At 30.8% G+C, this 119,378-nt stretch overlaps 9 protein-coding genes across 9 annotated transcripts in view; 5 read left to right on the plus strand and 4 right to left on the minus strand.

Annotated features, from left to right (window-relative positions):
* The window catches only part of HELRODRAFT_62761 (hypothetical protein), a gene marked incomplete at both ends in the record, with an annotated part of 13,000 nt that extends 2,825 nt beyond the window's left edge, over nucleotides 1–10,175 (plus strand). Inside the window, 5 exons of the mRNA XM_009010857.1 lie at nucleotides 758–864; nucleotides 922–1,021; nucleotides 1,169–1,182; nucleotides 1,649–1,772; nucleotides 10,062–10,175. Coding sequence (XP_009009105.1) covers nucleotides 758–864; nucleotides 922–1,021; nucleotides 1,169–1,182; nucleotides 1,649–1,772; nucleotides 10,062–10,175 — 459 coding nt within the window. The remainder of the gene's footprint in view (nucleotides 1–757; nucleotides 865–921; nucleotides 1,022–1,168; nucleotides 1,183–1,648; nucleotides 1,773–10,061) is intronic.
* A 3,037-nt stretch (nucleotides 10,176–13,212) lies between these two features.
* On the plus strand, nucleotides 13,213–18,788 carry HELRODRAFT_158900 (hypothetical protein; the record flags this gene model as incomplete). The annotated part of the gene is made up of 7 exons (XM_009010858.1): nucleotides 13,213–13,341; nucleotides 14,525–14,678; nucleotides 14,881–14,915; nucleotides 15,293–15,510; nucleotides 16,744–16,883; nucleotides 18,146–18,266; nucleotides 18,650–18,788. 7 exons carry the CDS (start codon nucleotides 13,213–13,215, stop codon nucleotides 18,786–18,788), a joined length of 936 nt encoding a protein of 311 aa, XP_009009106.1.
* Nucleotides 18,789–24,370: 5,582 nt separating this feature from the next.
* HELRODRAFT_158901 (hypothetical protein) lies at nucleotides 24,371–27,462 on the plus strand (the record flags this gene model as incomplete). The annotated part of the gene is made up of 5 exons (XM_009010859.1): nucleotides 24,371–24,412; nucleotides 24,936–25,199; nucleotides 25,481–25,553; nucleotides 26,858–27,042; nucleotides 27,235–27,462. 5 exons carry the CDS (start codon nucleotides 24,371–24,373, stop codon nucleotides 27,460–27,462), a joined length of 792 nt encoding a protein of 263 aa, XP_009009107.1.
* A 13,391-nt stretch (nucleotides 27,463–40,853) lies between these two features.
* Nucleotides 40,854–51,341, minus strand: HELRODRAFT_62173 (hypothetical protein; the record flags this gene model as incomplete). The annotated part of the gene is made up of 7 exons (XM_009010860.1): nucleotides 40,854–41,051; nucleotides 41,113–41,254; nucleotides 41,933–42,034; nucleotides 43,368–43,459; nucleotides 47,977–48,071; nucleotides 48,841–48,921; nucleotides 51,191–51,341. Coding segments are annotated over 7 exons (861 nt in total), but the record flags the coding sequence as incomplete, so codon positions are not given.
* A 3,513-nt stretch (nucleotides 51,342–54,854) lies between these two features.
* Nucleotides 54,855–63,481, minus strand: HELRODRAFT_105304 (hypothetical protein). The gene is made up of 11 exons (XM_009010861.1): nucleotides 63,466–63,481; nucleotides 63,180–63,338; nucleotides 59,457–59,663; nucleotides 59,049–59,192; nucleotides 57,800–57,929; nucleotides 57,490–57,590; nucleotides 57,421–57,459; nucleotides 56,749–56,828; nucleotides 55,783–55,955; nucleotides 55,590–55,714; nucleotides 54,855–55,076 (listed from the first exon to the last, which is right to left on the minus strand). The coding sequence occupies exons 1-11, from the start codon at nucleotides 63,475–63,477 to the stop codon at nucleotides 54,924–54,926; spliced, it is 1,323 nt and encodes a 440-aa protein (XP_009009109.1). The 5' UTR covers nucleotides 63,478–63,481; the 3' UTR covers nucleotides 54,855–54,923.
* A 3,117-nt stretch (nucleotides 63,482–66,598) lies between these two features.
* HELRODRAFT_187853 (hypothetical protein) lies at nucleotides 66,599–72,525 on the plus strand (the record flags this gene model as incomplete). Its single annotated transcript, XM_009010862.1, has 9 exons — nucleotides 66,599–66,653; nucleotides 67,607–67,742; nucleotides 69,098–69,151; nucleotides 69,862–69,909; nucleotides 70,784–70,831; nucleotides 71,105–71,584; nucleotides 71,658–71,726; nucleotides 72,146–72,296; nucleotides 72,366–72,525. Exons 2-9 carry the CDS (start codon nucleotides 67,622–67,624, stop codon nucleotides 72,523–72,525), a joined length of 1,131 nt encoding a protein of 376 aa, XP_009009110.1. The 5' UTR covers nucleotides 66,599–66,653; nucleotides 67,607–67,621.
* Nucleotides 72,526–74,234: 1,709 nt separating this feature from the next.
* HELRODRAFT_187854 (hypothetical protein) lies at nucleotides 74,235–81,720 on the plus strand (the record flags this gene model as incomplete). The annotated part of the gene is made up of 10 exons (XM_009010863.1): nucleotides 74,235–74,253; nucleotides 74,735–74,876; nucleotides 75,193–75,320; nucleotides 75,544–75,624; nucleotides 75,752–75,846; nucleotides 77,656–77,792; nucleotides 77,942–78,010; nucleotides 78,755–78,900; nucleotides 79,738–79,821; nucleotides 81,430–81,720. 10 exons carry the CDS (start codon nucleotides 74,235–74,237, stop codon nucleotides 81,435–81,437), a joined length of 909 nt encoding a protein of 302 aa, XP_009009111.1. The 3' UTR covers nucleotides 81,438–81,720.
* Nucleotides 81,721–83,477: 1,757 nt separating this feature from the next.
* Nucleotides 83,478–90,024, minus strand: HELRODRAFT_187855 (hypothetical protein; the record flags this gene model as incomplete). The annotated part of the gene is made up of 6 exons (XM_009010864.1): nucleotides 83,478–86,199; nucleotides 86,340–86,764; nucleotides 86,840–87,166; nucleotides 88,463–88,765; nucleotides 89,187–89,309; nucleotides 89,932–90,024. 6 exons carry the CDS (start codon nucleotides 90,022–90,024, stop codon nucleotides 83,478–83,480), a joined length of 3,993 nt encoding a protein of 1,330 aa, XP_009009112.1.
* Nucleotides 90,025–112,236: 22,212 nt separating this feature from the next.
* Nucleotides 112,237–114,463, minus strand: HELRODRAFT_158910 (hypothetical protein; the record flags this gene model as incomplete). The annotated part of the gene is made up of 3 exons (XM_009010865.1): nucleotides 112,237–112,312; nucleotides 113,917–114,196; nucleotides 114,286–114,463. The coding sequence occupies 3 exons, from the start codon at nucleotides 114,461–114,463 to the stop codon at nucleotides 112,237–112,239; spliced, it is 534 nt and encodes a 177-aa protein (XP_009009113.1).
* Nucleotides 114,464–119,378: the final 4,915 nt, after the last annotated feature.

Raw genomic sequence — 119,378 nt, forward strand, 5'->3', positions numbered from 1 at the left:
TTACTTTTATTGGCGCTTTAAAATTTTTCTTTAATAATAATAATATATATATATATATATATATATATATATATATATATATATATATATACATTTTCAATTCAAATAAACTTTTATTCAGCAAAGTATTATAAAGACCCATCACTAAGAGACCCGAAGTTTTCACTAGCTGGGCCACCGAAATTAAAGTTTGAACCAAACATATTAAGATTAATATAAATAAGATAAAATTATATAATTAATAAACATAAACTAAATTGACAACTTCTAATAAATAAGATTATGACATTGTGGTTATAACTGTATAACATTATAACATAACAACTAAATAACAAGCCCTAAACTAATATAATTAGTCAACAAAAAACATCAATTAATTATTAATAGAAGAAGAAAAATGATTCATCAAAATCAATTGAAAGATTGATTTCTTAAATAAACCAAGCGTGTTTGAGTTTTTTTTTATATTGGATTAATACCAGGTCCCAATGTGACAAAAACATGGAAAAATGAATTAATAAAAAAGACTATATAGAAAAGACTAAAAGAATATATATGTTATATACGTTATAAAAAAATTAAAAATTTGTGTGGCTCTATTAAAAAGGAAATGAAAAAAAAAAATTTGTGCACGGCAACAAAAGATTAGCCATTACTGTTTTAGATCATAGATTTTGTCGGTAATAAAATTCGAAAAACATTGTGTTAAACTTGATCAATATATCTGATGGTAAATTATTTGGTAATCAAAATTCAGGCATTGGCATCGATGAATTCAAGCGTCGTTATTGGAGGGGAAATTGACTACAGGTTGATCTTAAAAACGCTAGATAATTACAAAAGTTTTCTGGAAGATGCTGAAATGTAATTTTGATAGTTTGATACCATGATTGAGTTTCATTTAAATGTTTATTGTTCAAGTGCCAGAGAAAAGAAATGGGCTCATTTTGATATTTTCAACTGGGATGCCTGCCATATTCCACTGAAAAACAGTTCCGTTGATGTGATTGTCAGTGATCTGGTTAGAAATTTCTGATTTTTTGCATTATTATTATTATTCACATTAGTCAGATTTTTGTAAAATATTATTTACATAATACATTTTATTGTATTTTACACACTATAAAATTAATAAAATTCTTAAATTTAGAATTATTAAATTTAACAGCCATTTGGAAAAAGGTGAGACGTTCTCTAATCTTTTGCTTTACCGACATTGTTTGCTGAAGTTTTTGTAGGTATGTGATAATTTTGAAGCGATAATGCTTGCACAAGTTGTGGAGTGCAATTACGTTTATATAGGTGCAAGTAGGCTTGTGTTTAATGTGCTTTACCACATATTGTGGGAATAGATCGTAGTTTGTAAATATATTTCATATTGGAAATTTGTCTCGAGCATTTTTACATTTGGCCTAATGCACATAATTTGAATTAAATAATTTAAAAACAAACAGCATTTTCTAAGGCCAATCTCGTAACTCGTATTCAAATGTAAAATGTACATACTTGATTTAATTAATTTATTAATTAATTCAAAAATAAACATAATAATTTTCTATTGCCACTTTTTGAGTTTCTAGTTTTCATAAGTGTTGTAGCAGGTTTTAGAACTTAAACTTCTCTTTCTTTGGAAAATATTAAACTGCAGGGTTGGTTCACACACGTCCAACATGAAACTGTACCCTGGCGTGTTTAATGAACTATCAAGAATTGCTCAGGTGTCATCTGGTAGAGCTTGTTTACTCACTAAAGACAAGAGAAGTTTAATTAAGGTAGGTGAATTTCATAATTATTAAGTTTAGATCCGTTGAATTTGTTATTATCATTATTGGACCTGAGCGTTGTTAGTGTTCCATGATTTTTTATTAATATTTTTAAAATTCGTTACCGAGGGGGCTGGGTGTTTGTCGTTCTCAAAAGCTGTCATGCCGCCAGGGTGTCTGTTTTGGAGCTGCACGTGATTACGTGAAACATAATGAACCGGAACGTTGGAATCATTTCGTTTTCCTGGAGAGAGCATAGTTATCATTTTGATAAACTTTCGTCCTCCCTCATCAGCCAAAATTTTAACCTTTCATACTATACATGTACATGTGCCACTTTCTTTCCACTTTTGGAATGCATGAAAAATTAATTCTACATTTTTGACGATTTTTGTCAACTCCTGAAATAACTCATATAAAAATAGGCCGGCCTATAATTACCGGGCTTTAATCCACCAAAATTAAGCTTGACTGTGAGGTTTCGAATAGATTACAACTTGAACATAGATTTGTGTGCTAATCCATACATTGTGTTTTGGTTGTTTTTGATACCTCTGAAAAATATTGAAGAGGGAAATGTAATATATAAATAAATAAATAAATAATGAATAAATAAGACCTCTACCATGAAATCACTGTCAGCCAAGCCAAATAAGTGCTGTAACTTTACAATTAGAATCTCATGATTCACCACTGTCTGCTTCACTTAATATTGTAGAGGCATGCACTTTTTGCTGAAATGGAAAAAGGTAGAAATAGTCTATCAGATTTTTTAAGAAGACTCATCTGGGACATCATTTTGGGATATCATTTAGATATAATCAGATATAATTTTAAATGATTTTCCTTAATCACATGAGTATTTGCAATACATGTAATATATCCAAAAATCCGCTGCAGTATCGACAACTGTCGTTTTGATCAATTTGATCTCAAGCAAAGTTCTGTAAATCCGGTTCTACATGACTTCATATCTCGCTATGAGCATGCCAGATTGCTCCGCAGGTCTTCGACGGGTTTCTTAAACATTCCTATCGCCAAATCCCACCTCGCAGTTTTTCTCGCGCCACCTCGGATGTTTGAAATGCGTTACCTCTCGAGTGGAGACAATGTTCTTGCTGAGACTATAAAAGAAGACTAAAAACTCATTGTTTTAATACATGCACGTAGGCTTTGGATGTCCCTGAAGCAGCTGTGCTAATCGACGCTATATAAATGTTCATATTATTAATAATAATATTATTTTTTTTATTATCATTGATCAGTAATAATAACATCGCCAAAATCATGTTTCTTTTGATTCAAAATCCAATTAATCTTGAGAAAACTTAAAGATTTTACTTCCATTTTTTCGTTAGATTGTTCGCTAATATATCCGCTCCTTAAAAATTCTTGAACAAAATAGAAATCACCGCATCTATAAACAAAAGTCGTTTCTGCGCATTTTTTGTATTACACTGTACAACAAAGAAAAAAACGGAACTGCCAATGGCACTTCCTTATGTATTTTGACATGGAGATTACGAAAATGATATCAGATTTGTTGTGTGACCCACCAATTTTTTTTAAAGTAAACGAACTTACGGCCAGAGTGTTAATCGTTGCTTTAAAGACATCATTAGACGTAGGGTGCCTTGCCAAGGTACTTTTGATAGTGAAAACGTTTTTGATGATTCCTCTACTTGTTACACCTTTTTGTCAAAGGCGTATTTACAAAAACTGTGGCCCTAGGCGCACGACCAATTTGGGGCCCTCTCGCCTATAAGGCGATCAATGATCATAATACAACAATAGTTAGAACACTCATACCCATGTATTATTTAACATGCATAGATACTACAGCTATAGATACTAGTTAGAAATTACAATTGTCAGTTTATTACAGTTATATAACTTTTTTCCTGCTCTTCAATTTCGCGAAGGAGTCAATGTGCGCATTGAAATCGTATTCTAATGTCTCCTTTGATTCAATGCATAAAATAGACAAATCTCCCAGCTTACATTGGCTGATGGAATTCCGCAAGTAATTCTTGATCCTCTTCAACACAGAAAATGAACGTTCTCCAGTTGCGTTTGATATAGGAATGGTGAGAAAGATTCTTAGAAGGGTTTCCACATTGGGAAATGTACATTGTAGTCCACCCACCACTATAAGCTGGTACATCTCTACCGCAGATTTTGTGCCTTCTTCCTTAGCGAAATGCAAAAACTGTTTGATTTCATCGCCAGCGGTATCAGAATTAACATCCTCTTTCTATTCTTCGATCAAGGCCGAGATCTTTGTGTTCATGTCATCTACCTTGTCCTTGAAAAATAGACTGAACAAATCATGTATACCTTTGTATGCTTCGATTCTGTGATCAAGTTCCGTGATCAATTTATCAGAAATGGCGTTTACTGTGTTAACAATAAAATTATCACGATCAGTTAAAATAACTTCCGCTTCATTGCTTTCATCAGAAAACGGTTTTCGCTTTTTCTTGCGGCTCACTTCATCTTGATATTTACAGTCTTTCAGATCCTCGTTAATAAGCAATGCTGCTTGTTTTTCAATACGAGTGAAATCGTTTCGGACTTCATTGTTAATAAAAAGCTTCAGTGATTCTAGAAGATTTGAACCAGAATCAAGATATACATTTGAATTTAGCAGGGATTGATTTGCTGGTTGCATTCATCCGCTGTAAAATTGTATCCCAAAGAACAGTCATCAATGCAATCTCAAAAATATCGATTTTATTAGCAAGAGCATTAGCCTCATATCTTACAGACGCCTTCTGATCACGATCTTCGGCTGCTTGAAGAAGAGCTTCCTGAATACCAATGTAGTTCTGATGCAATGCAAACACTACATCCGCTCTAGCTGACCACCTTGTGTCCGATACTTTCTTTATGGTGCATCCACTTTTGATTAGATGACTTTTAAGTATGTTCTACCTGTGTGTGGATGATGAGAACCACACATAAACGTTTTGAATCAAATCAAAGTATGATACTGCTGAAAGCGAAGATTCTTCAACCGAATTACCAACTAGATTTAAGCTATGGCTAGAGCAGCAGTGGTGTAGTCCTAAAAAAAAAAGTACCGGAACGGCTAAAAGATAATAAAATATAAGAAGTAAAGAAAGATAAAAAAAACGGTTTTATTTCGACATACTATTTTTAATCTTTATTTAATTCATATATTTTAATTTTACAACAATTTCCAAAGAGAGTTAATTGAAATGTTTTCTGATGAAGATTTTCTTGTCTGGTTATCATCAGCAGAACGGTGTGTTCGAAGCCATGTTATAACGTAATTTTCAGGATTAAAAATATTTAGTGGTGGTCCGTGCATTTTAATAAATAATAAATTTGAAACATTTTCAATAAGTAAGCGATTTCTCCTGTCATTTAATATGAGGTTCATATTACTAAAACCTCTTTCGCATTCAGAAGAGCTACAAGGTATTAGTTTGCCATACAACATTAACTGATTTAAGTGGTCTGCAGGTGGATTTCTTCCTCCATCATCTAAATAATCTCTGTATTCACTATAACATTTTTTAGACGACAAATTAAACCTTTTGCAAAGTGAATGAATTTCTTTTTCTCCATATCCAAGCGGAATGTCACTTGGCCATTCGTTTTTTTTCTAAAATTCGAAATTCATTTACAATATTTGTTTCAGGTGATACCGAGTTTACAATTAATCTGCGATTTATGCTGTTGATAATACTTTGCAGAAATTGATTTCTATTAATGACAGATACTTTGCTATTACCTGTAATAGTTACTGTTCCCAATTTCATTTTTTCAATCGCTTTTGCAATTTCAATTAATTTATTCCCTTTTTCAGCATTTTTCATAGATTCTAAATATCGTATGCTTTGGCGAATTTTTTTATCTGCGTAAATAATCGTAGTACCTCTGTTTTGTAATGCCTCAGATAGCAGGGACAATTCATAAAGGACATCATACATTAGCGCTAAATTTAACAAAAATTCTTTTGATGAAATGTGTTTATAAAGACCAAGATACATGCATTGTTCTGTTTTGGATCGATTCACATCTTGATTAGCTTGTATGAAATGTTTGCACAACGCTTCAAAATTTTGGTAAACCGCAGCTACTGTTCTAAATGAACTTGCCACCCACCTAATACCTAACACACGGCCAATTTTTCTTATTTTTGTGTCTAGGTTTTGTGCGCATGACTCCAATTCCCTTTGATTTTTCGGTGACTGGTGGTAAAGAGTGTATAGTTTATCCATAAAAATTTGAAAATGGTTAATTCCATGTACTTCATCTATTGCATCGCCAACAGATAATTCTAGTCGGTGATTCACACAGTGCCATTTAATGAGGTTTGGATATTTGTTTGTAAGTTGAGTGGAGACTCCAGTATTCCGCCCGAACATGACGCTCGCACCGTCACTGGTGAAAGAAATTAAATTGTGTGCCAAATAATGGTCATCAAACCCGTAACCTGCAAGACAGTTTAAAAGACTATTTGTAATGTTGTCGGCAGTCTGGCTTTCCAATTCAACTAAATCTAAGAAGAGATAATGCGAATCTTCCATTTTATTTATTTCACACTTAAAATAAATAATCAGAGTTGATTTTTTACTGAGCGTAGTAGATTCATCCACAAGAATCGATATTTTACCATTATTCTGAATAATTGTTTGGCATATTTTTGATTTCATTTGTTTAGCGATATGATTAATAACATTAGTACAAGAAAATCTTGATTTCAATCCAGGAGCAATATTTGTTCCATTTAATTCTTGTAATTGTGATAAGTCATATAAATCTGAGAATGGACGATCATGTTTAGCTATGTAATACGCTGTACGAAAAATTTTAGACGTAGAACTCACAGCAGAGTTGTTTAATTGATCTATTACTTTTTTCATGGGTTTTTTTTCTGCTTCTAGTAAAATTTTCTCGGCACTGATATGTGCTGCACTCTTAGCATGTTCATGAATTTTTTTTCTCAAAGACGTCAACTGTAAACTTTTGTCTTTTCCATAATAAATTACAGTTGCGGTACTCCATTCTTTTGAAATGCTGACACCTTGAGATTTGGATGGTCCCAAAGTTCTTACTTTAGTGCATAATAAACATCCTAATTTTTCTGAATTGCAAGTAAGCCAATTATAGTTTTTTTTCTTTTCAGCCCACATATCAGCTGTCCAAATGGTGGGAAAACATGGTTTTATTTCTTCAGGTTTCCCATTCTCACTTTCATTTTCATTTTCTATCAATTCTAAGTTGGTATTGGCAGAATCTTCATTTTCATTGTCACGCTTTTGTTTTTTACAAAAAAAATCAAGAATGGTATTTATTTCCCGTTTTTTTGACATCTGGACTCACGCAAATTTATATCCTTCTAAAAATAACATTAATAATAATATAAATTATAATATCACAATGATAATATTGTTGTATACACAAATAATTTATAATATAATATATTTTATTTTACGGATGGAGCCTAACATTTTTTTATTTATTACCCCACTTTCCTATATAAAAATGTATTTAAACAATTTGATTTAAAAAAAACAGTAAGTAATAAAAAGCAGAATATTTAAAGTAAATGTAAAATAAATAAAATAAAAAAATTACTTTTTTAACTTCCGCAAAAAACACAAATATAATTTGAAACAATGTTTACTAAACCGTAAGCATAGCAACAATGATATAGCGTTGAATAATAAACAGTTTAAATAAAAAAATTGAAGTTATTCATCGTTTGTATTGGTATTGGTTATAATTATCTATTAATTTCCAAAGTTAAATTTAACGCCTGTAAAATGTACTTTTTTTTATATTGAAATTGTAAAAAAAAGTGCCGGAACGCGTTCCGCCTCCAAAAAAAAGTACCGGAACGCCGTTCCGGCTCGACTACACCACTGTAGAGCAGGGAATGTAAACTGCATTGGGATGTGTGCCTTGATTCGCGCCTGCAAGCCAGAGTATCTTTCAGACATGTTAGAAGCATTGTCGTAACTCTGTCCCTTGCATTTTGTGATATCTAACCCCCATTTCTTCAAAACGTCTAGTATCACTTGCTCCAGATTTTGAGCGTTATGAGCATAGATGTCAACAAAAGTTAAAAATCGTTCTTTAATTTCACCATCAATGAGAACATATCTGAGTATCACAGTTAACTGGTCCACGTGGCTAACATCAGGTGTTGAATCAACAATCAAAGAAAAATATATCGATTTCTTTACTTCTGAAATAAACTGATCTCTGACAGCATTGCCCATTATTTCAATAAATTCGTCACAAGTAGCATGTGACAAATAACTAACAGAACCACTTCCCTTAATACCGTACCGCGCAATATGATTCGCTAAGAAAGGGTCAAATTTTGACAAATAATTCAAGCAACTAGTAAAGTTGCCATCATTGTTGTCATGACCACGAAAAGCCAAACCTTGAGAGGAAAGAAACTGTACAGTTGCTACAATCCTTTGTAGAATTTATCTCCAGTATTGCCTTTCATCATCTGACTGTTTCGCCATTTGTTTGTCAATACGCCCGTTTGCGTTTAAGCGTTTAGCCAAAGTGCACATTGCTTGAACATGGCCATACGAATTTTCATGTTCAGAAATTTTCGCGGCAATATTTTTCCAATCTGAACACCCATTTGTTGAAAATTGACTAGCTTTATTTGGAAACAGTTTGCATACATAACAATAAACACTTCCACTAGTTTCACTGAACACTAACCATTCACGTCTTTCTTTTTGGCCATTCGCCTTGGTCAAGTAAAAGTTATGTTCAGACAAATGACGAAAATATTGTCTGCCACGATCTGTCATCAACATGCTAGCGCATGAAAAGTCGCCAACATTTTTTGGTTTGAAATCCAAAACATAATTACGCATGGTTTCTGTCAAATTCGCTGGCCACATAGCAATATCTGTCAAAATTTCACTACAGTTGTTATCAACAGTTTCAATACATGCGACCTCTATAGAACCTTCAGCCGGTGGTTCAGATTCTGGCAATTCTGTTGGATAGGACTCAGAATCCATACTGGCTGTTGCCGAGACGACTGCACTTTGATTACCAGCTGTTATTTCTGTTTGAGAATTTTCTGATGATGGGGTTACCGGTCGTTTCGCTAAAAATGTCAACAAGGCGCCTTCGTTTTTCGCATTTTCTGCTTTTCTTTTCTTTTGAATATCACGTTTTTTTGCACCTGAGGGATATTGTCCCATAGACATTGTTTTATGAAACGATTGTGTTGCAATCAGCAGCAGAAAGGAAAAATGATCATCCATCCACACAGTAAAATTATTAAAATAGTGTAATAAACTGGCAATTAACAATTAGTTATTGCAAAAAATTAAAATTTGAATTGAAATTTTCAATTGAAATCTGTAACGTAAGATGCGCCAATAGTGTTCGAATTTTACCAAAATTCAAAAGTTTGTTTTCATTTTTAATTTAGGGTTGAGCGAAAATTCGTGCGCGCATTTTTGGCAACGCATAAATTGTTGTTTGTATATTTTTTTTCATACGTTGTTCAAAAATATTTAGAAATAATTATGAAATATATTATCTGAAAATGTAAAATTAATTTTTCTCAAACTTATTAAATTTTTTTGTGCGAAATATTTTGAAGCCTCCAAAAAACTCATTTTTCAAGTTTTGGGGGCCCCTAATATCTGGGGGCCCTAGGCGCGCGCCTAGTGCGCCTATTCCTAAATTCGCCACTGCTTTTTGTTCCATTCATTACTTGATTTTTTAAATGACTCAAATTGTCATTGTTTAAATGATTTGTTTTCATCTTACTTATTAAGCTCCAATGTTAACTTCTATCTTTTTGATTGAACTTCGAAAGTCGATACTTGGTTCCAATTTTTTATCTTTTAAATTTCTCTACCAACTCATAACACCTCGCAGACTCAGTCTTCTCGGATCACTATAACAATCTTTATTATGTTATGCCATGTTTTGTTGTTTTAATTCTTTTTTTTTCTTTGCAAAGTCAGCTTCATGTCAGTTTGGTCAAAGAAGACTCGATTTTTGCCGATACGTACTATAATAGTTTTTATAAACGAATTTTCTTTATTAATTTACTATTAATTTTTTCAAATTATTTTATACTGGATTTGGTTTTATTGGCTTAAAACATAGGCTGATATTCGTACTGTATTTTTTAATGACACTACCCATTCAGTCATATTTACATTGATAGCTTTGGTATATTTATTATAATTTTTGCACTTATTATTTAATTGGATAATATTATTAAATGCTTATTTTTAATTTTTAAATTACAATTTTGTTTTCAAGTCAATGAACATGTTCAAAGCATATTGGAAAAGAGGACCCACAATGAGCATAAACATTGGTGGACTATCTGCTTGTGTATACGTTTTATATAGAACAGCCACTACTTTTTCGTAGATTCAAAAAATGTACACTTGCTTTGTTTTTTTTTATTGTAACGTTCTTTGTTTAAAATATCAGAAACGTAAACTATATAGAATAGAAAGAACTGCAAATTCAAAACGAAGATGGAGATGATGAACCGTATAAAAAGATAGTACCTAATAGCCATTTTATTTTGGCCGCAAAACTTATGAATGTTTCATTAAAGCGGTGAGTGAGCTTATCAAAAGAACAGATGATGGATTACATAAAAATTTATATTTCAATTACGACTTAGCCAAAAAATTTTCCAACGTAACTGAGCACGGCGGAACAAAATGAAGTGTATTGGCTCTACACGATTTTACTTTTTGTAGTCTTAAACCGTATTTGACCAAATTGCTTTAATTCATTCTGTTTTATCCATGTAGACAACTTTCTAACTACTGTAGAAGTCGGTTAATGTTAATTAAACTACGGTCCAATCAAACAAAAAGTCTTCGGTTGTACGGTGGTAAACGCCTCGAATGGACTGGGTGATGAGGTGATCTCCGTAAAATCAACCAACAGTTTCTAGATCAAACTGGAAGAGCTGGCATACTGGGACATTTATTTGTCTGTGATTCTCCCACAGTCCCTAGTTTCTGAGCCACTTAGAACCCTGTCACGTTATGATAAGTTATGTTATGTTGTGTTATGTTATTTAGGATTTGTGGTTCTTTATTAACCAACATCATAAATTCATATACTTAGCCTATAAATGACTATAATTCTCTCTAGTATTTCCTAAAGTTAACAACGAGCACACGAATCAATGTATCACATAACAGCACGTGACATGCGGGAACGTGTTGCATTCTAACCCAACACTTCATCATCATTGCCAGGCATCTTAACCATCACACAACCGCCCCGCCCGCTATATTATATATATTCTAAATAAGTATTAGGCTCGTTTTATAAAGAAGATGCGTGTGTGGTATTTAATTTTTATTTCTTGAAACGTGATATTTTTGAGAGCCAAAATAAAAAATAAATAAATATTTAAGCAAAAATGGAAATAGAATGGCATTGTTCTAAATTCATGCCGAACAAAATTTTATTTTAACCAACCTGTCATAAATTTTTGCACGAAATAACATGACACCGTCGAAACAATGTAATTGAAAATTTTTAAATCTAATGTGTTTATATAAACAATTATTATATGCAGATTGATCATATAGCGTATGAAATTTTTCAGTATGGATTAAACTCCAAGTTGACCTAGAAGCATTTGCAATAGCCGCAATAAAAAAGCATCTGCCATTTGATGATTCTCTCTAAGTTTGCAGTCAATATGACTCTTGTTTCTTACAAATTCCTTGCAAAGCTACTAATAAGAATAACGTAGGGCAGTCCCAAACATTTTGAATTTTGCGGAAGCAGATGTTTAATAACCTTTATTAGAAAATTTTTCTGCAAAATTTTATGTTGAGAAATGTATTCTGAATGTTTAATGCATCGAATTTCCCACAGGAATTGATCTATACTGCTTGACCTGAAGGCTGACCTGAAAGCGTTTGCGTCACAATATAGAGGTTTAGCTGTTGCAGATATCTTGAGGTTTCCTGCACCAATCATAATGAATGCGTGACGTCAATACCAGTTAAGTTTATAATAAAAAGAATACGAAAATGACCATGGTCTAACTGTATTTTATTTGGTTTAATATATAATTAAAACCGCACAAATCTGTAGCAAAGCAGACTTAAGAAAAATGTTATGGTCTGAAATATAAGAAAAGTTTTAATTAAAATTGTTTAATATATAAATGTATTTTGCACAAAATTTTTTTTCAAATTTTTACAATATTTTTTCTAATTTTTACAATATTTTTTCAATAATCACATTTTTTTATTTTTTTTATAGTATAATTAATCTTTTGTAATGTAAATTTGATAAGTTAATTGGATAAATGTTTTGCCGAATCAGACTAGTGTACAGTTGTTGTTAATAATATGTTATTATACAAATATATAGGACAAAACATGGTTTTTGTTAACAAATTCGTAGAACCAAGAACAATTCAGTGTACAAACATTCAATAGAAGACGAATAATACAAAGATCTTGTTTTTGTCTTTGTTTATAACATGCACGAAACACAACGACATAAGAAGCACTGACAGACATAAGAAGCATTGGCGCACGAAGCAATGTTGTTCTCTTGAAGCTGTGACGTAGCACTCTTGCTGTCTTCTTGCGGCTTTGCTTTTCTCCTAGTCTTTCATTAACATTCACGTTCATCGTTATATTGAATATCACCACTGGATAAAGCAAATTTTTTGTGAAATAAATATATTAGTATTATAATAAAAGAGCGAGAAATATATTGTCATCGTTCAATGCTGGTTTTGTAACAAACTAACATTATTTATTATCCTCATAGACGTAATTTCAACGAAACCTTACGGAATGGTTCAAATAGTGAATAATTATACAAAAAATATGATGCTACAATGCTCATCTCTTTGAAATGTAATCATTTGCTCATCACAATGATTACGTTTGCCAGTAAGTGCTTTTCATTATTTGCTTTTCGATACATTACGTAAAAAATACGTACTGCGATAATTAAATACTCACGCAACAGGAAAACCTGTAGCTACGTATTTTATATATTATTTATTATTTGTATGTGGCTGCGCGTGTCAGACAATTTGTTCTAATGCAGTTCTATTATTGACTAATTATACACATATATATATATATATGCACATGCACACACTAACACACATACATACATATATGAATGGTTTATATATGTGTAAATATATATATATATATATATATACACATATATATTATGTATGTATGGGTGTGTAAAATGAATTAGGAAATTATCCAAGTGCTTATGCTTAGTTCATGCTTTTATTCACGTGTGGACTACTGCAAAAGTGTTTTTACGGTCTACCTAACCTGGTAAATCAATCGCGATGATTCAGTCAATTCCGAATTACGTTAACCCTTTGCTCGAAGAGTTACACTGCCTGGCAACAGAGGAGAGAGTGCTTTTCAAATTATCATTAACCATGTTCAAGTGCTTGCCTGGTGATGCATCTCCATACCTGATCAACAAAGTTAGCACGATGCACGTCGGTGGCTCTCCAGCCTTCATCGAACCAAGTGCATCTTATGACGGTTCCAACCACCAAGTTGAAGTTTGGAAAAATTAATTTTCTGCTTTTGGTCAAACTGTTTGGAATGGTTTACCAGTTCATCCGAGAAGGCTTGATTCAAGTCTATCTATGTCTAGAAAATTACTGAAATCATATCATTTTTGTAGTCAATGTTTGTTTTTTCTTTGTTGATAATTTTTACTGTTTCTTGGTTTTGTAACGATGTCATCATGGTTTCATTATTTGCGTGTCGTTTCGGTTTTGATTTTTGATTCTGTTGATATTGAAATTTGTTATCAATGCGTGGTGAGTTTGCCTACGTGTTTGCTGAATGACAAAGATTCTTTAATGTTAGCGAGTGAATGTTATTTGTAATATAGTAATAAAGTGAATGGCTCAACTTGTTAATTTTCTATTGATATGTATATTGTTGTAAATTTAAGGGTCAGATTTGTTTATTGGTACGGTAACGATTAATTTTGTTTGATAACTGATTTAGTTCTGCTATTTTATATTTAGATGTTAGTGTTAGTCTATGGTGATAGCGTTTTTGATAATAATTTGATAATTTATTTTAAATGTTCTGATAACTATTTATTTAGTTATTTACTGAATTGTTTCTGAATTATTGTTTTATGGGAGTTTTCACTACCAGTTTTTAATATTTAATTTAAATTTTTGTCCACAAAATGGCCTAGCTAGATAAATAATACTAAGAGCATCTCTCACGCAATGAGAAAAAGTGGATTCTGTTGGAGTGTTAAAATACAATAGAGTTATCTTTGAGGCTTTAGGATGCGCATTAAAATGTTAATGTTTTTCAATTTTCTTCATCTTATAAAGTAATGTTAATGCAATAGTATTAGAGTGAAATATTATAAAACATATTCATACAAGATTAGGAGCCTTATTCAAAGTACAAATTTAAAAAAATAATTTGTCAAAAAAATCTTCCTAACAAAATTATTGTCCAAACTAAACTATACACATAGAAACTTGTAAACGCGAAGCAATAACATATTTAATGCCAACATATAATGTCTACGAGAACTTTTCTCAAGCTCCAAATTACTTATTAAAATTTTGTTGCATATTCAAAACAAGCAAAAGCATAGGTTCTTACTTAAAATTTCTCGATTCAACAAGTTCAAGACAATGAGCAACAAACGAACTTTTTCATATATTTGTAAATAAAATAACACGTTGCCCGAAAATTTTTCATAAGCTAAAATTACAAGGAAACCCAAAAAATGTGGTTTTGATAGTACCGCACGTTGAAGCCACCCACAACAACTTTAGGCTCCGTGAAACAAACAAGAACATTTGCCGCATTAATGCTGCTCTGACACATCCAGAATTTATCTGTCTTAAGAGAACAAGTTTTTCATAAAGTTTAGTGATTAGATATAAATAAAGAATTGAAGCGATAGTTATTATTACATCACGAGAATGGGTGGATTTGAAAAGAGGTATAAACATAAACATAAAGAAATGATGGGCGCGAAAAATATATGCCCATATCTAAATGAAATAAAATGTTATTATATCATTATATATGTATAACTTTATAACGTATTAAAGGTACCACTACACTGTGCCGGCCTCAGAAAGGCGAGGTTGGTCTCTCTAATTGCATTAAAAAATAATTCAAAATTGAAAATAAATTATACGTTGTAAGTAGATCAGTGCAGGCTAAATGTTAAGCACATGGATATGGTACAACGCACTAAATTTCTGAAAAATTTTATTAGGTTATTAGAATATTACAAAATGTTTGTTTGATGCTGAAAAGTAGATGAAAACTTAAACATCAAGCCAGTACTTAGGCCACCCAATGGTGGATCTAGACAATTTTGACGGGGGGAGCAAAAATTTAAAAATGTTTAAATTTTCATGGAGGAGGGGCGACCTTTTTTTTTTGCTTATCACGTTCACTTTTTGGTCGATTTTAAACATAAAACGGTCATTTTTTGACTTTTATTAAAAAACTCAGTGCCCTCCAACTCTTCCTCCTAGATCCGCCACTGAAGCCACTCAAAAGGTTGCAGCTTGTGAAACTCATCCTAATAAAAATGTCTGTGATAAACCAACTCAAGGTTCAGGGGAAAATTTGGAAATGGAGTTTTTTGACCCCTTCATAGATACTTGTCTGCTACCAATTGAAGAACTATTGTTTAAACAACTAAGTGATGAGCATGCAAAATGTATGAGGTTTATAATTTAAATAACTTGCCGATGTTTCAACTTTAGAAAGTGCGTAAAATATGTAAGAAAAGGGTTTTGATTTTTTATTAAAGATAATATATATAAAATGGAAAATGAAAAAAAAATGACACCGTTGTATGTACAGAATAATTGATAGATAGATTGCTGCTACTGGTCTTTTTGTGCTTTCTATATAAATATTTATAATACAATTTTTAAGGAATGTGACAGAGTTTTAGAAATAAACTTTCATATTTTATTTTGTATCAATTTGTCATACACTAACATTGACGTTCAACAAATTTTTTTTTGGATGACAAAAGTAAACCGCATGTAATCTAGGGATGTTTCAATATTTTATTAATTTGGCAGGGTACTACAATAGCCTTTTTTAAATTATTCATAAAAAGAGAAAATGCTTTATCATTATTTGTGCTAGCCAACACTTGACTCCTATCACGACTGTCTAGACATAACAATTTGTTGTGTGAATGTTATCGAACCTATGGCTAGATGATGGAACAAGCAGTTTAGATTTTGCTACACACACGCACATACAACACACCACACTTTTTGATATATGAGCATATATAAATGTGTTTCTGTATATGTGTGTTGTGTGTGTGTGTATTATAAAATTATAACATACATTTACAAATATAATTAATAATTATGTATGCATCTCTCAGTTGTGTACACATAATATACATTAGTTTAATTGTTTCCATTATATTTATTAATCTCCATCTTTCAAAGCTAACAATAAATGAGTAAAATTTAAAAAGATAGAAAGAAGAAATGATATATATATGAAAAAATTTTATAATTTGTTATGTTGAACGATTAATTAATCAACCAATCATTCACTCACTCTAGCTAATTCTAATTATTCAACACCATAAATATCTGGTTAGCAGATAAATAATACTTATCATTATTAAATTTCAATTATAAAACTTCTTTCATTGAATTATGCAACTACATAATATTGAATATTTGATCGAACAGTTCGATGCTCAATCTTCGTAATTTCTGAATGTCCGGAAGATTATTGGAATGAACCGTCAAGAGCTTGTTCCAACCTTCTTGTTCACTATCTCGGAAAAAACGACAGCCTCACGTCTCACAAATTAAATACCACATGCGCGTATGGTTTTGTTTCGTTATTTTATTTCATTAACCATAGCCTAGATACGTACTTAAGCTAAATAATTTAATTTAACCTAAATTTTCAATAAGAGCTCTGGAAAGAACAAAATCGTGTTACCAGGATTTGCTGTACGACTGCCAATCAAACCAAGTCGCAGTTGATATCATCAAAACACACCAAGCTCGTTACTACGTTTATTTTTCTCCTTGTGCCGGCAGATATCCCAGAAGTTTGTCATTTGTTTGTTTGTTTGTTTGTTTGTTTGTTTGTTTGTTTGTTTGTTTGTTATCTTGTCTGTCTGTCTGTCTGTCTGTCCGTCTGTTTTAATATTAACAACGTATCTGTCTGTCTTTATATGTTTTATTATGTTTTATTACGATTGTTCCAACCATCCCTAACCATTGCTAGCTCAATTATTTTGTTTAAAGTTAAAGCCTTTAAAATTTGATCCAGGCATTTGTATTTTGGGCAGTGGGAAAAAACCTTAGAATAAGCACTGGTGTATGGCATTTAATGAATGTTGTCTGCATTGTTCAACTTATCAATACAAACAGACATTTTGTTGACATAAATACGTTGAAGATACAAAAAATGCTTTTTTCGGCAACAACCGCCATCTTCAGTGTATATATGTATATTTATGTATTGATGTTAAGTGAACAAGGAGGTATGGTTGAAAAAATATTAAATTGGTTCATCGTAATTTACGTTTAACTAATCTAACACCATTTCGATTGGACTGGTGACCCATCATCAGCGCTTTTATAAGAATGTTACGAAGTTTTTACAGCTTTTTATTTGCTACACACACACCACACACTATAGAGAGAGAAAGAGAGAGAGAGAGAGAAAGAAAGAGAGAGAGAGAGAGAGAGGAGAGAGAATAGGACGAATACGTTTCTGGTCTCTATAATAAAAAAAATTGTTGACACTTTTTGTTTTTCAACTAAAGAGACATTTACGCATTTGTTTGGTTTTCAATTCAAACTTGAAATCCTCCTCCTTTCGCTTGAACGTCGATAAGCTGCGAACAACAAACAACTTAATAAACTGGTACATAGAAGAAAGCATAATGATGAAAATAAGGAATCGACAAATAATGTCACTCACAGTTTTCACATGAGAACGGGAATTGGATTGGATGAACAAAGATTGGCTTAATTAAATAAAATATGAAACATAATCAAAATTTGTGTTAAACATAGTAGTACAACTTAAAAAATATTGACATTTGTTAAAAATTATTATATTTACAGTTTTTCAAATTCATAATTTTTTCTTATTTAGTAATTTTAATAATTTTGAAATTTTTATTTTTAGCCAAATCTTCTTGACAATTAATGCTGTTTATGTCGTGAAATCAAATCAGTATAAAAAAAGAAAGTATTATTGAATGCAAATTGTGTTTCATTTTTCATTTAATATTTTCGTTCTTATTTCCTAAAAAGTCATTCATACTAAAAATGTTTTACTAATTCATTTTTGAAATAGAGTTGGATACATTGTTGGATTGTTTTTGGATCAACTTTGACAGAACGCAAACTTGCTCAGAAGCCTTCGACACCCGTTTTTTCACGTACGTCAAACAAACGCAATATCAGACAGCTTGCAGGTACTTTCTCTTCATTTGATTCTCACCATAACGTACATATTTGTCATTTACCTGTAAACGAATAACGAGCAGCTAAACACTTGATAGAAAGTGAAATAACATTTTACCCTTGTTATTTATCAACTATACTAATAAAAAGTTTAATAGACAATTAAAATTTGCAAATTTATGAAAGATAATTTGGAAGAGGGGGCAATTTTTGGCTTTTCACTTAATTTAAAAAATTCGCTATTAAAATCATTAGTTTTCGACAAAATTTTACTTAATTATATTGTTGTGGTGCAACGTGCAACCGAAATTGTTTTCAGTCCAAACTTTAACAAATTTATTCAGATATATCATTTATTTTTGTCTTAATTCTCGCTAAAATTTCTCTTGTAGAGAGTTTCAGTCCCAAAGCTGCCCCCGCCTATACCTCTGATCATTAACACAAACAAGTCTTTGTTAGCTTCAGCATGCATTGTTCTAAGAAAGGAAATAATTAGAGTAGATCAGTCCCAATTCTCATCATACGTTGTCTAGACGAAAAAATAATAATTAGAGTGAATCAATTAAATGAAAACGTGATCATTTAAAATTTTTAATTTATTGAAACTTTAAAAAATAATGATCATAATAATAATAAATAATAATATAAAACATACTCAAAGAGATTTATTTAAAAACACAGGCGCATATGTTTCAGCATCGATATTCAAATATTTATTTACTCAAGTCCAGGCATTTAAAGGTGGAAAATAAGTCGTATGCACTGCACTTGCTTCGAAGTAGTAAATCAAAAGTTTGCATTTCAATACACTCGTCGATCAGCGTTGACCATCAAAATTTGTTATTTAACTGCTGATGTAGATACACACACACGCACTTACACACAAACAAACGCACACACCACACACACACACACACACACACGCACACACACAATCACAATCACGTTCTGGCGTACTGTACACATAAACATACATACCAGGTATGTTGGAAACTGTAACCGTGTTTTTCAAAATGACGTTGCCAAATTTAAACGTTTTTCAATAAGCAGTTTCAATAGTTTTTAAATAACAACGAAATGTTGTTTATGTCATGTATGTTCTAACAAATATATACTATACGTTCTTATTTAATGATATACATATATATATATAATCAAGGATATTTGAATTTAAAAAATTTTATGTTTCATCTGCACCAAATTAATCGAACAACATGCCAAATGTATTAGTTATATTTAAATGAAAATATAACTGAAAAATAAAAAGTTAAAATTTTTTGGTTCTATGGAGATACAAAAATTTATCATTATAAAATTTTTTGCCCCATTATAATAGTTTCGTTAAAACAAATTGAAAGCATTAATACTTATCGATTGACATAACTCATGAGTGAAACATGTAACACCACAACAACTAGTTTCTGCAATTCAGCGCCTTTTTGTCTTTTATAATTTTAGTTAACAGATTTTAATTTAAAATTACAAATTTCAATTTTAAATAGCAAAATTACGATGTGAAATAATTATCAGTAATTGCAATAAATTTGTTGCAGAGTGGTGACCAGTTCTGTAAGGTGTTTTTTTGAAATAATGAAGAAGCGCCTGAAAGACCGTTGCGGAGAAATATTAGAAGAATACAAGCAGACCTACATTCTACCAATAATTGAGCAGTCCAGAAGCACGGTCGACAACAAATGTCCCCGTCCTCTGCCGTCAGATCTTCTAGTTTATTACGTTAAAACTGCTTCATCGTCACAATGGTCATTTCACATGCACTGGCTCACTACCTCAATATGCCTTTCAATAGCTTTCTATTTCTAATGACAACAAAAAGAATTCTCATTTGCCAATCAACGCATCGTACAAACCACAAACATCAAGGAAACGATTACGAATTGCTCATTTTTTGGATAGGATTGCTTGAAACTTCAATATTATTCCTCATAGCTCAAACTTCAAGTTGACTAACGTTTCAAGTGATTTCTGTGATAGAGGAAAATGGTTTAAATTATTTTCAGAAGCTCACGCATAGACTTTGTCTAAAAAAAATCTAGACGTAAACGCTCAGTTACCAATGATTTCACCTTTTTGTAAAAAGATTTTTATTTTTGTTAAACAAATATCTTTCATTAATCTATTTATCAAATATGTAAATAAATTGTTTTGAATTTTAACATCGACAGAAAATGGTAATTTTAAAATGGCAGTTATTGCTCCAATTTTTGTATCTGTGACAGTTTTTTTAGAGATTACGTCATTCCATCATGACAAATGCTAACAAATTTGTTATTATTAATGTTTCGTTTGCAACCGTAAAATTGTTTTCCAGCCGATTACTTGAAAGCTATTATTTCTTATATTGTTAAACTCATCATTCAGTTGTATATTTTGAAAATAACATTATTTATATCGCTAACGTCGTGACGTTAATATGTTCAAAACTTTTACTTGCTTTTCTTTAAAAATTTTATTTTCCCAAATCGAAATTGCTAGAATCTTTTATTATAATCTTTTATTTTATTTTCCCAATGCAAAAGTGTTAGAATCTTTCCGATACTTATAAACAAAGTTACAATAATTAATTAGTTCTTCATGGTATGGCGTGTGTTATCAGTTCCTAAATGTAAACCTCTATTCCTATTTCTGTTGTATATTAGGTTACGTTATTGACGGTTATTGTTAATAAATTTATTCGTTTTAATTTGGATAGATATGTTTAAAAATACTTTTTTTTAATTTTGATGAACCCACACTTTAAAACATTTTTAAATATAATAGTAGAAACTTTATTATTATTATTTATTGTTATTATTGTTGTTGTTATTATTATTATTGTTATCATCGTCGTTTCTTCTGAAGCGACATTATTATCTGATTCCGTTGAATTGAAAAACTTTGTCTTTTCATCCCACTTGTCGACAATCGGAAACTAGTTATTCTGGTTGTTGTCAAATAATAATTTAACAGTAGATCGTATAATTGAAATCATAACACAATTATGAGAAATTAGTAATTTTTAGTGCAGAGCAGCTGTGCACAAGCTCCGTAATAGTATCGTACCATGTCCTGTCATTCAGGAGGACTTCTGAGTAGGGTTAGGGTTAATATATTGATAAGCGTTTGAATTTTTATTATGCTGGCGGTACTTACCCAGTGACAAGTAACAGCAACTTTGTAATTTCTTATAAAAGCGCATGTGCTTCAGGGACGTTCGGCAATCACGTTCTTTGAAGCCGAAAAAATATAATGAAGGAAAACTCTGCTTCGGAAATATTTCTACTTCAAACATTTATCGTTTCCTATTTCCGCAATTATATCACCTTGCTTTTCTCGAATAATTTTCACTAAAAATTATGTTTTTCATTAATCTCCTTATTAAATATTCAAGTTTTAATGATTCTATCAAAAATTTTTAAAGTTAACTTTTAAGTCTATTCTATCGTGTTTCAAATGTTAGTGCTTGATTTTTGAGGTTTGGAAATCTTTGCTATACTAGTGACATTCATATATTTTGATGCGTGATAAACTTCATAGGCTACGGTTTACAATAAGAACAAAATTTATAGTAGCTTTGCTGGTTAAAGATTGTTTGGCTGGTGAACAACTGGTGCCAATATCATCGGATCAAGATGATTTGGTCGTACCGTCTTACCGATCTTCAAACTTTGGGAAATGAAGATTTACTAAGATGACAGCGAAATATGGAACTCACTTCTTGTACAGTTGAAAAATTGTTCCATCACAGATCGACGTCTTCCCTACACACTTAGATACTGGTACTATTGGCTCTGGCTGATAATATTTTTTGCTTTTTATTATGTAGCTCTGACAAACCAATTAATAATTAAACTTTCTTGTCACAAAAGTTGAACTATCCACACCACACGACGTGCATAAAAGTTATGTACGCACGCGCAAGCACCACATCATATACACATGGCATGCGATAGTTTTTGATTTCGAGACAGGCTATCGCGTAATAACAGCGTGGGGCATGACACTTTTACCGACTGAGCTTATTCGCCCGGCCATTGTGTTCTAGTGGCTAATATTGAAATGTGATGATAGTTCAACTACTACAAGTGTTAAAGATCGGGTTTTTTGGAGGTTGATGGTCGCCAATGTTCTGAAAGGATAAGGCACAAGGAAAAAGAAGAAAGGTTAATTTAATATTAATATTAATCATTTTCATATAACTTGTTTTTTGTAATTTTTCGTAATTGTTTTTTTGAATTTTATTGCTTTATAGTGAGCACTATACAAATTTAAAGTTCACTTTTTTATAAATTCACTTTTTGTTACAGTTTTTCCAGATTGGTGTTTGTATGAAAACCCTGATAAGCAAGAAAGATTGCACATTTATTTGGTTTATTTAAGCAAATATTTATACAAAATTAGTTTAATTAAATTAAAAAATCACTATTAACTGTATAGTTTTTTTGCAAATTCCACTTTCTTCACCACATTCCTTCATTATTATTATTTATTATTATTATTCTATAAAAAGGTAAAAGTAAAAAAGTTATTCTAAAATCTAATTGTTCTTTTAATAAATAATTTTTATTATTATTATAAATTATTAATTAATTAATTTAATAATAATAAAATTTAATATTTACTTTTTAATAATTTAATTTAACTTTTTTTATTGTATTAAAAATTAAAATTAATTAAATAAATGAATATTAATATGATAAAATAATTAAATTGAAAAATTTAATTGATTAAAGTTGGTAAAATTAAATTGAAAGTTTACATTTTATTTGAATTTAAGTATTTTTAATTAATGATTATATATTATAATTCATATCAATTATCAATAATAAGAAAAAAGTTGTTAATTTGTTATATTTAGATTAAAATAAAAAGGTTAAAATAAAATTAAAAATAAAAAGTATGTAAAAAAAAGGGCAAACAGAACAAGCATTCATTCATATTAATAATCATTATTTAATTTCAGTTAATTAAGTTAGTTAACAGTTAAGCAGTATTAGTGGTTAGTAAAAGTAAAACTTAAGTACAAGTAAAAAATATAAAATAACCTAGCAGCACAGTTCTTACAAACCATTCAATAAAGAATTAGCATTAGACTCTTAGAATTAGAGAGACTATTAGATAATGATAATCATAGCATAACTTTTAATAATATAAGATATTGGATTAAACTTTATAAATTATGATTTTGAAATACAAATATATACCATCCTTTTAAAAATGATATCGTTAAAGGAGGATTGAATTATATTATAATTTAATCCTTCTTCGATGATACCATTTTTGGATTGAATTATGCTATAATTTAATCCTCCTTTGATGAATTATACTATAATTTAATCCTCCTTCGATGATACCATTTTGGATTGAATTATGCTATAATTTAACCCTCCTTTGATGAATTATACTATAATTCAATCCTTCTTTGATGATATAATTTTTAAAAGGATGGTGTATATTTGTATTTCAAAATTATAATTTATAAAATTTGATCCAATATTTTTCATTGAGCTGAGTGTTTATCTAGGTATCTGGGGAAATAATCAATTTGATTAGTTAAGTGCAACCGTAAAAAAGCTATAGATGGCTTCACCATGTATGTTATATATGTTGATTTAAGGTTTACACTACATTACAGCAGGGGTAAGAAGAAGAATTGAATTAATTATCATTTTAGTAATGATCAGTTGATGTTCAGCAAGTTTGCTAGATACAGTTGTTTTTCTCCTGCTCTATAGTTCTATAATGTTTGTATTCAAACATACTTAAATTTTTTCCAAACAAGTTTTATGATCTTGCCTAACAGAATGAGCTAGTTCAAGTATGGTAGCAATTTTAATTCAAAAGATATAATGTAGGTGCAAATCTATAAAGTATGAAATAAAAAATGAGTATTTTTTATTTAAAAAATAGTTCATTTAAAGAATGAATGTTAAAATTAGTTTATTTTATTTAAATTCACTTTCAGGTCATAATTAACAAAAATGAACATTTAGATTGTTATTCTTTCAAGGCATCTTCTTATGTACATTGTGTAAAAAACATATTTCATGATGTATAATTCAAAGCTGTCTGTACATGCCGAATGCTTTGTTCCATCTGCTGTTAGAACAACTGCAAGATGCATGACTTCTTCAATGATGGGTCCTGCTTCTCAATCAAGGTTTGTTGAACAATTATTATGGAATATTTAATTTTTTATTTTATTTTAAATTGTTTTACCTTTTTTTGGTAAATAACAGTTAAATCTTTGTCATAAAACCACAAAAAAATGAAAGTCACATCAATACATGTTTTATAAATTAATCTACTAATAGATCTTAGCCTGCACTGTGATGGAAATCTAAACAGACTTTTCATTTTGTCTTGCTACCTACCTAGCTATTCTCTTTGTTGATTTCTATGTTGTTTTTTTACTTGTCTTTGTGTATCAATATATATGGTTATATTGTTGTTATTGTTGTATATATGGTTATATATGGTTATATTGAAAGTATTTTTTAAATGAATGTTGTATTTAACATTTTCTGCGGAACTCATACTTTTTTTATGGCTGAGTTTGTTTCTGTGTCATTCTATGCTCTTGTTGTTTAGGATTAAGACATTAATTACATAAACATATCTAGACTTCATTAAAAGAGGAAATTTGATTTTTTTTCAGTTACGTAAAAGATAATCCACTGCAGAGTTACCCAATCTTGAAAAATTCAACTGTTGATAATTCAAATCCTGCAAAATTGAAAAAAAAATCCTTCAATTGTGAAAAGCAACTTTGTGAAGATTTCAGTTTATTAAATGTTCAGGCTGATGAGAAATCCGAATTAAACCTCAAACCAATTAAACGTAGCCATCAGTTTGAAAGAACAAATGACACAACATCACAACAAAGTTTAGATTTAAACTCAACTAATCTTCCACCAAACTCTACAACTGTTGAAAGGAAACCTCAGGTGTTTTATTTCTTTTGCCTTCAAAGCATTCATTGGCTTATGTGCAATTTTAACTATTGTTGTTGGCAGAAGAGAAAAAAGAAGAAATCAAATGTTATTAAGGATTGCAATCAATTTAATGCAGTTGCTGATAATTTGTTGGGTAATTATTTGTTTAAATTAAACTGTCTATGAACATTTTATCAATGATGAAACTATCAAACATTTATGAATATAAGATTAATTGTCATCTGAATTTGTGACTGAAATTACAATTAGACGAATGAGAAATATTTTTTAAGAGTTGCACAAATAAGAAGAATGCATGGACAATTTACGCTGGCTACAGTTGGAAAGTTTACATTGAGGTGAAAGGTAAATATAAATAATTATCAAAATATGGTGATATGGATTTATTGGCTGATAGGATATCTGTGCTGTGACCTGTCGTTATCATTGTCCTACTGTTGGAAGTCGGAAACAGAATTTTTAAGGGGCCAAAATTGGCGTCTGAAAATTTTCTATCAATCAATTTTCAGTTAATGTCGTGCTACTTATTATCCGACTCTGACACCCTAATCTCTGATCATCAGAAAATATGATTGGTGAAGTTGAGTTGAGTGAAGTAATATGGCACATCCAGAACTAATTTAGCAATTTTGAATTAAACATGTTGGAGGGAAGAATTGAGTGAGAGATGGTTTTAATTAGAAGAGAATTACAATAGTCAAAACATGGAAGGACAAGACAGCAAGCTAAATGAAGCTAGAAGCTAAATGACCAGATGATATAGTTACAAGATTTTATAATTGAAAAAATTTGATAGTTGGAAGAACAGGAAGGATCAAAAGCAATGCCTAGGAGTTAGACACTATTTTAGATGGACAGAGAGGAACCAGCTATGTTAATATGTTGACAGGCGACGGAGGAGAGCATGATTCAGCATTCTTTATCGTGGAAAAATTAATGCAGTTTCAAAAGATGTGGGAAATATACTTCAAAAAAAAAGAAGAGAGATTTGAAGAAGCATTAGTAACAGAAATAGATTGATGAATAGCATTAACATGGTTGACATAAGAATTGACAAAGGTGTTACATTCATCAGGAGAAAAGTGCGTTGAGATCGAGTATGAAAAGGGTTGCTGGATGAATTAGGCTCATTTCAAATTGAGTCTGCTTTTGACTTAATAATTGATATTTTTGCTGCTTCTTTGGCAGTTCTAAATTTTGCTATAGTTTCAGCAGAACAACTTCGGCGACACATTCTCTCAAGGTGATGACAATTTTTCGTTGCTTCAACCCCATCAGTTGAATGCTGAAACTATTGATATGACGTGAGCTGTGCCGAAACGGTGTGCATTTTGTTAATGCATTTTTGTCGGTTAGGTTACCAATAAAGTTGAATTTAACCAATGCTAGGGCGTCAACATCAGGTCATTGCAAATGCGTATGAGATCTTTTCCAAAAGATGACGAGTTGAATTCGCGATAATTGTGACGCTAATTGATGATAATAAAGGGTGCTGACGATATATTGAAAGTGATGAGACAATTAATTCTTTATCAACATTTATGTTTCATTTGACGTTTTCGCTATTAATTAATATTTTCTCATGACGCCAATCAATAATTTACTAAGTATTTGAGGGAATAAATAACGAAAATTTTACAAAATTCCAGATTCAAATGTTAATAAAAATTTCACTACTGAGGTTAGATCATATTCAGATGTCTTAAAATCTTCAAATGTGATCCATCGTAATCCTGCAACTAGTATTACTGAGAAATCCTCCATAAGTTCAAATGTGGGTCACAATACTTTGTCGTCTGTTAAAAATACTCACAAAAAGACATCTGACATTGAAGTTTGACTTGCTTACTTTATTTTTTTGTTTTTAAAGTAATGAAATTTATTTATGTACACTACTTTATTACGTATTCAACAAAATTCCCAATTAACTTGCATTGAAGTTTGAAGACATTATCGACTCCATTTTTATGTTCAGACTACTTTTAGTTTGAATTTCTAAATAAATTTTTACTTTGATGTTATTCAGCCAATAAGTGAAAAGCTGTGGGCTCTTACTGTTGGCTCACAGCCGATAAGCATTTTTTTCAAATGTTGTTCTAGCCTGAAACTATTTCTTAGGTTCACATTCATACAGGCAATTGTTATGCATCAAAGTGTCAATTTCCACGTTTCTTGTTACAATTTTATTCATGGCTACTTATATTTTCTCTGGATGAAACTCGTCCTTGTTCAGTGTAAGGGCAGAAGTTATTAAAAATATTAATTGATTTTTTTATTAAACAAAATGAAGTCATTTACAAAAACAATGTGCTAAAAGAACAAAAAGTACGTTTTAAGTTTAGGTTGAAATTGTTAGAACCCTTGCATACGCATAACAGTTTTTTTACTACGCTGTCTCGCTGGCTTCAATTTCTTAATTTTTTCCATTGGAACAACAAGTTTCTAGAGCTAATGCTATGCATTTTTTCATTTGTTGCAATTTTTTATTTGTATGTTTTATTTTGCCTTTTTTAACTTATTTACTTTTTATTCAATTAAATTGAATCAAAAAAAGGTTCCGATTTCGTAATTAAGTTCCACTTTTTTAGCAATTTTATCAAAATACATTCTGAATTTTTATAGAAAACAGATTTGCAACCACAACATTCACAACATTCTTCAAAAAATAGCAAGACTTCTTCTGGACTTGCCAAAATTAAAAATAAAAATGTTAGAAATCTTTTATTCTTTCTCATAAATAATTTGTTATTCATTTCAATAACCACTTTTTTAAATTTTATGGCAAAAAAAAACTTAAATGTTGGTCAGTATGAAAAAAAGATGTTTATATTTAACAGACGTTGAATAAAATTTGCAAACAAGGTTTGTTGGTTTTTTTATTGTTTTTAATGTTTGTCTATTTCCACAAAACCTGAGCACTTTTGGTTGAGATTGTTCCATTTTGTTTGCAGACGCCGTAATGAATAACGAGTCGCATTCCAAAAATCATAAATCTTTGAATGACCTGAGTAAAATAGGTACGAGCCGGTTCATTTCGAAACCAACTGTGGAAACCAAAAATTTGTCCGTTGAAGAAAAACAAACCGTCACTGGAAGTAAGTGGGAATTTTAAATTTGTTCCAATGAACGAATCCTAAAGTTAAATATTTAGAATCTCCGAAGGTGAAACATAAAGTATTGAGCAACCAGCCTATTATAATGGATCTTTCTAAAATATTGGAGCTCGTGAGTTGCAACTATTTTATTTTATATGATTTTATTGTTCTATAATAATTATAATTGGTAAATAATTTGAATTTCTATATGAATTACGAAAAAAATGATAAAATAAAAGTTAATAAAATTAAATGTATGCGATTTGAAGAATCTAAAAACGTAATTATTCGCGTCGTATATGATTTATAAATATGATTAGTTCAGCAAATGTTTTCCTAAAATTAAGTAGACGTACTGGTATTTTTTTGACAACAAGGCGTGAACTCGACATTATTAATTAACTGATTAATCTTGGAAAACTACACCTTTTTTTATCTTTTTTTTCAATTTACTAAGCAAAAACTAGCTCAGTGTTTTTTAAGTAAAAAAACATTTATTGACAAGTTTATTCCGACAGCAGAAGCACTACGCCTTACATGGATGAATGTGAAAAGATTTGCTTTAAAAATCCTGTGAAATGATGATTTTTCTTGAAATTTAATGGACGCTCAAATGTTGTTTTAAAATTTGTTATTTATACCAAATTAAAAAAATTGCATTAAGATAGCGCAATTTTTAATTATATAAATATTATTAATGTGAAATTGAATTGAAGTAAATAATATTTATTTCAATTATATTTGTAAGTGAAGATTAAAACTTCAAAAAACTTTTAAATGACTCCTAAATTCTTTCAGCTGGGAAATGAATGAGTGAATGAATGAATAATAACGAATGAACGAAGGAAGTAAATTAAAGAAAATATTTGCGTGTGTTTAAGCCTTCGAAGTCTCTAAAGATCGTTTCTTAGGATATAGCGGTCTGAAATTGTTTTTATCGCTTCAATAAAAAGTTAATTGATTAAAATAATTCAAAATCTCTCGATCAGATTTATAATTTGAAAAAAGTTATTTTATTCATTCATAAAAATCTATATAATAAAATAAGTGCTTGCGAGCGTGTTAAAATTAGGTAACGTTTTTTTGGAGCGCACATGTTACCCGTTCAATAGAAAACTTGGTTCGCGAATGGCAATAAATTTAATTAATATTATAGACTCTCATATAATTTAAATATTAATATATGTGTAGGCGTGTATGTGTTTAAATGTTTATAAAAGTAAAATTTGAATGTTTAGTTTGAAGATATTGAGGAGAACGTTAAAAAAGGTAGAAATGACAAATACGCTAAAACATAAGTTAATCTATATAAATTGACGAGAAGTCAAGAGGGAACATGGGGAATCGGTGACGTCGCTTGCGAACGTACGTAATATTTTTGAAAGTCCGTTTGATTAAGGTAATTTAAAAAAATATTACTGACATTCGTATAATGAAGACTCTTAAACCATGAGCCGTGCTATACAGCTAGTAGATAGTTAGATATATATGTTTATATAAAACGACATTTATAGAAATGAGTAAACTAAGTATTGAAAATAGATTCCGTATTTAATTTTTTTCAGTCACATAGAAGAACCGTTACAGCTAGCCTTCCAAAGAAAAATACGAGCGTAAAGGTTGGGCTTCATAAACTGAAATGACTTAATTGTTTTTAAAACTGAATATTTATAAACAAGGTTCCTAAAAAAGGTCCCAATCTTTTAGATTCGAGCAGCGTTATAAAAAGAGGAAAAGAAAAAGAATTTCCAAAACGAAAAAAAAATACTACCTTAAGAAAAGTAATTTTCTTTCTTCGTTTATTTTTTCTCTCTCTTTCAAATCAGGTGTAAAATGTTATAAGTTCTGCTTAAACAATACAAAAATTAAGTTCATGCAGTTTAGTTATCGCTGGTATTACTATCATGACTAGGAAAGCTGACATTTGTTGAAAGTCCACTCTTTGTGTGTGTTCCTTATCCTACAGCCATCCGAAGCCATTTTTCTAACTGATCAGTAGACGCTTTTTAAATGGAAATAGTGCGTTTGTTCTAACTGAAATAACATGGTGGTGGGTAAAAGCAATAAAAGTTTAGAATGGGGAAGCGATACTTTGTATTGCAAATCCTACAGGACAATTGAGTTTTTGTAGAGTCGTGTGCAGATGATGGAGAGAGTTTTAATTAAGAAGATACCGGAACAAGTGGAGTTAGGTAATATGCAATTCAACTTTTTGTCTCACCAGGTAAATTTTGCAGAAGATAAATTTTCAAAAATTTGACAACTGCAAGATACGTCAAGGTTTTAAGTATAATGCTGTATCATGCTTTCAAGAAAGCTATGACGAGGTTCTAGGAAATTGGTTCCAAGAATGAGTCGAGTGAAAGAATTACTAATAGCCAGGGAACTTGGCGTGATTCTGATTTCTGAGTGTTAACAAGTGATCAGCACTAAGTACATCATTTGTTTTTTTTTATCAAAGAGACATACAATCAACAATGATAATGTTGACTTATAAAGCGCCCTGGCAAGCGATTGAGGCGCCCTCAAAACAAAAAAAACATCCTCTGTCAGTCGTTTGAAAACGCTCTATCAAAATAAAAAGTTTTTAAGGACGACTTGAACGACTGTGTAGAGCTGCAGTTCCTAATCTTTGGCGGAAGCGAATTCCAAACGTGAGGAGCAGCATGTCGGAATGCACGACCAGCAATATTGTTTGAGATTAAATGAGATTAAAGAAATATCGCCCTGGAAAGCACTGCAGGAAATTATCAGGTCCTGATGGCCAAGCGAGTTCATTTATTTAACTCAATTAACAAGGGATTTAAAGGGAAATAAAGAGAACGTAACGAGAAAATCATTGGGTTTGCAGGAAAAATTGGAAACTATGGAAACTATTGCAGTGTCTGAAAAGTAAATGTGGTAATAGATAAAAAAGAGGAGTGAAAAAATTGAAAAGTTGTGGGAAGGCAAATCTGTAGCCAGGAAATTTTGAATGTTTGCGGAGTTGATAGAAGCTCTGGTGATGATGACCAATATTGTTTTATAGGCCATTTTATGCCCCTATGATAGATTTTGTTGCTAATTTTATTTTAAATTTTAAAAAACATTTAGATTATAATCAAAGACAGAATGCTTAAAAGGTCTCAATTCTTACAAGATCTTGGTTTGTTGAAAACGAGATCATTAGAAAGGTTGCATGAACAGCTTGACTTGCCTCTGGAAATGGATGGTTTGTTCATTTCTTTTGTTTATGTTTTATTTCCAAATACGACTAGCAGGCGAATAAGTTATTAATATAAACGAAGCGTCGATTGATCGTTCTCAATTAAGTTAATTAATTACTGGCCACCACTACTCTGAAATGCAGATAACGATGTGTGAATACAAAAAACGTCTCACTGACTATTAGTGCACCGCCTTGAGAATTTAGTCGTCTTCACTAATGGATCATTTCTGAGAGCGCCGTTAAGATATATTTTCTTAATAATACACATATTGCTGGCTATTAGAATAAAGAGCGATTGTTCTTACCTGCACCACGATGTCCATTGTGTCGAACAGTACAACAAAAAAATGCAAAATATCAAATAATATCATAAATAACTTTTTCAGATGATACTAAAAAAGTAATCTTTCCAACTTCAAATTTTTCTTCGTCCCAATTGAGAAACTTTCATCCTTTGGTTCGCCAGACTCTGCACAGTTCGAAATTTAGAGAGTTAGTTTATTTCATTTTGTATTCATTATCGATTTTGATGATGAATTAGCTCCAATCGTTTCACTTATTGAGATTTTTCAATGTTTCAGACAAATATTATCGACAACATTATATTTAATATTTAAATATGCAGCGTGTTATTTTAATTTTCTTCTATCTAAAAAAATAATAAAACATGGGTGGTCTATACTTTCTTTCTTCCAGGCCAAAAAACAATTTCATATATTACGCGCTATATCAACTCAAATTTTAAGAAACCATATGAAACGCTGCTCTGTACTATATATGAACGTTTATATAACACACCTCAAATGGGTTGTAAGAAAATAGAGGTCCCATCTTTATTACTGGCAGTGTGAAGTTGAAAGCTTCAATTCTAAGATATTTCGATGTTTCGTTGATTCGTTTCCATTCTCTTTTCACTCACCATTCATTTTATTGATTATTAAGGCATATAACGTTTGATTACTACGTTTTTGAAATTATAAAATTTTAATATACACCGTAAAATATGCAGATACTGCAATCAAATTGTGAGTCCGGAGATGAACAGTTGTTGCATTGATTTGTTGAAGGATTTACTAAAATATCAGGATCAGCAACATCACAAAGACCCTTTTAAGGTAGGTTATTGTATATAATGTAATTTTTGATCAAAATGTTTTCAATGTTTTTCCAATATAAATTGGAAGTTGGGTGAAGTATTCACGATCTTAAATTTTGTATTTCTGCTTCCTACTACACGGCGAAACAAATATTTACACAAAATATTTATTTTAAGCGTCATTGTTACATGAACCTTTAATATAAATATAACTTTAGCTACTTAAATTATAAATAACATTCATAATTTCATGAAAAACGAAAATTCAATTTGAAGTCTAATATCTCTAAAATTCGTGAAATATGTTTGTGGTTTTAACTTCTCTGCTGAGGACTGATGAGTGTAACTTAAAATAGCCTTTCAATATTATAATAATATACATAATATAACGAGATGAGTTCAGGATTTGTAACGGAATGGCGTAACGAAATAAAAATGTGAATTGTTAATAATATTAATGAAATTAAATTTTAACCAATTATTATCCTCAATGAAACTCTTGACACATACTCGCCTCGTAAAAATAAAATAAAATAAAAAAATAAAAAGCATGAGTTTCTAATGATATAATTAAATTATCGCATAAACAGAATCGACTATATAAGAAAGCAGTTGGCTGCATCAAATACTGCAAATGTATTGTAATACATGTCTTTAAAATATGTATTTTTTGTCTCCATTATTGTTTGTTGTTTGATGACTGTTTTTCAGTTTAGAGTGACACTCCTTTGAGACCCAGTCTCGCACTGCAACTTGCGATGGCCATAATTCTGGGTTACACATTTTGGTTGTCTTTTCTATTTATATCAACTCTAAAAGCTGTTGCGTGTTCATTATTTTCATCCTAATTTTGTCCCTCAGTTTTTTCTTGAAAATCAACGGTAAAATATGAAAAAACCTGGATGTTGTTTGTGTCAATTCATCCACCAGGTCATTTTTGTGACATTTGACAAGATTTTTAACAAAAAAAAACAAATTTAATAATAGGTTTAAAACCTCTTAGTTTCGAGTTTTTATTGTTTTTAACTCTCTTGTTATCTGCACCTACAATTAAACGTGGTCTTTTCTTGAACGATCGATAGTCGTAAATGGCATCTCAGTATCCCTAGTGGCCAATTCATTTAGTATTTCTACATTAATTGATGGTGGTTGGGAGTTTTTGGGAAATCAAGTTTTTGACACCTGAAGTAATTAGTAAGTCTGATGAAAACAATTGTTTCAATAAGTTTCGCTAGGCTAGAGATTATAGAAACAGGAGTAAGAGAAGAATGGAAAAGACGGTAAATGTGCGTGATCATGCGACAAGGACGGCCCGGAGTTTTCGTCAGCGAACCCTGGTGGCAAATTGAGCGCCTTCAAACGTGTATGATGATGATGCTGGATATATATATATATATATATATATATATATATATATATATATATATATATATATACAATTACTACAAGTTGAATAATGCCGAAAATGCAGTGATCTTTATAAATAATTGTATTTATGATAGACTAAACCCAAAATATATATATATATATGTATATATATATATATAATACGTTTTATAATAAATATAATAATAATTGACATGTAAGCACAGGCAGCCTTTTGTCTAATTGTATAAAAAAAGTTATCAAATTAGTCCAGAATGAGGTTAGTAAGCCATATACGTAAATACTGTCTACACGTCATGTTTTGTTATTTATTTTCATACAAACTATGTGTTTTATCCGCAGGCAGTGTTGAAACGCCGATTGGTATTTGGTCTGAAAGAAGTGATTAAGTATTTGAAGATCAATAAAATAAAATGTGCCATCATATCTCCTAACTTAGAGAAAGGATCGTCAGAAGGTGGGGTAGCTTTCAATATAACCTTATTTCACCCAATTATGTAATTGCTTCGTTGCAGCTTGCATTAATTAAGCTCTACGACAAAATAAGTTCATTTTGAGTATTCAGTGAACGTAAATTGTTCAGCACGCCTTTTGCAGATGTGTTCAACAAGAGTGTCAATTTTTTTCATTGAAATTTTTTCGAATAGTTTTTTCACTTTCTAATTTTTTCATGCGTCATCTTAGTTAACTTAAGCATTTTGAAATGACTTTGTTAAACCTCCAATTATGAATCAGTAATAGTTATTTTCATTAATGTCTACGAATTATAAAACATTCAGGAGGATTGGACGACAAAATAGAGCAAATAATTACATTGTGCCGAGAAAATCAAGTGCCCTTTATATTTGCGATGAACAGAAAGCAATTGGGAAAAACTTGTTTAAAAAAAGTGCCTGTCAGTGTTGTTGGTGTCTTGAATTATGAAGGAGCAGAGGTAATAATCGTTTCAACTTCTTTTTTAAATCAAAATACAGTTTAATGAGAATTACGTAGCACAAACAAAAAACACTTGAGAAAAAATTGTAAAAAATGTTATTTTCAGCGAGTTGAAAATAAAAAATAGATTAAGTGAAAATATAAGTAGCAATTCTAGTTTTATTTTAAATTTAACACCATTGCCATTTTAAAGATATTGGACAGAATGTTACACAAAACGCGACCACTTCTTTGACTGTTAAAAACTCATGATACTGCGATAGTCAATTTTGTTATTTGTTTTTAATTATTGCTTAAGACTAGTATATGATTAAGTTATTTATATGTGTCGGTGCTTACAAATCAATTTTCTCATTCTTTAAAAATATGGTTTACATTCTTTAACCCTCAATGTAGGTCAAATCGCTAGCCACTTTTGTTTGCGTTTATAAAAATTATTCATTTGGTTCAGTTATCTATTATTACTATCAATTCTCTGAAAATATTTTCAGATTCATTTTTCAAAGTTGAAATTATTGGCTGAAGAAGCTCACAGAAAATACGAAGACATGAAGATGAGTTTAAATGAAGAGATTGAGAGCTCTGAAACCTGCAAAACAATGGTTAACAATACTGAAGAAGATGAACACGAACGTGATTCATCAGATGAAATTAATGTATAAAATTGTTGATTTTTTTTACTAATTTTCAAATTGTTTAAAGTTTCATAAAATTATTTATAGAGCTTAAGTTTTTTTTCGTTATTTTCAGATTCTTGTAGCTTTGTCATAAAAAATATTAACTACATAGTTTAGTTTTCTATTTTTTTTTAATCTTATACAATAATTGCATTTGTACGTGGCTTAAAAGCCATTTTTCAATTATCATCTATGCAAGCTGGAATCCGGAAACTGTTAGGAAAACTTGGTAATTGCATTCTGACATTTTTGCGCAATTTGTTTTTTCTAGTCTTTATGTTTGACATTCGAATCGGAATATCTATAGTAAGATTCTAAACAGGAACTGAAGATGCAGAATATCCGTCGCACGGCATACAAATTCAACTCAGCCCATTTAATTCAACTTCGATCCGAATTTAGTCATATTTTCCATTCGACAACCATCGTAACCATTTAAACAGATTGTTGCATATCCTTCCATTCGACAACCATCGTAACCATTTTAGCGGATACTTAAAGCTTTTGGGAGCGAGATCAATGTCAAATTATTCTGAACGCTATACAATATAAAAATTAATAATATTATATGTAACATTTATAATCACTCGCCATCAATACTCATCCGCCACTATGATTCTATGTGTGTAATATAAATGTGTGGCATCGAAGCTGCTCTTGCTTTCAAAACGGAGAAATACGATAGGACAAAGAAATTCCACGGCTGTGCTCATTTTTTTTCATGAGGAACCTAATCAAAAGATAAAGGAGAAGAGCAGAAAAATCAAATCGCTATAAATTATCGTATAACAAATCTAGCTTCATGATTCATGTGTAGGCTACATTACTTAAAATTAAATGATGAATGAAGTCTCAACTAAAAAGTGTGCATGCAGAACAATTTCAAAAATACGGATGGCGTGAATAGTCCATTTGACGTCTGGAAGATTATGTTGTCAGGGAATATAGATAAGCGCTGCTGAAAACAGCAAATTATCCAAAAGTTAATTCGCCACCTTAATTGAAACATAAGCCATGTAAAACATCTTCCCTATTTATTTTTAATTCACGGTGTGATTCGTTTCGTTAGGTTTACGGAGTTATGTTTGCTTTTCTTGTTTGAAAAAATTCTGCGTTCGTCAAAAACTTATTCACAAGTATAAAAATCAATCTATCCTTAAGGCTTGCCTGTTTTTCTTTTTGGTTTCGCTATCTCTAACTGCTATTTTTTATTTTTTTAAAATCTTGATAAGGCACCCAATCCAATGTATTCATTTTTTACTTTAATCTGAGGTTATCCTGCTATATAACATCTTTGTCCTCTTAACACTGACACAAAAGAACATCGACAATCGGTGAATCTTTTCACCTGGGCGACGTCCGAACCAGTTCAATTTTTTTTAAATTTCTGATTTAAACAGATTGTTGCACATTTTTAATGCTTTTTTATTGTTCCTCTCATATTCTAGCACTATTCACACTTTCACACACAAAAAAAACTAATCTTGATGTTTATTTTCCTATGGTCATCCTTTTTATTGTATTCATTTATTTATGTAGTTTTCCTTTTTTATCGTTAGCTCTTTTTTCAACTTATTGTAATTAAATGATATTCCTTTTACAAATGTTGTAGTGTTTTAACTCATAATATAATTGAACAACATCGGGAAATTTGAGAAAACGAAAAATGGGTGGTGTAAATCAATCCGTTATATTACCAAAAAGACGATTTGAAAGATTGAATAATTACCGATCGATGAAAACGAATTTCTTGCATTGTCCGTCCTGAAAAGACGACCAAAAAATATATAAAATATTTGGATGAAGAACAAGTAAGTTTCAGAAAAGGAAAGTACAATCCACAAAATTTTAACGTCAAGATTATTGATGAAAGACCTAAAATATAGCGGACAAAAGATCTTCCTTAGTTTTATCGATTTTAAAAAAGCATTTGATTCAATCTGGCACAAATTATTGTAGACAACTCTAGGATGTATGGGAGTATTAAGTATTATAAATTTACTTAGTATGAAAAACTAATCAAATAATAAAGGAACTATAAGATTCAACAATGGCAGTAAATATTTGTGCTGAACTCGGAAATTGGGTTAAAGTAGGAGTAGAAAACCGACAAAGTGATCCGTTATTACTACTGCTGTTTCCAACTTTAATACATTATTGAAAAGAACAATGAAAAATGGAAATATTATTTTTTGGTGGAATTGGAATTAGAAACAAATTTATAGAGGATAACTTGTTTTCTGGCATTTATCTATTAGCATCCACTGCAGATGATTTCCACTGGCAGAATGAGACGACGTATGAAGACGATGATGATTATCAAAACATGACATGTTGCATATTAACAAAAACAAGACAAGTGACGAATTGAATAAACTAAAAAAAAGTCGAATAGTTCGTTTCCTTAGAAAGTCATACTACTACGGACAAAAGAAATTACCGAAAAGTCGCAACAGCACGAAAAATATTGGCACCATTGAAATAAATTTAGAAAAAAGGTGATAAATCTATCAAAACAAAGATGAAAATAATATAAACCCGTGTTTTCCACGCTACTGTGTGCAGGTACATGCATGTGACATTGGACAATAAAAGAGAGAAAGGTAAAAATTAAATACTTAGAAAACTGTGAAGAACCAGCTGGGGACAGGTAAAAAACGAAGAAAGAAACCATTTTGGAGAACAAAAATTATGTAAGAAAAATTTGGACTGTTAAATTGTTTTCAATGCAATAACGATCGATGTTAATTTTAAAAAAATACTGGCTGTCATCTGTAAGGCCCATGCCTAACACAAGCTCCTAAAAAACTCATGTCTTCCTGGCGGCATCAAGTGAAGTGAACAACAAGACATTTAGTAAATTTAAAAAAGCTGTCGTTTTGTACAAATACGCTGGAAAATAATATAACAAAACAATACATACATTCATACACACATTCATACGCACATACATATATACAAACAAACATACATATATACATATACATAAAAAAAAGTAGATGGAACAAAAAACCTATCTGAAAATAAATAAAAAACAATTATTTATACAACGATCATGTCCATGAAAGGGCCGAAAATTCGAGTTTACCGCCCCTCCAAAGGTTGAAAGTCACTGCACTGACGGCTCCAATTAATGTACATAATGTTAATTTAAACATCAACCCCTTGTCACTAGTTTTTTTCTTTTTCAGCATCCTTCTATTTCTATTTATTTCTTCTTGACGAATTTGATTTGCTTTGTTTTGCCTGAATGAATTGTTTCAAACAAAAATTTTTAAATGTACTAAATATCTATAACACTTCAAAAATAATAACATTTCACATAGAATAGCTCATTTCATTTTGTAACTTTTGAAGACAATTTTTAACGAATTTTGAAACGAAGAAAGTCTGAAAAACAGTTGTGGACCAACTGACCAAAAAAATAAAACAAAGCAGCTTTTCTCTTCAACTTCTTTTATAAATATCTCAGTAGGTAATTAAGAGAAATGTTTTCACTGAGATAGCAGTAAAGACAACAGATGTTAAAACTAGCTTATGAACAAAGTTATTATAACCATCATGTTCATTGCATTCAAATTTCAAATCATGTCGTTCTGGTAGTTCAATGAATAGACAATAAAGCTTTTAGCGAAGTTTTCTAATAAATTTTCATAAAAAATCTTATACCTATTTTTTCAAAAGCGGTTAAATACAGGCAACACTATATTTAAGAAAAATTGGTCATAATGAGTTTGATAAAATTTGACATAAAAAACTTGACAAAATCTACGCAATCTAGAATATATTCAACTTTAATAACAATTTAACCCATTTTCAGCGATGCAAACTTTACAGAAATGATAGCAAAAGTTACTGATACTTCAGTTGCTCATTGACTGACACATTTCCATCATTTCAATTCCGAAACAAATTAGTTATCCTATTATAGCAATCCTATTGGCATTCCATTTCATTATCAAAAAGCAAATCCATGCTATCAATATCTCATGAGAAACTCACGAGCATAAACGGGAAAAGAATAGTAATTATATTAAAGTCTTAAAATTCAGAACCTATAACAGTTTTTAGCCTTACAAACACCCGTCATTTGACTACCTAGAAACAACTTTCCTCATTCCCGCTAAACGTCTGATAGTTTTCAGAGCCGAAAATGCAATATTTCTCATCCATAAACTTTTCCATCCCCGTATAAAAAAAACTTCAAACTCCTAAAAACAAAACCGCTAAAATTGTTCCAACTGATTCATATTAGTCTATGCCACCGTAATACAAATATATCAGACGCTAACGTTTGTTTATGATTAGAAACTTCGTATTGAAACTTTTGTAGACCCAGTCGTCATTAATATCAGAAGAGTTTTAACATTTAAAACACTGCAAAAATACGTTTCTACATACTTGCATGATTTCATATGACGGCAATGTTCATTGTGAAACATTGTTTAGTATGACAAAAAAAGTACACTACGCAATAAATGTTTAGTGAGGACCAGAGTGAAGTTAGAAAACACACTATATGGACTGGACAGATGGCGGCTAGTCAACCTGTTCAAGAGCGATGTTCCGTTCCTGGGAGTCATCTGGAGAGCCACTAAACAGGCTCACAAAGGTACATATATTACTTGAGAATAAAAAGAATAGAAATAAAGCCAAAAAACAATATATACAATATGGGCTTGACGAAAAAAGTGTGTATCGTAAGTAAATGCGAGCATGTCGTATAAACTAGCACTTGGTTCGCATATATTGTTGATACCTTGTGCTATTTGTTAGTAGTGTAATATTAAAGTATGTACATTGTTTCACTTTAGTAAAATCTCTCAAATATAAAAGGGGGGAGTACTCAGTACTCAGTATTCCTCTTCCATATTGTATCATTATATAGCCACCACCTTAACATAACTTAAAACATGATACAATTACCTGAAACCTCTAGACCGAAACCATCAGTACCCCTACACACAGAGGATCTAAGATTTCGTAACAGTTATATAACATGCTAGAGAACGTAGTTTGTGATCATTTTACTTTAAAATGAAATTTACCATAAATTTTGATACAAAAAAGAATCTATCATATGCAGAAAATAAATTATTTGATTGTTATATTTTATTTTGAATGAGAGTCTTGCGCAGATCCTGTTACAAAGAATTCAAACGTTGGCAGGTACGCACAGATGTTTCATTTTGAGCAGCATATTTTATGAAAACGTACAGATCTGTTTTAAAGTTTGAAAACCCAACACTAAAACAACACTAACTTTTCACGTATCATTTCAGCTTCATGTTTTATTACACTCGGTGGGTATTGCAGAAAGAGATCACCAGAACTGATGATTAGTTGTTCAAATGGGAGATCGTCAGGAAGTTGCGAAAGGAATCTGTGAACGTAGGGCATTTCACAGACACAACACATCACTTCGATCTGTCTGTAGAGCACAATCTGAAATATTTAAACCATGTTAATAATTTGATTTTACGTAATACTTTTCTTCATAACGTACATCAGCAGCAAGATAAATAGGCATAAGCGGGTGGCAGGCAATGAAAAAATCATAAAGCCGAACAATATCCTTCAAATCTTTCAGAACATGACCATACCAAGTTATCAACCAGCTTAAACAAAATATCATTCCAACTTCTGATCTGAAAATGTCAACAAAATAGCGTGATTACAAGGAAACGTGTTCAAATGTTAATTAGAATGAAACGTCTTCAAAAGTAAATGATCACCAACACTAATGATTTTTACAATGGGTTCCCAGGGGTAATAAGTAAACATCTCAAATAAACAAGAGCCCGCTAAACTAAACATATTGAGTCTATATTGATGAATAATGAAGATCTCTCTCAAGAAATCATTTTTCTAACATCGGAATTGGATAACTAATAGCATCTAGCATTTGAAACTTGTCCCGTAGTTTCCACTATTCAAATGTGTAATCGAAATTCAAGTTTGGTATCAGCACTGCAACAAAACTATCACATACAACTTTAAATGCAAAATATCCATTGCTATTATTATAACTTATTGCACTGTTTCCGATTTTATCTTTATTTAGGCAACTACTGATAATGCTGCATTCCTTGCTATCACCTCTTCATTCTATTGGTTGGAAATTACCAGACGTTCATTAACATCGAATCAATGGACCAGATAGCAGAGAAGATTAAAGAAATGTATAAATAAAAACTTTGAAAAGACCACAATAATAAAATTATTCAAAAAAATACATTACTATTTATGTACAATACGAAATATTATCGAAATTAATTTTATAAAATTTTGAAATGTAACGAAATAATAAACAATTAGGATCTAACTTTTCAAGAAACTTCCTAAGTTTGGGGTTTACTTTTCCAATTATCGGCAATAAATAGTTCAACATAAAATTAGTTTTATCCATCGTCTTGTCCATAAAATCCCTGCAAAAAAATGTAGTGACAAGTCTTGAAGATAAAGCAGTGTAGTGAGAGAAATAGAAAGGTTAACATTTGAAAAACTATACGTAAATCTTTTTACACTTATTTAATTAGGCAAATGTAGACGAATAAACGCAAAATAGCATCTGTTGTCGATCATATAATCAGATTAAGCAAATATTACTACTAAGGGAAAATAAAAATTAAAATTCATGATTGGATACTTCTACTAAAGGTTAACTCTTTTTGCTATGTTTTATATTTCATAACGACACAAATTTATTAATTGATTATTAATTATTATAATGGACACAGCGCAATTTTTTTTCTAAGATAAAAAGAAGACAGAATGACCATGATCAAATTATAAAGTAACTCAACAACAGTTTTAAATTAAAATTTAATTTTAACCAAAATTACAATAAAAAATGTTCTTTTCACCCATATATCAATATATTATTAATAAAATCAATATCAGCATCACTTTAAAACTTAACAGTGAGATTGAATCAAAACCTAAAGAGAAAAATTTTTATTCAATATTCAATTTGAGCAGCAAAGCTTTTTTTGATACATTTATGTCACCATGTGTTCAAACAAATCAGTTACTTAAGTGATCGGATCTCTCTCTCTCACTATATATATATATATATATATATATATATATATATATATAGGGTTTAGACTATCATAAATACAATTATTTATAAAGATCACTGCGTCTTCGGCATTATTCAACTTGTAGTTGAGTTTCTCAAATTTTCTAACGAGACTTTTATCATCTTGACGAAGTTTATTAAGGTTAAATAAAAAACTTTTAATATTTGAAGTTTTTGACAAAACATTATTAATAACGTCATTACTACAGAAAAGCTCTATTGATGATAATCACAGCATGTTAACTTCAAATTTAACTTTTCGATTTTTCTAATGGTTGATCGTAAAACATTTTCATGTTTCTTTAGTTCAAAACCAAAATTTTTGTTTATTTTATGCATGATAGAACAGAAAAGCTTTTTTCGGTATTCCTATACCATCTTCGGTGTTCAAATTGATATGTTGTGGTTGTGCCCATATGATCAAATATTTTTATACTGTGTCTAGTTATTGGCTCCTTGTTTGTTAACGCCGAATATGCTGTGATCATCATCAATATATATATATGTTGGTAATATATATATATATATATATATATATATATATATATATGTGTGTGTGTGTATATATATATATATATATATGTTATATTTTCTTTGTTCTGCAGGCAAAATGTAATAAAACAAAATAAATTCATTTAAAACATAAATATAAATAAAATAAAATAAAAACAATATACCGAAAGTGATTTTGCACAAGCTTGTTCATAATACAGAATGTCAACCTCTCTCCAACGACCAGCAAGAACGTGACAACAACATCATGGAACCCCTGTCAGAAGTTTAATTTAACGTTACTGGCCTTAATATAACATGAAAAATTTCAGAATTTCAAAAACACAAACTCTGTTTGAACAAGATACAATTTTTAAAAAATCAGGCAATTAACACTTTTATAACAATCTGTCTGTCTGATCGACAAACCAACAAATCAGTCTAATGATTGATTGTTCAACTAATTGATTGATTGATTGATAGATGGATTGATTGATTGATTCAACGATCTTTTTTGATCTCATAAGGGACCTTTGACTTCTCTTTTTCTGGTCGGTTTCTAAAATCATTAAATTACTTTGGCCCTTATCGTTCAGTTCAACATTCTGGCTTTCTGCAAATATATTTCCAAACATGTTCAATTTTTTTACTTTTACATTTGTATATGTGCTTTATTGTTTTCCAGGTTGGTTTCTCATTAATTAATTCCTCACTTCTGTCTCTGATTCCCAACAACTTTCTATAGCACTCCACTTCAAATGTTTTCAATGTCTTTGTCTCTCAAAACGAATGAGTGAAGGTTTGCCGGAAAAGAAATTTGCTTTATTTAGAACGACTTATATGTCTGTTCTAAATTCAAAAAAGTTAGAAGGCGGAAAAAGAGAATTAGAGTGATCGAGATGCGATGTGAGAGATCAAAGCATGGGTGAAGCAGGAGCAGAGGCGATATCAATTGAGAAAAAGTAGCGAACGTAGGGATGCAGTTAAGATTTTATACCTAAAACATGAAAATCAAGGATTAGAAACGAATAAAAATAATACTCTGAAGTGTGAGTATAGTAGACTGAAGAAAGGACGAATTAGCTAGGAGCTTTTGTATTAGAGAACAGCGTTTGAGAAGTTGTTGCAAAAGCCAAAAATCATGACTTTGGATTTGTTGGGATCTAACTGAAGATGGTTAGGTTAGTCTAATGATTGGTTTAACAGCGCAATTTTGGTTTCCACATTTTTTTTACGACTGACCATGTAAGTAAAGGGAGGTTGTTTTGGTAGAATAACCTTTTCATTAGAGAAATTGAAAAGAAATTTGAAGTAGGTTGATTGTTGAAAGATAAGGATCTGATCTATTAAAATTAGATCTATTTGGTAGGGAAAATATTGAGCTCTTTTAAAAGAAGCTAGAAATAATCAAACGAACATTTTTCAAAAAAGAAGATTAGTAAACTTAGAAAATATGGAAAAACAAGTAGGAAAACTGTTTAAGAAAACATTGATAAAATATTAAGTGAAAGTTTCTTGACCAAAGTTTCTATTGTGATACAGGAATTAAAAGATTCAAATCCCCACAAAACAAATAACATGGCTTTCATAGGGTAAACTTCCGCTGGATGGATCTGTTAGCAAAAACATGTCAGTACAAATCCACTTATGATTTTATAGATGATTCTTTTGCCAATCTTCAGTCAGTGTATTATATCTCTCTGAAAAATGGCACCACTAAGTCAAATTTTACTGATCCTATTACAAGTTGACCACACGATTTAAAAACAAGCTGAATCATAGACTCAGATCAATAAAGTAATCCATAAAACAGGCTATTACTAAAGTATAATCGAGAATGCAAAAGTGCATTAACCCATTAGCGCCCAAATCACAACCACGCTACCAAAAAGTATCAAATTTTTCAGTTAGGTAGCTATACCTAATATGAGACCCTAGCACAAGTATTTTTTTGGATTTTATTATTTGTAACAAAATGGCGGCGTGTTCCCAAATGGGAACAATGGGCACATCAACTACCATGTTCCCATTTGGGAACATCTTTTTTTTAACATAGAAATAAATATAGCAGACTTTTAATTATATGGAAAAAATGTAAAACGCAAAGAAAAATGATTTTTTTTAATCAAATGAATTTGTGAAAAAATATAGTTTAGTCAAATTTTATTAGTCATTTATTAAAACTGTTAAATTTATTGTTTTTCGTGATAATCTTTTTCACAGTGAAGATGCAATGGAACATTGCACTTGTTACTGAAGACGTGCATTTTTTTTGCATTGTCGACATCTGGATTGCTTCCCAGATGGAACCAAATGATGACCCGTCATATCGAATCTTACATCAGGAATAGGTTGGCTATAAGGTCCTGTCATCATCTGTGCTGGTTCTTGCAGTTGCATGATTGTACGCACAATATATCTCCTGAAATCTAGATGATCAAAAGTTCCTCCCACTTCAACATGAAGTCGCCAGGCTGCTACGACAGCCATGTTTATTCCATTTATGAACAATGGCCACCACCATTTCTTGGACCTCAACATTGGTCGATAGGAAGCCATAAATCTGTCAAGCAAATCGACTCCTCCCATGTGTGTGTTGTACCTTTTAATGAGTGCTGGTTGAGGTACATCTACAGAGGCTTTCTTGGTGCTGCTCCATCTCCGAGCTTTGCCAAGTGGAAGAATTTTATCATAATTTGATGCAACTATGACACATTGATTATCATTCCACTTGACCGCGATTACGTTTTTGTCACAACATGCATCATAAAATCCTCTGTCTTTCTTTCTCATTGTTTTTGAATCCATCAATGGACACTTTGTCAAACGATTTTCTCTTACTGTCCCTGTTGCTTTTATATTTTTTTCTTTCAGTGAGCTGAGCAAAGAGTAGTTGGTGAAAAAATTGTCAAAGAAAACTTCATGATCAGCAGGATTTTCAAGGCAATCTAACAGTGACATGACTACACGATGACCTAGTCCATGACTTTCATCATTTGTTGTCTGTGGTTCTTTGCCACAGTACACCTGTACATTGAATGGATATCCACTGGATGATGCTAATACCCAAAGTTTATACCCAAAACGAATGGGTTTTCCTCGTAGAAACATTTTTGCTGAGTGATGTCCAAAATAGGGTACCATTTCTTCATCAATACTAGAATTTATTGAAAACACCAAATTGTTGGAAACGAGTATTCAATGCAGAAATGAAAGAACGAACTTTAAATAATTTGTCTCCTTGAACAATCTTGTCATTATCTGCCAAATGAATATATCTTTTAATTTCTAGGAATCGTGATCGAGACATCTGTTCTGCCACAAATGTAATTCTTATATCTTCATCCCTATTCCAGTACATTCTTTCCCGAGGCAATGTATGATATCCAGTCAGTAAAAGTATTCCAACAAATTTGTCCAAATCTAGGTGATTAAATTCAAATTTATTATTGTTTTTTTGTCCAGCATATTTGACTGTCTCATTCACTATCATATCCCTCAACTCATTGTCATAATAAAGTTTGAAAAGATGATATGGTGATTTGGAACATAATTCTGGATATTTTGATCTTATTTTTTCTGGTGTTCCTGTTGATGATTTTCCAGTGAAATTTATTTTTTTGGTCCATTTTGGTTCTGGCTTCTTACATTTTTTATCTTTTTTTTGTAATCCAACATCATTACGTGCGTCTGCTTGTTCTAAAAGAACACCAACTCTTCCAGGAACTTCATTTGGCATGTTTGATGGCAGCAAATCGTCATCATCTATCATCTCTTCATCTGAAATGCTGTCTACCTTCGTAGGAGGAAGCAACACTACATCAACTGGAGTCTGTGAATCCGTAATTGCATCTGTTGCGTCAGCTAAACGCTCAAATTCTTCAATTTCATCATCAGATTCTTCAAAATCCACATTTTCATCTGCCATAATGTTAGCAAGAACTTCTTCAGTACGAAATCTCTTCTCAGACATACTTAAATTGTAAACAATTTAAAATAAAAATTATTAAATATATCACTATAATATCATGAGAAACTAAATTGAGCACATGAGGTACTACGTTCCCATTTGGGATCATAGTACCTTATGTGCCCAATGTTCCCAATTGGGAACGTCAACACATATATCTCATTTAAAAAATAAGTTTAAGATAAACCTCTAATTTCATAATTTTAAAATATTAAGAAGTAATTGTGAATAAGTAAAAAATAGTTTAATTTAAATAAAACATAATACTTACTTGGAAATAAAATCAGAAAACAGACTAAAAACTTTTTTTAAAAATACAAAATTTTTAAAATGGCTACCAAAGCATGCGATGACAATACAAAAGACCACGTGACTGTATTGCATAGATATACTATTAATAAATATAGATTGGCCAAAACATGTAAAGCTTGTGCAAATATAAAATTTATGTAGCGCTAAATATACACGTTCCCAAATGGGATCATTGGGCGCTAATGAGTTAATCAGAGTCTTGCTATTTTTTTAAAAAGATCTATTGATCATTCTCAATTTATGCAAATGCTTCAGCTAAATTTGAAACTTGAGTCAGTCTATTTGAAAGTTGTTATAAACAAACGTAAAAGAAGTAGATTGAATATTTATAGAAATTAATTAAATGTTAATATATGTAGATTAAATGTTATTAGAAATTGTGATAGTATTTATATAAGTTGATTTAATTAACACTAAAAGGTAGTTCTATAAAGAACGTTTATGTATGTACAGGATCAGGATCAATTGCTTTTCAGCAGCTTAAAGTCATTAATCAATTAATTAATTAAAACCTGATAATAGTGAAGGTCCATGTTGTTGACGAGTATCCACATGATGCAGTCAATCAACTGATCCTGATAACTCAATCGGACTTCTTCTAGCATTCCTGTTGGATTTCATGTTTCTTAATTGGTGGATGTGTGTCTAAATCCCTTTCAATCATTATCAACATTATCAAAGTATTAAAATGTGTCATGGCATTGGAGAGATGTGGTATAACAGGCCAGTTTCGTTGGTCAGGGCACGCTGTCCGCATGCCGGATGCAAGAATTCTAAAACAGATCTTCTTTGGACAGCTGGCCTCTGATGCTCGTGTTGCAAGTGGTCCGGTTCGTAGATATAAAAACAGTCTGAAAGAAAACTTGAAGAAGTGTGGATTGGATCCAAAAACATTTTGCACTAAAACTCGGCAGCATACATAATGGAGATCGAACTCACAGACGAAGGTTTCCGTCTTTGAACAGGCACGAATCGCAACTTTGGTTGAAAAAGGAAACGGCGAAAATAGGTGGCCCAAGATGGAAGCGGCACGGGGGTGTAGGTCTGTGGAAACAGTGATCGTCGATGTTAGTCTAGAATTGGACTTTTCGCCCACATGAAGTCACATCAATGACCCAGTTCTTAATATATAATTTTAGAATGTATCGTATAAACACATCTCATGTTGTGAGAAAAGACAGCAAGATGGCACAACGTTCAATCATCTAATCTTGTGTTGCACTGAATAATTCGAGCACAAAAACAGATTTCCACCATCTCATAAAAATTTCTTTTAAAAAATAAAAACGAGTCCTTGTTCTCGTTGTTACAAACAAAAACTCGTAATCATAAATTTACAAGTCAAAACAAATATTTTCAAAGAGTCGTCAACAAACCAGGAGGAAACCTTTTGACAGATCTATTAACATCAAGAACAACTTGACCGTAGTCCTTATGTGAATGTAATTCTTCTTCATCTGTCATAAATAGCAAAGTAACATTATAATATATAATTTGAAAAACCCCTTAAAAATTTATTAAAAAATTTATTAATATTATGATAATTTCATCCATTTTGCTCATTGGAAAAATCTTTACAAAACACAATCTTCAACTATGAAGCTTAACCTTGACAGAGGTAAGCCAATTGAATGGTCTGACTCAACTTTTGAAACTATTGACACTTTTTCAGCTGAAGTCATTAGAAACCAGAAGAAGTGTTTTTCCATCATATCAATTGAAGTCTAAATAATATGGCTTCAATTAGAGCTTAGCCTACAACATCTTTGTCACTACAGTGTACTCAGAGATAAGGACTCATGAATTGGCTCTACTTTACAAAATAGAGGATAAATTAAGACCGAGAAAGAAAACAGCAAATATTGTTTGCAAAAACCGCAATGATCAAAACAATTGACAATTTATGTTATTTTGTTCTTTAATGTAATTGGCAATCTAGTTTAACCCCGCCCACGTCGTTTTATTTTGCAGTTGTGGACAGTTGTGGTGGTCTGGTAGTTGTGGTTCAATTCTGGTGGTCGCGGCGGGTGAGGTTTTTTTATTGCGGTTTTGGGGAGTTGCGGTTTGTACAGGGCTCTATACTGAATTAATAGACTTTTCGTTTGATCCCATTTGACTGGTTATTCAGCACATCAACAGAATGATTATTATGATTATATTTATCAGCAAGAGAAACTGCAACTGTATAAATCCTCAAAGTTTTAAACCACAAAAATTTGAACTCAGTTAAAGCAGAAAGCACTCAGCACCACCGTTTTCAAAACTGCAACCACCTGTAGTCTAGTGTTTCACATTCAAAGTGTAACAAATATCTCTTCTCAAGTTCTGACCGGGCCCTGAAAACCCAAAACACAACAGAACCAAATAAAATTCAGAAGATGCCCTATTCACATGACAATAAGGTTGGCCAGTGATCTACTGTTTAAAAATATATTTGTTAAGCAAAAAATTTGAAGTGAAAGCAACCAGACTGGAACAGTTGAAAAGCAAAATGCAGCATGATTAAACCCACTGCAAACTCAAATGCTGCATTCTTTAGTTTTGAATAGGTGTTGAACCGGATTTGTGGAGACCCTCCAATGTTTCAAAACGTGAAAAATGTTGCAAAGTCAGTGAAGTCACTTATGCCAAGATTAAATTTGTTAAAAATCCTTCGCAAATCATCCTTTCTCCCTCTTGTTATCATCACCACCAACATTCAAGCAGCATCAATGATGTATTGAAAAAAGCACGCTAGCTAGTTTACTTATTAAGAAAACAAGAAGAGTAATAATAGATATAGCAAAAAATAAATTTAAAAAATAAATTTATATAATGAAAGAACCTAAAATGAATTTACTTTTTGAAAATCTAACTCAAGTGCATAAGAATGCAATGATTTAAAATTGCAATTGCATTAAAAAACTGCAATTAAGAAAATAGTGTTAACACTGAACAGTCAAAACTACATCTGCATTAAACATTCTTTTTAATAAAACAGATTTTTGTTTGATTTGAGTTCAAACTCCAGATGTTAAGCTGGCTCTAGAAAAGACTTCTTTTGAATAATGAACTCAGACATTGTATATTTATCCCACTATTTTCAACTCAGTCTTGTCTTGTTAGGGTTTTTTATTAATGCACTCATTTAACCTCAATCTAAAAATTAAATTTCTATCACAAAATCACCTTCTGCAACCGACACATGATTAACTGTGTTTATGCACAACTTGAATAATAACTTCGTCTTTTATCTCTTTCAAAAAACTTACTACTATTTGACACAGTAACTTTACAGCAAATTAAACATTAATTTGCCTGCCCTTTCATGTGGAAAAAGTTATATGAAAATTTTTATACCTTATCATCATCCTTTACCATCTCCCTTCTCAGAGAACAAACATCCAACCTGAGGTGTAAATTTCACACCAGAAGTCTGTATTTAAACATCACGCCATTCTTACAGGGGTCAGTTTAGCAAATGTTCAATTGTTTCCATCCAGTAAATTTTTCCTTCAACTGTTGACCCACAGCTTTCATGATTTTCAACATACTCCATCAGATGAGTGGCTCAATACATCGATATATATTAATATATTGATACCTTAGCCATTACACAAAGTCTATTCAAGCTACTGTTGATAAACGTTTTATGAATAAACTAAAAACTTTAGAGAAAAACAATGTAAAAATAAAAGACAACAACAAAATAACTCTATAATAATAAAATTAACATAGAAAAATTACTAGGTTTAGGAGGAATGTTGTCTATGTCAATGTTTAACAACAGAGGCCAGGCTTTTTGCCGCAGTTCATTACTAACTAGACCCCCTCGACTAATTGATAATTGTCTCAACATTTCAACATTAATTGGATTACTAGCCAGAGCCTTCAATATTAATTGAGTTTTAGTTGAAAAATCTAAAATGTGACAACATTTAATTAATGATTAAATTAAAATTTGTTAGAATATTTATAAAATTTATTAATAAAATTCATAGTTTTGATCAGCTAACCTATATTATTATTATTTATATTAAAAATTTTCTTAAATAATCAACAACACACATACACGCACACACACATTGCATGTGAATAGCCTGGATTCATTGAATACTATATACTGCATGTGATAGACAGATATCTCATTACATTCAAACAATTAAGACCATTTATAACAATTTAAACATCTTTCCACCTAACTTCTTTAAATTATCTGAAATGGTTCATAGAGGTGAACCAATTTATCTTACCAATATATTGACTTAGCATAATTCTTTTATTATGAATTTTAAATTATTTTCTTTCACGTTAATGAACATAGCTTGTCATCAATAAAGTGGTCATCAAAGCTGACCACACGAAACAGCCTGGAAGGATATGAAATGTACCTCCTGATGCAGTGCAAATAATTTGTTTATCGTTATATATATATATACAAATTATTTAACTAATTCAAAAGGATGTATCTATATTGACAGTTTTAGGCACTTTTATGTTATTGTCATATTTTTTATTGCCATTACAGATTAGAATATTAGATTGATCAGCATGATGCATAGTACAGCTTGAGAACTGCAACTGCTTCTCGGTTATGCTAAAAATATTTTGAGCATTTTTACTACAAGGTTACTATTTGGTTTCATAAATCAGTGACTCCTCTTCTGTTTAATAATATTTGGAAGCTGATAAATTTGGGTCAAAATTAAAAAATTAACTTAAAAATATGCAAATTTCTTACCTTAGTTTTTGATCTAGGGCAAAGACTTGAAAAGCAGCATTCACTTTTAAAACAATGTAAATTTCAAGCACTAAAAAACATAGGCTATTCCTAACTAAGAAGATACTTGAGAACCCTTCGTGGTTCATAATTAATTTTTTTAATAAAGAGTTGCTTGGTGTTTGTCTATTAATAAAGACATGCACATTATACTAATGATGATAGTACTGATGCAAATGTTCTTACTTCATAAAATTATTTGTTTGCTCAATTAATTAACTATTAACCTGATTAACAACAGCTCAAACAAGACCCTAAAAATCTAAAATTAAAGGCAGCCACAGAGTGATGCTATCCTAAGTGTTGAGACTCACTAGACTTGAGACTTGTTCCTTTACTTTTACAGCTTACTTTTTACTTAAGTAAAGTAAAAATATTAAATTTTAAATAGGTAAATTTTGTATTTTCACTTTACCTTACTAATTTACTTTGACTTACCATTACCATTCTATCTGTTGCAGTTAATTTTTAAATTTTAAAATTAATTTTATATCTACAAAAATAACTTGCGTTAATTTTAATTTAAACATATTTGACAAAATGTCTGACTTTCATTATAAAATCATTTCATATTAAAAAGAATCGTTTGAAAAAAGTAACCATTGGCTCTGTTGTTTTCCAACTTCATGTGTAAATTAGTTTTGTTATCTATCGTTCCGTTTATTGTACTGCCATCAACGGCACTGCCGCTCGTTGTACTTAAAATTAAAATTTTATTCGAACGCATGAAATCCTACATAATATAAATCATCACTCTTTTTCTCTGGTCACATAACCCATTTGGCTTAAATTACATCGATATATTATATTCGATATATTGACGAAATATCTTTTTAATTTTAAAACTCATGACCATTGAGTTATTAGAACAGAATTAAATCATTAGCATGAAGTTAGTCAAAAACGTTATATATATAAACACAAACAAGTGTATATATATATATATATATATACAATTATTTATAAAGATCACTGTGTTTTCGGCATTATTCAACATGTATTTGAGTTTTGAGTTATTTATAAATATTTATAAATAATTGTATTTATGATAGCCTAAACCCAAAATATGTATATATGTAAAGATGCTTATATTTATGTGTGTGTATGTATGTATTTATTTATTTTCAAATTTTATTAATAATCAACAACATATCAAATAAGTGAATAAAACTACATGTCTTGTGGTGGACACTACAGGCAGATATATGAATAGTTAATGAAATGAAATAAGAAAAATAATTGAAGCAAAAAGATAATTGAGAAATAATAAATAAATGTTCGTGTTATACCATGGATATATAATCCATGTATGAGACTCTCATAAATAAATAGATAAGACTATTTTCTGAAATGAATAACCAACTGGTTAAATTCTCCAACTTGTTCACTAGAAACAGGTTGGTTCTGAATTCAAAAAAATCCTGCTATTTAGTCTTTGGCCCTAAAATCAAAACGAACAATGATATCTTCTCTGGCCTAACCATTCATATAGGTGACTCAGTGATATCCAGAAACTCGTCAGCTAAATTTCTGAGAATTATTATCCAGTCTGACTTGAAATGGAATGAGCATATAAATTCGTTGGTAAGTAAATTATATAAAACTACTGGCATTATTTATAGATCACGCAATAAATTAGGTACTAAAATCATGTTAATGCTATATTACTCCCTAATCTATCCATATCTCCTATATGGAAATGTTTTTTGGGGAGCTTCTTATGATTATTTAATAAAATCATTGACAATAGAACAAAAAAGATACCTTAGGGTTTGTTTTTTTTCTGAAACACCTTGATCATACACTGGCAATATATTCCGATAATAGTATCCTCAGTATTGAACAGCTTAATAGGTATCTAACCTTGTGTTTCGTTTATAGTGTTATATGATGCTGAGTTCAACATGCTAGGCTCATTTGAAACGGTGTCAACAAACACTAGGCAAAAAGGTTTGTTGACACCAATGACTTGCAGAACTGATTTAAATGCTAGATACTGGGCGGTAAGAGGAATTCCTCTTTGGAATTCCTTGGAACTAGGTAAGAAAAAATTTTCCGGATATAATGAATTTAAAAAATATATAGAAAACTTATGCAGATCAATGTAGGCATGATGCTTTCTTTGTTTAATTTTGTCGTGTTTTATTTGTTTTACATCTGATCGAATATTACTTACATTTATAGCCGATGATTAAGGTCATAGACCAATTTCGTACCACCACACGAGGGTAAAGTAGCAGCATTCTTGGACATCGTCGGCCAACTAACTGCAACAACTTTTTTTGAAGACTACCTTCGGTTTAACAAATCCACTTGACTAACAAGCCAATACAAGAACCGGCACAAAAAATGATCTTGACCACCGCGCGCAACGAGCACCGCATGGTTTTTGCAAACGGTCACTCCAAAACTGAGTAACACCGGCATCGACATATACAATTTTTCCCATGTTAATTACTAAGAGATATCATTTAAACTTCGTCGAATTTAAACCAGGTTCATAGCAACGACTAAACGAGTAAATCACCCGTAAAAACTTAGGCGTGGTAAAACACCAACACAACTTAAAAGTTATGCTGATAGAGCCAGCCAAGTTTTACCAGCTTTCGTTAAGATAACCTAACACATGCCTTTCACAAAATCTTTATTTTGAAGCGTCAATTTTCAAAGTTTATATATAATATATTAGCATGCAACATATTATTTGAAAATTTTTCCTTGGTTGAACTTTTTGCCTTCAAAATGACCTTCCCACGAAAAATATTCCTCTACTAATTTTTTCGTTTCTTCGCTGCTGGGATCCAATTTCTTCCATGTATATGATTCATAATCTATTTGCAGATCATCCGCTAACTGTTAAAAAACAATTGTAAATTTATGTTTTACATTCGTTTTAAATAACATTTTCAAGAAATATGGTAGCGTAAATATCAAGGCCTGCCAAGATTATCTGGGAGTGACAATTCACTAGAACCTACACCTGCTTGAACTTTTCAATTGTTCCTATATCTCATATTCTTTTTTAACTTTAAATTCTTTTTAAATATGTACTTTATGGAAATGCTATTTCAGTTTTATCTTTGACATCTTTCATTCCGGCTATGCACCATCAACTTTTTTTTTTTGTGTTTTCACTTTCTGCTCCCTTTTAAAAATAACTGAAGCCAATTGTCAAATTTTGGCCGAGCATTAGATGCAGCTATTTTTTATTGTCAGAACATTTCAAATGTTTTTAAATCATAACGTTCTTCTCCAACCATACTGTGATAGAATAACTGAATAGTTTTAAAAAAGTTTTTCATTTGCTTCAATTTCAAATGTGAAATTTTTTTAAATGTTTCAACTTCTAGAAAATAGGCAACCAACTTTGAATGCTAAATCTTGTCCTCTCCAAAACCAGACACCAGATATAGTGTTTTTGTTATCTTCTCCAAATACAATCATGCTTCCAAAAGAATGCTTTCTCATTCTATCCAGCCGTTGGAACATGCCTGAACAATGAGAATTATACATAGAATAATTTCAAATAAACAAGTAGACAAAAATAAATAAAACAAACCTGAAACTAAGTTACAACTCATAAAAATGAGTTTAAGCTCTTCTGGATACTTGTATTCACAAAACCAAATAGAATAGTTATCCTTCTCAAACTTTTCCCAAAAATAAGGAAGAGCAACTTTTTTAGTGTCGTTGTTTGAATAAACTCTTTTGAATTCATCCATGTTAAAAGAGCTAGTAGCAATAAAAATATTAAATTATTATAAATAATTAATCAATGCGTTGATATATTTACAAGACAATACATAGCTGCTCATAATCGAAGCACATTTCTTGTTCAGCTGTACGAAAATAAGTTACTATATCATAATCGTAGACCTAGAAAAGAAAAGTATATTAAGCCAAAGGAAACTAATCAGCCCCTTAAAATTTGACAATAAATGTAACAACCAAAAATGAGAATGAAAATGTTCCAGTTTAAAAGTTTTCAGTCTTAGTTTGCCTTAAAATTTATTGAAAGGACAATTAGGTAGCCAAAGATTTTTTAAAAGTTCAACAATTAAACCTAAGCCAAAGCCTAGCCAGTCCCAACCTGTTATATTAATACTTACTTTTTATGTGATGGTCAAACATGAAGAAATTAATAAAGCATCACATCTGCATAGATCTTATGGTTTATCAATACGTTTGATATCCATTATCTCTCTTAGAACAAAAAATCAACAAAATTTTCCTTATAAGCATTATAATTTTACCTTTTACTCAAAATAATTTTGTACACACATTATATGTTATATTCTCTCTACATTACAGAAATTATCTTTTCTTAGCAGTCCATTTTACATATTATGATACTTCATTTCCATATAACTGATTCTTGTTAGCAGTATATTTTATTCCCATAACAATGGCAAAAAGGAAACAAATTTTCACATACTATAAAAATACGTTTTAGATTTAGTACTTCATAGATTATTTAAAAAGGCAAAAAACTCTACTTTGAATAAAAAAAGGCAAAGTTTGGTACCCTTTAGGCAGAGCAGCAAATGGATCCGATGTAGGCTTTTCTGCAAATTCGTTTTCATCTTCTTCTTCTTGATCTTTAGCCTTTATTGAAATTAAATAATGGGATATATGATTGAGGGCTGCAAAAACTGTCTTTACAAAGCTAGATTTTTAGGTTTTTAAACAATCTAAAAAATTTGCTGTTTTCAATCCATTTCGCAAACCCAACACTATAATTTTATGTGATATTACGCTGTCAGTTTTCAAAGAACCATCATTTTAAAAAATTTTAGAATCTTGACCAGAGTTTTTGCCAGCTATTTAAAACTCTAGCTAGTAATAAGTAATGATTTCAATCCCTATCATTATAAATCAAAAAACACTGAAACTGGTCTACTGTATTTCATTCAGTTAACTCATGTTCTTAACTTCTTTATTTAGTTTAAGCTCAGCCATTATTTGGTTTTTTCCAAAAGATCATAGAGTTCCACCTGATCTTCAATATACATTACCTCTTCCTCGTACTAAACCGAACGTTTATCTTATACCCAACCCAAGTTTGGGTTGATGCATGACACAATTGGCTTTCACAGACAACACAGCAACGGCATATATAGCCAAGTACAAAGTTATGCAGGTTAAGAAATGTTTATACCACCTGATGTTGAGAAAAACAAGAATTATGAATGAATACCTTTTCTTGTAGTTTTTCTTTAGGTTTTTCTTGTTTTTCCTGATGAGCTGAAGGTTTTTCTTGTTTTTCCTGATGAGCTGAAGGTTTTTCTTGCTTTTTAGGCTGGTGACCATGCCCATGTCCATGATGACCATGATGAACAGGCCCATGTTGAACGTGGTGTGCCTTATCTTATCAGGTGAGTTAAAATTGAACAGAACTAGAAAATTAATAAATCAAGTAAATAATCATAAAATTTTTATTAATACTAGAACTGAGTTAAATATTCAGTTAACGTTTCAGCATGCATGGAGCTAACAACTTGGATTACATAATTCCACTTAGCACTTGAAAAAAAAACATTCAAATTTTTCAGAGAACTTAGGCAGAAATAACTTACTATCTGGGTGAGCAGCTTTTACACACAAATGAACATCTCCAACTACAGCTTTGAATTCTGGTTGATTGACCATGGTAACAAACCAACGATTTGTGTTGACAAAAGGTTTTCTAAACTCAGGCTCTAAAACCTAGGTTTAAAATTTAAAAAAAAAATCAGTTTTTACTTGTTACCATTTTATTCAGAAATATACTTGAAAACTAGAAACTAATAAAACAAACATAAAAACATTACTGACAGAAAAATGTAGAAAACAAATTCAATGTATTGAAAAAAAATTAATAAAGATTAATCTTTATCCAATGAATTTAAAACATAAAGAAAAATTTTAGAATCTTAATCTGTGAAAGTTATTTGCAAAATTCAAGTTATCTTGAAATGCACATCAAAGATGGCTTGCACGAAAAGAGTGTGCATTTATATGGTAAATACAGAAAAAAACTGAACTTGTCTAATCTGTGCAAAAAGTTAAATGATCTGGAGAAATGTGTCAAAATGTAAAAAGTGTGGGACAAAAACAAACTATACACAAACACTTACAATGAACTATCTTGGACTTTCAATAGTCAATGAAATATTATTTACATCAATACTATCATTGGAAGTAAGACTAGTGCAAAAACAATATGAAGTCTTAAAAAAGGTTTAGATGAACTTTTGATTTCATGCACAGTGCATTAATGTTGGTCATTTTCAGTTGGTCATAAAACAATTACAAAGAATGATAACTCAAATGACAAATCTATTGAGATCTAGTAAATTGTTTTTAACTATATTTATATAATCTATATGATAAATGGTAATAAATTAAATACATTTTTAATTTATCAATCCAATCAACGAGTAAATATATAATAAATTAAATACAATGGCGTCAACTTTCCCCTGCTCCTCTGCCATTTTTTCTGTAAACTTTTAGAAGTAATCAAAGAATAAAAGAATACAGTGAAAATTTCCCAACAAAAAGTTTAATAATTATTACAGCTAACTTGTCAGTTAAATGCAATTCATTTTCAACATTTCCAATCACAACTAAGGCACTTACATTTTGAAATTAAAGCAATCCAACAGACTCGCTAATAACATATTGTGTCATATTATGTAATAAATATTGCTTGCTTTGAAATTAAAACAAAGAAACATGCAACATTCAAATATTATTATTCCTCTCATTATTACAAGCTTATTCGTAAATGAAACTTAAGCTTGCCTTTGAAAGAGGATGAAATGGATTGAAAAAACACACTACTTTTTGATAGAGAGTTAAAAGATGGCATGCCACACAAATATCAGCAAGAGTAATTCGTTCTCCGACAAGGTATGTTCTTCCAGCAAGATGTTGGTTCAGCACTCCTAATGCAAATTTTATGTCTTCTTTTGCTTTGTCTGTGTTCTGAAGAATAAACAAATATATAATAATTAACCGATAACAAATGATAGTTTACTTAAATAAAATTATTTTGAAATTAAAAAATGAATGGCTTTATCCAGCAAAGGCTGTAAAGTTTTAACAAATATGTACATTTATCCAGAGACATGAAATTCAACGGAATAAAAAGCAATTACATAACTCTAAACAAAAGTTGTTATAATCATAAAATAACTTGTCCATTGATGCAAAAATATGAAAAATGATGAGATGATCGATGACTTAAACCTGTTTGTTGTATTGGAGGATGCCGATGATTGGAAAGATCCAGGTGCAGTAGGCAGGCAGGATATCATTGTCAGCAAAGTCAAGCCATTGCTGAATGCATGCAGCATCTGAAACATTCAAACCTCTCAAAACTTCATTTGCAACAAAATATGCTATAGCATTGCTTTTGAACAACAAAGTTCCATCATTTCCCTGAAATGCAGGCACCTGTGCAGAAAATAATCGTATTTCAAAATTTCATATTGTGAAAATTAACGAGTGACTTCCCATATGCTAAACAAAACAACAAATTTTCATTTACTTTTTAAATTCAATTCAATTTTTGAGAACTTGAACAAAAAAGTATAACACATTCAAAATGCCGCATAAAACTAATTACGAGATTTTGTGTAGAACATAGCATGATCATTTTTAAAATTTTTTCAAACTGTTATGTTCAAATCAATTTTAGAGCATCCATATTAATTTACACCCAAAAACATATTGTACATTACAAATGCAATATAAAATTAATTTCTTACTGGTTTATTGTAAATTCTGGTGCTCAAAAATAATTATTTTTAATATTATTTATCTTCATTTTTTCATCCGCCATACAAAGTACCTTCTGAAATTATTCATGTAGACCCTGGACTTATTTGTATTAAAATAAGCAGGGGAGACCAAGCACCCTTGATAGCAAGGCACCCTTGATTCTATAACGTTTTTACATTACTTACTTATTAAATCGAATCGAGCAGGGTACCATTTTTTTGAAAATATTAACTCCACCCATATCCTGTGTTTTCATCCATTTTGGAATTGTAATTACGACGTTATCGATAAATTTAACTTTTAAAGGTAAAAAGTAATTTTTTTTCAGTGTTAGTATGAATGCTTTAGCTAACATAATTATGCAGTGTTTGTGATGTTTTTTTATACCATTTTGAAGAGAATTCATTCTAGCTTAATGCATTTGTTTTTCATCAACAGGAATGCCTTCTAGCTTTTTACACTTGATTCATTTTGTAAAAATGGCGATTGTGGCACCCTTGACAGCAACATGCACAAGCACCTTTGATACCGTGCCACCAAAATAAACTATTATATTCTTGATTATAATAAGTGAAATTGACTTAATTGTAACATATACCTTATAGTGCTTATATATTATACATATAGCATTAGGTAATCGTTGCATTCTGTATTAAAAAAATATTATTTCAAATTATTATTGTCTTTTTATTTTGCAGAAATTCATCATGTCATACCACAAAAAACGAACAACAGATAGACCACAACGAGATCAAGTACCAGAAATCGAGATGAGGGCTGCAGTTGCAGTTGTATTAGAGGGTCAGACAGTATATGGTGTTGCTAAAGAGACTGGCATTAATGTGATGACTTTAAAAAGGTATGTAAAGAAAACTCAAGCAGATCCCAATACGATTTGCCGTCCGAATTACGTGACCAATTGATATTCACAAATGACAAAGAAAAGTCGTTTTCTGAATACCTTTTATGCGCAGCAAAGCTTCATTATGGTTTGTCAACAAAGACCACCCGAAAATTGGCTTACGAATTCGCTATTTCACTTTCCAAAGATGTTCCAAAATCGTGGCGTAGCAGGGAGTCTGCTGGACCAAGTTGGTTTCAAGGAGTTATGTCCAGGAGGAAAAAACCGTCATTACGGTGCCCAGAGGCCACCAGCTTAGCATGTGCAACCGCCTTCAATCGTCATACAGTCAATAAATTTTTTGATAATCTAAAAGAAGTGCGGACTAGACATACATACGCACCATAGAACATTTAGTGCCCCTGTTGAACGCCTTTTTAGCTATGGTTCTTTGGTACTCACCAAAAAACGCAACAAACTTTCTGACAATTTGTTTGAAAAACTATTATTATTAAAAATTAACAAAAGTTAATTTTTATTAATTACTGTTAATTTTAACTTTACAGTGAAAAAAGATTAAGTTCTTTCTGTTGAATAGGTTGGACTGGAACTTAATTTTTTTTTATATTGAGCTGACGTTCTTACGTTTAAAGGTTATTTAATTGTCCGTGCAAATTGTGTCTCAATTAAATCATCTTTTAAGAGCAGTATTTAAAAGTATTTAAATACTGATGTTCAGTATTTAGTATTTAAAAAAATTTGTCCAGTATTTAGTATTTATATAGTATTTAAATACTCAAAAAATTGCAAAGTATTGGAAAGTGTTTAAATACCTCATGACTGAGTATTTGTCACAACGCTGGACCTACTGAATATGAGTGACACAGAAAATGACAAAGTAGAAGGTAAGCAAAATGAAGATGATCACGATGACAGCAATTACGGTTCCACAAACATTATTACCCTTCATCTGACAGTGCTGATGATGTTGACCTTGGGGCATCCAACATTGACAATGAAGGTGATGATCATCTTAAAAATTTAAAATCAGGCGACTATGTCATTGTCCAGCTGAAGACTAAAAAATGGGTTTCACTATGTGGCTCGGATTGACAAACCAGCAGATGATGACGAAGATGTTGGACATAGATTGCATCAAAAACTTTCAATCCAGAGTATTGAAAAAGTTTCAAGAAAATTCGTAGTCTCAATATTTTGGGAAACAGCAAGGATCGTGTTGGAGTATTACACTGACAATGAAAAAAGTCAGGAAACAGGAATGGAAGGAAACAGCTGAATTTATTTTGTTGATTACCAAATTTGTTATAAAGGAAAATATAAAGAAATTCCAAAATGGACCCAGTAAAATCACTACGACAGAAAATTGGATAGGACAGGATATTTAGTCGGGAAACATTTCTTGAATTGAAACAAACTTGTTTGGCTCTTGTCGACTGTTGGTGGCTAGAGCAGCCATGAGTGAAATGCTATCAGATGGAGGAAAGGTGTAGATATAAGAATCATCAGCATATAGCTGACTAGCAAAAGAAAAATTTTTAATAATGCGAGCTAATAGGGATTAACAAGGAAACTGTACTAAGGAAAATAATGATTAATAATAACAAATTGAGTGATTGACTTAAGTTGAAACAGTAGCTAGTTTGTAAATTATTTTTGCGTTTTAAGTATATAATAGATATAATTATATATAAAACAAAAAAAGAAAAATATAAATAAATATAATATAATAATAGTAACATATAATAAAAGATAATATAATTTATATAATATATAACATAATATATATTATTTTTAATTATATCGTTGCTTTTCTACATCATTGGTAGAAGGAACTTAAGTGTCGCTTTTTTAAACTGACAACTAAAAATAGACACTGCTTGGAATACCCAGTGCTGATCTCCGATTTTACCAGGATTGTCATAAAAGGAATTCATATTTTACCTGACATTTCCATAGAAAAAACATTAAGATTAATAATTTTTAGCTATACATATATAACGTATCAAATGTAACTACAATTTTTAGTTTCATATCAAATGTAAATGCTCTGGCACTTTGAATTTTAAAGTTAAGTTTCATTTTTATCAGTTTGTTGTTGCTATCAGTTTCATAAGAATGAATTTAATAAGTTTTTTATTAATTATTCATTAATAAAAATATATTATTGTTATTATTTTATATCACATCCTATGCACCGCTTCAGAGTCGCAGGAATAAAAAATGATTTTTGATGTTCTGGTAGGCCTGGATAAACAAAAAGCTTAATCATGTTTCGTAATGTAATAAGTTTGATGGCTGGTTGTTGAATTGTAAAACGTAAAACCAACCTTTCCAAGCGGAAACTTTTTCAAAAATTCCTCCGATTTGTTGGTTTCACCAATCACAAACTCGGGAGGATCAGAGACCACTTTCACTTTCGCACCGCTATATTGAGCCGCAATGAGAGCTTTGAAAGCTCTGAAGTTGTCGTGATACGTGTAGAGGGTCTGAAAAAACAAAAAAGAAATACAAATCAAAGGGCAGCATTATTTTTTTTTCTTAGATTCGTTGTAGAAAAAAGGATCATTAATTAAAAGTCAGATTGAAATCGCATCTAAACAAAAATTAGCTTACACCGCCAGACATCTCGCCGACAAGGAAAGCAAAAGACTCTAGAACGAACGGAAACAACCAAATAAGTTGTTTTAAAATCTGCATTCGATTAACACAAGTTGATTATTTTTTCAATATCTAATGAAGTTATATTCCACTGTATTTTATGTGTAATTCAATTTCTAATAAGTCATCAAATTTTTTTCAAGTTTTTGTAAAATTTGAAATGATAATATGTTGTATCACGTTTAGTGCAGATGCTACCCCTATATGGTTGCATCATATTCAAGTTGTACTTTTAATTCTTCTGCTCCAGACCTGTAAAAATTCATGATCATAAAACAAGCTGTGTAAAAACGGTAGAAAAATGGCATTAGAAAACAAGATCGTGGTGATTTGGTGGAAGGCCTGTAATGGTCTAGTTGCCGAAAGGGTAGTTTACCGCAGATCTTACTTTGAACATTTTTCAGCAACTGACAGCATAATTTATTGTTTGAAAACTTGCCTTCAAATGAAATTTCAGAAGCCGAACTGAAGTCTTGGCAAGACTACAAATATGGCAAGTATTCAGCAAGTTATGTGAATGGTTTAAAAAATATCAAACTTAGACAAAAATCAGATAGGGTATAATGCATAAACTGAACAGAAAACATATTGAAAATAGATAACATTTACAGAACAATCTTACGGTAAGGTTTTTGTCGGGTTCGCCTACAAGTTTCAAATGGAAAACATTTGTCCTTTGTAAAACTGCCTGACAAATGGGGATGGCGGCTACTTGATGGACATAACGATTCTTAGGCACGGATCTAGATGTTGCCCCTGCAGAATTTGTTAATGCAAAAAAGAAATAAGGCATCAGTTGGAAACAATGAAATAGGAAAGGCTGACCGTGGAGGCGTAGCTAAAGGGAAAAGCTTTCGGAATGGAGTTATTCACAATTAAAAATTTAGGTAAGGTTTAAGATAAATTAAAAAATCTTCATGTATATTTTGGCTGGAAACTGTTTCAGCTTCCCTAACTACAGTAAAATATGGAAAAATTTTAGATTTAATAGATTTAATAGAAAGCTTTAGAAAAAATATGGAATGATCCTAACAAAAATAAAAAAAAGAGCCGACCTTTTTAAAAAAATCCAAACACCTCACAAAAAATTTCCTGCTTTGCCAGTAGTTGACCCCTCCATGGATATATGAAGAAGTAGAGCAGTTTTCATGTTATATTTGGATAGTGTGAATATTTTTGATTTAATTTTGTAATAAACGTAAACATTTTTTTCACTGTTTGAAATGTTCGCAAACCACTTATTCATTAATTAAAACGCTGTCTTAAACTATGGCACGATGCTTTTGCTGATATTTTCTAAATTATTTCCAATGTTTTTTTAACTAAATTTTTTCACTTTAAATTTTTTGTCTGCCGTATCTTTCTATCCAAATATTTTGTGATAAATTATTTCACTTATTCTTCTATCCATTCTCCTAATGATTCATAAACATTCAATTTTTCTTTTGTCCAGAAGATTTCCACTCCAAACCCTTTAACTCCCTTTCTACTTAAGTTGCCATTTTTTTGTTGACAGGCGTTTAAAAATAGAATTCCAATGATTTAAGCATGGATATATATAATATCCATGGATTTAAGTCATTGTTTTGCACAAAATATTCTGTTCAGTTATGTTATGTAATGTAACGTTATCCAAGTCCATGAATGCTTGAATGGCAAACCTGCCGCCTGTTGCAAAACGCTTGTTCGGTATCCCCTTCCTCCTTCCAGATTGAACGAAATTTTTTTAATGAACACAGTAATTAAATGAAAAAATAATGGTGTGCAATAGAAAAAGACAATTTATTACTTTTGAAAGGCAATAATACTCCTTGGAAATTTGTTAAAATAAAATTGTTTATGACATTTTCTATACGCCGTGATAAATGTTTTTTAATAATCAATTTTGTATTTTAATATTTTAATTAATAAGTACTATCCGCATATTTTATTTGCTTTGAGGATGCAAAAGCATGCATTTATTTAACTTCTAATTTTTATCTCTCCACGCTTGAAAATGCCATGTCACTTCAGGTGTTCTTGTCCCATTGTTGATCTTAAATTGGTTAAATTAGTTTAAATCTACTGAACGATCGTTTACAACTTGCAATCAATACTGATATAGTAAAAACATATACATAGAATATATAGAATGTTATCCCATTATATATGGGTAAAAAGTATTTGGAGTGTCACTTTCAGGTTTTGAAAAATTTCTTCCGCATTGGAAATATTGAAGTCAAGAAGCTCTATTGGCGTTTTATTATATAGGTTCCATTTCTCCTATTACAGTGTAACATTTTTAAGTCACTTTTTTCTAAATATTCAAATCTGTATTATTAAACTTGACAAACATGCACAACTCTTTTGAAGACCATTGTTAACATAATCTTTTTTCAATAAATTTTCTACATGCAATAAAAAACCAAACTCGGAGTTGAGATCGCATAGTCCCGTAAATCCTCTACCTATTTCTTGGCATACCTATGTATTAAAATATATACATAATATAATAAATAACATTACAAAGTATTTCACAGGTTGGGTAGGTAATTAAAATAATAATAATATTTTTTGTTGTGATACTGCAAATATTTTAGAAAATCGATTTAACAATAAAGTAGAAAATTTCAATCAAAATGTTTTATGAGAAAAATAATTCTACTCTTTTCGATTTTTAATATAATAGTTCGGCAAGAAGTAGCGGTAGCGATTTTGTCACTTCTTTTTCATTTAAGTAGCTATTGCGGTTACGGAGGTACATTTTACCATTTTACTTGCGACAGTGGTAGTAGCGATAGCGGCTTTTCTTTGTTATGAGTAGCGTTAACAATCTTTTGTTTTTTTGATTAAAAAAATATATTTTAAAATAACTGTTAAAACTTACAAATATTGTTATTAAAAAATGGTGATATGGGAGCCGATTAGAAAATTACAAATAGGAAGTAAAAAATGATGCGTTTGATCTCTGGAGCCGATTGAATCCACCTGGCTATGGATAAATTTTTATATAAGATGATTCAATTAATATATAGTTACAATTACTTTTTTTATATCTATCTATTAGATTTAATACAAATTTGATTTTGAGAATTTGGCTTTTAATGAAAAATTGGTTTGGCAGCGCTGTAGCGTTTGTATCTTTTTCCGGTGTCGCTTGGAATTTTTTTTTAGTGTTAGTTTTTTGCCGATTTTTGGTTGTTTTATTTGATGTACGTTTTCGTAAAAATTACATTTATATTACTTTTTCTAAACTTTTGATTTTGATACTTTTAATTCCGATATTGGGTTTTTATCGAAACATACGGAAATCGGTATACACGTTGAATTGTTTGATTTTGTTGATTTTTGATTCTTAATTTTTTCCATGATTGGCCAATAATCATTGATTAAAAATTAAAAAAACAAAATCAATGTGATTATTATAAACTACGAACATTGTTGCGTTGGCATGATGTTCAATGGTTCGCTGTTTACTTGTTTCACTTTAAGACTATATAATAATGATAGGAAATGATCATGTGGGTGAAGTTAGCCAAAGATTTTGTGATTCAAATTCCTTCTGAATTCTATGATCAAATGTAACCAAATATGATCAAATTCGGTCAAATATGATCAAATTTGGTCAAATATGATCAAGCGCAAAATTCTGTCAGAATATCAGAAATTTTTTCATATTTTCAATCATAATTGACTTTTTGAATGCCTTTGGAGAGTAAATACAGAACATTTACTTTCGCTGTCAGCTATTGTATTGCCAAGTCTATCTATTACATACCTGCTAGCAGTGCTACATCCAAAAAACTATTTTCATAATCTGGCAATGTTATTGATTAATAGCTGCCGATTTTGCCTTGATCTTGAAAATATGCACATAATTGTCACACAATATGTAGTTTCTGAAAATAATAAAATAAAGTATAGCTAGAAAATTTTTTGATAAATTTTGTAATTTAGATACACAAATTTTCTGCATTGTTAATTTCTTCACTTGCATTTTAATTTTATTCAATATCGTATCACTTGTAATTTATTATGTTGAATCTAATGTTTTTATAAAATTGTACAATATTGGTTAAAGTTTTTAATATAGTTAAATTTAAATATTGTAAATCATTTTTTTTTAGTCATAATGTCAGAGAGAGATTACAGCAAGTTAACAGTAAACGTTTTAAAGGAAGAGCTGAAGAAGCGTGGCCTGGATCAGGCTGGGAAGAAAGCGGATCTTGTGTCAAGATTGGAATCAGATGACTGTGAGTTTTTTTCATATATATTTATCTTTCCGTTAATTTAAAGACTTAAGCTTCATTTATTCAGTTACTCTTATTACTACTTTAGTAATAATAATAATAATAACATAATTATTATTCATATTATTTGTTTTTCAAGAATTGTTCAAAGTTTGCAATTTTCTAATAACTGAATCTCAGATAAAACAAATTTTTTGTATTTTACATCAAAACTTGTTCATATTTAAAAGAATCTTGATAGAAACAATTGCTAAAACTTGCAAGCTTATTTATTCATTAAATTGATGCTTATATATTTTAATGATTTTTTTTTTAATAAATTTTAAAGTGTCCCAACCTAGACAGATAAGTGCTATCATCTCATAGTTTTTAGGCAAAATAACCAAGTAGGATGATCATAGATCTTGTTCTTTCCTGCAGTAAAGTTAAACTTGGTTTTGGAAAGCATCGTTGATCATCCTTATACAGTTTGAGACTACAAATTTTCATTAATGTCATAAGTAGAATAATTCAATAGAATGTCTGGATGCCTACCCATGATTAAACATGCAGCACCACTAATCTTATTATAATTTATTACTGTCATTATTTTCATTTTGCATCTTACAATAGTGGAGTTTTTTCTTACTAAAAGTGGTATATAAAGTTCACTGAGAAAACTCAAGTTTGCCACTTCTAATCAGATATTAAGTCTTGTATCCACAGTGTTTAATTTCTTATTTATTTATTTATCTATTTATTTATTTATTTTTTGCAAATGACATGTTTTCTATATTTGGTTTCTTGCTTGTTCACAGCATTGTTCACAGAATTTATCTATTTGATTTTCAGTCTTTCAATTTACATTTCTATATTGAATTCAACCTCTCTAATTGTGTTAAGAATTTTTGGTTTGTCTTTCTATCGTTCATTATACATGTTATATTATGACAGTATGCTGTAATTTCTATTTCTAAACAGAAAGTATTTTTTTAAATAAAGCTGTCATTTTAAAAATTGCCTCAGAATCTTGCTATTAGATGCAAAAGAATTGTGTTACCACAATTCTTCAGTAGATAACATCCTACTCTTTTTTTTACCTACCTTTTTTTGAACTGTAAACTGTTTTTTTCTGATGCATTTAAACCTTTTCTAGCTAGTTGTTCTGCCAAATCTACTGCTTCACTCCATCTTGGTATATGATCCAGCTGCCAATTATCATGAGAAACCTTTGCAAATCTTTTTTTTGCAGTCTTGCCATTGAGTGATGCAAATTATACTAAGAACAAACAAGTTATATATACTGTATTTTATAACCATTGTAATCGAATTAGAAAGTGTAAAGTTGTATAAAGCAAAACAATCTTTACCTTTTCCAGTGAACAATTCCATGTTGAGTGAGAGGATTTATTTAAATGAAGATACTACCGAAGGTAATTTTTAAAATATGTTCTTCCATTCAAATTTTATATTTTTTATCTGATTTATTAGGTTACGTAAATTTTTTCATAAAATTGTAATAATGTTGATTAAAATAATTGAGTAACTTTGCACATTTTTTACAGTGTTGATGCTATTTACTCTAACAATGTTTTAGTCCAACTTGTACATATGCATATTTGTCCCATAATAATACAGATGGATGTCTTTGCTGTAGTGTAGTGGCTTATTTACAATATGATGTTATTACTGGGTGTGATGAGTTATTATTTAGCAGGTGGAAGCAGTGTACATTTGAGCTGCTAACAGTGGTGAAAGTATTAGTGTCTACTATATATTCTTGTAAACAAATGAAACAAATTTTATACTGTACAAACTGTCCACACATTTTTTTTTATTAAATTTATTGCCAACAAACAAGAAGAATATATATAGCTGACTTTTAAGACAAAAATTAGCTTTAATTAAACTAGAATTATTAGGAAAATAAAGTAATTATGTTAAACTAGACACAATTTTTCTCAGTTAAAAGTTTGCCTCGTCCCACCTCGGGGGAACTGGGTCTCGGGACACTAAATGAAGATTGTTTGATTGATTGATTGATTGATGAGTTAAAAATTTGCCTCGTGTGACAATGTGACATTGTTTAATTTTTTTAAAGTTATCTATACAGTTTTTCCAAACTATGAAAAATATTTTACAGAGGCTGATGAAGCAGCTGGTCAAACATCTGCTGAGGGAACAAATGAAGGTATCTACCATAATTCAATGCAATTCAATAATTCTTTTATTCAGCAAACACATGCGGAAAAAACATGTTATTCGCTTGGAGACCCGAAGCTCGCACTTGTAGGGCCACCCAGATCAAATAAAGACAAAATACTTCTTAATAAACAAAATACTTCTAAATAAACATAAGTAACAAAAGAAGAGTCTCAAAAATCCATACACACACATACACGCAATTATATCCATTCACTTATTTAACTAATCAAATCATCCATCCATTTTTCCATTACACTATATATATATATATATATATATATATATATATATATATATATATATACAATATGCAATTATTGATGAAAATCACAGTCGTGCTGTGATTGCATTTATGATTGTCCTAATCCAATATTTATTAAAAAACCACGGACTGGATGTAACATCATGGACGACCACGATGATCGACTGGAACATGAACTTAACATGCTGCGATTTTCATCAATAATTGCATTTTTGGCAGTTTTAAATCCAATATGTATATATGCATGTATATAATAATATATGCATGGGTTTTAATTTTTGAACTTCATGTCATTCATGTGTTATCTTTTAAAAGTTTTTACTCTGTTAGCAATTTTTCTGAAAAGAAAATCATTTAAAATATTTACACACATAGTGCAAAACAACACAGTTTAGCAAAATAAACTGTTTTTGATAAATGCAATTTTATGATAAAAATGTGAAAAGAATTAAAAAAGTAATGAAAATTGGTGGTTACAAAGTTAAGGATGAAAGAGTATAGAAAAGTTTTTTTAAATCTTCATTTGTTTGGAATTTAATTTTTTGATCGTTTTAACAATTTTTATATTTTGTTTGTTTAATAAGTATGTTTTTTTTAGATCCAAAAGAAGATTGCATCGAAACGACAACTGAAGTAATGAATGAAGGTTTTGCCAAATTTAATTAATTTGTTAATAATGATTTTTTTTCATTATATTTAGTATAATGTCATTAGCATGTCATTAACTTGGATAACCATTTATTAGCTTGAGCATGTGGTGTAGAGAGGTTGTATATCGATATGCCGACATGATTTTGTAAAACTAAAATAAAAGTGTAGTATCAGATTGTAGATAATTCTCACATTTGAAAATGTATCCTCTCGTGGAAATAGAAATAGACATATTAGTGTAATTTTAATTTTTTTTCCATTTTTACAGATAAAGATTCCACAGATGATTCTTGTACAATGGATCAACCCATAAAAAATGAAAATGTCTCCTTGACACAAGAATATTCTGGTGATCTTGACTCTTCAACTCAACATCCAGAAGAAAGCCATGTAGATGATAATTCATCATTTTCAGAAGGCATGAAGGAAATATCTGAAAGCAAAGAACATGCCTTTTTATCTCAGAGTGATTTTGAAAGTAAAGAACAAACCCTACCTAAACAGCAGAGTGATGGTGATGCTGAGACAAAATGTGAAGATATGGGTGAAGATATGACTAAGATTCCCGAGGAACCTCAATCCAACAATGAAACGTGTGCCAGTAACCAAAAGGAAACAGTTGAAGAAATGGAAACGAAAGAATCGGCTGATCCTGCTGCTGCAGAAGAAGACAAAAAAGATTCTAAACCTAACGCAGAAAATGATGTTCGAATTGCTAACGAATATTGCATTGAAATGAAAAGAGACAGTAAATGAATTACTTTTTTTAAATTATGTATTAGCTTTTATTATAACAATAGTTTTTTTTATGTTCAATCCAGAAGATGAATTTCAGCTAAAATGGAAAGGAAAAAAGTTTTCTGTCCCATTCATTGGTGAAATCGTTCTAGGTTAGTCAAAGTGCAATAATTCTATCTACATCCATCATTGTTTTATCAATTTCTTCTTTGTTTATTATGGATAATTGCTAAAATTTCAAATTGTTTACTCTGTGAATTTTTGATGTGATTCGAACTTGTTTCATTGTACCATCTGCTTTTGGTTAGTCTTCTAGCAACAGTTCTAAATGCGGTGAGATTAGGGTTAGGATTTGGAAAATGACACTTGCGTTGCTTCAGCTCTGTTCTTGAGGCAATTTAAAAATTTAGAGTGTTTTAAATTTACTTGAAATGTACATACTTAGGCAGACGAGCATGAAAGTAAATCATTAAAATGTGGCAAATAAGAAAATGAGGCTAATATAATAGTAGAATAGAAAAAAATTAAAGAAATTATTTTTGCTTGAAATGCTTAACTTTTCTGTTGGTAGATCTTGCTAGAGAGATTTCAAGCAGAAGTTTTCAAGTGAAACAAATTGAACTGAAAGATTTAAAAAGTTCCTGTTTTGATGACGTAATTAATGAATCATTAAAATTCCTGGTTGATTTCCAGAGCAACATACTTGATTCATCAAAAGTGGGGTGAGTTTGAGATGATTTTTAAAAGATATGTGTTGACATATATCCTGTAAAATATGTTTGTATTTTCAGGTTTGCTAAATTTGTATTCAAAAGTGTTGAAGAATGTGAAAAACACAAGAATGCTTTGAAGGGCTACAACGAGAACATAATCATTGAATCTGTGAAGTTTGAAGGCAGGAGTTTCATAATTTTGAAAATTCTTCAAGTGTTTTATTTAGATACGTTGTAAATATTTTGCCATTGTCTAATTCAACTTGATGTAACCAATGATGTTTTCCTATTAATTTATTGCATCAGGATCCTTTGTTTAATTGTTCTGCATGAACTAGTAGAAGTACAAACTGTTCATAATATCTTTTATATCTGCTGATGTAGACTTGATAATTTTGTCAATAAGAAGATATTAATCTAGTTTGAGAAAAATTGTGATTAAAGACTGTGCTAATATTGTTTATTTGAGGAAATTCATTTTTCTGGACTATTTATTTAAACTAATCATTGTGGGCTATTTAAATATTTCTCATTAAATATGTTGTCTGTTATAACTGATAGGAAATAGAAAAGAATATAGTTTTAGTGGAATATTTGATGTCTGCCATTTAGGGCATTCAACTTGGGCTAATAGGTTTTCAATAATGAACTTTAACTCAACATTTCAGACCAGTTGATGCATCAGTTTCTCAACAAGGATCCATCTTTTTACAAAGGTTATCAAATTTCTTAGATTATTAAACATTATTTAATTTTAATTTGTGAAAAAATATAAGGAAATATTCAATATGAATTATCGATGGCCTTTTATGACATGGTGATTTTTAAAGTATACCAGTTAATGCTTAAGATTAGTTATAGCACAGTCAAGCCCTCTTAGTTGGAATGCCACAGTTCATATGGCTCTTGTCAAATATGACCTATGTTTGCTCTGTTACTAGTTTATCTTTGATTTAATATAAAATAAAAATGGACAAATAATTCAAAGGATTACTACCAAATCTAGAGGTTACATGAAAAAAACGAACTATTAATATAAATCTGTTCAAGTATTTTTGCAGTAACACATAATTTACTATAATTTCAATTCTTTTATAACCTTCATCAAACTGACTTGAATTGTAGAAATTTTTATTTTTGAAGAACCCAGTTTTTTTTTATTTGTAAACAATTTTAATTATAAAACCGAAAATATATGTTATAATTAAATTGATTTTTTCCAAAGTGTAATCTGAATCAACGTTTTAATGTTTTTCTACTATAACATAAACACTGCAATACAGCGGTATCTGGATATATGATTGCATTATTATGTACCCTGTCTAGAATGGGTTGAGCTGCAGAAATGTTGAAAATTAATGTGCGAAATCCTAGCTTGAACCTGATCAGCAGTTGAATAAAAACACTAAATATTACTGCTGAGATAAATCAACTGCATGGAAACAACACATTGTTGGAATGTGTGAGGTATGTATGAAATTGAGCTTGTGAAAGAAAGCACGACCAATTAGTTTCAATAATGAAATAATTAAAACAATGAAGAACAGCGTGAAAATATAAAATTACGACACTTGTTAAAAGAGCATATTTTTTTTAGATTGATTTGAATGGAATAAATTATTTTGTAATTTAATTTTTTTTTTAAATTAATGTAAATTATTTTTGAGTTGGTTGCTTGGTTCAGCAGCAATTGAGAGTCTTCTCAGCATTGCAGGATAAGTTTTACTGAGTTGAAACCATGTTGATAAAATGATCTTTTTGAGAGGCTCTCTTAAAAACGGATTTTAATTTTAGATTTTTAAAAATTGTTATACTATGTGAATAAAACCTTGTAAATAATTGTCTATTTGTCATTTATATAAAAAAAAGTACATTTGTTCAGTTCAAGACAAATTCTAGAAAATCAGAATTCACACAGACTGGGCTAATTACTGGCCAAGCCTTAACATGTGTAGGACCTTAAATGGTATATGAGCAAAATATATCAATGAAAATAAGTCTGCACCAGCAAAGAAATGTCAATAAAAATAGCTGCAAATTAATGCAAGATGCAATCCAAGTGGTAAAATTTACTCTATAAATATCTTACCCTTTAGGATATATATCAAAATTCAAAATATTCCAACTAAGTTGGGCTTGGGGGTAAAATGTTTTTTTAATTCACTTGAAATTTATGCCTTTGTATTATTTTTATATTGTATCAATTATATTAATTTAATTTTTAAAGATAATTTATTAATATAATTAATTAATAGTTTAATTATTTTTAAAAATATATTTTAATTAACTTTTCTTATCTTCTCCTGTCTTCTTCTTTACTAACCCTGTTCTTTTTTCTCAAATTTCTTTTTTTTAAAATACAAATTGAAACAGAATAAAATGCAATTTTGATGATTTGGTGATTAAAGTTGATAGGTTAATGTGATCATGGTGGTTTATTGTTACAGGCTCAATTGTTGATCGTCTGCTCTATGTTGGCAATTTGCCATTCGATGTAACTCAAAGTACAGTGGGGGATCTATTTCCTGGTGCATTACGTCTTATTTTTCCTCCACTTAAGGAAATTGATCAAAGCGTCAATACAGCCCGGTAAATTTATGGGCTTGTATAGCCCTAGTTTGAAATGACATTTGTTTATTAGATGGAACATATGCTTGCTCCATACTTCAATTTTTAATTATTTTAAAAGATGATTTTAAGTCACAGTAAGTGAAGTTATGACATTTTGCTTCTTCATTATATCCCTATCTACGTCATCGTCATTCTGTTACCTTCTTCGTTTTTACTTAATTCACATTCCGATCTACTGCAAACTCATTTACTATGATACTTCCATCTACAAAGACGGCTGTTTCAAATTATGGATTCTAGATTAAGCTATAACAACGTCTAATGGTTATTGTAGGTATGTCTATCTGGAGTATGAATCAGCTGAGGAAGTCACCAAAGCTGCCGAAAAGTACAAGGATGTCGTTCTAAATGATGAAAATCTTTTTGTCATTAAGGCTCTTTGTATCAAAAAGGAACGCTTCGGTTAGTGTCTTTTTTATTGATTTTTTATGATGATTTGCTATTTCACAAAATCTTGCTTAATATTGCACTATAAAACGTATTAGACATGTGATTATGGCCAATATTGCTGCTATTCTCGGTCGATGTCTAATCCTATCAAGGGTTAGGCTTTTGCAATTCTATCTTATGAAAAGCTTCCCACTCATCTAAAAAAAGTACAGACCATTCAAAACAAAACTACCAGGCGGATTCTTAACAAATCTCTCTCAAACTTTCCTATTTTTCATCCAATGCTTTACTGGCTTCCTGTTTCTGCCCAAACCATGTTAGCCATCAAAATAATATCCATTATTTCTACCCAACCTAATATTCCACTGTGAATATGCCAGATTGCTCCAAGGATTGTTGGCGAATTTCTTAATCATTGTCAAATCCCAACTTTTGGGCCACAGCTTTTGTCGTGTCGCATTGGTTCTTTGGAACGGATTACCTATTTGCTGAAATAATGTTCCTTTCTGAGTCTCTTCAAGAAAACTTATTTTTTGCGGTATGTATACATGAACACCTCTGAAACATAGATTCATACGACTCCATGTGAATATGACATATAATTATAATTATGTTTAGATGCTTTGAGATGTATCGAATTTTTTTCTAGGGACTCAGAATCTTATTTATTATTTTGCCAGAAATTCACCATGTTTTTGTCCGTTTTCCAAAATAGAATAGCATTCTAACATTATTATAAAAACCTTTCTCTTATCTTTTTTAAATTCATGAGACTTTCAAAAATGTTGCGTTTGCTAAAAAGTGAAACAAATATGGATTTAATTTCTCTTACTTCAAAGTACAAGTTGCTTCTTAATTAAAAACTGTCATTGAAATGTAAACGATGAACAGTTGTGGTTCAAAGAAAGACTATACAATTTTTTGAACGTTTTAAACATTGCACGCTTTAATTGTTGTTAATTTCTTCATTTCATCTGTCTATTTTATAATAAACCTGAACTTTATTGCTGAAAGAAAAACTAAAGGTAATGGTTAAACGCTAATTATATTATTTAGAAAACTGTTTTTGCACATTTCAAGTGTTACACTAATAAAAGTGGGGATATGAAAGTTTTTAAAATAAATTGGAAGTCTCCAACTGCACAACCTTCAATTTCAACTCTTATATTTCATCTTTTTGTAATGGATATTTCTTATTTGTTAAAGGATTGCTAACTGACACTCTGAGGATGATACTGTTGGATAAAGTGCGCAAGTTAAAAAAAATACAAAGAACTCCATATGGAAAGAGTCGCCAGGAGTTGCAAGAAGTTGAAAAAGTATAAAATTATTTTATTGTAAAATTGTAAATTTTCAAACGTTAACTAATAATTTCATTACTTACAGTTTGAAAAATCTTTGTCTTTATAAATATTAAAATTTTTGAAATACAAGTTTTTTTGAAACTGTTGATATAATCAAGATGTCCTGGTTATGACATTAAACTTACCCTCACTGCCTTGTGAGTGATGTTGGATCATCAAAGGCTAGGCCTACTGCTTATAACTGTGGTTGCATAAGGAAGGGCGTCCTGTGTAAAAATTAGCCAAATAAATTACTTATGATGGAATGGCGTCGAGGGATATTTCGGTTTCGTCATAGGTAGCCAAACGGCAACCCCCGATCTCGGGGAAAATGTCGTCTAAACGTGTGTTGTTTGTTGTTGTTGTTGATATAATCAAGATGTCAAGATGTTTTGAATGTGAATAGTGGTTTGTGTATAAATAAGGTGTACTTAGTTTGTTCTGGGGATAAAAGGTGGGATGAATAAGACACAATAAATTAAAAGTAAAATATATTTGTGTTTTATTTATGTAAATGAATATCTGTTTAAATGACAACGTTCAATGCAAATGCATATAAATGATTGTTACTCGGATGGAGGAAAGGTTTTGTTTGTTTGGTGGTTTGGAGATTGTGATGTTGCTGAATGATTGGAAACAAAAGTATAGATAACTCAAAGTTGTCTAATTCTGCTGGAAGAAATCTACTCTGTACTCTTAGTGTATGTGTACCCAAATTCAAACATATGGAACTTTGTTTTCATTACTCGCTCGTAAAATTTAACCACGTTTCGTAGAGAACTAGAAATGTTAGAATGGAGGTGATAGCTTGGCTCCATTCTTCAGCAAAAGAGGATAACATGTTTCTGTTTTTAGTTTATCTTGTTTCAATTTCATGCTTGCTAGGTTCTGGTACTTTTTATTGAGGATTTATGATTGATTATTAAATCTAAAACTTATGTATGCATATTCCTGTTGAAATAGTTCAGTGACTGGTAATATAATTTTTTAAATTTATACCTCAGGGGATATCATTGAATATGGATAAGTTATCAACAGACAGCAAGCATAGAAAGGGTTGGGGCATGGAGCTGGGCGCCCTGGACGAGGAAAGGATTGAGAAAGAAGAATTAGACAAACCTGACAACTCTTCTCAAAAAATGTTAATATCTTCTCACGTTTCAATCTCATATCTAATTGTTTCAGCAGTAAAAATCATACTTTATTTTTTTTAATTTTATATAAAAACAATTAAGGCATATTTTTTAATGTTTTTCCAAAATAATTGTTTTTTACATTTAACTACTGTAGGGGAGGAATGAGATCTAACCGAGGGGCATCTAGAGGTTCCTATGATTCGAGAAGGCCCAACTCCTCAAAGTTGATTCTTTTTAAATTTATAACACCGTTTATAAGTTGTTTAAATTGATGGCTTGTTTTTACATTAGTTGGAAATATTATTCATACTTAATTTTTTTTTTCAGATAAAAATTTTTTTTTATTTTGCTTTGTTTTATGTTTTGCCTCATTTTTCACCATCTGAAGCTAAAGACGTTTTTTGTTTGCTGAAAACAACTTGTACTTTTCTTTCCACAAGTCAACCTTGTAAAAGGTTGCGTGATTAGCGTTTAAGCATGAATCAACTAGCCGGAGGTAGGGTCCTATTCCCACTTTCCAGTTTACCAAACACCAAAAATCAAAATTACCAGAGTTTATGAAAAACACTTGTCATCTTGTTCCCTATCAGGATGCATGGGAATTGTTGGAACCAGAAGAACAATAATAAATTGAAACTAAACAACAATGTTTTTTTATTTGTTTTGTTATTTTCTATTTTATGCAAAATCTTTTCTGTTTCAATTGTTAAAATGTCAGTAGAGAGAATAAGTTTTTTTTATATTGTTATTTGCACAAAAATAAATTTAAGGTAGTTCAGTTTTTTTGCTATTTGTCATCAATTTCCAGTTCACTTGGAATTATTTCAAGTACATGTTAAACTTTTACCTTGGAAAAATTCAATACTACTGAGCTACTTAGAATTAAAAATTTGTAACTAGAATAAGGCATTGCTCTTTAGAATTTTTCTTAAGAGTAGTCTTTACCATGTGATTTTTATGCCTACAGCTTAGGCCAGCATCAAAGATATGGCAACGTGGGAAGTTATAACAACTACGGCAGCAACGCTATCCGACCAGGCTGGTCTGCAGGAAATTATTACGGTGCATCTGGTTTTGCCAACCATGGTTTCATGAATCAAGGATATTCACAAGGTTTGTTCATAATAAGTCTATGTCACTCCTTAGACAATTCACACCATCATTCATCACCCTATAAATAACCATTCCTCAAACAATTTACACGTTCATTTGAAATGTTTGATAGTTTTGAGGAAAATATTGAATTTACAATGTTCCTATGTTTCAAGCTAGTCCTAACACCACATTCTCTGTTTTTTAAATACTAATTTCATTTTACTTAGACCTTTAAAGGGCCCCGCACACAATCTGGTTTATGCTTAGGCTTGCCTTTGCAGGCAAATATGCAAGGGTTTGTCTGTACATATTTTGTCCACACATGTCACAGTCTTTTTCAAACCATATCAAGACAGACAGCAAAAAATGCATGCGGTATTTTTGTGCACATATTTATCCCTCAAACATAATAGTTGCTACTTCAATAACCTTAAGTTCATGCTTTGGAATCTTTCGACGTTGCCAAAAAGTGTCATTAAGTCTTCTTGTATCAGAATATGTGCTTGTATCAGAATATCTGCATTAAAGAGTAGGCATTTCAAACTTTCCGCAAAAATCCTTGGCTTATTAATGTTCAATATCTGATTTTAATGTTTGACAGTATCACAAGGTCAAACCAATGTTCATTTCTGGTTATTTGTTATTTTTTAGATGTTTCATTACCATATTGTTTTTTGCAACTGGTTTCTATTAGATATTTCGTTGCAATATTGGTTGATTTTATTTTTTATAGCCAATCCCTTTATATTATTTATTTATATTTGGTTTTTTAAATTTAATTTGATTTAATTTGTTACCTTTTTATTCAGTGGTTTACACGTATGCATCTTCAGTTATTTTCTAAATATTCTTTAGGGTATAATGCTCAGCACGGATCATTTTATGGAAACAAAAGAAAGGCTTCTGATAATTATGGTGGGGATTGGAAACGAGGCAGACGTAAGTATTAAAAATTATAAATGTGCGTGCATTATTGTGGCACATCTTTTGTACAGTGTTGTACTGTTGCAATAAAGATAAGCTGTGAAGGTTTTTACAAGTTTTTACTCATTCATTTTTCAACACTGCAACATAGGTTCTCTTTTTGATACTGTATGCATTTTACTTTTCAGTAGAAATGACTCTATCCCCCCGGTTTTGAACGATATAGTAAATTATTCTTTTTTTTTACTAATTGTTACTGATTTACAGCAATAGATGGTGGTCCTGCGAGGGATACCACCTAGAATAAATTACTTTATAATAATTTTAATAATAATTTATTATAATACTTAAGCATCTGCATCTCGAATATTATTCTTCTGCTCAAGCAAATTTCATGACAATACACGATTTCTTGTATTGTTATTGAAACGAGACAAAATTAATTCAAAAATATTTTGTTCGGAGATCTAAAGAGAGAAACATTTTCTCGTATCGTTATTATAAAGTCTCGAAACAATACAACCGTAAACAATTGTTTGAAGTAATGAATCTTTTTTTTACAAAAATCGTACTTTTCATTTAGTTTTATTTAAATTAATTTCTGCTTGTTTAAGTAAGATAATTCTTGTAAAGCAACTAGAGTTATTGGACAAATTTCCATTTGTCCAACAAAAGGTTAGTAAGTTAGTTCAGATTAGTTCACGACATGAGTGACGACCTACTTCAAATACTGACTGTTTGTAATTAATCGGCTATATGCGATATTCAGACAAGACAATATTAAATTAAAAATTTTAGTGTAGTATGGATGGATCAGTTTTTTTGGCTTAAGATTTTAATTACAACAAGTAACTAATATAAGACATACAATCAGCCCCACGTGTATCTAATAAAAATTGCACGTTAATCTATTAAAGATGGACTCGTTTCAGCTTTGCAATTGAATGTGACGATGATGAGCTCCAAAGCTCAACAAAGTTTTATGTTGTCTTGCGGTATCTATTGCCATATTTACCAGCATAACAAATACGCTTAAATTAAATAACGTTGATAATTATAAACTATTAAATTCCAGCAGGCATATTTGGATTTTTTTTTACTTTAGTTAATTTTATCAAATTTTCTTTTTCGGCTGATAGCCAAATATTTTAATTGAATATTTCTCAATATTATATAGTTTTAAAGTGTGCGAAAATGCTTAAATAAATATTCTATAATCATGGTTAAACTTTCATATCACAAAGGTTGAAACATCCATGTTACGCTACTTACATACGCGCTTTTTATGCACTATAGACGCATGGCGTATAATTGTCTGATTTTCGGACAGACAGACAAAGTTTTCAAACTAGATCTTTGTTCAATAACAAAAGACATGACACTTCTATCGACTGAACTAACTCGCCAACCAATATGATAAAGAAAAATGTTTGTGTTTCCAAAAATCTAAACCGAAATCTCGTTGCAATTTTATTTCGTCGGCTTTTATTACCTCTGTTCACCCGATACAGAATTTTCGATATCGTCCCCTTTCAAAATGATAACGAGACTCAGATATTTAATGATAATAATATTTCAATAAGTTGTTATAGTTCATTATTTTAATTTTTTTTATTTTTTCAGCTTTCTGAGGCAGATGTTATCTTTCAATCCAGTGATTAACGCTCTACAAAATGACTATCACCAAACAGACAGTTAATTTTTGCTCGCATATATGTACGTACGTGTGTGTGTGTATATATATATATATATATATATATATATATATATATATATATATATATATATATATATATATATATATACATACTAACATATTTGTGTGAACCTATATGTATGTCAATATTTGAATTATGACAATTTTTTTTATGTACGAAGAATTTTTATGCAGGAATAAATTAATAATTATAATGAGCTGTGTCTATTGTCATTGTATCGTCGAGGTAGATCTAAGTTATTCAAATTTAAAATAAATAAAAATAAAATTTATAATATAAAATTATAAAAATTTATTAAATTTAATATTAAAATTTTTAAACTTGGAGTACATTAATTGTAAAGTTTCTAGAAGTTTATCAAATTTATTACGATGGAATACGTAAATAATATGCGCGTGGTACCAGATACATTTTAATTTTTTTCAGAGGTATCAACGTTAGGCGCGCATTGCGTGCAAAATACACGTGAAACTCTTTTTTGACAAATTTAGAAATTTGTCAAATTTAGAAGTTGCAACTTGTTAAAACCGCAATTTGATTATTTATCTTTGCCAGCCATCGTTGCATTCGGATTTAACGTATCAGTCGATTAATCAATCCTCGTTTAAAGTCTCTATCCGTTATGGGTTGGACTTTTTTTCCAGTCATCAGCTTCTGTCTCCAAGTCGATCGATCCATTGCATCCACCTAATTGAGACCAGGACTTTTTTGGGCGACCTATTGGGCGGTAATCGCATCGTTTTCGCTTCACATGGCCAAACCATCGTAGGCGATGACGACGACATGCATCCTTCAGTGTTCAGGTACACATTCCCGATCGGTTCAGGTTCTCGGTTGTATGGATATGTCCCTTAGGTCAACATGCTGCATCTAACGAATCATCTTCATGTCAGTTCGAGTTGCTGTTCGAGTTTTCTCATCGGCCACGTCTCTGCACTATACATCAAAACAGAACGTATAACTGTGTTGTACAGCTCTTAGCATAGCGGCAGTGCCACGCCGCATCTGTACCGAGGCAAGGAGGTGCCGTCTGCCCCATGCCGTACGGATTTTACTACAATCTGAATTTGTAGGTACGTTGAAATATATTAAAGCACGAGGATGATGATGGGTGTTGTTTTTTGGCAGTTATGTCCTAAAAACTACGTATACATAAGGTAAGAAAATGATTTCGATGTTGTCTGCATTATTTTTATCTTCCAGGCCTAGACATCCGTTCATTCAAACAAATGGTTAAACCCGAACAAACGGTTAATCCCTGAAGGTACAAAAAAAATAGAATGTCGAGGCCGATAATGCTTCGGTTTTACATAGCCTATGAGACGCAAAAAATGCTGAGGAGCACATTTGTCAACAAGAAATTTACATTTAAAATAATTTTTAAAAGTTTTATCTTTGATTATTTTGAACATATTTCAGCCAATTTATGCTGATAGCTTTAAAAATCCAATTCTGAACGTTATGTGCATATGCGCCATTAAAAAAAGTAGCGTAACTCAATTGTTTTTGAATTGTACAGTTTTTAATAATGGTTTCAAAATTTATGAATGATTTTAAAATAGGACTTTCTTTGAATTTGTTGTTGAATTCTAATGTGAAGAGCATACGCAGGCATATTTTAGTTCATTAAGTTTGTTTCATTTTTTCACTTCAGCTTGAAGTTTAGAAAAGTTTTTATTATGTTTCAAATATTTCTGCCTTTCACTAGACAAAAACTGCATTGATTGAAAAAATTTATTTTTAAACAAATGATTATTATATAAAAAAAATATTTATTTTTGAATGCATACCAATTCATACATGCAAAAAGCCATATATGTTTTTGTCTAAAAATATGGAAATCTATGTATAATTAAAGGGATAAAATTTTTCGCCGACTGTTGACTATACTACCGGAATAATATCTCTATGAAAATAATTGACAAGAAGTATAAAGCTGGATAAGGAAGATATTCATTTATTTATAAGGCTTGTAAAAGAACGAAGGTCATTGTAATGATCACTGCAGACCCATCTCAACTCTCTTCCTAAATACACTGGTATCAAATCTGCAAAATTGCCTGAAGTATAATCCATTTGAAAAAAATCAGCTAGTTTTGATCTACTTCCAAAAGTAGGCACTTGAAATAAATTATCAATATCTAACGGAACATTAATTTTACAGTAGAAATCTGTTACTCCATCGCCGATTGTCATAAGAAATTTGGTCATCAATGATGAGAGTTGATCTTTATTTTTCAGCAACCATAAATAACAATTGTATGCTTTACTATCAGTGTTATCCTCAATTTCTATATTATTGTCAAAAACATTTTTGTACTCGGCTAAATTCATGAAAATTTGGGCAATAGGCAGTAACATTTTTGCAAATCCGTTAAATTCATTGCAGCATTGAACGATTTGTATTAAGGTCATTGCCATGTTCAAAAGACAAAAAACATGTTCTTCGTTTTTTTTCCTCGTTGAATTTAAAATTCTATAACCTGTAACTTTAGCCAAATGCCAATAAGTTGGATTTTCGCATAAAAAGTGAACTTCAAATCCTTCCATGAATCGAGTTTTAGACTGCGTTTGCCATTCTTTTTTACAAATTTGGCTGCTAGAAGGTAAAATTAAGACTAATCGAGGAAATTCATTGTCAGGTGGGTAGACATTAGAAAAAATATTTTCAACGTAGCACGGATTTGAAAAAGATTTATAACTTCCTGTCATGGCTCTACTCCAGCTACCTAAATGATGCCAATAATCACAAACAGGTTTTCTTTTCAACAGTACACCTTTAAAATATATCGGTTGTGGATTTGATTTTTTGAAAAAAATACATTTTGGGCAAAAAATGTAATGTTGATTTTCAAAATTACAAAGTTTTTTACGTTCAATAACATCAGAAGACGAAAAATTAAAAAAATCCGTGTTGTAAGACAAATTTTTGGCTGTTTGTTTTATATTAGGCTTTGTAGTCATATCCATATTTTTTCCTCCAGCATGCAAGTAAATATATTCCAAGGTTAATTTCATAGTGCAGCAAGGTTGAGAACCTCTAACACAAATTCTAATTCGTTTTTGATCATCACTTATATTTATTTTTAGTTTATGATAAACATTACAAGAATCCAACATGTTCTCGCCTCGGGTAGGATTGCAAGATTTTTTTACATTAAGATATTTAAAATTATAACAATCTGAACAGGACTCGACATCCGATTTAACGTAAAATATTATTTGTTGCTGTAACACCACAGGGATTGGATGTACTAAAACACCCAACTGATCGATTCCTTTTGCACTGAGAAGTGATTTGACTAAGTTTATGAAAGTATCATTTTTAGATGATGCTAAATTCACTTCACAAGTAATTTGTTTTTCATCAAGACTTGGTTTGTCGTTCCATATGTTGGACGATGGGTCGCCAGATCTTAAAAGTTTCGGAAATAAAAATATTTCGGTTTTTATATCTAAGCAAGTATTAGTCAAACAAAAATAATGCATGATCGATCTGATGAACCTAGCGACATTGATATGTTCTAAAACTTTTTTGGTGTCGCAACAAATTTTTGTAATTGATTTTGAAATTAAATTTTTTAGATTTGATTTATAAATCAATGGATTATCTAAACTGTTCAATACGCAGTTTTCAAGTTTAACAAGCCAATTAGGCTGAGTTATGACGTACTGAGCATCGTGGTTTTCACTTTCTTTCAGGATTGTTAGATGACATCGACTTTGACAGTAACGCAACAGCAGTGGTATCTGCCAAAACACGATATCAAAGCTGCGGCATATTGAAACGATTTCATCGTATAATACAATAGGTGGATTATTTGTACACGATAGACGGTTCAAGTGTTTAACAAAAGATATCCAATTCATCGGTAGCACATTAGTGCTATTTTTTAGAGAATACAGACAGTTGTCACTCGCAAAATGACGGATAAATGCCTTTCTAAGACAATCTATTCCTGAATTAGTTTTTTTATTTTCTTTTGGAAAACACTTTCGAGAATCACATTCATAGTATCCAATAATGTGGGGAAAGCATGTGTGCATTTCTGAATTGGGAATATCTGACAAACAGCAGTTTTGAGGATTCATCAGGATTGAATCAGTTGTACTAATTGTTTGATCAACAAGACCATGTGATCCGTAAGTCGAACTTAAACTAAAATCAACACAACTTACGCCAAATTTAGACAAAGATTTAACTTTTAAGCATCTCGAAAGAATTGCTCTAGTTGAACATAAAAAGCACGTTGAACACGTTTCTGAGGAATAGTTTTGCTTATGACATTGTCTAAATTTATCTATCAATTCTTCTATAGCTTTTAAACTTGCTGAGAACGAAATTGGTTTGATCAGTTCGGCTTTTGTGCCAATTAATATAACCGGAGTGTTTGGAAATAGTTCATAGAGTGTTTCCAACCAGATCTGTATTCCAATAATATGTCTCATAAAAAATATTTGTTGAGATACGTTCTGTGGTTCAAAAATTGTTAAATCAAACGTAAGACATATCGCATCGAATTCGAAATCTTTTATGCAGGTGTTTATATAGTCCGAATCTATAAGAAGCATTGTGATGTGATGTGACATATTTGAATCGTCTCTTATGTTAAACGATTCTGATTTCAGGTGTTGAACATTGCCTCCGTCTTCGTTTCTAAACTTCAAATCTTGTCTGTAAATTTTTTTTATTTTATCACAAAACAATAACAATCATTGCACATTAACTAAAAAATTGAAAAATACATGACATTATTATTGTGTTGTTCACATCATAACTCAAAACAACGAAACTATTAGAAAAGTCAATCTAACCTACATATACCTTTCTCGTCGCTCAATGCAGCAATTAAGGATTTTTTTCCTGAGTTTGATTCCCCGACTACGGCTATCACGATATCTCTCCCCTCATTTAAATTGTTAGAAGTAGAAGACGTTAAAATGGAATGTAGGTCTAGGTGATGTATTAAACTTTTTACGTCGTTTCTGATATTTAACGGTCGTAACGTTGAACAATAATATTCAAAATGTCTTAATCTCTTTATAAGATCAGATGCAGTATATGGAATGGTTTCAATGAAATTATAAGAAATATCCAAAACATTCAAACGGCCGAAGTTAGCGTAGACAATTTCTGATATAGAAAGCAATTCATTTCTATCGAGTCTTAAATCCTGTAAATACAAAAAATTCCTTATCCAGCTTATGTGCTGTATTTCATTTCCGCGAAGACTTAACACCTAAAATTAAAAAAAATTTTGCCTTATGTTAAACACATTGAAATATTTTAATTTTATGTAATAACCAGCACTAACTTGTAACTCTGTTAAATTTGATATCGAGTTAGGAAGGACTTTAAGTTTAGGCTTCTGAAAATCAAGACATAGTATGCGTAAATGTATCAGCTCTCCAATTGATTCAGGTAATTGGGAAATACAGTTTCGACATAATTTTAACACTCGAAGACACGAGGACATGTTCAAAATACCAGCAGGAAATGAAGTCAACTGAATTTCACAAAGGGCTAAAGTTTGCAGAGACAACATTTGCAGCACATTATTTAACTCACTTTCGTCAACCTTGCATGAAAGACCAATTATGTACAGGTTTGACAGAAACTTCAACTCAATCTGAGAAAACACCTGAAAATATAAATGAACTTTTTAATCCTAATTTTTATTGATTGCACGTTAAAAGCTTAAACATGTTTAAAAATGGGCGAATATTTTCGCAAGTCGTCGCCACTGATAAAATTGTAATAAAGTAATTTAAATTTTTAATTTTCTAACAAAACCCATTCATAAAATTGTTTTTGTTTCTATAAAAAGTTCATAAAATTAAATAAACAGTTGCAACTAACATTTAGATAGGCGAAATTTATTCGACCTCCAATGGTTTGAACCAAAGAAGGAATGGCTACCTCAATATTATCTATATCTTATTTTATATCTTCTGAATCCCACCAACACTCTTCATTTAAACAAATATACTGAACTCGGATGATACAAAATAAGATAAAAAATATCGAGGTTGTCATGTCTTGATATGAATAAACTTTAAAATTACATTTCAGTTTCTAAGACTAAGCTGTTACACGTGTGATTTTTCTTTTCCTTGCCATGATTTTAATAAAAGCGCCGTTAATTTTAAGTTTAATTTATTAACTAATATTTTAAATTAAGTTTTTAATAGAAAAGTATATAACATTTGTGAACCGATTTTGAAATGTTTAATCTAGTAATGTTTCAAGACGTATCGAGGAATGCGTCAATTTTTTAAAGAGAGTGTTATTAACTGGTGCAGGGTTTGCAAGTGTTTTGTCAAATGTTTAAGTGTACACTTTTGAACGCACATTCACCCAATTTTACTTTTAATATTAATTTTAACACAAATTTAATTTTTATTATTTGATTAACTAAATTATTTTGTAAATAGTTAAAATGAGTTTAGCACACTGGAGAAGTATTCTTAAATATTCTAGCAATATTTAAAATTGTGTTTGCACTTACTGTCCAGTTCGAGCGACCGGCTTTTTTGACGAATCAATAAAAAGAAGTGTTCTTGAATTAGTGGAATAGTTTTAAGCAATGGTTTTAAAATCTATAGAACACAAAACGGTTTAAAAAACTTCTTAATATTCTAAAATTAACTTTTTAAAATTATACATTCTGTAATTGAATTTTATAATTTGAAACGATTTGGAACTAACTAAATGTCCTGATTATGAACTTATTGAAAGTATTATACTACAACAAGATATTAGATTTATCAGATAAATTAGCTTAATATTTGAGCCAACTTGACCATATAAAGAAGTGAATTATGGTTAGTTCACATTGGCGAACATTTAGATCGCATTTTATTACTTGTAACTGATTTGTAACTAAGGACTTTTATATAAATAACATATAAAAAAGAAACAGAAATACAAAATTTACTTTTTCTATAGGAAACGTTAATCCAACGGAATGTAAGACAATAAAATCTTTTATATTGCATATTGTCGAGGCCTTCAAGCAATCCATCATCTTCTCCACACCTTGCTGGATGCTGAGAAAACATTTAAACTTATTTTTGCCAAAGCCCGGCGACCAAGTCGAGCGGGTAAGACTGGACTCGCGCTTGTCTTCAATGCTGTCATTATTGTCTAACTTTTTTTTGCTATTTGATTTGTTGTGGTGATCCTGACATTGTACGTCGCTGAATGGAATATCAAGGTACCATAGGTTGCTCGGCAATTTCTGTTTGGGGATATTCAATAGTCACATCAATCGTGTGCATAGTTGAGTCAAATAATCTGCAATTAAAATGAAACTTATTTCTATTACTAACTAATCTACACGTTTTTGATTAATAATACGTAACAAATTTAAAACATTGGCCGGGAAAATCTTAACAAGATTACCGTTTGAACATTAATTTTTTGCAAGATAAAATAAACATTTTGTTGGAACGAATTGATAATGGAGCATTTAATATCTGAAAAAACCCACAGACATAGAAAGGCTTTTGTTTTTGGGGGTTCGCAGATCATTGAAAGAAATTCAAATAAAGTTATTTTATACTAATTTTAACAAATTTTAGGGCTTCAATTTATAAATAGTTAATGGGACACTCAGGTTAAAAATTTTTCAGAGAAATTTAACAACTAAAAAATTTTACCGTTTCCTTTTGGGCAGCGTTGAATTTGTAAATGTCAAAGGAAGATGAATCAAGAAGAACTTGGATGACATCGGAATTAAGGGTTTTGAGTGCTAAATGAAATGGAGTATGAAATGGATGAACCTGCGTTGAAATTTTTTTATAAAACTTTTAATTTTATCGACAATAACATATAAAATGTTAAAGAATTAGAAAGAAAAATTTTTTAAAAACCACGCTGTCATACGTAAAATAATTTTAGTATAATATATATACATTTTACAACGCGATAATTTCTTGTTCGATTAAGCTGAAATTATTGCTGTCCTGCTCGATAATACACGATTCAATTATTAGACTTGATTTTTTTTAAAATGCTTCCTTTGAACTTTATTCATTCATTCATTCATGCATTCATTCGTTTACAAAACGTTATATAAATATTTGTTGTTTATGCAATTAATAACTTTTAGCAAATAAACATAAATAACAAACTAATATGATAACTATTATTTATTTGAAAAATTAATTTATTTTAAAAAATTTATAATTTTTTAAATTACTGACTAACTGTATTTAAAATCCACACCAAATTTTGCTTCCCAATTCCTCGGCATACAAAAACTTGAAAGAGCGAATACAGTAGAGATAGTTGGTCACTCCATCAACAAGCCATAAACCAAACTTATCTCAAAAAAACATGCCAGGGAAGGAATGCACTTTTTCAATAGAACGATCGAAACGAAACGATCAGACGCTTTCATACTTTCAGTGCAATAAAACAATTAAACATTCGTTGCGGATAAGTGAATGCTACACTTAAGGAAAACACGTAGATGACATTCCGTTCATCTACCATTGTTTATAATTTCTTAACGCACACGTGTTTAACTCTTTATTTTTTAATAAGCAATTATACCTACTGGCACACACCGTGTGTTATAATATTTAAACAAACATGTTTATCTTCTAGCATTGAAATATTATACTATAACAAGTTTTAAGCAGCGCACTTTCCGCTCAAATTCTTCAATATGAATTGTTTAATTTTATGATTATTCTTATTTGTGCTTAAACATTACAATGCGCCATTTAAACATCAACAAGTTAGGAAAATCAATTTGTTAGTTTTATATAATAATATTTAAAAAATTATTTTATTTGGTGGATTCTATTGTTTCCAACAAATGTCCAAGGACAGTTTAAGTCAGGGCGTCTAGGTTAATAAAGAAACTGTCTCCTTTTTTTCTTTTCTATTATAAAAAAACTGGTTAAAATGTTTAAATCAAATAAAAAAATGACCCAATGGGCGATTTTGCCTCCAACTTTCAAGACGGGAGATTGATGCCCCTGGTTTGAGTTGCAAGTTGAACTAATATTATTTTTAAATGTTAAATGTTTGACTCGATATCGGCATATTTCCAAATCTAAAAACTGCTTTATAAATCCAGCCAGCAATCTTTGTTTCAAATGTAAACTTTTTTCTTTAATGTATTGGAGAGCTTCAATGAGAAAGTAATGTTTGATTGACTTGACATTACTGAACACGGAGAAGAAGCGGAAAAAACAGAAACCATATATACAGTTCAGAAAACGAAAATCAGAGTTTTTTTTTTTTTATTTCAGTCTGATATATAACGATCAGTTATAAAGACGTAAGAGTTAAGATAGAAAAAACATTTTTATATATAAAATTTTTTGATACTAAAAATTCAGTATAATTTACTAGTTATTGTATAAATTAAAGTAATTTCCCATAATAAAAACATATATATCAGCATTCATATAAACATATATATCAGCATATAAAAATATATATATATATATATCCAACAAGTTTATAGTTCAGTAATATATATATAAACTTGTTGGATGAAATGAAAACGCGAGATGAATGTTCGATGCATCCCTCCAATGTTAGCTCCAGCTTACGTACAAACAGACGAATTTATGGCCTTCACGTATTTTGGATGTCGGAGATTTTAAAAGCATTTTTTCTACAAACTAAAGTTATTTAAGTCGGCCCTATTATTAAGATTAATGTAATTTATTTAGTGCTGATGGAATTTTAGAATCACAAATATAATGCAAATCATTTATTACGATTAGGACCAACATTTTGTAAAAAAAAATCTAAAAATGTAATGTAAAAAAAAAAAAAAAAAAAAAAAAATTTTGTACCAAATATTTTAATGAAATGATCAAATATTTAATTTGAAATTAATCATTTATTGCACAAATTATTCTATCATTATTGAAATAACTACAAAATTAAGAATAAAACAGAAGGGCAATACTTCTGTTAACCATAAAGTATTATATTCTCCAATGATGCTGCTGAAATGACGCAAACAACACGTCCAATATGGGAAGTGGCATGATGAATAGATGGGGGTGGTTGGAGTTTAAACAATAGTTACAATTTACTGACGTGCGTGCGCATCATATTTCCTATCTCGCCCCTCCGATATTTCATATCTTTCCTAATATCATGTTTACATTTCATTCAGACAAAGCTGTGCATTTTAAAACGTAGGGAGTATTTGTTATAATTCAGAAATAATTTATGTTTTTATAAAAAAACCCGTATCTAATAAAATGTATAGATAATAAATCTAAATTGGAGTAAAAAACCTTTCACCGAAACACTTCTACGTTATTTATTTATTTCTTTTATACGTTTTGTTTAAATTCATTTTTTAAATCTCATTTGTCGAATAACTAAATAGATAAATAAACCAAACCAAACAAGAGTTTTGAGTTGCGTCTGACTAACCGCACTCAGATTTTACAGTGTTTTGAAACGTTGAAACTTTTTTTCATAAACCATCTCAATCTTCGTTCTATGCTATATAAACAGTGAAAATGTTATTAGATTCTGTTCAAGGATTCTGGAGTCCATGGGTTTTATAAGATTAGTTAGCAAATAGCGGACACCACGAACAAAAGCTGAGTTAAGTTAACGTGTTAAGACCTCGCTGCCAAAAAAATATTTATTGCTGTCACAAAAATATTCATAATTGCCTTCTCCACGGTTGTTTTAAGTTTCGGCTTATTTAGTTTATATTTTTTTTTGGAAAAGTTATTATATTATAATGGCAACGAAACTTTTACTGACTCATGCAAGAAAGTTAGGTATTATATCAAACAAACAAATAAGTGGATTGGCAAATAAGAGAATGAACAAAAAAATTGATTAATTAATTAATTAATAGATAAAAAATATATTGAGATTAGTAAATTATTACGTGTCAATAAGATGATACTTACATGATAAAAACTTGTTGTAAAAGCTAAATTTATTGAGTTGAAATATCGCAAGAAAGTTTTCGCAATCTGAGTAGAAGACACAAAACATTTAAATAATGTTTAGAATGTAACGAAACGAAATACAACCTTGAAGATGATTAGGTAAATAAAATTATAATAAATATCTGACTGAATCCAAATAACATGTTCCCGAGACTTTGCTCTTACGGTTAACACTCTCAAATATTTTTTCCGATCATAAACATTGAATAACAAAAGTAGTACCTGTCATAAATCGGCGAGCAATTGCAGAATTTCAAATAATAGCGATGCCGAATGTGGCAATTATTCCATACGCATCTGCATCCATTCCTTCATTCATTCGTTCTTTTAATCGTTCAGTCACTTCTTCTTACTTTCTTTCTTTGTTTTATTTATTTATTTATTCACTCATTCATCCGTTCATTATTTTTGTAATCATTGCTTAAACATTCATTATTTTTAAAAATAACTGATAGCCTTACTTCAATATCAAAATATTATTATATTAAAATACTATTATTTTACAGTAAATAATTTTTAACTTTAGTTGCAATTTGAAGATACGAGCATGAAATGGTAGTGTCGAATATTTTTCATCCGACTCCGACACACTGATGAAAAGTAAACAAACATATGATATCTCTTTTTGCGTTTGTCAGTCAAAATCAGGCTGATTATTTGTAGGCATCCCGATGGCGTGTAAATAATAGAGAATAACACTAAAAAGAAATCAGACGAAATCTGAATGCCTGCTGGCAGGCAGTGAGTAGATACCAAGCTAAGCTAACATTCCTACGTTAGAATTATCCAATTCAACCTGACAAGCGAAAGTTTCGTTTCCGACTTATGAGGGCTTACAACCTTGCAGCAATAACAGTCTGCTTTGCTGTTTTAATAAATATAGTTTTCGTTAACTAATGTAATTAATGTTCATTTCGTTAGTTGGGACATGACTTTTTTTTAACACGTTGTTAAACATTATTCAAAAACACATTTATTTGTTTTGACTGAAGAATTTTTGAAAATAAATTTATTATTGAACATCTTTCATTTATCGTTGAGCACAGTTTACTGAACGTTTGAAAAGTAATTTGAGCGATGATGAAAACCGCAGACCAACAACAACAACAACACGCAACATTTGCAATTCATGTCATTTTGAATCGCAGTCTGTGAATGGATATTTAAATTTTAAATCAAGTGGACGGAGGGGCGGTGTAGAGGTGGAGCGCCCGGTTTTACGATGTAGTGATCGAATTCGAAAGCAAAGAAATCCCTCTTTACTATTATCTGCTTATGCGTTTGCTGCATTATTTATGATGTGTACGAACTCTCTGCATTTGCTGAACGTTGAACAAGTCGAACAAAAAACTTTTCAACGTTGAACGGTTTTTTGAACACAAAAAATAGTTCATTCAATTTACAGAAATTGATTGATCAAAATTTTTCAGGAAATTTTAAAATAATTCGTCTTTGTGAATATAAAGTTTTTGTTTGAAAATTATTTTAATGTTTAATTTACTGATGGTGATGAAGTTTTAAAACAAAATTTTGTGCCTGTTTATTGTTTCAGTGTGTTTATTGCAAAATATTTTTTTCAGAATTCATTTTCATCATCATAAAAAATTGGGACATGCCATGCTGTGTGACTTCGTGTCAAAACTCTCATCATAACTTGGCGAGATAAAATTTCAAAAAGCTAAACTAGTTTTATTTTTTCAAATACAAATATTTCAAAATCACTCTTGAAATCTAAGTTGAAAATCATGTTAGTAATAATACTATATTATTAATTTTGTTTCAGAAGCTTGCCATATAAAAACTACAAAGTGAAACCAAAAATTTAAAACGCCGAATTAATATTTTCAAAAATTTAGCTACCGGTTTTGCTTTCGTTGGCAGGCTGCAGTTGTATTTATATCGTTCTCACTCACTACATCATCTGGTTTTAAAAAACATCAACTCATTTCAAATGAGAGATTTAGTCTCTTGAACCAGCACAATATTTAACTATAAACTTACGTTTGTTCTGGCATTTCGAAAACACCTTCGCAAAATATTTAAATGATATTACCCCTGTTTTAAACTTTCAAATTCGTGTAACAAATTTTTTTGGGTTAGACCCTCCTCATCTTACATTTCGATTCCACTCTGTTTTGTATATTAAAACTGTTACAAACCTCAAAACCATTTACAAAATTTTTATATTTAAAATAACAAAAATTTATTGATTCATACGAATCAGGAATTAATTTTGTTTTGAAATTGAATTAAATTTTTCACTCTTCATATTTAAGATAATGATAGTTAGTTGTGTAAAAACAAACTTCAATATTTAATTCAATACTGTACTAATTTTTAATAATCAACATTTTTGTAATAGCAACAGATTAAATTTTTTTTTTGAAATTATTATTAATTCAAAATTTAAAAAATTTACACACAAAAAACGCGTTTGAAATAATTATCGACTTAAACAAAACGATTTTTCAAAAATGAAAAAATATCTAAATAACTGACATTTTCTTTGAGGGTGACGTCAGCTCCAGACGCCACGATGAACCTGATGACGTCGATGTCTGTGACCTTCACCCCTCCCCTCCTCGTCATGTTCGCCAGCACGTGGTGTAACAGGCACCTCCCGTCCTAACATGCGTTTGTGGGATTGCTGTCAATTTAACTCATATCACAATAAAAATAAATACAATAATAACTTGGGACGTTTTGAAAAATTTTATTTTGGATCTTTTCGTAAGAAAATTTTATTGCGGTGCGAACACTGACAGCGGTCAATCGTTGACATCATTTCGTCTGACTGCAAACATTCCGATATATGATGGTCCGTGAAGGCTGCTGGCAAGAATGTGTGCGCACTCGCCAAGGACTGGCAGTTGGAAATTTGAAAAATTTAGCAGCAGCAGCAACAATCGAAGCGATGTTATGTCATCAATTGCCCGAAAAGATAGAGGATGAGGTGGTAAAAGTTTATCAAGCGATTAACTTTAGTGAAGTGCTTTTGAGAAATATACTGACAAAGTGCTATAAAAATTTTTATTATATATATATATATAGTGAATATATATGTATATATATATGTGTGTGCGTGTGCATGTGTGTGTTGCATATCTCAATCTCTGACAGCGGACGTTATTTTAAGTAAGTGAAAGTCTTTTATTTCTCAGTAACAAACAAAGGTTCGTGGGCATGCAAAGCCTATGAAAGGCATAATACAGCATCCAATAATGGAACAAACAAGCAGACTCATATAGCACACGATGATGTAGACAAACAAAGAAATTAAAATGGGCAAATGTAATCAAAACATCTTTGGAAATAAGCACGCGCATACTGCATATGCATATGGAGCTCCGTGCAGCAAGCAGACTGCCGACTGGTGTACATTCAACTACCAGAAGCTAATACGACCATGACTGCTGGTGTTATACTGACCTCTTGATACTATATCAATTGTTTGATACTATATCGATTGTTTGATACTGTATCGATTGTTTGATACTATATCGATTGTTTGATACTATATCGATTGTTTGATACTATATCGATTGTTAGCCTAATATCTGTTGGAACTGCAATGTTTGTCGGTACTACAAAATTTGTTGATACTAATAAAAATGAAAACACAAGATCAAAATTGATCGTAGAAAACCTTTTAATTCATTAATTAATTGGCAGCAGTCAATGACAGGTCACAAAAATATGTCGAAAGAAAAGTGTGTGTGTAGAAGCAGGTCGACATTGACACAGAACAGGGCGAAAATCCATTTGAAGCTGAATGATAGCAATTTTGATTTCAAATGCATCGCTGTTAATTTTGAATTGTTTATTGTGCGAATGTTGATGGAATAAACTGTTTTAAGCTGAATCCAAACAATTTTTGTGGAGTTTTTAAATGAAATATAATGGGAAAGCAAATATAAAGAAGAATGTTGCAACGGTTAATTTGTTATTTGTTTCTTTTCATAACCAATTAAACCTGATTTTTTTAAAGTTTTCCTTATTTGTCTTCACGGCGATTTTCCGTTTCAATAAATGTTTCGACATTTAAGTTATATGCTTATATCATTATACACTAATTAATTTATTCAAAATCTTTCTCTGTAATGTTATTTTCTTGCTTGAAGGGAACATTTTTGTGTACAAGTACTTGAATTCCATGACATACAAACTTCTCACGGACTTGAACTGAACCACCACATGATAGATAGTGTCGAACTCATGGAATGAGTTTTTGAAAAGCTGTAAGATAGACGAACGTCATCGGCCTTAACGGTCTATTGAGAAATGAAATGGATCATCGATTAAAGTGGATTTTCGGCAAAATTTGCAAACTTTCGGTAAGGTTCTTAGCAAATCACTTTGATAATAGTTGATGAATAAAATGTTTTCATCAATTATATAATTCGTGATTTAATTTTCACAGTTGGTCTTCCATAAACCGAATTTCGGTGTAATATTTTAAAATTTGTATTTTAATTTTTTTCTAAAGTATGATTATCTTCCAAAAGAGGTTCATCCCCAATCAATATTCCCGCAAACAATTCAGCATGGCGTGTGATTGGACAGAAGTTTTAATAAAAAATGTAAAAAGGACGATGGATCGGTTTATGCAAAATTGCAGCTGGGTCATTTTATATCAGGCATCAATCAAATCCTTATCATTTGTTACGGAAAGTGATTATAATTTTTTGGAAATTTGTATTAGTGGATAATATCAATTTTTTCACGTTATGAACAAATTTATTGTTAAAGCCAAAGAATATAATTTGCTTCTTTTGACAACTTACTACCAAATAATAACATATGCTACATCTTATGAAAAAGATGGATCAAACATTTATTTAATTTAAATTTCAAAAAATATATTAAGTTTAAAAGTTTTTTATATGAAATCGAAGTTAAAATCTCAAATCGAAAATATTAATGAAATAAAATGTTTAACTGTAGAACAAACGATCATAATCAGTCTCACGTTTTATTAACAATTTTATTTATTTTTTCAAAAAGTCATTTTCAGGATAAGTCGCATCAGATTCATTATTCGTTGCCAATTAATGGCAATTACACTATGTTAAGATAGCAGGTATTAGCGAAATAGCCGTTCAAACGAAATTACAACACTTGGATTATCTTATTGATTTATTCAATGAAGACGAGGACCCGTATGAATGGTTCTAGGAAGGTTCTAATAAGAACCAACGTTGTAGGATCAAAGGCTTCTCTGTGTAGATTATATGTATAATGGAGTCGTAAATAGGCATTAATAGACCTGCTTTGATCTGCCTGCAGTTATTTACGTCTTAACAATCTCGAAGATTTGTAAAATAAATATTTCTCCACTGCCAATATTGGATATAATTATGTTTTAAATTGCACAATTATTATTTGTCACGAGGGCATATTTAATTAATTATATGGGTGTGTGTTTGTGCGTGCGTGCGTGTGTGTGTGGGGGTTGTTTGGTGTGTGTAATTTGGTTTTCTGTAATTCGGTATTGAAATATTAAATGTTAAATACGTGTGTATTGTACAAACTTTTATAAAAATTTTATAATTTCATATATAAATACATTATATGATGTATGTGTATATGAGTGTGTGTGTGTGTGTGAGTGTGAGTCAGTGGTTTGTTGATCTGCACCCACAATTACGTGAGTATATAGGGGCGAGAATTTGTCCGTAGTTCGTACACAAAGACATACGCTCACATGAACATAAACGCATACATACATACTACACACACACACACACACCACACACACACACACACACACACAAAACACACCCATACACCACACACACACAACACACATACATACATACATTCATTCATATATACATGCACGCATATTTAAAAACACAAACACTTGTTGCGTGCATTCTTCAATTGCATTTGAATGTGCATCTAAAATCAAACTTGTGCTGCATGCTACTGCAGCACCAGTGAAATGCTATACTAATCTAGGTTAAATATAATTTTGTAAATACAAAATATTACATTTTTGGTCATTTCATGTAAAAATTTTTCTGAATTTCAAATGAACGGTCGCCAAAGGCAGATGTAGCGGCACGATAGAGTGTGTGAGATGAGCACATGAGCTATCGAACGCTGCCTCAGGAAAACTGATGATGCACTTTTGTGCGCCTGTGTGTAAAATAAACAACTGAGATATTAAAATAAGTTTGCTTTATTTTTAGCTTAGTTAGATTTGTGAACATTTCAATAGATTTGGCTGGCATCGGAGCACTAATCGTTCAGTTTTGTTAAACTTAAATTAACATTAAATGGTGTTAATAATTTTTAAATTAAATTTTGAAAATTTTCAAATTTTTATCAAGAGAAGAAATGTCTTAGGATCATTAAAATAGTTTAAGTAACCCAAACTTGCAAATATAATTGGTAAACATAAACTAAATTTCATGTTGTTGACGCGCGCCTATGTATTAAAAATAGTCGCATGTCAATATCATTACTGAGATCGACAAACTAGATTATCATATTTTGTTAATGAACAAGCAAACTCTATATGGATAGAATGAAACACGCCAGACGTCGTTAACTCAATCAACCGCAAAACGCTCATTTTATCCGAGCAAAATAATCATGGGCATTCTGGGCTGGATGAGGATGTTGGATGTTTATTGAAATGTGGAGGTGAAGAATGGTCCTCCCCCTATCTGCTCTTTCCATTATTGACAATAAACTTTGAAAATAAAATTTTCAATAAAAATTGAAAATATGAACATGGGCCAGAGCAATTCGGAAAGTAAAAGTTCAATTTCAAAGTGATGAAAAAGTAGATAACCGAACAATAAATCAATCAATCAATTAAATTTAAATAGTCCAGTTTTTAAAACTTCAACTTGGCTCACACTGAAACTCATGAAGCAAACAATTACGAAGAAGAAGAAAAAACAAAACAAAAACAATGTAATACTAATAAATTAGATGAATGTTGTTATATAACTATATAACTTAGCACGACGCAAAGAACATTGGCACGTAACGTAATTCAGTAGAAAGGGTGAAGATATTTATCGCTAGAAATGTAATAATGTCACCGTGACAAAAACCTGAGCGTGGAGGTGCTGGATGTTTTACGGGTGTGATACTATAAATCTACAGAGCAATAAATACTGCATGTATGTATTGTCAGGTTTTTTTATTCATTTATCTGTTTGCTTATCATTATATCAAGTGAAAAATGCTCAAATTAACACTTATTGAAAAACGCAACAGCCATAAAAAACAAGGTGGAACCGGTGAGGCAGGTCTCAAAAATAACAAAAGAAAATTTAACATGACCTCTAAAAACACGCAACAACCAGTAAAAATTGCATGCTGATATTTTCATATAATAGTTAAAATAAGCAGTTTGAGACTACTAACGACAACAAATTAGTCACTTTTTAACTAAATTTATGTTTTTATATAAAAAAAATTCGTGAATAAAAAAAAGACGTGAATTCAAACATGGATAGGAGTGCGTTTGGAGAATTTTTGCTTCCATATTATTACACTATCTGTAGCATTGGGATAAATTATAAACTGTAAATTCATTAAAACGTTATTTCGATTTAAAAAAAACATATAACTAACTTTACGAAAATCTATATAAAATAAAAATGAATGTAATATAATAGAGGTAGTTTCATAGCATTAAAAAATCCATTGTTGTTAATTTTGAAGTTTGTTTTAATGAATTCCATAATTTAAAATGAAACCGGACCGTAATTAATCACAAATTGGATGAAAACAACGAGCCGAAAGAATGGTCGTCATAGCAACATTGAAACATTAACTTCTTAATAATGAGAAGGATTATGGATTCTCTAATATAGAGGTGTAGGTGAGAGAGGAGCTGCTTTGGGGCTGAAGTCCACAGTAACAAAATTCAGCTTTCGCTATAGGCTTCTCAGAACTTGCTAAATGTTACTAAAACGTGTTGGACACTTCAAGCGAATGATACCATATGATTGGTTAATGTCTCATTGTTTAAAGATTGAGGAGTGTCTGAATAATGTGTAGATGTTTGGATTGTTATATGCTTTCCCATTGTTGAAAAACGACCCATGAAAAACGACAAATTCTTTATAAATTAGTGAACGCAGCAATATGACTATAATGTCAGATGGTGAGTGTTGAATATTGAATATATATATATATATATATATATATAGAATTATTTATAAAGATCACTGCGTTTTCGGCATTATTCAACTTGTAGTTGAGTTTCTCAATTTTTCTAACGAGACTTTTATCGTCTTGATGAAGTTTATTAAGGTTAAATAAAAACTTTTAATATTTGACATTTTGACAAAACATTATTAATAACATTATTACTACCGAAAAGCTCTTTTCGGCATCAACTGCCACCATCAGTGTAGTTATATAGTATTGTTCCGTCTTTGTGTCTTTGTTTTCACAGCGACTTTGATTGAAACTTAATAAGAATTAATGTTAATCATGTGTTTCTTTGTTGGAAAAATATTGGTATTATTTAGTTGAATATTTATTGCTGGTTTACGTTTATCGATGAAAATTGATTCTGCTGTCATCAATTTGAAGTATTCTCTTTTGCAATAATTTGCTTTGGTGTTACTGTCTAAAATTTCCCTTGTTGTTATAGTGTTATGTTGTTCCATTAGGTGGTCTTTTATTGCTCCATGTTGCTTATGCATAGTGAGTCTCGTCAGAAAAATTGAGGAACTCAACTACAAGTTGAATAATGCCGAAAACGCAGTGATCTTTATAAATAATTGTATTTATGGTAGTCTAAACCCAATATATATATATATATTTATGTATATATATACATATATATATATATATATATATATATATATATATATATATATATATATATATATATTGGTTTGTTTGTGCGCATGCGTGCGTGTGTGTTTGACATGTGTGTGCGTGTTATATGCAGTTGATATTCATGTTATACAGATGTATATGTCATACAAACAATACATGTTGATAGAAATGTGCGATGCGTGCGCGAAGAAGGGGCAGCTGGGACGTCACATTCGCACGCGTCGCATGCATGAACGCCTTCGGAGCTACGATGTATGCTACACCGGCCTCTCTTCTTTTTAAATATTTCCCAGTTGATGTTTGATAGTGGATTTGACTGTTGACGTCTATGCTTGCATTTTATCATGCCCCGGTGAAATTATAAATTATTTTCTCTGCCACTTATTGAACCCTTCAATGGTTCACCATCAATAAATTAATTGTAAGCTATTTCGAAAAGAATAATTGCAACTTGTTATTTAACATTCCCAACTTTTATTGATTTGTCAAAGGAATAACGTATCTGACATAAAAAATTAAATTAAAATTAAAAAAAACTATCTAAAATCTTTCGCGCAAGCATTCAATTTGTTAGTCAAAAAATTACTTAGATGATCTATTTTTTAGGAATTTCAAAATAATTTGGCTGCCGATTGCTAACATCCAACTCTCACAAATCGATCCCTTGCTTAATCTGTTAATGTCCTTTATTTATTTTGTACAATTTTTTTTACTAGGATTGAATGGTTTTTCGAAACTTTAAAATGTTATGCCAAGTAATGTATTTGTTAAAATTGTCATCTTGACAAGAATACATCTAAACAAAAGAAAACGTATTGCTTGTGGATTTTCCTAAAATTGATTTTAAGCGAACTTTTACCCAAAGTTTTAATAAAAAAGGAATAATTTTTGTGCCTTGAACCGTTGATAATCTTTGACAAGGAAATTTTTATTACGGTAGGCAAAAAAAACTTTAAAAACTTTTAATGGTAATAAAATGGTTACTACTCTTTTCGATCGTTGTTCTTTATGTTCGCTTTAAACAAAATAAGACAAACATGACCAACAACTCCATCATTAATACTAATGACAGATGTTGCAGTTTTATGGTTCGCGAGTTACTGTACATTCTTTCCCTATGCACACTGGATCAGACAGCCCGATGATCTGAGCAGGCTAGCTTGCCATCTGTGGCGCGTTCGCTTGAAATTTACTCAACATGTTGTCGAGTTACTCAAGCAAAATTAGTGTGATCAGTTGTTGGTTACATGAGCCTCATATTTGTCGCGAAGACGTTCACAACCTTCAAGTTTTACTCAATCCATAGTAACAAACCTAAGGAGAATATCCCTATAATTATACTGTGGAGAAATGCAACAAGTTTGATGAATTTTGTAAATTAAAATTTTCTGCATTCTATAAAATCTTGCACACTAAAACTCACAGTGACACAAAAAAATTCATCAACGATAAAAATTGACGACGAAAAGCAGATCTATGATTTTGTGATTTTGCAGACACGGATGTGGATTTGTCGACTTTGGAGTCTGAGTCCACTTATTATTGCAAGTCATGTTTCCAACAGTACTTGCACGCATCGCATCATCTGCATCAAAAATTTTCTTGCCACGTTTCGCCTTGAAAGAGCCAGATTGGAAATGTTTAAAAAAGCAAACATCGTAAATTGTTTGCTCTCAAGCTTGTAAAAATGATTTTCGTTTTGTTTACTCCAAGAGTGGAAAATCAACTTAAACTACTCACATTCTATAAATATCGTGAAAAGAAAGTTTTTTTTTATCGCAGTACGATGATATTTAAAAACTTAATTGATGCTTGTTTTGCTCCGTGTGGCCTGAAAAAGATCAGAGGCCTCGACTCAAGGGAGACCAACAGTTAGATGCACATGGTAACTCCTTTTATTAATTTCTTACATTGACGCTTTTCAAATGTGTGCACAAAAATAGCTGTAAAACCTCAACAAAAAATCAAAAAAATTTATGTTAGATTGGGGTCGAAGTACAGAGGCTCTACGTTATATAAAAATATTAACTTACTCATTGCCTTATATTAATTATTAAAATTATTAAATATTATTTTTTAATAATTACAAATTAGACTCTGGCTTCTCATTGGCTCATAAATCACACAGGACCGCATGCATACTTTCTTAATTTTGTTGTGCACCAGCCATAAAGAATGAATGTCCGTCGACACATTCCACACAGAACCTGGCATGTTAATTGAACGCTACTAAAAGAAAACAAAAATAAAAGAAAATCAATCAGTGTTTTGAAAATTTTTAACAACTTTTCTAAATAAGTTAAGTTAGGAAATTTATTAGATTTTATAAATTATTTAGAAACGGAAATGGGTATAAATTTTGTTTATCTGCAAATTTTTTCAAATAAATGTAATTTATTATCTTTTTTTGTAAACGTTTAGTTATAAATACACACACAAACACATACACACACACAAATTTATATAGAGCTATTTCTTACGTGTAGAGTTCTGTGCTCGGATAAAGAGAATCTCCATCTAATACGATGAAATAAAACACTGTGGTGGCAACAATGGCAGTAAATAAAAAGTTAGATTTTCTAAACTTTCAAGAAAAAAATGAAAAGATGAGCCTATATGGAAATGGAGACAAACATTTTCAATTCATTAATTATTAATTTTCAAAGAAATAACTAAAGTTGAAATGGATATTATCAAAGTTTTTAAAAGGATAAAGAAAAGAGATAATGTTTTCTTAGCAAGACTGTGATGTGTTCAGAAAAATTTTAACTTTTCAAGATTTTTATAGCAAGTTTTTCATAAGTTCATTTTCTTCTTTCTATCCTTTGGCTTCATCACTGTTGCGTTTTTTTAGCATTTTTTTAAATTATTTTTTAAAATTTTGCCAATTACATAATGATATAAAAATGACATGCCGAATTAGCAGCAGAGTTTCAAATTATTGTAGACAGTGAGTAAAATTTGATGAAGGCAGATGTGCAAATTCATGCCAGTACTGTTTAAAAATATTAATTATTTTTAATGTTAGTGTCTATATATTTTTCTCATTATATCATCATTTTGTTGTCATTATAGTTGATGTTGGGGTTATCATTTTCAATGTTGTCATCACTGACGTTAGTGTTGTGGTCAGTGAGTTTTACTATGTGGTTATTTAATGATTGCAATGATTATTATTGCCGTCAACGTTAACCTTGGCTATACAACGATTTACAATTTCATATTGTAAAATTATAACTCTCAAAAAACTGTTCTAATCAAAAATCTGTCTTTTAAAATCTTCACAAAAGTGTTGGGGTCGGAGTGATATAAGTGATTAATGTCATGGAGTTATATTTCAAAAAACCTTATTATTATTTGCACAGTTATATGAGAGAAGCGGCGCCAAGCAGTTCTTTAAAAGCAATCTCAACGAAACTGCACTAGACATGTTGTACTGGGATTGTACGTGCAAGCGTGCAGGCTGGCTGGCTGACTGGCTGGCTGACTGGCTGGCTGACTGGCTGGCTGACTGGCTGGCTGCGCATTACATCATCGTGGAGCGTGTCATAGTTTGCGAAAATTTTATTTTTAGAGGTTTTTAACGATTGCAAGAAACGTGGCATGACATGACGCGAAACGTGTTTTCGTCAGAGTGAAAGGGCTGTTAGGTACGGCTTTGATTGATTGCTTACTTACGAAGTCGAAAATTACATGCCACAGACCTCACAAAAATTCTGAAAAAATATTAATTTACTTTTTTTTAACTTGCGAAATACATTTTCTCAAAGGGTAAAGGCTGAGTGGATTAAACAAATGTGTGAGACTGAAAACTTGTTCATAATTAAATTATAAACAATATATTTGAAGATAAATAAATTTATATATATGTATTTATTTATTTATTATAAATTACACAATAAATTAGTTTTCTTAAACTATTTCATAATTAAAAAATAAATGGCCGGTTATTTTTGTAGAGAGTTTGGATTAATAAGTTGACTTTTTTGCTTTTGTTCTCTATTTTGGGACAATTTTAACATTGATGATACCAACGTTTTATTGTGCATATTTCCAAAATAGAGCGTTGTTGGGGGTGAATCAATTGAAAGCCGAAACAAATCCCTCCTTAATGACATCCAGTTAAAAATGATTCATTCGTATGAATGTCTTATTTATTATTAGTTGAATTAATTCTTCGTTCATTATGTTTGTGTTGAGCAAACAGCACGTAATTGTATTAAACAAGGCAAGGCAGATGTAAACATTTTTATTACACTACGTGACTTTACACGTGAGCGGGCAACACAGGCCGGCAAGTTGCAGACCGATTATTTCTCTCGTCTGTTGTCTGCTGTCTGCTGAGTTGTTTGCAACGGTTGCGGTAGTTACGATTGTTACGATGAATGCAATAGTTACGGTTGATACGGTGGTTACGATTGATACGATGCTACGACTTTTACGACACGGTAGTTAGCAAGTTTTAAGTATTTGAGTAACTGCGTTTATTTTGAACGTCGGGATGTGTTATTTAAATTATTTGTTCAAAAGAACAGTTGCAAGTGCAACATCGCCAGGGACCGCTGAACAGACATGTGCAAACCGTTACAATATCTGCACTGTAACAACAATCGTTCAAACTGTGAAGAATATGTTTTCTCGGGTCCTGAGAACAAACATACATCTCTTCAGGCTCCGTTCATTCGTCGTATTTTTGAATGCTTACTTTCATTGCGTGATGAAATATTTTGCATTCTCTGCACGCAGCCTCACTTTATCGTAAATCGCATTGGCCGTTCATCATTTGATCTCAATGCATCATCCACTTTCTGATGTAAACTTTGATTAAGTAATTAGTTTTAGTTTTCACAGTTTGTGGTTTTGCACTTTTTTATTTATGCATGTACCCGCGTGTGCGTGTGAGCGCGTATGTTTGGAGAGAGAGAGAGAGAGAGAGAGAGAGAGAGAGAGAGAGAGAGAGATCACAGATTGAAATCATTTTAAAACTTTTTTAAATAACTTTAAAATTTTATATAAAAAATAGTTGTGATTATCAGCAAAAAAACAATTAAAATATTTAAAATGGCTACGCCTGTGAAAACCACGTAAGATATGAAACACGACGACGTTAACCGAAAACTCAAAAATTCAAACAAATAAATGTTGACCATTTATTCTGTTGTAAAGTTATCGATGGTGGGAGTTCTTGCAAATGTAAAGCACCAGGTTTTATAAATTGTTTTCATTTACCATATTGGGTGAACGTCTGTTCAAGTCATTAAAATGTTTTACTATATTACCAAATATCATTAATATATTCTGTTTTTTAAAATTTAATTTGAAGGACCAAAAAATAAACAAGAAATTTAAAAAAAAACTTATTTTAAATAACCTGGTCTTTTTGGTTGATATTGAATGACTTCTCTTGCAAAACGGATTCAATTTTTTCGAATTGCATGGTTGCCACAAGCTTCAACATCTCCTCCATTCTGAAAAAATAAAAAGAATTTTTTAAGGTTCGAGACAGTTTTGGAGCTTACGATAAGAAAATCAATTTAAGAAACGAGAAAAACAAATCCATTTCTTCATTCCCTCAAATTGAATTATTTACGAGAAAATCGTGAGGATTTAAAATTAAAGTAGAACAGCTTAGTATTTTTTGCAAACATCAACAAACTTGAATGAAAAAAATCGAAAACAGATTTGGAGACATGAATGAAACAATGAGGAAAGTGATGTTTGTAATTACGCTGAAACGATGTTCTTAGTTTGCTAACAGGGTTTAAATATTTTACCATAAATTTTATCTTTAATTAAACTTATTCACAGAGTGGCAGTTTATTTAATTTTCGCAGCATTTGGTTCCTTCGAATGATGTTGTTGCACAGTGCGTCACAATTGTTCCTTGCCGGGTGGCCTGATGGATTGTAATGCAGACTCTCTCATCAATAATTCATTTTTTCATTTATTATATCGCTATTTTTCTACAAATAACAATTTATATGTCATTCAAGTAGGAACTCCTTACATTTTTCACAAGAAACATTCCAATAGAAAATATTTTGTTATTTGTTTGTGTTGTGCAAGATGCTACTCAACAGTGAAATTAGGTTTGGTGCTTGGCCGAATAATGACCATATTATTCATGATATGCATGACGGCCATGTTATTCTATACGTGAAATCTGTTTCCATATCAAGCATGCATTTCTTGCGGTTAAATGAAATGAAACGAAACGAGATTTGAATGATACGAAACGAGATTTGAATGATACGAAACGAGATTTAAATGATACGAAACGAGAGAAAGAAACCATTCCGGAATGTTTCAAAACAATTATACGAAGTTATTATTTGACGGGCACACAATGTTCTGTTGCACGTTGATGTTGTTCAATCTGGGCTTACGCACTTTCAACGCTTACGCGGTTATTGCAGAGTCAGAATTTATTATCATGAAATGGCTGTTCATTTGCATAGTGATTCAAAACCGTTGGCCGTCTCCTTCGTAGGAGGATGCCGGTCCACTTGCTCGTTGAAATTCATGACTAAATTGGAGTGTTCACATATCGGTTGATCTGTTAAATACTCACACATGAAAGTAAAAGGGAAGTTTGTTTTTAAATATTTTCATTTTCATTGAAAAGTTTTATTATAACTTTTAAATGAATATTTTTTTTTACAAACAGGCAAACATCACCACGTTGGACGGTTGGCGTGGATTCGCTAACAAATTTAGCCTCAGTAGAAAATAATTTAACATTGAATTGTAATGGTTTAATACAAAAAATAAACTATTCCCATTTTAATGACAAATATTCAAGATGGAATTAGTTTGAAGTTTCGAATTTGCAGAGAGGTTTGAAATATTTTTTTAAATAATCACTTATGCTATTTTTTAAATTAATTATTGATAATAGTTTGCTATAATTATTAGTTACATTAATCATTCCTATTAAAGACTGGATAGTCATTCAGTCTTTCATAGGTCTAGAGTAGGCTTGTAGAACCTTAAAAACGTATGAGGTAGGAAAATTAATTGTTAAATTGGTGCCAAAAATTAACTTCACAACACGAATAATCAGAATAATTCAATAAATTGCGACTATTTACATTTCTGCTGAGAAAATAAATAAATTCATTGGAGCTTAAGATCTTCTATCAAGGTTCATGCTTCAACTATCAGCCATCGTTATTATTGTATTATTATTGTTGTTGTTGTTATTATTTCAATCATAATTATTAATGATTGTTTAACTTAAAATTTGAATATATTGCTATTACTAATGTTCTGATGTCATTTCTAATATGTTTGATTTTAAACTTTCAAAGCTCGTAAATTGATTAAAATAAAGATTTCCGAGTTTTGGCATTTCGTTTCAAATTTTAAATTTTTTGCGTCATTTTTATGGAGGTTTCATCCTTATAGAAACAAAAACTCATTTTGAGGCAGATTAAAAGTTTTTTTCCATTTTTTACAATTTTCAAGTTTTGAAATTTCCGATTAACTACTTTTTAATTATTTTGCTAAAAAAATTTCAATATTTGAAACGACATCGAGAAAATAATTTGAAATTAAACGCCGGGATAGAGTTGCAGAGAACATCTGCAGTTTAAATTTGCACTGGCTCTCCAACAATCTCTGCAGAATTAACAATATCCAACGTTCCCATTCTAATGGTGAAGATTTTATTTACATGTTGAGATTTTTTTTGCTGAAAAATGAATGAATTCCACACAAAATAAAACTAAAAAAATGGAATGTCTATAAATATCAATTATATCGTTTAACTTCCTGTAATGTGAAAAATAACAATAATAAAGTTGTTTTCAAAATTTAACATTAAAAAATATTTTTATAGGCTTGAATGTTCTTGCCTGGTAGATTCACTAACGCTCAATGATGTTCAATTTTCGGAGGTCAAGATTCACGTTCGGGCAATTTTAAAAATTAAGAAAATTTTTGTGATTTTTAGATATTAGAGGTTAAAAGTTGAAGGTCATTCTTCCTCTCGCTAAAGCACTTGCTCTGATGATGGTGTCATCACACACTCACACACACACTCATTGTACGTAAAATTTAATAAACGTGAAAGCCACCCATCCCATTGCCCTATCAAGCCGACTTGTTGGGATAATGTCGGATTTTTTTGGTTTTCCCTAAAAATGTGATGAAATATGGAACTGATTTTGAATAATCATTTGATGACTTTGGTTTTAATTCACTTTAATTATTATTGCATTTTTTAAATTTACACTTTCCCTTCTGTAAATTTCAAGAGATATATAAACCTCTACTTGTTACGCCATTCAAATTTTAGTTTTGATTAACAAATCGTTTGCAAGCAAATCCCACACAACACTACATTTAATTTTTATCTGTCAATGAGAATGATGAGACTGAAGACTTTTTTAATATTTGTATTACACGGTTACATTTTGTTGATTATAGAAAAAGAATTAGAGTGGACTTACAAGCTTAAACCCGCGCTCATATTTTTTTCCGTGGATATGTCACGTCAAGAAATGTTTGCAAAATGGTTTAAGAGCGTATTACCGATATACATTTTAATTCGCGCTGTTCAGCTTGTGTTTTTTTCTTCATAATCATTCCTGCCTAGCAAAAAACATATAGCTAGTTGCTTGAAGTTCTTTTATTAAGGTTATTCTAGTTAAGTTTAGCATTCAGAAAGTTTGCAATACTTTTAATATTTTAATAACAGTTTTTAATTACGTACGTGTAATTTTCTACGCTTGACTATAGCAAGTCTAAAAATCCCTTCACCAACTCTAGTTCATTTCGGAAAGTTGCCGCAAAGCAAGTATTTGGTGGATTGAGGTTTGACCACGTCCCACCCTTTCTAAAAATTCAACGTTGGCTTACGGTTGAAATTCTGTTTAAAATCTTCATCATGATGTAAAAGTGCGTAGATAGCATGGCACCCGAATACCTTCTCCAAAGCTCTGTGATTCACAAGCAGCACTCGAATATAGACTATGCTCTTCTCAGCTCAATCTATATATTGTCCCTCCCATTTGATTGCCTGTGGTACTTGCAACTTTGCAATCCAATCGTTGGACCTGCCGTGTGGAACAACTTGCTATCCAATCTCCCTACACCTGGACTATTCTTCGTAAGCATTTCGAGGAATCTCAAAACTTTCTCTATTTCTCGGTGGACGTTGATGCAAAAGTGGCGCTTTTGAGGTTCTTCTTTTATATAAATAAGCGTTATAGTTTTTTTTCAATAATAATTTATATTAATTCATTATTTTGAAACTAATGTTCTTTAAATGAAGTAATTGTTACAAAGTGAATGCACCACAGACTAATTTTGCTTGAAGAAAGATAAAAATGTTGCCGAACAATTTGTTAAGTCTTGTAGTCTGAGGAAAATGTTTTGATGGATCGGCACAGTTGGAAATGATTCTGAATGATAATTGAGCCCGAGACATCAATTTGTCACTAGCAGCAAGCAGGCTCCCACGTGCACTCGCTGATTCCTTCCTTCCTCTTCTTGTAAAATAAATTTATTTCAAGTGCATTTAACCGCGCGCCCGTCGTTGTAATTTTCGATTAACGCGTGAGGTTACAATGTACAATAATGATAATGATGGTGGTGAGGACGACGATGATGGTGGTGATGATGTGCATCATTAATCTACATAATTCTTGAGCAACACTTCTGCCCGATGGATCGTTTGTTGCAGGCCTAGCTTACTGGATTTTATTCTTTCCTTTTTTTATTTCTCCTTTTGTTTGTTTACCAACTTTTAATTTTGTACAAAATATTTAATTAATTTCTTGCATTCCACTTTTTTTATACTTTGAAAGTTTTTTAATGATTTTTGTTCAACATTAAAATCACTTTATAATGAATTTTTATTTAAGTATTTTCCAGTTTTGTTTAAATTAACATTCGTATGCCTTTACAGCGCAATTGCATCTTGAACAAATTTTATTATTTTCATTATTATTACTATCATCATTATTGTTGTGGTTATTGTTATAATAATTAATTTCATTATTATTTCTATTTATCACCAATTTCATAAAAGAATTTTTGCGGATTGACGTTGACGCCGAGTCACTCACGCCTCCAATACTTCAAATGTTGATGTTTAATTAGAAATAGTGACGAGCGACAGTTTGGAAAATTTAGATAGCGAGTATAGCAATTGAGATTGAAACTTAGTATAACATTGAAGATTTCAAATACAGACGTGTCTCCACAGGCGTATTGGATTCATACTGCATAGTAGTTATATTGAAAAATGTCCACAACGCTATCTGCTTGCTTGTCGCTACGGTGCAAATGTTTGCTTCTGAGTTTAAAATATTTGTGCAAGAACATTCTGTGCATTTGCACACGATTGAACTTGCATGCTTACATTTTATTTCATTTTGTAACTTAACGTTTGTGGAAGTATTTATTGTTGTCTCCAGGGCTATTCACCATTTCAATCAAAAATTTTGAATTTCAAATAATTAAAAAAAGAAAAACGAAAAAATTGCACATAAATGAGTTTAAAGCATCATTTCATATTACATTTTTTTTTTGTAAATTAATGTGGCAAATTTAGTTAGTATGAATCAATGATAATAATAATAATAATAATTATTATTATTATGATAATGTTATTATTTTAATTACGTTATAAAAAGTATGTTTACTTTATTTCAAAATCGTTAAAATTTTATATTCGTTCAACTAGCACACACATAACTGTTGTATTTAAGCCCCTCAAGCAATTAATCACTAAAAAAATTCATACTGAAAAAAAACTTAATTGAACGCTAAATAATGAGCAACAAGATTATATCATTAAAAAGTGCTAGTGCTAACCTTTACAAAATTGTCGACAGCAAACTAACTGAAAAAAAAATTCTTCACTCGCAAAGAATTTAGTTGGTCGAGCGATTATGCGTTGGAAGTGTTGACTGCACACTGCAACGAGGCGAGACTATCGCGAGGCAGGATATGCAACATGCTCGGCTGCCGATCTATCGCATACATCTTCTATGAAAACTTGCATCCTTCTGTCGTGCATATATATATATATATATATATATATATATATATATATATATATATATATATATATATATATAAACTGTCAATATTTTGAATAGGAAAAAAGCTATGCAGACGAACGATGGACTCAACATGTTCCTTATCAAAAATATAATTTTCTCTATCATCTCACATCTCACCACTTACTCGCCACATCTTTAATCTATCACCAAGCACTGGAATTATTTCTAAGTATCGAAAATCATACCAATATTTAAGAAAGAAAGTAAAGACGATGTTAACAACTACAGACCCATCTCCATTCTAACCCCACTGTCAAACATTCTTGACAAACTTTTCTTCAAAATACTCTCTAATTTTGTCAACTCCAATAAAACTATCTGCAGCAACCGATATGGATTCAGATCCAACCATTCCACTGGGCTTGCCATTCTCGACTTCGCTCAGCACATACTAAAAACTAAAAAAATGAACAGCAAAATTTTTCCATTGGTATTTTTTTGGACTTATCAAAAGCCTTCGATGTCATCGATCACAAAATACTCCTATCCAAACTATATCATTACGGAGTAAGAGGCACAGCTCACAACTGGATGAGAAGCTATCTTTCATCACGGAGACAATATGTTTCCAGAAACAACATCCATTCAAAGTTTGCTCCTATTCATCACGGCGTACCACAAGGATCCATACTTGGACCCCTTTTATTTCCTATCTACATAAATGACCACTGCAACGTTTCGCCATCAATCAAATATGTGCCGTTCACTGACGATATCACCTTCTTTTTACACTTAACAATCTACATGACTATTCTGAACTTATTAATCTCAAATTTGAAAAATACTCTACTTGGTTATGCAAAAACAAACTAATTATACATTATTTTAAATGTTCCTATGTTATTATTGGTCCAAAAACACTCACAAACCAAGCCCCTTACTTTAATTTCTTAATTAACAACGTTCCTATAAACCGCACCCTGTCAACCAAATTTCTTGGTATCACCATCACAGAAAATCTCTCATAGAATTCACACCTACAAACAACCTCAGATAAAATCAACAAACTCATTGGCATCTTCTACCAAATCAAATAAAAACTTTTTCGTTTTGTTCTACAAACGCTTCATTATACATTCATTTACCCTCATCTAACCTACTGCATCACACTATGGAAAAATAGTCCAAAAAGCTATCTGAACAATGAAATACACTCCCAAAAAGATCAATTTGTTTAACTTTTAATCTCTTACAATTATTTAATAATTTTTTCCATACTAAACCTTTCTTTTTAGCAAATAAAATTTTACCACTTAACTTTATCTACCTTTACTGTTTTGCCTTAGTTATAACGAAACAATTTTTTGAACATAAATACTTTCTAAAGAAAGTTCTGGAAAGTTCTTAATGATAGATGACGATGCCGCCCATATGGAATATTAAGTTCAATCGGTTTTCCAACATATCTAAGGAATGCGCCAGTTGTGACATTGTTGGTTTTCAGGAATGCCTTGAATGCAGATGGGTCTCCCTTATAGTTGTACATATAACATCAGTAACAAAGATGTCACCATTTAAGAAAAAAATTATATATAAAAATTAAGTACTTCAGTTTGGACAGGTTGTATAGAAAAGAGACAGCAATTCTATCTTTGCCAGTTCTTCCTGTTAACTCAATGATTTTGTCGAAATCTGCCAAACGTTTCATGGCATCAGATGCAATTCCTTCTAATGGATGAACATTGCAACTTAAATTGATTGAGTGGATCTGAAGTTTCTCCTTTAGCATCTGATGGACACGATTGTTGACGGGAACTCTATCCGCAAGGCACGATTTCAATTTGGACATGAACTGACAGTGAACTTGGGCATTGGGCAACTTCAAACCTGTTGAAGTGTGCGTGTGCGTATGTATGTCTCTGTGACTAACTGCATGGATGAAACAATGTGACTGGCGTAATCAACAGCTGTGCCACCTGGAAGTCTAGCTTTAGGAATTGTGTAGCATGCTTGTGATGGCGAAAAACTAAGGTGAAATTTAACAACATGCTTGTCAACAACTGTAGTGGCATCATGAGCAATGGTTGCTGAATCACACTGGTACAACATTTCACCAACTTGTAAATGAGCAAGAATATTTAATTCGTACGCCATTCGTGCGATGTTGGAAGGATATGCAACTTTACTCAATGTGGAAGAGTGAACCGTTTCGCTGAAGTACTAAAGGATGGCTCCTATTCCTTTTATTGAAGCGTTTCGAGTGAGGGCCCTGTAGACGGACTTCTTGAAATTAGAAGATTAAGTATTACCAATTTTTGTACTTACTATTTTGACACTTTCTTTTTCATCCTTTTCCAAAAGCAGGCTGATCAAATAATGTATCTCACTCATCTGTTTGTTGTTAGCATCTCGGTAAAAGGCTTTTACCGTTTATATTCGAACAAATAATCAAATGTCTAACTAACCCTCTATAATTTACAAAAAGCAGAGTAATAATCCAAAAATAATCATTTTTCAATTCTGTAATTCAAAATGCATAAAATTATCAATAAAACTTTAACGATAAAATGATTACACAATAACACAAGCATGAAGCACGAAAGTAAGCTTCACAACATGGAAACAATGAAAGTTAACTTCAATGCATAAAGCATTTATTTATATCGTCTCCGAGGGTCAGTTTTTTCAAAAAATTTTCATTCCAGTGAACTTGCAAATCTTAAATACCATTTAATAGATTTTAAATGAAAGCAACACAACAAAACAATTTCACATCACACCGCATCTAGAAAGTGATGCAAGTCTTGCCGAGGTCTTACTGAAGCATGTTCTCACAAATAATTATGTTCGTACGACAAAACTAAGATTGTTTACTTGTGTTTGCCAGGAGCGTTAACGTTACTCATAAAATGGAGCGCCGCAATCTAATCGCTACGGCTACTGCAGGTAAATGTAGCGCTACTTCAAAGAAAAAGTAATAACAAAATCGCTAGCACAGTCGCTACTTTTTTTCTATTATATAAAAAGTCTTCATTTTGATTGTAATCTTGTACTTTATTGTTAGTGCGTTAAACATTAAATCGATTGTCAATTTCTCGACAGAAATATTTTTACATTAACTATTTTGTTTTGATATTCTGAGTTGAAATGTGGGACTCTATTAGGCACGCAACATGATGTTATGTGAGGTGAATCGTTCGAATTGTTCTATTCATTTAAGCTGGAGTATCAGTGTTTGTCTCCAATGAAAGTAATGACCACCGCTTGCAAGAATCCATTATTCATCCAGGTTTTGCCGATCACGTTTGCTATTTCTGTTTTTCGTGCTTTTCGTAGTTATAAAATACGCTGGAAACATCGGGTCGAGTTCTTTTAATAAAAAATGTTAATTTTAGTAAACATTAGCAGTGGTAGAGATAGTAGACCTACCGGAAATTCTGTAACAAATCGTAACATATTTCCCACCAGAATGAAGTTTTTTGTAAATTAGAAAATAAAGAATGACAAATGTCAAGGTAATCAAGCCATCAAACCAAAAACTAAAAATTTGATATCACTGATTTTTGAAACTAATCAAATAATGAAGGAATGTGCAAAAATAATTAAATAAAAAAGGTCGCGTCACCAACTTTAGAAAGCTTGAAATTTGTTGTGACTAAACCAATTTTTTTATTTTATTCATTAACCTTTTCGTAGTAGTAGAGTTGTAGTAGTAGTAATAATAATAGTTGTAGTAGTAGTAGTAGTAGCATCAGCAGCAGTAATAATAGTAATTCTATAAAAACGTCCATTAAAAATAAATTGCTGAAGCCAGTGAGTATGAAGGAAAATTTTGAAAATTTTCACTTTAATTTTATTGGAATAACAACAGACTACCTTTGTTGTTTGTATTTTTATTAAAAAGGTTAAATAAAAATAATCAAAGAATATAATCAATAAAAAAATTAAATTTAATCAGAAAATTTAAAATTGAAATAATGTTCTGAAATATATTGCATTCATTCACACGTAAACACACGTCGTCCTCTTCGTAATGGAACAACTTTCATGAGCATTGAAGCTTCGAATTTAGCATGTTCTAAAATTTGAGTACAACTATTGTTGATTCCACGTTGTGTCTTTATTGTGATGTACACCAATGAAACATGTGTTAGTAACTTTGTTGATCATCTACGAAGTAGCAGATCTAGGGGACCCTCAGTGGAGTGTCCCTCCCCGTTGTAAGCGTTATTTGGGTTGAAAGTTCGTTGTTTTGGGAAAAAATGTGTTTTTGAGTGAAAAATTGACATTATAAGCCAAGAAAAGTCGTAAGTGAAATTCTGACCACATTAGTTAAAAATTTGTCCTTCCCCCGTAAAAATATAAGCTCGACCATGAACATGAAACATTTCCCAAAAAAATTATGAAACATTTTTTTGAAATTTGAAATCCCCCGGTCGTCAAATATTTTATTGAAAATCATGGCCCACCGTGAAAGTTGTCTAGATCTGCCACTATCATCGACATCATCATCAACAAAATGTGTTGTTACGATAAATACACATATATATACTTTTATTTTTTCTATCTTCGACTGTTTTAAATTCCATATAAGTCTCAACTCTACATCTTTGCCGATTGCATCCTTCTTATGATTTTTATGTCCTCATCCTGTTACCCATTTTCTAAAATCTGCCTTCCTAACATTCATGAAATTTTTCACCTGTTCTTGTTGTTTCCCATTTATTATAATTTACTAACACATCGTTACACATTCTCTCGTATATACCCACATCTTGTTTTCGTACGCTGGCTACCAATAAAACATCAAATAATTTTAAAATTTTAAACTTACTTAGTTTCTAAATGTTCATCAAATATTTTAACAAAACTTAAGCGTCCTGGTTCCAGTAAGTATGACAACCTTGGTGTTATCTATATTTTGTTTAACGTTTTTTGGGCCCATTCAAACAAACGCTTAGCATGGAAGATACAATAGACTAGAGAATATCAAAGTCGCCATGCCCAGTGGCGGATTTAAGGAGACCGGAAACACACCACTCCCTCGTAAGCAGTTTTTTTAATAAAAGTCAGAAAAAGGACCGTTTTAGGTAGAAAATAGAAAATCGACCAAAAATTGAACTTAATAGGCAAAAGAAGGTCGTCAGCCACACAACCACAAATTTTAGCCCCCCTTGAAAATTTTGGCTTCCCTTGTGAAAATTTGAATATTTTCAAAATTTTGTTCCCCCGTCAAAGTTGTCTAAGATTAGCCTCTGTCTGATCCCGGTCTATAACCATTTTTTTAAAAACACTGATGGCAAATCTGTTTTAGCATTTACTGGTCCTTTTCTTTAAAGCTCTTTCTTCTTTTTCTCTAACTACTTCTCTAACTACTTCTCCATCACTCACGAAGATCTAAAGATCCATCTGTTTTCAAATTTCGTTGAATATCAAGTAAACGGCTTTTTAAAATAAATTGCTTTGATATATGCTCTAAAATATAATAATAACATAATAATAACAAAATTTATAGTGGCTCAGTAGACTAGCATCTGTGTAAGAATCATTACCAAATAAATGTCCTAGCCTGATTTTAAAATTGTTGATTGAATCCACTGAGACAATTTTATCGCTCAGCTCGTTCCAGGCGTTTGCTACCCTGCTGCTGAAAAATTTCTGCTTTATTGAATTTTCTATTTTCTTGAAGAGCTTGTATTTAGGACCTCCTTATCCATTCTTTTTTTCTAGTTGAAAGAACCTGGTGAACGGTGTTTCTTCTTTTCCAGTTATTAACTTATGTGTCTGAATCAGATCTCCTCTGCATCTTCTCCTTTCTAGTGTTGTTAATCCGTATTTTTTCAGTCTATCTCTATTTTCTAGTTCTCCAACTCTTTCGATTATCTTTGTTGCTCTACACTGTACCCGTTTAAGAATGTTTTTGTCCTTTTGCAGATCTGGATTCCAAACCTGTGAACAATACTCGAGATGAGGGCAAACTAATGTTTTATACAACTTTATAATGATCGACTTCTTTCTGCTCACCACCGTTCTTCTATAATTCAAGTATTTGATTTGCTTCAGCTGCTGCCAAAGTACATTGTCTTGATGATTTTGTGCTTTTATGAATAGTGATTCCGAGGTCCTTTTCTTCTTTTGTAGATCGAAGGTCCTTACTGCCTAGTTGATATTGAAAGTCTTTGTTTTTTCTTCCCATACGCATAAATTTACATTTGTCTATGTTAAATAGCATTTGCCAATCTTCAGACAATTTGTATAGTCTTGTCAAATTTTGTCTTAATACTTCCGCATCTTCTTCGATGTTGACCCTTGCACACAGCTTCGTGTCGTCCACAAATTTTGATATTTTTGATATTTTGCCAGAGTCGATATCATTAATGTAAATAACAAATAGTAGAGGGCCCAGCACCGAACTTTGAGAAACTCCACTTGTAACGCTAATCCAGTTTGAATTTTTGCTTTTTTGCACTTGCTGTTTTCTGTTTTTTAGCCAGTTAGTAATCCATTGAAGCAAATTTTCAGATATCCCACATGCCAGTAGTTCTTTGAGGTAACCAGAAAAAAAGCATTCAGGAAAAAATGTTTCCAGAAAAAATATCTTCAGTAAAAATATCTTCATTCAAAAAGGTCTTCCAGAAAAAATGCCTTCAAGAAAAAAGTCTTCAAGAAAAAAAGTCTTCCAGAAAAAACGTCTTCAGGAAAAAAAGTCTTCCAGAAAAAAATCCAACGATACTATTTTATTTTTAAAATATTCATACATACAAAAATGGAATTACATTTTTACATAAAAAATTTGTTAAATTTGTTAAAAAATTAATAAAAATCATAATAACTTTATTATGTTCTTTGTGTATTAATATTATTATTTGTTAAATTTGTTAAAAAATTAATAAAAATCATAATAACTTTATTATGTTCTTTGTGTATTAATATTATCTGAGAGGTTTATTGGAATGGATTATAGGGTTGTTAAAGTGTTACAGCATGTGCCAAAAACGGTTCTAGGACAATTACCCCCCGGACAAATACCCCTCGGACAATTACCCCCCGGACAAATACCCCCCGGACA

This window comes from Helobdella robusta, assembly GCF_000326865.2.
Source record: "Helobdella robusta unplaced genomic scaffold HELROscaffold_1, whole genome shotgun sequence".
NCBI lineage: Eukaryota > Metazoa > Annelida > Clitellata > Rhynchobdellida > Glossiphoniidae > Helobdella > Helobdella robusta.

Coding starts and splice junctions, on each gene's coding strand:
- HELRODRAFT_105304 (XM_009010861.1), bottom strand. Junction 57,591..57,799: donor AAAAGCTGCTCACCCAGATA/GTAAGTTATTTC, acceptor TCACCTGATAAG/ATAAGGCACACCACGTTCAA. Junction 56,829..57,420: donor AAGAAAAACTACAAGAAAAG/GTATTCATTCAT, acceptor ATTTCAATAAAG/GCTAAAGATCAAGAAGAAGA.